This window comes from Mustela erminea, chromosome 17 (assembly GCF_009829155.1).
Source record: "Mustela erminea isolate mMusErm1 chromosome 17, mMusErm1.Pri, whole genome shotgun sequence".
Taxonomy (NCBI): Eukaryota; Metazoa; Chordata; class Mammalia; order Carnivora; family Mustelidae; genus Mustela; species Mustela erminea.
The window spans coordinates 65,516,060-65,657,413 of NC_045630.1; the positions used below are offsets into that span (position 1 = coordinate 65,516,060).

The 141,354-nt window shown below is 46.0% G+C and overlaps 5 protein-coding genes across 11 annotated transcripts; 3 read left to right on the top strand and 2 right to left on the bottom strand.

Moving 5' to 3' along the window:
* The first annotated feature begins 1,190 nt into the window (after positions 1 to 1,190).
* CD244 (CD244 molecule) lies at positions 1,191 to 30,256 on the top strand. 2 transcript variants are annotated; one of them, XM_032317370.1, is made up of 10 exons: positions 1,191 to 1,283; positions 1,512 to 1,941; positions 19,473 to 19,787; positions 19,878 to 20,141; positions 21,540 to 21,647; positions 22,057 to 22,124; positions 24,337 to 24,396; positions 26,407 to 26,469; positions 27,816 to 27,872; positions 29,059 to 30,256. In XM_032317370.1, the coding sequence occupies exons 2-10, from the start codon at positions 1,881 to 1,883 to the stop codon at positions 29,137 to 29,139; spliced, it is 1,077 nt and encodes a 358-aa protein (XP_032173261.1). In that variant the 5' UTR covers positions 1,191 to 1,283; positions 1,512 to 1,880; the 3' UTR covers positions 29,140 to 30,256. The 2 variants fall into 2 exon arrangements, with proteins under 2 accessions (XP_032173261.1, XP_032173262.1); XM_032317371.1 differs by lacking the exons at positions 1,191 to 1,283; positions 1,512 to 1,941 and adding an exon at positions 2,374 to 2,655.
* Positions 30,257 to 31,781: 1,525 nt separating this feature from the next.
* Positions 31,782 to 54,203, bottom strand: LY9 (lymphocyte antigen 9). Of its 4 annotated transcripts, XM_032317363.1 has the most exons (10): positions 53,984 to 54,203; positions 49,762 to 50,091; positions 44,182 to 44,457; positions 43,350 to 43,679; positions 41,871 to 42,140; positions 40,347 to 40,445; positions 39,362 to 39,415; positions 35,816 to 36,096; positions 35,370 to 35,441; positions 31,782 to 32,292 (listed from the first exon to the last, which is right to left on the bottom strand). In XM_032317363.1, exons 1-10 carry the CDS (start codon positions 54,102 to 54,104, stop codon positions 32,224 to 32,226), a joined length of 1,902 nt encoding a protein of 633 aa, XP_032173254.1. In that variant the 5' UTR covers positions 54,105 to 54,203; the 3' UTR covers positions 31,782 to 32,223. The 4 variants fall into 4 exon arrangements, with proteins under 4 accessions (XP_032173254.1, XP_032173256.1, XP_032173255.1 ...); XM_032317365.1 differs by lacking the exon at positions 49,762 to 50,091; XM_032317364.1 differs by lacking the exon at positions 40,347 to 40,445.
* A 5,825-nt stretch (positions 54,204 to 60,028) lies between these two features.
* On the top strand, positions 60,029 to 71,392 carry LOC116575812 (SLAM family member 9-like). Of its 3 annotated transcripts, none has more exons than XR_004279960.1 (6): positions 60,029 to 60,872; positions 64,630 to 64,989; positions 67,506 to 67,778; positions 68,048 to 68,389; positions 68,583 to 68,760; positions 70,933 to 71,392. XR_004279960.1 is itself a non-coding variant. In XM_032317368.1 (6 exons), exons 1-6 carry the CDS (start codon positions 60,824 to 60,826, stop codon positions 71,004 to 71,006), a joined length of 1,365 nt encoding a protein of 454 aa, XP_032173259.1. In that variant the 5' UTR covers positions 60,031 to 60,823; the 3' UTR covers positions 71,007 to 71,392. The 3 variants fall into 3 exon arrangements, 2 of the variants coding, with proteins under 2 accessions (XP_032173260.1, XP_032173259.1); XM_032317368.1 differs by having other exon boundaries at positions 60,031 to 60,872; positions 68,494 to 68,760; XM_032317369.1 differs by lacking the exon at positions 68,583 to 68,760.
* Positions 71,393 to 77,748: 6,356 nt separating this feature from the next.
* SLAMF7 (SLAM family member 7) lies at positions 77,749 to 94,679 on the bottom strand. The gene is made up of 7 exons (XM_032317372.1): positions 94,591 to 94,679; positions 84,286 to 84,618; positions 82,696 to 82,968; positions 82,367 to 82,483; positions 81,335 to 81,438; positions 79,865 to 79,933; positions 77,749 to 78,883 (listed from the first exon to the last, which is right to left on the bottom strand). Exons 1-7 carry the CDS (start codon positions 94,643 to 94,645, stop codon positions 78,812 to 78,814), a joined length of 1,023 nt encoding a protein of 340 aa, XP_032173263.1. The 5' UTR covers positions 94,646 to 94,679; the 3' UTR covers positions 77,749 to 78,811.
* Positions 94,680 to 103,289: 8,610 nt separating this feature from the next.
* Positions 103,290 to 129,627, top strand: CD48 (CD48 molecule). Its single transcript, XM_032318438.1, has 4 exons — positions 103,290 to 103,518; positions 123,765 to 124,064; positions 127,314 to 127,580; positions 129,253 to 129,627. The coding sequence occupies exons 1-4, from the start codon at positions 103,437 to 103,439 to the stop codon at positions 129,330 to 129,332; spliced, it is 729 nt and encodes a 242-aa protein (XP_032174329.1). The 5' UTR covers positions 103,290 to 103,436; the 3' UTR covers positions 129,333 to 129,627.
* The last annotated feature ends 11,727 nt before the right edge of the window (positions 129,628 to 141,354 follow it).

The following is a 141,354-nucleotide window of genomic DNA, read 5'->3' on the forward strand; positions in this document are numbered from 1 at the left end:
GTAACTTCCCGTTGCATTCTAGCTAACAAGACCACAGGACAGAATGATATGTCTGCTCCCAGTTCAGCGTCCAGGGAATGGTAGGTATCCCTGCGACGCGTGGAGAAAGGACAGAGCCGGTGTTGGGGTCAGGATCAGCGAAGCAGATTAACAAATGTTTGTGCTTTGAACTGTTGGAGTTCGTCCTCGATCTGTCGTAGCAGGAGATGTACCTTACATGGTGCATTATGTCATAAGCGGTACTTCTCAAAGTCAAGGGCATGGCCAGATAGGCTCTGAGGAAGCTCTGCAGGAGTGAGGGACTGCCCTTTGGCAGAGCGGAATAACCATGGAGCCAGTGGGAGTAAGTGATGCAGGACTTAAAATAAAAATAAAATGAAAAGAAGGAAAAGAGGGGTCCCTGGGTTGCTCCGTTGGTCAAACATCAAAGTCTTGATTTTGGCTCAGGTCATGTTTTCAGGGTCATGAGAGCTGGACTTCCTGCTCAGCCGGGAGTCTTTTGGAGATTTTCTTTCTCTTCCCTCTGCCCCTATCCCCACTTGCTCTCTCTCTCTCTCAATCAATCAATCAATCTTAAAAAAAAAAAAAAAAAAGAAAAAGAAAAGCAAACGGCACTTACTTGTGTCCAGAATTCTTTTTCGTGCGCACTTTCAGCTACAGTTATTGATTTGAGGAATCAAATCACAAGTTATTGGTTGTGAGAAACACAAGCCAAGGACTGACCCCACAGGCTGAGAAAGCAACTTGGCCAGGGTCACGCAGGTTGTTAAGTCGCTGAACTGTCCCTCTAGTCTCCAAATCTGTGCTCTGTCCAGAGCACCCTGCTTTCTTCACTGGTAGCGGAGGCTGCAGTCGGCTTCCCGTGAGCCCAGCCTCGGATGGGGTCATTGGAAATGGATCAAAGGATGGGAAATAAGAAGGGCTGACCGGAAGGGAACTGAAAGTATTTGCAGCTGAGGGGAAAGCAGAAGAAAGAAAAAAACCAAGGAGCCCTGGGGTATGGCCTTAAAGCAAATGCTTTCTGGGAGGGTGGGGAGCCCCTACCTCTCCCCCTCTGTGGGGGCCTAAGAGGGATCAAAGCTTCCTGGCCTTCGTGGAGTGCAGAACCGAAGTGTGCACAGGGCAGGACAGCAAAGATGAGTTCGGCTGCTGTCTGGGTGAGAGAAGGCAAGAGAAGGAAGAGAGAAGCACCGCGGGAAAGTGGAAGAGGGAAGGAGGGAAAGTAGAAGCACAGACAGGAGATGAGCGAAAGCAAATCTACGTAAAGACATTTCAGGTTGCATGTGCGTAAACCTGGCTATCCACTCACACAGCCTCCGCGGGGTCTTAGATCTTCCTGGGGTCCCTGCTCCTTTCCTTCAACATGCACCCCCTTACCCAGGGCTCCACTTCTCAGCCACACCCCCCAGCCCCCTCCTCCCACGTTCACTGTGCCTGTTGGAATGGGACTGTCTGAGATAATGACTCTTTGGTCCCCTTGCCTATGGGCGGTTTCTCCATATCGCCAGCAGGATGGAGACAGCCGGAACATTTCTTCACCTCTGTCCCTGAAGGAGGCAGCCTGACCCGGGCAGAGCGAGGGACAGGATTTTGAAGCTGGTTTTGTGAGTCACTGAGAACTCAGTACCCGCCCACTTGAGGCCAAATTTGAAAGTTCAGCTTGTGAAGTGTAGGACCAGGTCCAGGTACTGGGGCTTTCTCCGTGGCCTTGCTCGCTCTCAGCTGCTGAGAACAGCCTTGAGTTGAGGAAATTGTGGCCGGACAAACAGCGAGGCAGTTCTGCTCTGCGTCAGCCTCCAGCTGGCGGGTTGCTGCTGAGCCTGGGCGCGAGCAGAGCGTCCGGTGGGCGAGGAGCCGGCCTACCACTCCGTCCTCTGGGGATGCTGGGACAAGCTCTCGTCCTCACATTCCTCCTGCTCCTCAACGGGCATCAGGCCCAAGGTAAGGAGGCCCAGCCTGGCATGCGGTGGGGGATAGCATGGACTTGGGGCCATAGCCCCCAGGGAGATCAGAACCCACAGCCCCTGGATTATGCCAAGGTCACCTGGAAGGGCAAAGTTGAGCTGCTCCTGACAGCTCTGGCTAGGGCACAGCAAACAGGCTGGCAGCAGGTTGGGAGGTCCTCGAGAAGGGGGTCTGGCCATGACTTCAGTAATCCAGGTGGCCTGGGGCAAGGAGACTCCTTTCCTCGGGCATCAGTTTATCTTTCTGTGTAATGGGGAGAAAGTGTCCTCTCTGCGGATTGTAAGATGGACAAAGGAAATATCTCTAAGTGGTGTGATTACCAGCAGAGAGAAGTGGTCCCTGGGCTTGGGTTTCTGTAAGGAAGTTGGGTGGTTCTGGAAAGCAGAGACCGACAGATTGCCCCCTGAGGCAGGGAATCTGAGCAAGGAGGAGGCACCACCAACAGCCGCGCTACCTGAATGGCCTGCTCCCCCACCCCCCAGCGGTCTCCAGCAGCCCAGAAGCTCCAAGAACAGGAGAATTAGTAGGGAAATGTTGGCTTGGAGCAGGAGGTGGAGAAGGGGGAGGAAGGAGACAGTATCAGGAAGAGCACATGGAAAACTCAGCTTGGAGAGATCTCGGCTGAAGGCTGCTCCCCGCTCCTCCAGCCCTGGAGCCAAGGGTGCTCTGAGATGGGAGTCTGCATTCTAGGTCACTGGCTCTTCCAGAGGCATCAAGGGGGAGGGAGCGAGCGGAGGACACATTCTGGGTGAACAGGGAAGGAAGTGGGGCACAGGGTAGTGTTGGTCCAAGGCCTGTTAGAAGCCGGGTGCAGGCACACTGCGGATACTCTTACGTCCCCAAGGCACCGTCTAGGCTCCAGAGGACTGGGGGAGACAGATGGTTATGACACATGCATTTGTATTTACAAATCTGAACAAATACAGGCAGAGAAGGGCAGAGAGTGCTGGGACAGGGAGCAGTCAGGAAGGTCTGGATGCCAGAGTTGAGGGGCTCTGGGATGATGAGCCGGTGGGGCAGGAGACCGGGGCTGCCCCAGGTCCATGCTTCGGGGCGTGGTGGAGCACATCCACTGCGGGGAACGTTGGGATGGGGCGGAGGACGGAACTGGCCCCGCCAGGGTGTGGGCACAGGCTGATGGGCTTTGACCTTGGGGAACTTCTCTCTCTTCTGGCTACTCCCCGTGTTTGTGGGGCTGGCCTGCCGTAAGCTGACGAAACTGCTGCTCCATTTGTTTTAATTTTTAAGCTTTTATTTTAAAAGGTTTTAAACCTTTATTATTTTTATTTATTTATTTATTTTAAGGAAGATTTTATTTATTTATTTGAGAGAGAGATTGAGAGGGGAGAGAGAAGGAGCGGGGGAGGGGCAAAGGGAGAGGGAGGAGCCGGCTCCCTGCTGAGCAGGGGGCTGGATCCCAGGACCCTGAGATCATGACCCGAGCCAAAGGCAGACACTTCACCGACTGAGCCACCCAGGTGTCCCATAGTTTTTAAAACTTTTAAGATAAAAAGTTTAAAATAATAATTTCAGAGTTCCAGATAAGTTGCAGGTATAGTACAAAGAATTCTTATATTTCCTTCACCCAGACTCAACAGTTGTTAACATTTTATCACATTTGCTTTATTTCTCTCTGTCCCCTTATAGGTATGTGCATATAAATGGATAGTAAGTATGTTAACTAACAAAATTTAAATTAAAAAATATTTTAAAAAGTATGATGAGGGGCGCCTGGGTGGCTCAGTGGGTTAAGCCGCTGCCTTCGGCTCAGGTCATGATCTCAGGGTCCTGGGATCAAGTCCCGTATCGGGCTCTCTGCTCAGCAGGTAGCCTGCTTCTCTCTCTCTCTCTCTCTGCCTGCCTCTCCATCTGCTTGTGATCTCTCTCTGTCAAAAAAAAAAAAAAAAAAAAAAAATCTTTAAAAAAAAAAAAAGTATGATGATAATTTTTGCTGACCCATTTGAGAGTGAATTTTGTAGCATGATTCTTCTAAGAACATGGGCATTCTCATGTCATATTATATCATATCAGCACAATTATCAAATTTAGTAAATCTAACATTGATAGAATCAAATACACAAACCATATTTAAATATTACCAATTGTTCCAATCATATGCTTTATGGCATTCTCCCCTCCCCAGTGCAGAATCCAATCAGGATCATGTATTACATTCACTTGTTAAGTCTTTTTCTCTTATGTATTTTATTTTTTTATTAAAAAAATTTTTTTAAAGTAAGCTTCCGCACCCAATGTGGGGCTTGAACTCACAACTCCGAGATCAAGAGTTGCATGCTCTGTTGACTGAACCAGCCAGGCACCCCATTTTTTTTTTGTTGTTGTTCTTTTTTTTTTTAAGATTTTATTTATTTATTTGACAGAGATCACAAGTAGGCAGAGAGGCAGGGAGACGGATGGGGGAAGCAGGCTCCCTGCTGAGCTGAGAGCCTGATGCGGGGCTCAATCCCAGGACCCTGAGATCATGACGGGAGCTGAAGGCAGAGGTTTCAACTGTCTTTTGATCTATAACAATTTCCCAGCCTTTCTTTGTCTTTCATGACTTTGACATTTTTGCGAAGTACCAGTCAGTTGTTCTGTGGAAGGCTCCTGAATGTGGGTTTATGTGAGGTTTGCTCATGTGAGCTGGGCTATGTTTTTTTGGGCGGGGCTACAACACCAGCGATGCTGTGTCTCTTTCAGAGCCTCCCATCAGGACACATGATGGCCGTGGAATCTTTTTTTTTTTTAACTTGGCTTTCTGAAGAATTTAATGAGCATAATATATAAGTAAGAAGCTCCTATCACTCTCGAGGTCTGCAGAGTATTTTCAGAAGGCTTCTGAATGCAGAGGAAAAGCCACACGTTTCGCAATGGGCTACGTGATCTATCTTCCTTGACGCACCCCCCCCCCCCCATTTCTTGCACGCCCTGTGTTCCTCTCTCCTTTCTTGCACACCCGGCGTTCAGCGTCCCTGACCTGCTGCTCCTGGAGCGCACGGCACTCCATGGCTTTGTATTTGGTTTTCTCCAGGGTCAACCCCACCATCCTGTAATGCCTTATCTTCCTCTCCGTGGTCCTCATCTCCACGGGACTGTTCTCACACTACCTCTACTGTTAACTCCTTTGTTTTCTTTCCTGTCTCCCAGGCTCCTCTTTACCTCACCGGAATGTAAGATTCTTGACATTGTTCTGTCTCGTTCACGGCCTCTAGAACAGTATCTGGCACAGTTAGCGTCTCAGTAAATACTTGCTGAATGAATGGGTGGGTGGACCCTTTAATCCACAGAATAAAGTGAGAGTTTATCTGTCTATTGGCGAGTTTCATTGAGAGAAGCTGTTCTAGATTTTAAAAATACTTCCTCTGTGGTCTTGAAGAAGCTAATTAACCTCTTGTTTCTCAGTTTTCCATTCATAAGGTGAAGTCCAGCGTGGTGCGTGCTCCACAGGGATGTGTGGGCATTAGGTGAGCTATGGTATTAAAATACTCTTAGAAAGTTCTTATACCAAGTCCTCCCAAATGTCCCTCGTGTTACTCAGTTCTTTGGAGGTAGAGTCTATGTTTCACTTTGTTTTGTGATCAGAGTCAAGAAGAGAGACTAATTTCTTGGCTAATTATTTGAGTCAGAGCGAGTTAGAAAATCCTGACGGGTGCCGCAGGTGGCTCAGTCGGTTCGGCATCTGCCTTTGGCTCTGGTCATGATCTCAGGGTCCTGGGAGTTGGGCTTCCTCCTCCATGGGGAGCCTGCTTCTTCCTCTTCCTGCCCCTTCATTCTCATGCTTTTTCTCTCTCATGAATGAATAAAATCTTAAAAAAAAAAAGAAAAAGAAAATCTTGGATGAGGGGCACCCGGGTGGCTCAGTTGGTTAAGTGTCTGCCTTCAGTCCAGGTCACGATCTCCGGCTCTTGGGTTGGAGCCCTGCACCAGGCTCTCTGTTCATCGGGGAGTCTGCTTCTCCCTCTGCCTCTCTCCCTGCACTCAGCTTGTGTACTCTCTTTTGCTCCCTCTCTCTCAAATAAGTAAATAAATAAGTATATTAAAAAAAAAAAGAACATCTTGGATGAGATGATGTTTTATTTATTTTTAAAGATTTAAAGATTTTATTTTTTTTATTCGAGAGAGAGAGAGCACAAGCAGGGGACAGGGAGAGAGAGAAGTAGGCTCCCCACTGAGCAGGGAGCCCCATCCCGGGACCCTGGGATTATGACCTGAGTTGAAAGTAGACACTTAACTGTTGAGCCACCTGGGCACCTGAGACGATGTTTTAATGGGTGACTCTTTTCTAAGGGTTTTCTCATTGTCATAACTGGAATCTTTGGGAGAATGCAACATTTTTTAACTTAAAAGAACAGGTGTTCAAGACACTTAATCCTATTATTACATTGTACAACGTGAAATACTCTAAGATTTTCACAGGGATATCTCCTTCTCAATTCCTAGTCCTTCCCTGATGTGCTTGAACACCTTTGGGCCAGGCCCGGGGCTAGGTGTTGAGAATTTGATGGTGAATCGGTACCTGGGCCCCTTGTTCACAGAGCTAACCTCTAGCACAGGACTCAACATATAATTACAGCTGTGATGAGTGCACTACAAAGTGCCCACACAATAGATACTCAAAATGTTAACCAAGTGAATAAATGAATAGTTTTTAGGTATCTTAGAAGCTGATTTGGATGAGTTTGGGGTCAGATACGTTGAGCAGCAAGGACCTTCCAAATGCTGCCCATAGGAGTGGGTCTGGGCCCTAAATTCAGGTTCGGCTGTGGATTCTGGGGGCACCCACACTGGGGACTGGATGCACAGGGCCCGCAGACAAAACGGAAGGACAGGGCAGCATCTCATGGATTAGCGGTAAGGCACGCTTGCGGGCTGTTCTTACAGACTGTGTTGAAATGTTCTCTTCTCGGGAAGGAGCCTCTGATTCTGTCTACTCTGGCTGGGATCCAGGCATGTTCCAAGAAGACTGTAGCTGTTTATCTCTTCCTCACTGCACCTCCCCTGAAACCAAGGGAATGGTGAAGCTGTTGGGTACGGGGGACAGACGGGGACTCGGGGGACTCAGGGCTGCAGCATCGTCCTGGAGGGAACTGATTCCGTAGAAGTCGCTCCAAGGATTGCTAGGCCATTGTCTTCATAAACGGACATTTAAAATTTTAATTTTATTTACTTTTTATTATTTTGAGAAAGAGAAAGAACAAGAGAGCGAGAGCATGAGCAGGGTGGGGCAGAGGGAGAACAAGAGGGAGAATCTTAAGCACGGTACATACTCAGCACAGAGCCCAACATGGGGCTTGACCTTACCCCCCTGAGATCATGACCTGAGTCAAAATCAAGAGTTGGACACCACCCGCTGAGCCACCCAGGGGCCCCAACAGACATTTTTATTAAAGTGTGACCCATGTACAGAAAAGCATACAAAATTAGAAACATACATCTCGGGGGTGCCTTGGTGGCTCAGGTGGTTGAGCATCTGCCTTTGGCTTGGGTCGTGGTCCCAGGGTCCAGGGATTGAGTCCCGTGTTGGGGTCCCTGCTCCGTGGGGAGACTGCTTCTTCCTCTGCCTCGCCTCCCTGTCTCTGTCTCTCATGAATAAATAAACAAAATATATAAAAAAGAGAAACGGACATCTCCATATGTTACTGTTAAATGAACATGCTTGTGTAATTGCCACACGTTCTCTCCACTCATTAGCTTTTCTCCCTTTCACAAATACGACCACTATTCTGACTTTTGACATCATAGGTTAGTTTGGCCTATCTATAAAGGGTATTATATGGTGTGTGCCCTATGTTTGTCTTCTTCTGTTCAGCATCTGATGAAATTTACCTGTGTTATTACTTGCACCTGGTCATTTCATGGCTTGTCAGTGTATGACCATGCAGAAGTTTATTCATCCCTTCTGCTATTGATGAATCTTTTGGCTGTTTCCTCCCCCCATTATAATAATGGTGCTAGCAGCCTATTGTACACACTTTTATATATGCATGTCTGTTGAGCATGTCTCTAGGTATAGAATCATAGGGCATGTGTACAGACTTGCAGCAGATGTTGGCCAACTGTTTGCCAAGGTGGTTGAACCAAGCAGTATATGAGAATCCCATGATGTTTCAGGGCTGTTGGCTTCTTTTTTGAGGTCCTGCAAATGGGAAGTGGGGGTGCAGGTGTGTGGAGCCTGGCAGGCAAAGGCTGAAACCAAGGGACCTACCTCTCTGCAGCCTTCCTGGTGTTCTGCACGGAAGTCCTACAGTGCACTTGTTTCTGGGCCTTAGCTGAGATGCATTATTGAATTTTAATTAATTAATTAGTTAATTAACTTCATTAAGCATTTACTATGTCCTAAGAACTATACAAGATTCTGTTGATGAAACAAAGATGAAACATGTTGATTGTATCCTTAAGAATCTTTCAGACAGGGGCAGCTGGGTGGCTCAGTCAGTGAGGGGTCTGCCTGTGGCTCAGGTCATGGTCCCGGAATCCTGGGATTGAGCCCCATATGAGATCCCTGCTCAGTGGAACGCCTACTTCTCCCCCTCCCACTGCTGCTCCCCCTGCTTGTGCTCTGTCTTTCCAAATAAATTAAAAAAAAAAAAAAAAGAATCTTTCAGACAGAGGAAAAGGAGCATGTGCAGCAATGATTATAAGGGAAGTGTCACCAAAAGATGAGACCCAGTTAGAGCACAAAGGGACCTGAGAAAATGGAGATTCCTTCTGGCGGGGAGTGGTGTGGCCTGTGGCCTTGATGCATGCAGAATCGCTCAGGAGGTAGGGGTAAGGAGGAAAGATAATGTAAGTAGAGGGAACAGCTGACTGGAAGTAGGGAGAAACACACAGGGTTTGGACAGGAAATGAAAAGCAAATGCACCTGTTAGTTTGGAGAAAGATTGCATAAATGAGCTGATTGAGTTAACTGATACAAGGAGTTGAGGGGCATGGATTGAGTAAGGTCGATAGAGGTCAGGGGGTTGGATTGTCTGAGGAGAGGAGTCAGTATGGCCAATGAAGCCCCCAAGTGTGGGGTTAAGTGAAGAAAGAGGGGAGATAAAGTGGGATGTGGGCCCTCGAGGGTGCTTTATCTACTTTATGGTTTTGCCTTGACTGGGGCTGTCCCTGCCCCCAGCACTTCTGGGATCTCACTGGGCTCTACTCACTCAGTCCTCAGCAGGTGGCCCCTCTTTTGCCTTCATCCCAAGCCTGGTGGCACAACCCAGAGCTGAGAAAAACCTCAACATCCTTTTGTTGGCTGGTAAAGTATGCTGCTCTGTGACTTTCCCTCACCCGCTCCCGGCACTCGGCCCTCACCCCTCCTCCACCAGCAGTCCAGGTCAGAGTTGGCTGAGCTGACTGTGGACAATGCATGGCCTTGGAGGCTGCTGGCCAGATTGTCTCCTTGGCCACCCTCCCTGCTAGCTGCCCGTTGCTTCCTGAGGAGGCAATAGAGCCAATCACCTCACCTCTGCTCTCCCCCTGCAGAGCTGCTGTCTTACTCCATTTGTTCTCAACCACCGGAAGAGGGGCCCCAAAGCTGCTGAACAGTAACAGCAGCAGTGGTGGCAGCCCCAGGGCCTCCCTGACCACCGGAATCTGCTGTGGCCTCTCCCCTCTGAACAAGCCAGTCCTTTTTGTCAGAGTCTCTTCCATCTCTCACTCAGCATGGGCTAACTTGTGAGGAACTTATGTTTTCTTTTTTAAAAATTATTTGTTTCAGGGGTATAGGTCTGTGATCCATCAGTCTTGTATAATACTCAATGCTCGTTACAACCCATACTCTCCCCCCACAATGTCCGTCCCCCAGTTACCCCATCCTCCCACCCCCCTACCCTCCACCAACTCTCGGTTTGTTTCCTATGATTAATAGTCTTTTATGGTTTGTCTCCCTCTCTGGTTCCGTCTTGCTTCATTTTTTTCCTCTCTCCCCTATGATCCGCTGCCTTGTTTCTTAAATTCCACATATCACTGAGATCATGTGATAATTGTCTTTGACTGACTTCTTTCCCTTAGCATAATACACTCTTGTTCCATCCATATCATTGCAAATGGCAAGATTTCATTATTTTTGGTGGCTGCATAACATTCCATTATCTATATCTATATCTATATCTATATCTATATCTATATCTATATCTATATCTATATCTGTCTCACATCTTCTTTATCCATTCATCTGTCGATGGACATCTGGGCTCTTTCCATAGTTTGACTATTGTGGACATTGCTGCTATAAACATTTGGGTGCATGTGCCCCTTCAGATCACTATGTTTGTATCTTTGGGGTAAATACCCAGTAGTGTGATTGCTGGGTCATAGGGCAGCTCTATTTTCTTTTCCTTCTTTCTTTCTTTTTTTAAAAAGATTTTTATTTATTTATTTATTTGAGAGAGAGCATGAGAGGGGAGAAGCAGACTCCCCATGGATCTGGGAGCCCAATGCAGGACTTGATCCTGGGACTCTGGGAGCATGACCTGAGCCGAAGGCAGTTACCCAACCACTGAGCCACCCAGGCGCCTGGCTAACTCTATTTTCAACTTTTTGAGGAACCTCCATACTGTTTGAGTGGCTTCACCAGCTTGCAATCCCACCAACAGTGTAGGAAGGTTCCCCTTTCTCCATATCCTTACCAGCATCTGTTGTTTTCTGACTTGTTAATTTTAGCCATTCTGACTCGTGTGAGGTGGAATCTCATTACGGTTTTGATTTGTATTTCCCTGATGCCAAATGATGTTGTGCACTTTTTCATGTGTCTCTTGGCCATCTGGATGTCTTCTTTGCAGAAATGTCTGTTCATGTTTTCTGCCCATTTCTTGGTTGGATTATTTGTTCGTTGGGTGTTGAGTTTGAGAAGTTATTTATAGATTTTGAATACTAGCTCTTTTTTTTTTTTTTTTAAGAGTTTTTATTTGACAGACAGAGATCACAAGTAGGCAGCGAGGCAGGCAGAGGCGGAGAGAGAAGCAGGCTCCCCGCTGAGCAGAGAGCCCGATGCAGGGCTTGATCCCAGGACCCTGAGATCATGACCTGAGCTGAAGGTAAAGGTTTAACCCACTGAGCCACCCAGGTGCCCTTGGATACTAGCTCTTTATCTGATGTCATTTGCAAATATCTTGTCCCATTCTGTCAGTTGTCTTTTGGTTTTGTTGACTGTTTCTCTTGGTGTGCAAAAGCTTTTTATCTTGAAGAAGTCCCAATAGTTCATTTTTGTCTTTGTTTCCCTTGCCTTTGGAGATTTTTCTAAGAAGAATTTGTTGTGGCTGAAGTCACAGAGGTTGCTGCCTGTGTTTTCCTCAAGGATTTTGATGAATTTCTGTCTCACATTGAGGTCTTTCATCCATTTTGAGTCTATTTTTGTGTGTGATATAAGGAAATGGTCCAGCATGTGGCTGTCCAATTTTCCCAACATCTTTTGTTGAAGAGACTGTCTTTTTTCTAATGAATATTATTTCCTGCTTTGTCAAAGATTAGTTGACCATAGAGGTGAGGGTCCATTTCTGGGTTCTCTATTCTGTTCCCATTGATCTCTGTGTCTTTGTGCCAGTACCATACTGTCCAGATGATTACAGCTTTGTAATAGAGCTTGAAGTCCAGAATCGGGGTACCACCAGCTTTGGTTTTCTTTTCCAACATTCCTTTGGCTATTCAGGGTCTTTCCTGGTTCTATACAAATTTTAGGATTATTTGTTCCAGCTCTGTGAAGAAAGTTGATGGTATTTTGATAGGCATTACATCAAATGTGTTGATTGCTATAGGTAGTATAGACATTTTAACAACATTTGTTTTTCCAATCCTTGAGCATGGAACATTTTTCCATTTCTTTGTGTCTTCCTCAATTTCTTTTATGAGTGTTCTATAATTTTCTGAGTATGGATCATTTGCCTCTTTGGTTAGGTTTATTCCTAGGTATCTTATGGTTTTGGGTGCAATTGTAAATGGGATCAACTCCTTAATTTCTTTCTCTTTTGTCTCATTGTTGGTGTATAGAAATGCAACTGATTTCTGTGCATTGATTTTTATATTCTACCACTTTACTGAATTTCTGTATGAGTTCTAGCAGTTTTTTACTGGAGTCTTTTTGGCTTTTCACATAGAGTACCAGAAGTTATGTTTTCATACTAGTGTTTCTTATCTCCCCTTTTGGCATCTAAGCCCTCCAGAACAGTGAATGAGTTGCAGCCCCCTTGTCTGTTTGCTTTTCCATCATTTCTTCCCCACAACATCCTGCCCCTATCCCCTTCCAGTCCTGCCCCACTCTGACCATCCACCTCTTCCCCACATCAGGCTGGTGAGGGCTGCAGAAGAAAGTTCCACACCACAGATCAACTGCTGATTCAGAGCCTCCAATCTCAGCCAGGCCCTGGGTGTTCTGGGAATCCTTGTATCTGGCCCTCAGCATCTCCCATTCCCCAGAGAGAGGATTCTAGACCTTTGCCGTCTTGTTGAGGGCCAGTTCTATGGTCACTGGCTCCGTCAACCCACACCCTCCTTCTGCAAGAAAGAACATGCCAGTGAGGGGTTCCAGCCAACTGCCAACTATTCCTCAATGTCAGAGACACTAGTGAGGGGTTCCCCAATGCCAACCACCTTGTTTACTCCCATAAGGAAACCCATTCACCTCTTGCTTGGCTTGTCCTTTCCTGTGTGCTCTGGCCATCACCACTTCATCCACGAGGCCAGCCAGGACCTGCTTCTCCCTGATGACATCTCTGACCTTTCTTTAAACCTCTCTTTTCTGCTGGATTTCCACTCCTAGTTCATTTCCTTTGCATTTTATTAAAGATTTTATTTATTTATTTAAGAGAGAGACACACACAGCAAGAGTGAGGAACACGAACAGTGGGAGTGGGAGAGGGAGAAGAAGGCTTCCTGCTGAGTAGGGAGCCCGATGTGGGGCTCTATCTGAGGACCCTGGGATCATGACCTGAAGCGAAGGCAGATGCTTAATGACTCAGCCACCCAGGTGTCCCTTCCTTTGCATTTTAAAAACTATATTGCAATGCCACCCAGTTTTGTCTTCTTGTCTTTTGTCCTCTGTCTTCCTTTCCTCTGTAACTCCTTCACTACTCACACTTCATTACTTCACTTTTAACACTTCCACCACCAACTGTGGGGGGGTTTTCACAAGCAGTTCTCTGTAACACTAGCTAGGTGACCTATAATTCAACTCGATTCTGACACTGTTTGCCCAGAGATAGAGTCAGATCCCACAAGTTCAGGGCTCAGTCCCACAAAACTGTGGCTTCCTGCCTCAGATGCCAGTCTGGTTGTCAAGCCCTGGTTGTGCTTCTGACCAACTGGTTATAGATCATACGACCTACAACCAAGATAGAATGGTTTGGTTAATATGCTGGAGCAGCTCACAGAACTCAGGGAAACACCTATGTTTACCAACTTTTAAAGGGATACGATAAAGGGTACAGATGAAGAGATACATAGGGCAAGGTCTGGGGGAGGGGTCCCAAGTGCAGGAGCTTCTGTCCCCATGGAGTTGGGGTGTGTCATCCTCCCAGTGGGATGTGTTTAACTACTTAGAAGTTCCCAAAACCTGTGCTATTGGTATTTTATGGAGGCTTCCTCATATAGGCATGATTGATTGTTACCTCTGTCCCCAGCCCCTGTCTCCTCTCTGGAGAATAGGGAGTGGGGCTAATTTGGATGACTACCAACTCTTCCCCACATTATGTTGTCACACATGACATCTTTATGCATTGTGTGTCTATTAACATAGATTTATAATTGTTGTTTTAAGCACTTATTTTTTTTCGCATTGTAAAAAACAATCACAAACCAAAAATGCAATAATACTGGCTGTAATAATTACCTATGTAATTCCCTTTAGCACTGTTCTCTATGTCTTCACGTGGCTTTGAGTAACTGCCTGGTGTCTTATCTCTTCAGGCATGCCTAAAGATCTGTTAGGAACAACTCCCAATGTTTCTTTGTCTGGGAATGCTGTCATTGGTCCTTCATTTTTTTGCAAGATAATTTTGTTGGAGATAGAATTCTTTTTTTTTTTAAATCACTTTTTTTTTAAAGATTTTATTTATTTCTTTGGCAGAGACAGAGGCAGAGAGGCAGGCAGAGAGAGGAGGAAGCAGGCTCCCTGCCGAGCAGAGAGCACCATGCGGGGCTCGATCCGTGAGATCATGACCTGAGCCAAAGGCAGAGGCTTTAACCCACTGAGCCACCCAGGTGCCCCTGGAGATAGAATTTTTAGTTGAGAGTCTTAACAAGCTTTCAGAACTTTACATGTGTCATCTCACTGCTTTCCACTCTCATGGTTTCCGAAGAGAAACTAATTATTAGTCTTACCGGGGAGACCTTGTGCATGACAAATAGCTTCTCTCTTGTTGTTTTCAAGATTCTCTGTCTTTGGCTTTTGACATTTTAGAATGTATCTTGGTATGAATCTCTTGTGTTTAACTTAGTTAGAGTTCATTGAGTTCATATACACATTCTTGGATGTGTATATTTGTGTATTTTATTGAATTTGGGAAGTTCTGGGCCATTATTTCTTTCTGCCCCTTTGTCTCTTTACTGTCTTTTTGGGACTCCCATTATGCTCATGTGGGTATATTTGCTGGCATCCCTCATGTCTCTTAGGCTCGATTTATTTTTCTTCATTCTTTTCTCTGTCTGTTCCTCGACTTGAATCATTTCAGTTGACCTAGTTGTGCTGTTGAAGCTCTCCAGTGAACCTTTCATTTCAGTTATTATACTTTTAAGCTCCAGAATTTCTATTTGATTCCTTCTTATAATTTCTATTTATTAGTATTTTCTTTGTTGAAACATCAGTCATCTGGATTCCTTTAATTCTTTGTCTATAGTTTCTTTTGCCTCTTTGAGCATATTTCAGACAGTTGAATAAAGTTTTTGACTAGGGGTGCCACGGTGGCTCAGACCTTGTTATCAGTTCAGGTCTTGATCTCAGGATCATGAGTTCAAGCCTCACAGCATGGAGCCTACTTCAAAAAAAAAATTGCTTTTTTCTATTAAGTCTAATCATGTTTATGATTCTTCATGGTTACTTTCTTTTTCTCCCTTGTAAACAGGCCACACTTTCTTGTTTATGTGTTTTGCTATTTTGTTTGCTAGTCTTTTGCTTAGGATTTTTGCACCCCTGTTTCTGAGTGAAAGAGCCTTTGATTTTCTTCTCTTGTGATATCCTTGCAGATTTTGGTGTCAAACTAATAAATATGTTAACCTCATAGCATTAGCTACTTCTATCTCTGAAAGCATTTGGGTAAGATTGGAGTTAAATCTTTTTAAATATTTTGTAGAGTTAACCAGTGATGCTAACTAGGTCTGGAGTTTACTTTGTGAGAAAGTTTTTCAGTATAGATTCAATTTACTTCATAGAAATTTTCTATTTAATCTCAATTTTACAATTTACTGATGGAAAGCAGTTTATAACTCTTGAGATCTTAATATCTGTAGGATCTGTGGTGATATCTTTAAAAAATCCTGATATTGCTTATTTGTATCTTTTCACATTTCTTTTGATCAATCGACCTATGCATTTACCATACTTTGATTTTTTATGAAATAAAAAAATGGCTTGTTGATCCTCTGTTGTATAATTCTTTCTTCCTTTCTTCTTTTTAAAAGATTTTATTTATTTATTTAATACAGAGAGAGAGAGAGAGCGTGCACAAGCAGGGAGAACAGCAGGCCTAGGGAGAGGGAGAAGCAGGCTCCCCACTGATCAGGGAGCCTGACTTGGGGCTTAATCCTAGGACCCTAGGATCATGACCTGAGCTGAAGGAAGATGCATAACCAAATGAGCCACCCAGGCATCCTGTATAATTATTTTCCATCTCCCTTTTCTCTGTGTCCTTTCTGTCTGTCTGTCTCTCTGACTTTTTTAAAAAAAGATTTTATTTATTTATTTGAGAGAGAGGAAGACAGAGAGAGAGAGAGAGAGAGAGCGAGTGTGCACACGGGTGGGGTGGTAGTGGAAGAGGGAGAGGGAGCAACAGACTCTGGGCTGAGCATGAAGCCCAGTGCCGGGCTCAATTCCAGGACCCTGAGATCATGTTCTGAGCTGAAATCAGATGTTTAACTGACTGAGCCACCCAGGTGACCCTGGCACAATGTCATTTATGCTGCATTGTATTCAAAAGGCGAGCCCAGTTACTGGAGATAGGAAAGTGAGCCTTATCTCTTTGATGATGGGTGGAGCTACAAAGTCACTTTGCAAGGGGCATGGTCATTTTTGCATTCTATCACACTGATTTTCTGCTGGAGTTCTCAAACTTTAAATTTTAATTCCTTGAAACATTAAACATAATGACAGAGTTATCTAAATGCTCCTTGAGCCTAATTCTATTGGTTATTTTTTCTTTTAAGTTTTGGACATGTTTCCTCTCCTTATTCTTGTTAGTTTTTTATTTCATTTTGGACATTTGCATGCAAATCTGTAAATTTTAGAAATAATTTAATGCTCATGTTGATGTTATTTTCCTCCAGGAATAATTTATATTTTTATCCTTTTAAGATTTTACTTATTTATTTGACAGAGAGAAAGCACAAGCAGGAGGAAGGACAGAGGGAGAGGGAGAAGCAGACTCTTCACAGAATAGGTAGCCCGCCTTGGGGACCCTGGGATGATGACCTGAGCACAAGGCAGATGCTTAATCAATTGAGCCACCCAGGTGCCCTAAAGATTTTATTTACTTATTAGAGAGAGGGAGAGAGAGAGGGTTGGAGGGGAAGGGACAGAGGAAGAGGGAGAGAGAGAATCCTCAAGTAGACTTCATGCTGAGCCCAGAGCCTGATGCAGGGCTCCATCTCAGAACCCTCAGATCATGATCTGAGCCAAAATCAACAGTTGGAAGCTTAACCAACTAAACCACCCAGGTGACCCAGCATACCCACTTCTTCTTAACATGAGATCCCTGAACTCTGTGTTCTTTTAGTTCCTTGAGTTTATTGCAAGCCTTCTGGGAACAGGAGTCAAAAATTCTAGCCTCACCTCTCCGAGTTTTCTCCTTCCAGATCTTGGCCCCGTTATATTCCACTGCTTTATTATCTCCCTGATGCCGTTAGCAATATGCTTTTATACTTTGCCCATTTTTTCCCTAGTTATTCTCAGTGGGAGGGTTGGTTAGCATGTCTTAATGTGGTCTTCATGATCAGAATTAGATTTTTTTAGATGATTATTTATCTCAACTGTTAAGAATAAAACAGTTATGCTGTGGAATAAAAGTATGTTCTGCTTTCAGATCACAAATTCCTTGGAGTCAGGAACCATGTCTGATACACAAAGGGGCCCCAACTCTTCAGGTCCCTGGTCACACTGTGGATTGTAACCAGTGGGGATTGATCGCAGGTTCTCTGTGCAATGCGTCATTGTGCCTCTTGCATTTGTAGGACCGTGGGAGACAAATGCAGAGTCGGTTTCTGGTTTGGCAATGGACAGAGCCAGTTCAATCATGGAAATATGAATGGGAAGCCTGTGCGTGTGTGTGTGTGTGTTTAAAGATTTTATTTATTTATTTGATAGAGAGACATCCAAGTAGGCAGAGAGGCAGGCAGAGAGAGAGAGAGAGGGAGGCAGACTCCCTTCCGATCAGAGAGCCCGATGTGGAGCTTGATCCTGAGATCATGACCTGAGCGGAAGGCAGAGGCTTAACCCACTGAGCCACCCAGGCGCCCCTTTTTCTTTTGTTTTTTAAAAGATTTTTTGCCTACGTAATCTCTACACCCAACGTGCGGCTCAAACTTACAACCCCGAGATCGAGAGTCTGCTCTCTTGACTGAGCCAGCCCAGTGCCCGGAACCCTATGTATTTTATTCTTAGGAGTGTCAAGAGCAAAGAAATATAATCTATCAACCGAGTAACTTCTTTCTTTCTTTATTTTTTCAAGTTTCTTTAATTATTTCCTCTGACTCCTGAGGAAATGCCAGGGTGAAGATGTGGTTGGGAGTGAACATGTTTATAACGCAAGTGGATATCTAAAAACCCCCTTCTCCATTGCTCTCCTCCCAATGTCCTCCATTTTAACAGATCTGTTCACATAACAATCCTTGTATCCTATTCTCTCCTCCAAATACTTTCTGACCCTCCCCGGCGGACCTTTTCATTTCCAGCATTTTCTATGTGACCACACAGCTTCCCTGCCAAAAGTGGCCACTGCAACTTCCATTTTTCTTTCCTGACTGCACTGGTCTTTCCTCGGGGAGGCAAAAGATAGCAGCTCTATGTCACAGCCTCGTTTTAATTAGCACACATCTTGATCTCTAGAGAGGACAACCGCGGGCATATATCAAGGCCGTGTAGTTTTATTTTTCTCTAATTATTCTTAAGGGAGCAATTGCTGTGGAGACTTCCTAGTGACTACAAAATTGGCAAACCTTAATGAGAAATGACCCCAGTTTGGTGTGTTAAGTGTTACAAGAGAGGATTATGAATCTAGCTCTATAGGAGGACAGGGGAGGGAGCTCTGAGTTCAGTTTGGAGGGTTCATCTTACTGGGTTTGGCTGTTCAGAATTTCCTGCAGTCACTGGTGGTTGCTTCAGCTCTGTGGGGAGGGAGTCACGTCAGATACAGTGTTTATAACATTATGGTTAAAAACGCCTCCTCTACAGCCTCTAAATTGACTGGATTTCAAGCTCATCTTTCTTGCTGTGTAACTTGGGCTAATTACTTTTCAGTAATTTCTGCTCAGTTTTTTTCCCACCTGTAAAATAGGGATAAAACTCTTACAAGGTCATTGTTAAAACACATAGTTAAGGGGCGCCTGGGGGGCTCAGTCATTAAGCGTCTGCTTTTCAGCTCAGGTCATGATCCCAGTGTCCTGGGATTGAGCCCCGCATCAGCCTCCCTGCTCACCAGGAAGCCTGCTTCTCCCTCTCCCACTCCTCCTGCTTGTGTTCCCTCTCTCGCTGTGTTTTTCTCTGTGAAGTAAATAAATAAAATTTAAAAACAAGAACAAAACCAAGAAAACCACATAGTTAAACGTGGTTAAAATTTTTTTTTTTAAGATTTTATTTATTTATTTGACAGACAGAGATCACAAGTAGGCAGAGAGGCAGGCAGACAGAGAGAGAGGAGGAAGCAGGCTCCCCGCCGAGCAGAGAGCCCGATGCAGGACTCGATCCCAAGACCCTGAGATCGTAACCTGAGCTGAAAGCAGAGGCTTAACCCACTGAGCCACCCAGGTGCCCTGGTTAAAATATTTTTATATAACTTTACATAAAAGTGTTTTATAAACTTTATATAAAGTATTTTATAAATTTTACATGAAGTGTTTAAAACCTGCTGCCCCACAGAAAGAAGTCGGGGGTTTTAACTATTTTTCCTGGTTGGTGGGCTCCTTCAGAGGAGGGGCCCGGAGCCCGGGGAGCGGGGAGGCAGGAGAGGGAAGTACACTTCCAGGTTCTCTCAGGCTCTGGTCTCCTCACACATGCCCCCTTCCTCTTGGCTCAAGGGAAGTCATATCCAACTGCCTGCTATGCTCAGGGTGGCGCCCTTCCTGTGGCCCCCAGCCTGGGTTCTCTTTTCTGGAATCCCTAGATTCTGCTGAACCTGTGGTCGGACTCTCGGGAATGCAACTCTCCCTACAACCCCCCACAACACAGACAAAGCACATAAACTCTGTGAAATGGAAGATACAGAGGAACTCAACTTCAAAGACTTCCGTGATACTGACTTGGAAGAGTAAGGCTGAAATATGGACTGACAATTTAAAAGAGATCTTCGATTTTAGGGAAAAGAGTTTAACTCTTCTCATCAAAGCAGCTCAGCCGAGGGACAGTGGCCTGTACCTCCTGGAGGTAACTGATGACAGTGGGAAAGTCAAGCATCACCGGTTCCGGGTTTCTGTATTTGGTGAGTCCCTAGGACTGCTCAGCTTGCCCCTCTGACCTCCTGCAAGGTTTTTATTTCCAGTGCCTTTCTGATCAGAATCTCTGCTTCCAGATCCTGTAGGGACCCTTGAAGCAGTGGGGAAGACGAAGGTCCTGGGTGGAGGGAAATGCCAGGTGTCGCTGTCCTGCTCAGTCTCCGGAGGTGGCCACGTGAGCTATGTTTGGTATAGAGGGAAGGAGCTGATCGAGACCCCAAACAATCTCAGCAAACTGGAGGAGCAGATTGATGTCAACAGCTTGGAAAACTACACCTGCAACGTCAGCAACCCGGTCAGCTGGGTAAACCACACCTTCTCCCAGAGCTGTGACAACAAGCGTGAGTGGAGCACTTTGCACTAATAGGGGCTGAAAATGGTGGACCCCATAATCAGACTCATGCCAGAGATGCTTGGGTATAAGACCCCCCCCCTTTGTTGCCTCCTCAAGTGCCTTGCAGCCCCTCCCTGGGGTGGTCCTGGTCTCTGGGCACAGAGTTCCCATAAGCCAGGTATAGCTCAGTCTGAGAAGATAGTTATCCCCACCAAGAATCCTAGGAGATGTGAGTTTTCCTTGTAAGGAAAGCTTAGTTGTTTGGTGGGTCACGGCCCTGCTCTGGCTGCTGGTCATCAGTTCCTTCCTCTGACAGACTGATTGAGACCTGTTTCCTCCTCCCAGGGAAGGGTAAGTTCCCTGAGCCATGTAGTTCCCCAGGAGGTGACAATGGGGTACAACAGTGCCCTGGGCCATGGGAAAGTCAGTTTGATCACAGGGTTCCTGGGAGAATTCTTGGTTTATTGCCTGTGGTCATCCTAAGACTTATCTTGGGTTAAGTTTGCACCAATTTTTATCAGATAAATAAAGAATTAATGTGTCATCAGCAAAGGCATTACAGGGAAAAACCTACTTGCTGTCCCTGTCCTTAAGAAACTTACAGCCCAATACAGGCTACAAAACTAGGCATTCCTAGGGATAAAAAAAAAAAAAAAAAAAAAAAGAAAAAGCAACCAACAAGCTGAAGCAATTTGGAGTGACAAGAACCCTGGCTTTTGGGTCATGTCAGCTAGGGTTTCATTATTCACTAGCTCTGTGATCTCAGGAAGATTCCTTACCCTCTCTGAGCTTCAGTTTTTCTCTTGGGTAAAGTGGGGATGATAAGACGCATTTCCCAGGATTGCTGGTAAGAGTAGGTGAGGTTATGCTTGTGAAGAGCCTCACCAGCGAGCACCTGGGACGCAGAACTCCTTCCCCTTCTTCCCTTGTCGACGGGCTCCCTCGTCATGCTACGCCTATGACACAGATGTGCAATGTGGAAGTTCACACGAGGAAGGGGAGTGGCAGGAAGGGGAAGGGAGGGCTGCCGGGTACAGAGTGGGGCGCAGCGTGTTTTGTTGAGTTAGCAAAAGAATGAATATATGTCTCATTTGCTGTGCCCGCTGCTTTACATATATTAGATCATACGATCTACCCCCTTATGCAAATAACATCATCTCCTTTTATAAGTGAGAAGATGGAGGCTCAGAGAGGTTGAGGAAGTTGCCCAAGGGCACAGAGCCAGGCCTGTCAGACACTGGTATCCATGCCCTTAGCATCAGTCAGGGGAAGTCACCCAACTGCGGGGAGACAGGGCTGATGGTGCAGTCAGTGGGGTGTGAGGGGGGGAGTGCAGGTCTGGCCAACAGGTGGGAAGGGGGAGAGAGAGACTGAAAGTTCAGGCCTCATGCTTTCCGTGTCCTAGAACACACCTCTGTGGACTACTTGGTGTTCATCGTGATTTCTCTAATCATCCTGCTCCTGGTCACCCTCATCTGCTTCTGTGTGTGGAGGAGGAAGAGGAAGCAGTGCCGTAAGTGCGGGTCCCCAGGAGGTGCTGTTGCCTGACCTGGCGTCCCCAGTGGCACGCGCTTGGGAGCACAGCACCTGCTTTTCCTCTGGAACGTTGGGACATGTGTGTGCAGGTTTGGGGGAGGGAAAGCTGCTGGGCCCTTTATCCCAGGTCATACCTACTGAGGGACCTCGGGGCTGTTTGCAGGGGGCTGGTTTGTTGGGGGGCTGCCCAGCCTGACGGACTCCTCTGTTGCCTGATTGTTGCTCCTGTGGGCATCCTGGGGAGGGCACTCGTCTGCCTCCTTTCTAGAATCTTTCTCAAGGTCTTGGCCATCTGGGATGGAGGTGGGACTGTGAGAAGCAGAAGCCGGGACAGGATGCCCTCTGGAGGTCTCTGCAGCTCTGTCTTTGCTGCTTTTCTCCCACAGATATCATCCCAGGGGAACCTCTGACAGTTTATGAAGATGTCAACAACTTGCAAAACAGGTGTAATCAAGTACGGTACACGAGGGGCTGGGGGTCTGTCTCCATTAGTCTGGAAGATGCTTTTGGGAGGATGGTCCTTAGGAGAAGGGAGACAAAGGGTGCCACATAAGTGTCTTCTCAAAGTGGTCCTCAGCCCTGCCTTCTGTCTTCCCATCACCCTCCTGGCTCTGGCTGTGGAGGACAAGCAGAAAACAAGGGAGAATCTGCTGAGAAGGACGGAGCCCAACAAATCCACAGAAGAGGGCAGAATGCTGCTCTTGCCTCCCGGGGTGATGGCCGCCTGGTGTCGTCGTTTCTGCCTAGTCTCCCCGGCTGCGCCAAGACCCAAGAAGAATCCAGCTTCCTTGCATTTTGTGTCTGGCCACAAATTCTCATGCCCATGCATGTCTAAGTTTACTTTTGTGGGTCCCTCTGTTGTTGCCCTGGGTGTGATGGAAGCCAGCCTGACCAGCCAATGCATAACAATGTTGGAGCTAGCTCAGTGGTCTGCGTCCACAACATTTTGGGAAGAGGCCTGAGTCTGGCTGAGACGCCCGAGCGAGAAACCGGTTTAGCACAAAACTGAGGAGCCAAAGTGGCTTCCTCCGAGAATCCACGAAGAACCTCTCCAAGCCAGCCTCTGCAGGGAGTGGCCAGTTCTGCCGGCCTGCAGGGTGGAGTCGGGGAGGGCACTGTAGGGCGCAGCTCCACTGCCTGCCCTTAAGCAGGGCAGGAAGTGGTGACAGGCCTAGGGGAAGGCAGGGCCTCCCTGGCCAGCCGGGAGCGTGGGAGGGACGGAAGGGTCTTCTTCCCACCCCCATTCCCTGTGCTCCACCTGAGGCGGAGAGACGGAAAGTCAGCGTGCTGGGATCTCCCGCTTTATCCCACGTGTGAGGCCTTGTGGAACAGGCAAGCCTCTTCCCTCAGGTCTGGGCCCCGTGGGAATCAGGAAGCAGGGCAGCTTCCCCGGCCCGTTTCCTTTCCCCCTTCACGGACTACTGGGGTGTAAGACACGAAAGAGACTCTGTGTCTCCCATCACGACCAGCCACTGACGAATGCCCGAGAACAAATGGGTCTCCCGACAGCTAGAAGCCCAGAGGCTTGCGACACATTGCCTTTCCTCCCACAAAATGAGGATGACTTTAGGTCATCTTCTAGGTCATCAGCATGTAGGTAAATTCCGGGGAAGAGTGGAAAAGAGCTAGTCAGAGGATAAGAAATTTCTTGGGCCCTGGTGAGTGCTGTGAAGTGTGTCAACCTGGTGATTCACAGACCGGTACCCCTCGGGCTAATAATACATTATATGTTTATAAAAAAATAAAAAAAATTATTAAACAAAAGAAGAAAAAAGAAAAAGAAAAAGGAAAAAGGAAATCTCTTGGGGATTTAGGCCTCTGCCTCTGACTCGGGAGCTCCTCCCTCTGCGGCCTCATCCCTTGCTGGCTTCTCCCTGTGGGTTTCGGGGTTTGGTCTGAAGGCCTAAATCTCAAGTTCCTGTGCTCTTACTCTGGGGCCCTGTTCTGACCTTTCTGGAGACACCCCACTCTCGTTTCTTGCCAGATGCCCATGACTCTCCAGCTCCCAGGACAGCAGGCGTTTTCCTGCTCCTCTGAGCTCCTTCCTCTTGCTGGCCCCCTCTGGCTCCCTGTTCGAGCCCAACCTGGCAATAGGCGCTCAGGGGTAAAACACCTCCAACCCTGACTCCTGTGGGCAGGAGGGGAACAGGAAAGGCTTGGTCTCCCTGCCTTCGGCCTCGGTCCAAGGCTTCACTCAGCTCTGCAGCTGCCCAGGCGCTGACTTCAGGCCTAGGGCAAACTCTGCACCAAGGCTGGATCTAGAGAAGGGGCTTTAAAACAGTGAAGGCCTCTGAGGTAGGCGCAGGCCCTGAGGTGAGGCTCAGATCACAGCCCTGCTCAGGGCTCGGTGGTTACGTGGCACATCTGGCTGAGAAGTCAGCAAAGACAAGTTTCTAAGTTACCGAGGTAAAGCCCATGATCGGAGCCCCGCGGACAGGGTCACCCTGTGCAATCCCTTCACACCTGGGGGGTTCCTTGCATGGGACAGTAACTACTCCAGTGCGAGTTGCTCTCTCTACTGTCGCTCCCTATCCTGGGGTGACTGGTCACCACCTCCTTCACTAGCTTCCGGGCGCCCTCTTGTTTGCTCTGTGTCTTCTCACCCAACCCCCATCTGGAGAGACACAGCCATCCGACCGCGCGCCCCTTTACTCTTTCTTGTGCAGACGCAGAGGCAGAATCCCCCCGGGGAAGGAAGCACCATCTACTCCATGATCCAGTCCCAGGTACACGATGGCTTCTCGAATCCATTCAGGCCTGTCTATGGGGCTTCCTAAGGCCTTCCAGAAGCTCACACTCCTGAATGACAGAAAAGAGCTTGGTGCTCCTAGGGTCTAAAGGACGGCGTGGCCTCAGCTGCATTAAGATGTTGGAAAAGAGGGGCACCTGGGTGGCTCAGTGGGTTAAAGCCTCTGCCTTCAGCTCAGGTCATGGTCTTGAGGTCCTGGGATCGAGCCCCGTGTCGGGCTCTCTGCTCAGCGGGGAGCCTGCTTCCTTTCCTATCTCTCTGTCTGCCTCTCTGCCTATTGTGATCTCTGTCTGTCAAATGAATAAATAAAATCTTAAAATTAAAAAAAAAAAAAAAAGATGTTGGAAAAGATCTCTGTGGTTCTGGAGTGTCTTGGCAGAACTGAACAGAGCTTGAGAGTCTGGTGTAGGTCTTCATTGCCCGTCCGTGCCTGGTGGCAGGCGTGGCCCAGACAGCTTGTCAGGGGACTTGGCTTCTGTTTTCTCTTCCCCGCTACTTCCAGTACTTGGGGACTCTGTAGTGTGTTTGTTTTGTTTTGTATAGTTTTGTTTTCATTTCTGCTCCTTATTATACTTGTTTTCAGGGAAGAATGTGTCTGTGTTGTCCTCTTTTATCTTATTATGCCTTAACAATAACAATTTTAAAAAATTTATTTATTTGCTAGGGATACAGAGAGGGGAAGGAAGCACAAGCAGGGGAGAGAGGCAGAGGGAGAGAGAGAAGCAGGCTTCCTGCTGAGCAGGGAGCCTTCCATGGGGCTCTACCCCAGGACCCTGGGATCATGACCTGCACTGAAGGCAGATGTTTAACTGACTAAGCCACCCAGGCACCCAACAATAACATTTATTATGTACTTACTAAAATTGTCTATTTTCTTCATGAATCTCACAAAACAGCCTCATGAACTGGGTCTAATCCAACCTCCATTTTGCAGATGAGGAGACAGACACAGGTTAACTAGTGTGTTCCAGGCCACAGAACTGAGCTAAAGAGCTTCTGAGCCTCCCATTTCCCCTGCCCTCTCCCTGCCTCCAACATTCTGGGGTTATAGAAATTCACCATAAACTGGAGAAGCATTCTCTAATTTTGACAGCTAAAATGACATTTTCGATAACCCAGGCTGGGGCGTCTCTCTCAAGGGAAACTCTGCCTCTTGGTGGTTAGTGATGAAAAATTTCTAATAAATATGACATTTATTTTTTATTTTTTAAATAATTAAGTCCTGAAGCAGTAACCTCTTCGGTTTGGTGGCTAAGCTGCCGGGCAGAGAAAATCCCTGGGGGATAGTGATAGGCTTCAGAGAAAGATCAAGAGAAGGAGAAAGTGGAGACAGAGGGAAGTTGGGGAGTACCCCCTCCTGCTCCCCATAAGATCATGTGACTCACTGACAGTGGGTCAAAGTCCAAGAGCATTAAAGAGAGATGTAAGAGTGACCGATACCTGCTAGTTTTCTGGCTTTAGTCACGTTGGATTCCCACAAGAGGAATCTCAGTAAATGCAAGGGAGAGCTCATCTCAGACTGAGATGTTGAGTGAGAAGGAGCCTCTTCCTCTGGGGCTCCTTAGAAAGAGGATGGCTACCTTTCTCTGAGGACACCTGGTTCAGGTGCAGAGAAGGAAGGCATGTTGCCAACGGGAGGCATTGATGTGTTGAGGAAAGACATCCAGTGAGTCTGGGGTTTAAATCCTGCTTCTACTGTGAATATACTCTCTGACTTGGGCCATTTACCTTTTTAGAGCCTTATCTGTAGAAGGGGCTGATGATGATCATTCCTCTCATGTAGGTGTAGCATAAGGGTTAGGGGAGAACACTTATACAGAGTAAGTGCCATCAGGTTGTCTGACTTCCTGGGTCCAGGGTTCCTTTCACTAGTGCTTAGAGAGTCTGTCTGGGCAGGGTTGGGGGGAGGGGTGGAAGAGATGACCTCCCTCCCTAGGATTCTGCTGGATCTATGCTTCTGAAAGGCTTTTATTTCTCTTCTTCTTAGTCCTCGGCTCCCACATCACAAGAAGGAAATACGTTGTATGCGCTGGTACAGCCTTCCCGGAAGGTGAGTCTCCTCCTCCAGTGCTTGGGAGGCAGGTGTGGATCTGCACGCGCACGTGAGCTTGCCGAGTAGGGGTGCACTGCCCTGTGAGCTATCTTCCCTTGTGTGTATCTGAGCAGATTGGTTTAAATGGCTGGATTTAAATGTTAATGGGTCAACTAGAAATGCTTTTCCGATTCTGTTTGGAGAAAAAGAACAGCTCTGAGACTAAGAGAACAGCGGATTAAAGGAGTCTCTAGGAGTTTCTATGGGACAAGGACAATCAGACAGAAAGGTGGTACTTTGTCCAGAGAGACCACGCCATCCTTAGTAGGCCAGCTGAGGCTACAGAGGGATACTAGAGGGGTTTCAGATGTGGGGGAAGATAGCCCAGAGCCAGAGGAGTAGCCCAGACCTAGAGAGACACAATGTTGACTTGCAGGAAACCAGATAAGGTTCTAGCCAGTCATCTGCTGGTTGGTGAGCTGAGGCAACCCATCACAGCCCCCTCAAATCCGGCTCCAAGCTGAGCTCACAGCTCTTTGGTGAACCTGGTGCCCATGGTGATCTTTAACCTTGAGTGGGAGGGGAGTTGGAAGAATGGTATTTCCAGGGCTGGGGTCACAGCAGGACAACATGGGGTCACAGCAGGACAACATAAACCTAACACGGTAGTACAGGAAGTTGGGAATATGCTGCACTGTAGGAGCCTTGAGTACCTCGGGTGGGGGTCAAATGGGGGAGAGGCTTAAAACAGATTTTCAGACTTTTTATTCACCCGCCTTCTAATATGTCATTCAATCCCTCCAGATCCCACCATGAGAGATAGTTACATTTCAGTTCTATGCTGCAGGGCATGGTCCTGGGGATGGTCACAGGCACCACGGTCATGTACTTGCTGCTGTTAAGGAGACTCTACCTAGGACTGCGAGTGCCTCTGAATTCCAGTGTTTCTAGGGTTTCACCACGGTCAGGGATGAGTGTGCCAGAAATGCTTACACTAGGGGTGTGTGTGTGTGTGTGTGTGTGTGTGATGTGTATGATGTGTTGATGAGATGCATGGTCTGAGGACACATGCGTATGTGTATGTGTGCGTGCGCTGGGCATGTGTGTGAGTGTGGATCTGAGAGGTATGTGGGTGCGGGATACCAACTTCTGACTTGGGTTCAGTAAATGTGTATTGTGCCTTCTCTGGAAACCATAAACCCCATTACTTACTCTTGGGGTAGGAGATTCTATTCATCCCTGGCTGTGGGTTCAGGGATTTTTTTTGAGGCGGCCCTGAGTCTCTTTGGGGACCTCTCACATTGGAGAGGAGTGGGACTTTTCCTGACTTAAAGTTAAGCACTCTTTACCCTCTGAATTTCCAGTCTGAATCCAAGAAGAAGAACCAGAGCTCTTCCTTCAGTTATACCATCTATGAAGAGGTGAGATCCTAGAGCTCCTTCTGAATGGGTTCAGGGCCCACAGAAAAGCCTTGAAGTTGAACACTCGTGAAAAAACCATGCATAGAGTCTCAGAGTTGTAGAGATTTTAGGGATCTTCTTTTCTTTTTTTAAAGATTTTATTTATTTGAGAGAGAGAGAGACAGCATACAATTGGGGTGGGGGGTCCCTATTTTCCCTTCTCTAAATGACCTCAATGGAGCCACCAGGCTCAATGGTTACTTTACAGTGTCCATTCCAGAATCAGCTTAAGATTATCTATGCCCCAGAATGGTTCCCAATTGCTTGCTAACTTTGGAAAATCATTTAGATTTATTTATCCTCCCTTCTCTGCACCCTTGTCCCACTCACCCGTGGAAAGGAGACATGTCCAATGTACAGCCCCCAGCTGGGGAACTAGCTGGAGGACAGCCCTAATTTAAAATTCAAGCTCCCTAATAAGAGTCCAACCCTAATCCATTCTCTGACCTTGAATTAAACCCTTACTTTCCTTGGACCTCAGTTTCTTCGTCTCTAAAACGAAAATGTGGGTAAGAAGATCCCTGGGGGGGCCCCTGGGTGACTCAGTCAGTAAGCGTCTTGTGGCCCAAGTCATGATCTCAGGGTCAGGCTCCCTGCTCCTCCCTTTGCCTCTCAATGGTTATTGAGGGTGTATGATGTGTTTGGTAGCCTGCTAGTGGCGTCATGTGAATTATCTCATTTATTCCGCATAGAATGCCATGAGGTAGGTATAATTATACTTCCCATTATACCCAGAAGAATTTGAGGCATGGAGGGCATTTCCACCCACTAGCCTCATGGTACATCGGAGCTTCCACCTGCGGCCCCATAAAGATGCTGCCGGTGGTCCCAAGGGAGAAGGTAGGTGGGTGCCTGCTCGAATCCCTGGCATTTCAGCTGTAGCCCCACATCAAAGCCAGCTGGACAGCCCAGGGCTGTAGAGGACACCGTGTGGGCCAGTGCAACCGAGGGCTGGGTCATTGTTAAGGAAACACTAGAATCGGAGCCAGAAGAACCGGTTTCGAGCTCCTCCTTTACGTTCTTTGTTCTCCAACTCCAGGCTTCATTTTCTTAATCTGTAAAATGGGGGTAATAATTGATGCCTCTCAAGGATGCTATGAGGATCTCCTCGCGGGAGAGGGTCTAAAGTTCTTCTTTTCTTCCGCAGGTTGGAAAGACACAGCTCAGAGCCCAGAACCCTGCCCGACTGAGCCGCAGGGAGCTGGAGAACTTCTGCGTGTATTCCTAGCTGCTGGAGCCGTTCTCCCCTCCCTTAACGTCCCAGCGTTGCTTTGGGAATCAGCGCCATGGATGATACCGCATGAGTCTACAGAACGGAGCACAGTTTAGAGAGGACATGGGAGTTTTTTATAGTCTATGTCTTGTTTTTGGAAAATGATTTCTAGTAAGAGCGAGTCCGTTAAATAATATCTCTAACTTACAGATTGGATGAGAATGAGTAGACCATTGGGTAGTTCATCAAAGACTGCAAAGCAAGTCGACAGCCGCACAGCGAGTGTATCAAGTGCTATGCCGATGTAGGCTGCTATTATTACTAGCATTACGAACCCTTCCTCTGGTTTTCTAATGTGTGACTCATCTTTCCTCCTCTCTAATCAGGAAAGACCATGTTTCTAGACTCCCCCCTTGCCCAGGCCCATCTTCCAAAGAGGGAGGAAAGATAGGGTGACACAGAGAAAGAGAAACAGCCCCCCGCCGTGAGGATGGACTAACTAGCTGTGAGCCGCTGGCAGCTTCTCCAGGAGGCCCGGGCCTAGGCTTTAGTCCGATACAGAGGAAACCCCACTCCCCCCACCACACATTAAACCCTTACTTCTGGCCGCTTGATCACGAGGGAGAGAGGGCAGGATTGAGAGTAGAAGGTGCAGAGCAAGCTGACCTCTGAGTGGAAGGATCACCCTGAGCCCGTGCTGTCCTGATAGCTGGACAGTGAGACCAGCTTTGCCTACGGTATGATGTATGATTTACAAAAACACGTTATTAGAAATCTGTTTTAGCGTCTTCACAAATTCTTCATAAGTAGAAACATATTCTCTTTAAGTCCTGAGTCCTAACCAGCGCTCCCGCTCCCCACGGCGTATGCTGGAGCAAGGGCTCAGCCGGCTGAGCAGCCGGGAACTAGACCCCTGCCGGGCTCCCCTGAGTCTCAGGCCGGTCTCTTCCACGAGGCTGTGGGGACAAGAGATGAGACTCTGGCTGAGCCCAGTAAGGGGATGCGTGCGAGCTGGAAGAGGTCCCACTCAGAGACCCCAGCTGTGGCTACCGCATGGAGCCTGGTTCCTCAGTTGTCCACTCTGTATTTAACATGGGAATGTAATACAAAACCATGCTGTCATTCAGAGGCATTCTAAATTTCTTTTCTGAGTTAAATTTTTTGTCCCTTCCATATTCTGTACTTTCCCTCTCTATAGCAGCCAAAGGGCACTTGTGTCCATCAACAAACACAAGTCTGTTTAGTTCCTCCTGGAGAGGGGCCTGGATTCCTTGCAAGTTATCGGTGTCTTCCAGCCTTGTTCACACTGGAGCAGATGATCCCAGAGTCCCCAGACCCCAGGCCCTTCAGTCTCATGGGAGCATAGTCACAGCTTATCCTTGTTCATCTCGTGCCCTCCGGATCCCTCTCCCCTCGGGGCTCGTTGGCTGGCCAGCTAGCTTCCTCCTGGAGACAAGTGTGGGTGGACCACATTTTGGAGCAGGTGTCAAGGGTAAAAACCAGGAAAACATACGCAAAAGGAGCCTGGGGGCTCCAAGGCACATACTGGCAACTCAGCGCTAGAGTCAGGAGTTTGGTGAGCAGAGGGAGCTGGAAACCATGGGAGCAGGAACAGTTCAGATGAAAACCAGAGACACTGACCACTGACCCGGCCTTTCGTGCAGCCTGAGTTGCAGCTTATTAAAGGAGCAGAAGAGACCCCGTGGTCTCTCCCAGGACTTTTGGGGATGCTGTATTCTAGAGTGTGATAATGCACAGCGTTATCATATTGTGTGTCTTTACTGAGCTTCTGTAATAATGCCTTACGAGGATAATTATCCGTGCGATGACCAGCCAGTGAAGAAGCAGAAATTAAGCTCCTGCTGTGTATGAAGCACTGCTTGGTCTCTGGGAGGACCCACTGCAGGACACAGAAAGCATACGGACTCCACAGGACACATGCAGGAGAGCACAACGGCAGAAGCACAACATTAAGGACATATGTGGGCTTCTACGTGCACGTGACACAAACGTTCACTACAGTGTCATGAATGTAAGTCAAGGTAGTGCAACGTACAGGCGTGGGGATGGGGCGGAGCCGCAGCTGGGGGGAAGGAGCGATGCTACGGCTGTTCTGCATCCAGACTGGACGATGACAGGAGAAGTTCTTTGAGGTAAATATGGGAAGCTTATATGGAAGAGGCATTTTAAGCACTTAAAAATACATCAAGAGAGTGATACCCATATGTAGTTAAAAACAGAAATCCACAGGACAAAGAAGTATGCAGTAAAAGCAACGACCCAGTTCACTCCCTGGAGGCAGCCACTCCTTTCGCATCTCTTGTACAACTATTCGAGCTTATAGATACACGCTTCTTCTTCATCTAACCGGTAGCATGTGATACACACTGTCCTGGGCTGCTGCTTTGTCCTTTGTCCTTCCACATTAGCACATACAGGTCCTCCCTTCTTTCCTTCCTCCCCCCTGCACAAGCAGGGGGAACGGCAGAGGAAGAGGGAGAAGCAGACTCACAGGTCAACACCCCAGCTGAAGGCAGACGCTTAGCCACTGGGCCCCCCAGGCCCCCCTGGTCTTTCTTTTCTTTACAAAAGTGGCAGGGCTTGCTGTCGCATGGGTTCGCCATTACACATTCAACCACATTCCTATTAAATGGACATTTAAGTTGTTTCTGTCCTTTTATTTAAAAAGCTACAGTGGACATGATTTTACAGGGGTCTTTGTGTCCATGAGTGAGAATATCCATTGGATTCATTTTAGCAGCTGTTTAGAAGATGGGGTGAAGGTCCAGGGTCCTTCCAACAACGTTGGACCAGTCGTGGCAGAGTCCTGAGTTGGTGCCTCCAAACTGTAGAAGCACACAAGGGGACGGATGGACCAAGGACTTCTTGAAGGCCGGGGACTCCAAGACGGAGCCTGTGTCTGATCTATTCATAGATTTGGGAATTCACAGGGGTCGGGGGAAGGGGGCGCGTCCAATTCAGGTATCTTGGAGACACTAAAGGCAGTTCTGAAGTGCTTCTGTCTATAGGAGCTGCAGGCCTTACACCTTCCAGGAGATTTTCCAACTACAGGGAGAGAAGCAGCAGCTGCTTTTCTTTTCAGGTGAAATTTTCATAGGTAGGGATTTCAGAAGACTCAGGATCATTCTGTTGTGGTGTTGGCACCCCCTGTGAGCCAAAAGACACAGAGCATATTGTTAACAAAGCCCGGGAAGCCCTGGTTTCCTCGGCCCTGTGCTGCTGCGAGAGGAAGGTCCAGCCAGGCTAAGACTGGTCCGTGCTGTAGACGTCAGGTCAGATGGACTGGCCCTGGGATGGAATAGTCCATCAGGCCGACTGCAGGCATTTCTGGAGAACCTCCTACTGGGAAGCGGGCAAGGCTCTCTGTAAGGCAGATAGAGGGCAGTTTAGTGCAGCACGTTGAGGGGATGCAGAAATGGCAATAAAAGGCCTTGCTCTCAAGAAGCTACTGTCTAATGAGCTCAGTCTGCCCTGGCTGGAGAAGCAAGACAAACATCTAGAGAAAGACATTCCAGGTGGTAGAGGTTCTGCCGTAAGGTAATGGTTCAGACTCTCAGACTTGATGTTCCCAAGGTTCTGAGGACTCTTGTTCAGGGAAGGCCCCAAGAAGGAGGTGAGGCATGAGCTGATGCAGAGAGGAGGGGCGGCCGGGCGTCAGGAACAGCTCGGGAATGGCATAAACCTTCGAGATACCGTGCAGAGACAGTGTCAGAAAGTAACGGCTCAGGCAGGTTTGAGAAGTTCCTGACCAAGTGGGCAATGACAGCCTCAGGGGACCCAGAGTGAGGACTCGTGGTCCTGAAAATTCTGAAGGCAAGGGGTAAATTCTGTCAAGACCCCAGCTGAGGAAACGCGCTCCTGTCCGCTCAGGTTGTGAGTGAGGGAGTCCCTGGGGTGGTGTGTGAACCACGCAGGACCCACCAGACCAGTGGACTCAAGGCCATTCTGAAACTCCGAGTAGGGACTGATGTCCATGACTTTGAGATAGACCAGTAGTGGCCCAAACACAAAGGGCCAGGTTGGAGTAGAAAGCAGCTTTGGGAGTCCAGTGTAATGTACAGATGAGGTCTCAAGGGCACAGGTGAAGTAGCTTGTTGGCTAAGCATAGGCGACCTTCCACAAGGCAGGACATGACTAGACAATGGCTGAGCGGAGCTGCATACCGCACAGACGCTTCCCGACCGAGTTCTAGCCACCTTTTAAGGTCCAACACAAGTTAGTTTTTTGTTTTTGTTTTTTCCCATGAAGTCTTTCCTGTCGACCTCAGTGCAATGATACCTCCCACTTTCAATGTCTGGAAAACCCTTGGGAAAGGCACACCTCACAAGTAGTATGTAGAGTGTTTTCATTTCCCTTCTAGGTGATTGAATCTCCTCCATGCCTCTTCCACTGACAGCCAGATAAGATAACAGGTTTTCAAGGTTAAGGATAGTGCCTTCACCGTATCTAAATCCCATAGTATCTAGCCTAATTCTAGACACACTCAAGATGTTCAATAAATATCTATTGATTGATGCATCAATCACAGAGAAGTAGCATAACTGAAAACCTTTGAGTTTTTCTTTTTTAAAATCTTGTTTGCGGGTGCCTGGGTGGCTTAGTCCGTTGAACGTCTGACTTGATTTCGGCTCGGGTCATGATCTCAGGGTCGTGAAAAAGGGCTATGTGCCTGGCTCTGTGCTCAGCAGGGAGTCTGCTTAAGAGTCTCTCTCTCCCTCTGCACCCTTCTTCAGCAAAATAAGCAAATAGATCTTTAAAAATTTTTTGTTTGGGCATGTTAAAACAAGGAGGAAAAACAGGGAAGGAATTCTGGGGGAGATCTGAAAACAAAAAGTATATATGAACCCAATCTTTTCAGGGAAGTGAAAGCGGAGCAGGCAGCTGGATTCAGGTCAAGGTTAATTGGTTAAGGTTATTCAGGATTATTTTAAAGCTCTTTGTGGTTTTTATTTTTTACTTATATATATATGTATTGTTTTAAAAATATTTTACTTGAGAGAGAGACAGGAGAGAGGGAGGGAGAAGTAGACTCCCCAGCTGAGCAGGGACCCTAGTGTGTGGCACAGTCCCAGGACCCTGAGATCACGACCTGAGCCGAAGGCAGATGCTTAACTGACTGAGCCACCCAGGCACCCTGTATTTTTATATTTTTAAAAGATTTTATTTATTTATTTGACATAGAGAAAGAGAGAGGGAGAGCGCGCACACAGCAGAGGGAGCAGCAGAGGGAGAGGCAGGAGCAGATTCCCCCTGAGAAGGGATCCCGACGTGGGGCTCAATCCCAGGACCCTGGGATCATGACCTGAGCTGGATACAGACACTTAATTGACTGAGGCACCCAGGCGCCCTTCTTTCTGTTTTTTTTTTTTTTTTAATTTGTTTTTTTTTTAAGATTTTATTTATTTATTCGACAGATGGAGATCACAAGTAGGCAGAGAAGCAGGCAGAGAGAGAGGAGGAAGCAGGCTCCCAGCTGAGCAGAGAGCCTGATATGGGCCTGGATCCCAGTACCCTGGGATCATGACCTGAGCCGAAGGCAGAGGCTCTAACCCACTGAGCCACCCAGGAGCCCTCTTTCTGATTTTTAATACTGAAAGTCCAACTACTGTCTGTATGACCTTAGGCAAACTTAGCTTCTGCGAATCTCAGCTTCTTTTGCTAGAAAATGTGGATGATAACACATTTGTAGAGGGATCACATGAGAATATGTTTGTCCATGTTTTATAAACTTGTTATGAAAGTTAGTTCTTCTTCTTATTTAATGGTAAATTCTACCATTAAGGGACCTTTCAACATCACAATAAAACCAATGTATTATAGTTAATAGCACATTTTCCAAAAAATCTTGACATTGGACTATTGGCTAATTTCCAGTTGTTTGGGGAAATTGCCATACTGGCGGATTAAGATAGGGTTGGAAGTAAATTTGGAAATATACATAGATCATGCAGCATTTGTGTTTACAGCTTCTCATTCTGGTCAGTGTTAAGAATAATCAATACAAAACATTATTAAATCAATTAGAAACATTCAGCCTTTGGCCAAACAGATGTGAATCAGAAATATTTGTTTAAGCATTTCTGTTGACCCTGGAGTGTGTCAGGGGAATGTGTAGTGGAGAGAACTTCAGCTCCTTTCCATGGGGATCTAGGACTTTCAGTTAAAATGGTCTGTGTAATAGTTCCTTGCTTTAGGAACCCTGGGATACAGAGAAAACTTCTTACCTTCTGAGGTATCTGTATACAGCTGTAGACTGTGGCTGAACTCTCCTTCTGCTCAGGAACTGGGGTATTTCCCTGTAATAGACCAACATCAGAGTATCTGTAATCACCAGATAAGAGCTTTCCAGAGTTTCACGTTCAGCCCTTCAGGAGAGGGGATACCCCACGAGGTTTAGGTTTCATTCAGAGGTTGGTGGCTGCCTCCGTGCAGTGGGGAAGTGCTCTGGTTGCTCCCACCTCCCTTATCAATGGCCCAAGATTGGGAGCTGAGGATAATCACCTTCACTCCAAGGGACCCCAAGGTTTGGTGAATGAACATGGATAGAGCCACAGCTATCTGCCCATGTGCTGCTGGTTCTGGCCCCCGTTTGGAGGGACTAGTCATCCCAGTTATTGGATGGTTCTAGAAGTGGAGGAGGAGGGAAGGTGTACTGATCCAAAGGGCTCACCTGCAAGTTGACGACTACTTGCATATACACTGTGTTGTCCTCAGGTGCAGGCACCGTGCTTTCTGGAGTGACAAGATCATACTCTGCTTGCCCCTCAGATGATGAGTCAGATCCAGTGTCCTCCTGAGTGAGCAAGTCATACTCATGGTGCCTCCCAGCCTTGGGTATGCCCGAACTCTCCCGGTCCTTCTCCGTTGTTTCACTGCTGTCAGAGCTGCTGTCGGAGGTGGGCCTGTGCTGTTGCTGGGCAGTCTCAGAGAAAGTGTCCAGCTTCTGACACCCTTGGGAGAGCATATCGCGCAGTGTGTGGTCAGTAGTGAGTTTCGAACACATTGTGTGGTTTGGTTAGAAAGTGTGACAGCCCCTACCTCTTTCTTGTTTTGTGCAAGGATCCGACCTGCTCTGATCTCTACTCCAAGTGAGGCCTAAGGAACAGGAAGAGAGGTTGTCCTGTGTCCCCACAGCGGACTCTGTTCTACTCTCCCTTCCTTCCTCCTTTCAGGGATTCAGTCATTTCTCTTGGGTAAATGTTCATGGAGGGTGACACGGGAGGGACTTAGCAACGCTCTGTGAGCCGAACTGGCTCTGCGGGCTAAGCCACCCTGAGTGCCACAATGTGTGGTCTGGGAAAACACAAAGAGGCCATTAGACCTGCTCTTGAAGGAGGACACTGTCCAGCAGGGGGTCAGATCCATACGGAGATCAGTGAATGCAAGCCCGGCTCTGGCAAGGGGGACGTGACAAGTGTCAGGAAAAGGTGAGGACTTGGTCTCGGGTTAGGAAGCAGAGAAGAACTCAGGAAGTTGGTGGGATTGAGGTGGGCCTTGACGGAGGGCTGGGATTTTGATGAGTGACAGGCTGTCGTTGGTTGAAGAAGCAGTATGATTAAGCTGTTCAAAACATTTAACAGGTGCAATGGATGCAAGACAATCAGAGTGGGCCCCTGTGTTGAACAATTCGTTGGTACACCAGGTGCATGTTTAGCTGCTTTTGGGGACACATCAAGTGGACTATTTGGTCTGAGTGTAGAATAATAATGGTTCACATGTACCAAATGCCTCATATGTATCAGACACCATCCTAAATACTCCATCCTAAATGTATTCAGTCTGCATGAAATCCCATGAAACAAAAACTACATTTATTTTTTGCAGATGAGGAAACTGTAGCCCTTAAGGTTTAAATATTTGCCCGAGTAAGCAGTGGGGTCAGGATCTGAATGCTGGAAACCTTGTCCCTGATGTTCTTAACTAATACTCAAAACTAATACTCAAAACCTGCATAGGAAAAAAGTAGGTAAAGGGTGGTCTGGCTAAAGAGTGAATGAGAATATAAGAGTAGTTACCACCTCTTGAGTGCACAGTGTTGGCACTGACCCACTCAGTACTCACAGCAACTCTAAGGACTGGGCGCACTTATTTTCAAGGTAAGGAAACCGATGCATAGAGATGGAAGTGCCCAACGTCACTTATGAGCAAAGTCAAGATTCAAACACAGGACCGCCTGGCCTCAGAACACACACACTTGGCCCCTAGGTTTTATTGACTTTTGAATAACAAAGGCCATGAGGAGCCATTGATGGCTTTAGAGCAGTCAGTGTTGAGCTTTGCAAGGTAGTGAGCAGAAGGGATAGAAAAGAGAAACCCTGGGGAAGGAAAGGCCAGTTAGGAAACTGTTATACTTTTAGGGAAGAAATAATAAGGAATGGGAATGTCCGTTAATGAGGACTAGTTAAATAAATTAAGGTACATCTGTAGGATAGAATAAATAAGAATCAGTCTTACATATGTCAGTATTACTAGGATATTCTGTTAAGTTAAAAAAAAGCCAGGTTCAGGAAAATGCTGTAGATTGCTCCCATACGTGTAACTAAAAGAAAGGCACCTACACACACACACACATATACACAAACCTATTTAATGCCCATAAATGCATTAAAGACCCCAAAAAGATTTAGAAATGCATCTTAACGATGAAAGTCTCTGGGGGGAGGGACCAGGAGATTGGGATTGGGAAGGAGATTTAATTGTATACCATGAGAATATACGATTTTTCAGTTAAAAAATCCCTGCTCAGTAAACAGAAAAATTGTGACACAATGAACCTTGGTAGTGACCAAAGATCTGGAGAAGAGGACACTTTGATTCCATCCTTCCTTCCTTCCTTCCTTCCTCCCTCCCTTTTAAAAAATAGATTTTATTTATTTGACAGTCAGCGAGACAGCCAGAGAGGGAACATAAGCCGTGGGAGTGGGAGAGAGAGAAGCAGGCTCCTCACAGAGCAGGAGCCCAACATGGGACTTGATCCCAGGACCTGGAATCAGGGCCCGGGCTGAAGGCAGACGCCTAACAACTAAGCCACCCGGGTGCCCCAAGAAGAGGAGACTTTGAAGAGATGCTAGGGAGGTTAGAGAAGCAGACCTTGGGAGGTGCTGGGGAGGGAGGAAGATCAGGGATGGCAGTGGTGTCCCCAACACTTCCTTACTCCTTCTCCTGTGCCCAGATCACAAAGGCACAATGGCACAGGCTGGGGGAGACCAGGGTCTTCCCCCAGGTTGTGAGGAAGGAGCCGGTGAGAACCTCCACCCTTACCGTCATTCCTACTTCTTGGTCCCTTTCTCTTGGTAATGTTTTCCCATCCCAAAGGCCCACCCTGTTGGATTCCTTGAGCTGCCGGCATCCCACCCAACCCCTCTTTCTGTTCCATCTCTTCGGGGGATCTCTTCCATGAGAGATTACATGGTTTTTGATTGTTTGCTTGTTTGTTGTTTTTATTTGTTTGTTTTAAATAGCAGGGCTTGTCCCAGTGGGGGGAGTTTGGGAATTCCTTAGAATTCCAGAGCTTAGAGTTCAGGGTGGTAATGGAGGATACGGAGCCATGGGAAGCGGGGGTGGTAAGACGCAGGCATCTCATCTCAGCACTCCAACGCCCATCAGGACAATTCCACTTTTGCATACTTTGTGTTGTTGGGGTGTTGCACAGTATTTTGTTCAAAGAAAGCATTCCTTAGCTTTTTTAAAAATTGGAAAACCACTGCCTCAGGGATGTTCTTGGGCAATAGGTGTCCTATGAAATCTTATGGGTTTTAATTTTAAATACGTTTTAGTTTTGCTCCTGCCGCAAATTTTACCATTCTATCCGGCCTTTGTTCCTCCATTCTTGGAGTGAGGAAAATAACTCCACCCTCATTGGAGCCCACATTTAAAGGATGATAATGCCGGAGGAACCCTACAGATCCCAGAGGCCAGGCCGCCTCCCCTATCTCTGGTTATCATGTTTCTGGAGTCCGTCCTGGCTCTGATTTCTGTTCCCCAAACTTTCCTTCTCCAAGCCACATAACTTCTCAAACTTTAACAAGCGTATGATTCACCTTGAGATGCAGACTAGAGTTCGGTATCTGGGGTGGTGCCCCAAACTGGAATTTCTAACAAGCTCCTGGGTGATGCCCCGTGTTGCAGATCGACAGATCACACTGAATAAATTGTCAGGCTTTGGAGCTTCCATCTGGCCCAGGGACCCCACAGCCCGTGTCATTGGTGATATTACCTGGTGCGTCTGCTGGGGTTTCAGTGGAGCTGGAGCTGGAGGCTGGGTCTGAACCTGACAAACCAAGGTAGAGAAGACTTAGCAATAGGTCTGTTTGGAGAGAGACGTGTGATTCTAAGTGACAAAGGAGACGGGGAGAGATTTCCAGAGACAAACACAAGAAAAACGCTCTAGGGAGGGGGTGAACCCTGACATGAGTAGGAACCCACAGGACAGGGTGACCAGAGTCCCAAGGTCATTTTCAAATGAAGAGAGGGCCCTGGAGCCTCCTGCCATCCCTCTGTCCCCTCTGTGGTGGCCACTTCTCAGGTTCGTTTGCGTCTTGTAGGAACTGCTGCAGGGATCTTATGTGTTCTACGCAATATGCTCTTTCGGGAACTGTTCCATTTCCCCTACAATATGAAATTCCAAGGGAGCTGCCAATCATAATAGCTAATCCCGCTGGCCACAGTGGTTGGTCCAATCAATGGTCACATGAGCCAAGGCTGCATCAACCAGAGATCTTTCAAGTCGGAGTTGGCGGGAAACATCTTTTTTCTCTTCCTGGTGGCCTATCTCTTAGTAGATATGAGCCTGGAGCTACCAACTGCTGTGTTGTGGCACAGCCCACCCCCTTCCCTGCCCCTCAGCTCAAAGAGTAAAGTAAGGGTGAGAGATGGAGGGCCCTGATTTTTAAGTCTCTGGTAACATTTGTCCCTAAGGCCAGCTCCTTCCCTTTCTTCCCCAAAGATTGATTATGTGAGTCCCAAAATAATGAATCACACCTCCTTCACCCCCCCCCCCCCAAAGGTAGTTTGAGTTGGGCTTCAGCGATTTGTAACTAAATTTAGAGTCCCAACGAACAGCCCTCTCCCACATCAGGAGGAGAAGAAATGAAGTTTGGGGAGAGTAGGGGTAAGAGGGGACCAGGAGAGGGCAGACAAGCCTCCGAAGGTCCCAGGGATGTGGTCTGGTGCTGGCACGTGCAGTGATCTCAGAAACCCACATGGTATTTTTCGCTTCCAAATGTACCAGATGAAGATCCCAAAGAACAGGATGCTGGCTATCAAGAGTCCATTGTAAAGCTCTGTGTTCCTCTCAGGCCCTTTGAAGAGGAAATGAATGACATTAATACAAATAATGACAAGAAGATTGGAACAAGCAATGGACAAAGCATAATGGCCATCTTAAAAAAAAAAAAAAAGCAAAATGGCCTCTTAAAATCTCATGCTATCGCAGGAAATATTCCTTTTCATTCATTCATTCTACAACTATTTATTGAGTAGGCGTTGTTCTGGGCTAGAAATTATAGCAGTGCTTAAGGTAGACACTGTCCCTAGGTAGAGAGATACATGCCTTGCCCAGTGTCACAGAGTTTTAAATACTTAGACAGGATTTGAATGTAGGCTGCCTGGTTCTACCTAAGACATGCTTATCCATCACACTACACTGCTCCTCTCTGTAAATGGTGTAAGGGCAGTTCTAGGCTCGAGACGGAGTCAAGATTTCCACTTCGTAGGGCTCTAAATCCATCTGCCAGCCTGACCTAGCGTTATCACCTCCCAGGTAAACCTTTCTTTTTCTACTTCCTTCTAGAACAGAACAGAGCACAGAACTCAGGGTTCCACTCGTGATTTTGTTTTGTGACATTGAGCAAGTCCCCAATCCTTTCTGAGTCTCAGTGTCTTCATGTAACGGAGGATAGTAAGGGTATTTGCTGTGTAGGATTATTGTGAAGCTAATTGTGTTAAAATGCGCATGGTCCTAGAATAGTGCCTGGCATCTAGGGAGAGACCCTAGGGCTTCCTTTCTAGCTTCCACTCAGAGTCTGTGTTCCCTCGTGGTCTGCCTTCCTTCACCAATCCATTTCAATCAACTCATCTCCACTAACTTCTGACACTGTGCTGTCCATGTATGGTAGCCACAACCCAGGCTCTAAGCCCTTGCAATGTGGCCAGTATGACTGAAGAACTAAATTGTTTACTTTATTTAATTTCTAAAAAATTGAAATGGAAATAGAAACATGGCGATTTAATTTCTTATTGAAAAATGGTAAGTAGGTTTGGAACAACTTGGATATGTAAAGCTATTTTTTTCAGCTGTCACTTTTATGAAATCTGAATACAGACGGAATGCTTCCCATGGAAATTTGTCATCTGAACGGAGATGTGCTGTTAGTGCAAAATCCATACTGGATTTCAGAAGCTTAGTACAACAAGAAATGTAAGTTATCTCAACGGTAATTGTATTGAATATAATCCAAAACGGTGATATTTTGGATTTAGTGGGTTAAATAAAACATATTATTAAGGTTAGTTTTACTTGCTTCTTTTGACTTTATCTAATGTGGCTATTAGAAAGTGTGAATGACATGAGGGACTCCCGTTATATTTCTGCTGGAATGTCCTGCTCTTGCCCACTCTCGTCCACACTCTCTCACTGCATTTCATAAAGAACCACTCAGACTGCGAACACTTGGATACCAACGTCCCAGTCCCTGAAGTCTGGCTGAGCAGAGATAAACGGTAACCTGGACAGATGTCGCCAGGAAGAAACTGCTGGGAGCTGCTGCTGACAGGGTTGCTGGCGATGCATGTGATGTTGGGGTGATTTGCACCACGTGTCCAAGAGACATTGAGGTGAGGTCCCACTTGGGACTCGAAGGTTCCTTTTTGTAGGGGGGCCCATCTGTATGTCACGTTGTATCCATTGTCCTCCACTGAGCATGTCAGGTTGACCCTGCAGATACCATCCTTAGCAAGCCCAGGATGCCAGGTAATTTTTGGCTTCTTCAATCTCCCTGTGTGAGGAGAAAGACAGACCTAATGTGGAGTCAGGCCTGCTGCTGGGCAGTCACCATGTCCTCACTCATTCAGAACACACTCCTGAAGTTGGGTGTTGGCACCACCTTAGGGCTGAGAAAGTGCCTCCAGGAGTCACAGGAATTTTGGAATGCACCTGGCCTTTCTCTTGGCAGCCATGGAATCTCAGACATACCCCTTCACCACTATGGGCCTTTGATGCTCAGATGTTAAACAAAGGAGTCAAAATAAAAACTGGAAAAAGAAAGACATCACATCACTCCATAGCGTACCCTGTGAAGAACCAGCAAACCCGTCAACACAGGTAGGTACAACATCTCATGCACTCTGAGGACTTGAAGGCTTACCTGTTGAGGTTCCATCATTGACGATCTTTACTCAGGAGATAAAGGGTGAAGAGCTGAGTGCCGCTCTGACATAGAGTTAGTGCTCAATAAGTGTTAGCGATTTTAAAAGAAATATAACACTGGCACTAGTGATTCCTAATTTATTATTATTTTCACTTAATCTTCTTTCTCTTTTTTTAATAGTTGAGTCATGGCATGCCATAGATGCGGACTAGCTGACTTCCAGCATATTCTAACAGGACCATGCTCCGTGAGTCTCCACAGATAAGTAGACACCATCAAACCCAGGCAGGGGATGTGATGACCGCGTCTGGGTGGTACAGCTGAAGCAGGTGGCAAATGTAAACCCAGCTGTCAAGCCAAGCTCCTGCAAGGCCCAAGCCTGAGGAGAAAGACTGCAAGTTCTGTCCCTCACACTCGGGAGAGCCAAGCAGCCATCCCTCTTGGAGGTCAGAGGGTCTTTGGATACTAAAGCCTTTCTCCTCAGTCTTCTCTTTGTCCTCTCCAGCCTGCTGTGCCCTTATCTACAAGGATACTCTTCTATAAAAATGCGGGTGGAAGAGCTCTGAGATCCACCTGACAAGCAATGCAGGAGGACAGGGACAAGCACTGCAGGTTGGGTGGCGGAGGCCAACCTCGAGCTTAGCAGAAGGGGGACTCGGCAAGTAGCTCCTGCCCAGCTGCTGGCTGGGAATTTTCCCTCCGGTGAGTTGACTTGTCTGGACTCAAAAGCTGTGCTAGTGATCTGAGGTATTTGGGGAGGTAGGGAAAGGAGCAAAGAGGAGGGAGAAACATCCCAGGGGAGGAATGTAATGATGAGTACTCTGCTCAGAAACTCACCATAGACATGCAGCGTGACGTGTTTTGTGCTGATGACTCTGGAGGCCTGGGAGCACACGTAGGCATGGTAGTGGCCAGCATTCTCCCTCTTTAGCCGGCCAATCATCAGGGAGTAGTCTTGGCTGGAGTTCATATTGGCATCCTTGAACTTCATGAGTGGATCAGCTGTTGCTGCTGCTTTCCGCTCTTTGCTGATAATAGACGTGTTGAACATCCAGATGACGTTCTCTCCGGCGTGACTGGCCGAGAGTGTTAGGGGCAGGGTGACTGACTCCCCCAGGATCCCCACTACTGTCTCCCCTATCGACTCTCCTCCGGAGGGTCCTGGAGCTGCAGTCAGAGATGAGACATTGGGGCTTCAGTCATTGGGTCTCTTCCCTAAACCCTCAGCCTGCCTGAAGGAGATTGAAGCCCCAGAAGCTCTCCTGCCCACACCCCCTTTCCCTTCCTCTGACAAGGCATCCCTGCTGGACACTTGTCATGGACAGATATGCACCTGGCTCTGCCTTTTGCACACTCAGGCCTCCCTCGCCCTCCCTGCCCTTCTGAGGAGACCGCGGGGGATACCTCCAGCTGAAGAAAGAGCAAATTAGATCTCTTCATCCATCTCCCCTTCCCTTGCCTTGCTTTATCTTTAAGGTTTCAGAGTTCCCTGGGAGCTCCCAAGTGCCCTGCCAGTCTCTCTCAGACCCCGGAGGGCGGAGAACAAGAGTCTTCAAGCCTGTCTTCGTCCTCACTCGACCCGTGTCCTGCCAGAACCCTGGCGGTTTAGACTCCGTGACTGCCCAGACCATCTCTGAAATCCCCTGGAGGGCCCAGGTGGAGCCTGTACCTATACAGAACTGCCGGGCGCGGCCGGGGCTGGAGGTGCTCTGGCTGACCGGGTTCCTGGCTGTGCAGGTGTATTGCAGGTCTGGGTCACACAGCGTCCGGCGGATGATGACAGTGGAGCCCTCCTGCGATTCCGAAGCCTGCGTGTCCTGCAGGGTCCAGCTGTACAGAACACTTGTCCACGCCCTCTCCACAGAGCAAATCAAGGTAATGTTGCAGGAGCCACTGTCGGACATGTTCACAGACTTCACGATGACTTGAGGCTCCGGCACCTGCTCTGTAGGGACAACAACAAGGTGATCACTCAGATCCCTTCAGCAGCAGGACACAGCTGGGAGAAGAGGCTGGTGATGATAGAAGACCCAGGGACAGAAGGAAGAGCCAGAATACCTGTCCCAGGGGAAGTTTTCTCTTAGTTTCCCCCGCAGCCTGGACTGAGTGCCCCTCTTCCACACTCCCGTAAATCCCCAAAGAGTGTTACCTCCATGACTCAGCGAGATGCCAGTCTGATTACTCCTCTCTCTCCCCAACACTACATGAACTCCTTCAGGACAGGGCCAATGCCTGTGCCCAAATACTAACACCTGACTGGCCCGTCCGTGAAAGTCTCTCTTGCGTGTTTGGTGAATAAATGCACAAATGAATCAGCCCCAAACTCTGTGCAGCAGGGAGTTCTGCCTCTAGAATTTGGAGTTGCTTTTGTCTTTTGGTTGGAATTTATGACCATTGTGCTTTCAGACCTTCTTTCCGGTCCTTTCTTTCCCTTTTGTTCCATTTCCTCTGTCCACAGTGTGTGTGTGTGTGTGTGTGTGTGTGTGTGTGTGTGTGTTTAAGTGTGCTTTTTTGGGGGAATTGATAATACATAAAATTGAAAGGATACAAAAAAGCGTACATAGTTTAAAAAGCAAGCTTTCTTGTTCCCAGATACTTGTTTCCTCTCCCCAAGAATTATGCTATGAACTTCCTGTTGATTTTTCCAGAAATATTCTAGATATAGACACACACATGATAGTATACTATATAAGTATATGTATACTATATATTACTATTATATATACTGTATATTACTATTATACACACACACACTGTCCTAAAGCCTTTAAAAATTTAATTATATGTTGGCTTTCTGGGGAAGACAGCAGAGTAGAAGGACCCTAAGCTCACTTGTCCCATGGATACAACTGGATAACACCCGCATCCATGTGAATAACCCAGAAAATGCCCTGAAGACCGGCAGAACTAAGGCTCCACAGCTAAATGTATAGAAGAGGTCACCGCAAAGAGGGTAAGAAAGGCAGAGGCGCAGTTGGGAACTTATGGACCCACAGGACCGTCCACAGGATGGAGGGATAGTGTGGGTGCAGAGGACGGACAGAAACACTCTCACACAAGGAAGAGGAATCCTCATAACATTTGGTTTGGAAAACCAGAGGGGCCTGATTTCGTGAGTTCTTACAATCAGCAGGGGCTTACACATTGGAACTTTAAAAATGGGCTGGCTGGGCTCTGGGAGGGGGAAAGGAAACTGCATCCCTGTCTATAAAGAGGCAGCACAACAAACAGCACTCCCCCTGCCCCCCAGGACAGTAGCAGCAGTTTGAAAATCACCTGGAATATGTAGGAAGGAGACTTGTTTACTAATCTCAGAACATGTTCTGGAGGGGCAGAGATCACGCGCAGACTTCTCCAGGAACAAAGGAGCTAGAGGACATCATTTCCTTCCCCTGTCCCCACCCCACCTCGATAGACACATGGACACCTGTGGGAACCAGTACAGTGCCAACATGCAATACCTAACTTGCTAACAGCTCACCTGACCCCTGCATTCTCCTGTAGACATACCCCTCCCTGTCATGCCTCCTTTGCAGACCTGCTCCCACCGCAGACTTGCACACACCTTGCTAACACCAGACACCTTGCCCTCCACCCAGCCCCCGCTTCTGCAGATTTGCTTCCTGCAACCCAGCTTGCCTGGGTCCCCTTTGCTACAGGTCCCCTCCTGCAGCCTGCTTGGAGGGGGAGAAGCAAAGCTTGATACGCTGCCCAGCTTGCCCCCGAGTTCTCCTGTGGTCCTGACCTCTCCAGTGTGCTCCCGGCCAGAGCCCATCCAAAGTAGTGCCTCAAACCTGACAGTGTGCAAGCAGTGCCAGCAGGGGCCAGCACTCCAAAGTCCCAGGCACTTCCCGTCCCAGGGGGAAGGGAAGATGAGATGACCACACACACACACACACACACACACACACAAACACACACTCCAATATGGCCACAGCAATGGGTTTGGGGCCAACATCTGGTCTGAGGGCAGGCCCTGCCCACCAAATAAAGAGTCTCAGGGAACAAAACAAGGAAATCACCCTGTAATTCAGTGCTATTGCATTTCTGGCAAATGTCTGCTCTGACTCCGCTCAAGCCCAGGCAGCCCGAGACTGGCCACTAACAACACGAGCACAAATAGCTCTTAACCCACTGAGCCACCCAGGCCCCCCACTGATCTTTTCAAAGAACCAGATCCTGGTTCCATTGATCTTCTGTTGGTTTTTAAGCTTCTCTTTATTTCTGCTCTAATATCGATGATTCCTTCCTTCTACTGGTTTTGTGTTTTGTTTGTTCTTCTTTTTCTAGCTCCTTTAGGTGTGAAGTTAGGTTCTTTCTTTGAGTTTTCTTGCTTCTTGAGGTAGGCCTATATTGCTATAAACTTCCTTCTTAGAACAGCTTTGGCTGCATCCCAAAGATTTTGGACTATTCCATTTTCCTTTGTCTCCATGTACATTTGATTTCCTCTTTGACTTCTTGGTTGACCCATTCATTGTTTAGTAGCATGTTATGTAACCTCCACGTATCTGTGTTCTTTGCAAATATTTTCTTGTGATTGATTTCTAGTGTCATAGTGTTGTTGTCAGAAAAGATGCATGGTATGACTTTGATCTTTTTGAACTTGTTGAGACTTGTTTAGTGTCCTAGTATGTGACCTACTCTGAAGAATGTTCCACGTGCACTTGAAATGAATGTGTATTCTGCTGTTTTAGGATAAAATGTTCTGAATATATCTGTTAGATTCGTCTGATCCAATGTTTAGCCAGTTAAGGGTCTGCCTTGGGCCCAGGGTCTTGGGATTGAGGCCCTCATCAGGCTCCCTGCTCAGCAGGAGGCCTGCTTCTCCCTATCCTTCTGCTGTTCCCCGTGTTTGCGCTGTCTCTTTCTCTCTCCAATAAATAAATAAATAAATATTTTTTTAAAGAAAGAAAATGTCAACAATATTGATAAACCTTTAGCGAGTCTATGGGAGAAAGGAGGAGGAGAGAGAGAGAGAGAGAGAGACTCAAATAAACAAAATCAGAAATGAAAGAGGAGAAACAATACCTCACACCACAGAAATACAAAGGATTATAAAGAATATTATGAAAAATTATATGCCCACAAATTGGAGGATCTAGAGGAAATGGACAAATTCCTAGAAACATATACCCTCCCCAAACTAAATCATAAAGAAACAGAAAATTCCAGTACTGGGTATTTGCACAAAGAATATGAAAACACTAATTTGAAAAGATATATGCACCCTTGTGTTCATAACAGCATTATTTGCAATAGCCAAATTACAGAAGCAGCCCAAGTGTCTATAGATAGATGAAAGGATAAATAATATATATATATAAAGAATATATATATGTGTATATATATACATATACATATATGTATATGTATATATATGTGTATACATATACACATATATAGGTATGTGTATACACATACATATACACACATATATACGTATACATATATATGCACACACATACATACATATACAATATATATATATGAGTATTAGTCAGCCATAAGAAGGAATGAAATCATTTTTCTAAAGATTTTGTTTATTTATTTGACACAGAGAAAGAGACAGCAAGAGAGGGAACACAAGCAGGGGGAGTGGGAGAGGGTGAAGTAGGCTGAGCAGGGAGCCCGATGTGGGGCTCGATCCCAGGACCGTGGGATCATGACCTCAGCCGAAGGCAGATGCTGGACAATTCAGCCACCCAGGCGCCCCATGAAAGGAATGGAGTCTTGTCATTTGTAACAACATGGATGGTTCTAGAGAGAATTTTGCTAAGTGAAATCAGTCAGTCAGAGAAAGACAAGAACCATATGATTTCACTCATATGTGGGATTTAAGAAATAAAATGAACAAAGGAAAAAAGTACAAACCAAAAAACAGATTCTTAACGACAGAGAACACACTGACGGTGCCAGCGGTCGAGTAGGGCATGGGCGGACTCAGGGAGGGGATTAAGAGCACACTTCTCAGAACGGGCCCAGGGTGATGTACGGAGGTGCGGATTCACCATAGGGCACACGTGAAGCTAACGTAGCACTGTGCGTTCCTGGTGCTGGAATTAAAACAGGCTAACAATGTGACTTAGACATTGCTGCAGGTTGGTACATATGGAGCTCACTCCTTCTGTTTCTATTCCCTGCAAAGTATTCCATTTCTTTGACATATGCAGAGCACTCAACAAATCAATAAAAAAGGTCAAACTACCTGATAGAAAGGTCAAACTACACAGTTAAGCTGAACTGTGTCTTCCCAGAGTTCATATCTTGAAGCCCTAATTCCCAGTACCTCAGAACATGATTTTATTTGGATATAGGACTGTATTTGGAGATAGAGGCCATTACGTTAAAATGAGGTCATGAGAACGGTCCCTAATCCAAAATGACTGGTGTCCTTATAAGAAGAGGAGATTAGGACATAGAGGACACAGAGGGATGGCCATACAAGGACATATCAAAACAGGCAGCTATCTGCAAGCCTAGTAGCAAGGTCTCAGAAGAAACCCAGCCTGCTGACACCCTGATCTTGGGCTTCCACTCTCCAAAACTGTGAAAATAAGCTTCCGTGGTTTAAGCCACCGAGGCAGTGGTATATTGTTATGGCAAACCCAGCAGCTAGCTAGTACAGACGGGTGAAGGGTATTAAGAGTTGCAGAAAAGAGAACACAAATGGTTTTAAACACATTTTGGCTGTGTTTTCACTCTGACATCTGTATTTATGGAACTGCATGAAAAGGACCAACATGGTGGCCCTATTTGTCCTAGAGAGATAAATACCTAGGAAGAAAAAAAATCTGCTTTTAAAAATAAAAGATTAGGGGCACCTGGGTGGCTCAGTGGGTTAAGCTACTGCCTTAGCCTCAGGTCATGATCTCAGGGTCCTGGGACTGAGCCCACGTCCAGCTCTGTGCTCAGCGGGGAACCTGCTTGTTCCTCTCCCTCTGCCCCTCCTCCAATGTGTGCTTTCTCTCTGCCTCTCTCTCTCTCTCTTTCTCAAACAAACAAACAAATAAACAAATAAATCTTTAAAAAAAAAAAAGTTCGGGGTGCCTAGATGGCTTAGCCGGTTGAACATCTGGCTGAGTCCAGCTCAGGTCATGATCTGGGTTCATAAAAGTGAGCCCAGCGTGGAGTCCGCTCAGAGTCTCTCTCTCCCTCTGCCCACCTCCTTCTCAAAATAAACACATAAAATCTTAAATAAATAAACAAACAAACAAAATACTAAAACCCATGGAAACTCTCTGGAACTCACCATAGACGTACAGTATAAATGTCTTGTCCGTGGTGACTGCAGAAGTCTTTCGGTTTATCTGGGCTTTGTAGGGTCCAGCATCTTCCAAAGTCAGGCTGCTGAGGCGCAAGGAGTAACTGTCCGAGCTGATGTTTAGTCGGTCCTGGTAGCTTTTGGCTGTGATGAAAATCTGTTTTTCTGCAGTTACGAAAGCAAGAGTGCCTTGGGGACCACTCCAGGCGACATTCTCAAACGCTGTGTCTACTGAAATGTTCAGGGGGAAAATCACCAACCCCCCTAGAATCCCGGGCACCACTGCTGGGGTTGAGTCCTTTTCAGAGGCTCCCAGCCCTGCAGAGACAGAAGAGGGATTTGGAGAAGAAGTAGCTGGACTCCTCAAGTCAGCCTTCATTCATTCATTCTATAAAAACATACTGGGAACAAATGACAGATGTTGAGAAATGAAATGAAATTCCTGCCCTCCTTCCTCTAGGCTCATTGCCCAGCAGAATCATTCCTTCATTCCCTCACTTAAAAAACACTCCGTCTTATAAACGCATCTACAAAATCAGTTAAACAGACTTTCTAGTTTTCTGTCCCAATGTGGAAATTAGGCTGGTGACTTGGGGTGAGTTTTTGAATTGCTCTGAGAATCAGTTACTCATCTATAAGACAGAAATGTTCACACCTATGCTATCTTCCTTTAGGGATATGGTAGAGATGGAATAAAATAGGTTGCTGTAAACCGTAAAGAACAAAGCAAGTAAAAAGGAAGCATATTTTAAAAAATGAGACGGGTTGATGGATGGCTAGCAGGGTGGATAGATGGACAGGTGTGGGGGAAGGCGCGTGACGTGAAAGTAATGGTAGCGCCAGGGTGGGAAGCATGGGAGTGTTAGTGCAAAATTCTTTCAAGTTTTCTCTGTGTTCAAGAATTTTCATAATAAAACGTCGGCCACAAAAGGACCATTTCTCATCTCTATCTCACTCTTCCTTTTCCTCATTGTCCAGGGGATCTCAGACTGGCTTTGTCTTGGCCAGGGAAATCTGGTCTATCCTTAGGAACAAGGTTTGGGGTTGGGAATAGTTACGTAGCAAGGATTCTGCTCCTGATTTCCTCATCTCGGGAAAGACCCAGATCCCTGATGTACATTGTTACCATGGCTTCCATAGGCCCAGCATCGGTCCGAGGCGGCTCATTTCCTTGCAGCGGCCCTGTGAGTGTCTGCTGGGGGACCTCAGTGTGTATTCCCAGATTCAAGAGCTTCTGAGGCTCTGGAGAGTCCTCTGATCAAATTTGATCCAGATCCAATCAGATGGGTTCAGGACCCAGATTCCTCCAGGAATCTGCTTTGAAAGTAAGTAGAAAATGTTGGAGAGAAAGGAAAATCTGAAGCACAGCCTGGAGAGATGGGAAGAGGCTGAGGTGTGCTCTGAAGGCCCAGAGTGTACAGAGTTATGCGGGTACACAGATGAGAGCCCTAGATTGGTGTAGACTGGTGCAGGGCTGGGGACCGGGGCGTGATTCTCTACCCATATCAGCCAAGCACTTGGACCTTGTAGGGAGGTAGCTAGGAGGATGCAGGACTAGGGACCTTGGACAAGTTAGTCTAGGTCAGTTCAGGAAGATTCTAGGGGCAGTCAGAAAGCAGAAACTGGGTTCGTGCGATGCTGGTTTGAAGTTACCCGAAAGAGAGCTCTTCACCTCTGAAAGATACTGTTCATGATTTCTACGACAGCTAGCACTGTGTAGAAGTGGCCTCTTTCAGTCCTCAAAATTACCTGAAAATTAGCTCATGTTTACAGAAAGGGAGCTAAAATTTTGGGAGTTTTAGCCACTTGTTTAGATGACAGGTTGGTCAGCTGCAGAGCCCAGATTCCATGTACATGATGTCCCGGAAGGTGGAGGCCGAGAGCTCTGACCACCCTCCATCCCAGGAGCCCAGAAGGGCCTGAGTCTTGGCTGGGCACATATGACGCACCCGTGTCTCCTCACATCAAAGCAAGGCGCACAGACTGTCAGCAGAAGAGAGCTGTGGTTCGTGTGCGAATCCTGCTACTGCTGCAGCAAACAATGCTACGATGCTCCGTGACTCCCAGTGCAGGGACAGGAGTCCCAGGCATCAGCCATCTTATTTTGAACTACTATTTGGCAAATAATAAAAGGGTGTTCAATGATTGTGATAACTGAATTTGGCTTCCCCACCTTCAATAGTTTCCAAATAGTGCATTTAGTGATTATTATAACAATCAACTTCTCCCAGCTACATGCCAAGTGCTTGCTTACAGATAACATTTTTCATGTACAAGAGAGTCTTGCATGATATGTCTTACTAATCACATTCTATTTTTAAGAAACTGAGGCTCACACAGCTAGGAAACAATGGAGCAAAGATTTAATTTCAAATGTTTCTGATATTTGTAGGGGCAGAGGATAGGCTGCCCTGAGGTGGGCCACTTTGGCATGAAGATTATTCCAAACCGAAGGCAATCAAGACCATGTGGGCTCCAGAGAAACTTTTGCCTTTCCCTGAACTACACAGAAGAATCTAAACTGGGGATCTTTCCCAGAATAAGGGTTACCAGCAGAGATGAATTTTATCTGAGTGACTGTTCTGCACGGCAGGGCAAACCTCTAATGACCGTACATCTTCTGTTCTCTGCACTGCCCTGTGAACTACCCTCCTTCCCTCGGAGGTCCCAGACCCCTGCCCCCTTCTCCTTAGTCTGGGATGACGTAGATACCTCATTTTGCCTGAGGGTCTTTGGAATTTCCTTGTCTGTGTGGACTCCTCATATATATGTCATTAAATTTGATTTTTTTTCTGTTAATCTGTCTCATGTCAACTTGGTTCTCTTAGTCCAGCTAAAAGGACCTTGAAGGGGACAGGACATTCTTTCTCCTTGACATACCGAAGTGGAAGAACTTTGCACCCTCCTGCCTCCCAAGTTCCTGAAACCATTCCCTGGAGACACAAAAGCATCAGAGAAACTCCCTGCTAGACCAAGACAGTGAAGTTGGAGGTCATCCCCAATCCGGGGAGCTAGATAGAGGGAGATGCCTCTTTACCTTGAAATTTACCTGTTGGTCATCTGAGGCTTGAGTGACATTAGATGGTGAACTTCTGGTTTATCCAACACAGCCAGGTAGCACCCCAAGAGTTGGGTGTGGCTACAAGGAACCATGATGCTTGTCATGTTTTTATGGCAAGCAAAGATGAGATGCAAAGTGGAAAGAGATTAGATCGGAACCCAGCCCCAGGGGCTCGGCCCTGCCCCCGAGCATGCATCTAGGAGGTTTTCTGGAGTTCCCCTCACTGCCACCCCTCCACCCCCCTGCGCTCAGATGCCTAGGCTAACTGTGCTACCCTCCACGGTCCTGAGGAAATAGCATTCCCAGAGGGACAGTAGAGGTCACTGCCCCAGGGGGCTGAGACCCTCCCTGGGGTACTGAGTCAGCTCTGCCCGCTGGCCATGCTGCTGAGAGGTGTTTCCAGAAAATAGCAGGACTTGGGCCTTGATGGGGAGGTAGGATGTGGGGAGAAAAGGACATTCGGAGAGAAACCACCCAGCCCAGGTCCCCCAGGTCATCTCCAGACCGCAAGGGAAGCCCCCGGTTTGGGATATCTGACGAACATGGCAGATGTAGAAAGAAGTTCCAGCAGTTCAATATGTCCCCAGAAAAGGGGGTGGCTTGTCACCAGAATTTTCATGTATCTCTCTGTGGATTTTATCCACATTGTTCAGGGAACAAACTCATCACTCAGCATTCCTTAGCGGGAAAATGTCAGAGTGAGAGGAACATAGTTATTTGAGAGTTATTTGAGACAGGGGCCAGAACGTCACCTACTCATGGTGAGTGACTATGCACAGGCTGACACACTCACACGCCCCCCTACGCCCACATACGTACACGCTCACACATGCACATGCTCACACACGCACATGCTCACATGTACACGCTCACACACGCACATGCTCACACACGCACATGCTCACATGTACACGCTCACACACGCACATGCTCACACACGTACACGCTAACACGCGTACACATTCACACACGTACATGCTCACATGCCTGCGCGCACGCACACGTACATAAGAATAACGTGGATCCCACAGACGAACTATCACAAGGAGAGGAGTTTCCAGATTTTACCAACAAGAACTCCGGCGAACAATGTGACCAGCCCCGGAGGGACACCGCCAGTGAGGGGCAGTGGCCATAACGGGGACTTACCCACTGGCAGGAAGAGGAGATGGGTCCAGAGAAAGGAAAAGAACATGTGCGTCTTGGTCTTCTGTGGTTTACTGAAGGACTGTAGAGCTGAGTCATCCGGGTGTCGCTTGGGGCCTGCCATGATGATTTGTTTGTGGATCTCCGGCTGAAAGAGGAAGCACTTGCGTAACACAGACTCCTGTGCACGCGTGTGTCTGGTTGGGCGAGCGCTGTCTGTAACGGGCACCACAGGCTCCTCCCGCTCGCGCGGGCCGCGCAGCCACCCCAAGATCGAGAGGAGCGCGCTCTACCGACTCAGCCAGCCAGGTGCCCCCGTATCGGCCTCTTCTCCGTGTGGGGCTGGTGTCCTGGCTTGCTGCTACCCAGGAGAACGTGGCCGTGGTGATAAGCTGTCACTTCTGAGTTTAGGTGCCAAAAGGTTGTGTCTTCCATCTCCGTGTCTCTCTCCCTCTCTCCCACCCCCAGGTCCCTTTGCCCGGAGCCAGGTATTGTGTTGTGAGCCGGAGGCCTCAAGGCGAGGAGCCAGGGAGAGCGCCAGCCCAGACCCAGCAAGGCGCGCACGTCTCTGCCAACAGTTCATGAGGACTTCAGAGGCCATGCTTGCCCAGGGAGGTCGGCAACCCCGCCCATGCCTTGACTGGTGCTTGGTGAGACACCAGGACCCAGAGGCACCAGCTAGGCTGTGCCTGGTTGGCTGATCCCGAGAGACCGTGAGGTAATAAATCTTATTCTAAGCTGCAAAGTTCTGTAATTTGTTACGCAGCAATGGATAACAAACAGCATGGCCCAATGAACTCACTGTTTTGCTTTGCAAAGCTAGTTTGCATTTGCCTTCTCATCCCGTACAACCGAGAGGATTTTCACTGGTAGGAAGGAAGGGCCGTCAAAGCTGCCTTGAGGATGGTTGCTTCTAGGGGCAGCTGTGCAGTCGCCAGGCCGGGATGTGCAGTCGGCAGGCCGGGGCATGGCATCATTCCCTTTATCCGGGTGTGGGAAACAAACTTTTCTTTTCTTTTCTTTCCTTTCCTTTCCTTTTTTTTTTTTTAAAGTAGGCTCCACACCCAGTGTAGAGCTCAGTGCGGGGCTCGAACTCACAACCCTGAGATCAAGACCTGAGCTGAGATCAAGTGTCACACGCGAACTGACTGAGCCACCCAGGTGCCCCGGGAAACTGACTTTTTAAATGGGGGATGTACAGTGTCTGGTTAAACGGTGACTAGTTGGTGTCTTGAGATTCAGATTGTGTGTTTGCTGAGGTTGTAGCAGGAGAGGACTTGGAAGGAAAAGTGCAGGAAAGCGGAGTGGGGGGTTTCAGGTGACATTCAGTGAGTGCGTGTCAGGTGCTGGACCTCCTGACAGTGGACACGCACGGACTCAATTAGTCCACATGACAGCTTGAGGAGATCGGTATTTTTATCACCCCCGTTTTGTAGATGAGGAAGCCTCGGTACAGAGAGGCTAAGTGGCTTATTCTGACATTTTTAAAAATAAGAATTTGAGCCCAGGAAGTCTGGGAGACGGGACGGAGGGAGAGAGCGGACCACGAGGACGGCAGGCATCTGCCATCAGAGGGCACGTGCAAGCTTCAGAGCGAGGCCTCCTTAAATTTTGTGCGGCAGGTGCCTCTCTTGCATCCCGCTAGTCCTGGCCCTGGGGCTGGAGTGTGGCTGTCTAGAGAGAACTGCAGGACGCATGGCCAGGAGCGGTCTCTGGAGCCCAGATCAAGGGTCTTATAACCCGATACTACGAACTCAAAATTTGTGTCCCGTCCCCCGTCCCCCAAATTCATATGTTGAAGTCTTATTTCCAAAGGGGTGGCATTAGGAGGCGGGGCTTTTGAGACGTGATTAGGTCGTGAGCGTAGAGCCCTCATGTACAGAATTAGTGTCTGCCTGCAGGAGACCCCAGAGTGCTCCCTCGCCCCTCCGGCCGCGTGAGGGGAGAGTGCGAAGACACCGTCTATGACGCAGGAGGTGGGGCCTCTCCGGATGCTGAGTTACTGGTGCCTCCATCCCTCGACCTCCCTGCCTCCGTCAGAACTGTCAGAAGTCAAGCTCTGCTGTTTATAAGCCCCCGTCTCTGGCACTGCTGTTACAGCAGCACAAACTCACCAAGACATCAGACTAGAGGCAGAGAGCATCTGGTAGGCAGGTTTTTTTTTTTTTTAAATTAGAATTCAACTAGCCAACATATTCAATTAGCCATCATTAGTTTTCGATGTCGTGTTCCATATTTTATCAGTTGCGTGTAACACAGAGTGTTCATTGTCTCATGTGCCCTTCCTAGTGCCCTTCCTCCATCTAGCAGGTGTTTTTTTTTTTTTTTAAAGATTTTATTTATTTATTTGACACAGAGAGAGAGATCACGAGTAGGCAGAGAGGCAGAGAGAGGAAGAAGCAGGCTCCCCGCTGAGCAAAGAGCCAGACATGGGGCTTGATCCGAGGACCCCAGGATCATGACCTGAGCCGAAGGCAGAGCCTTTAACCCACTGAGCCACTCAGGTGCCCCTAGCAGGTGTTTTTAAACAGGGGTGCAGTGTTATTCAAGGACCCGTTTGGAAGCTTGCTCCAGCAGCAGTGGGGAGGGGATAGAAGGAATGGGACTGTGCTAAGAGGACAAGTAGGGAGTTGTTAAGGAGCCCAGGTAAGAGCACGAGAGCTGCCACACTCTGCGTGGGAGGTGGTTCGAGGACACTGATGATAATAAAAATCATTGCTAACATTTACTGAGTAATGACTATGAGTGATGCTTTGTGCTTTATGTAAGTTTTCTTCTAATCCTCAAGCCAACCTTATTTGGTTGGTACTCCTGCCATCCTCATTTTAGAGACGAAGACACTGAAGGTAGACGTCCCTCGAATAACCATGGTAGTGGTGAACCCGGATGGGCAGTCTGTGATACATAGAATTGAAGTATAAGCATTGAAGTAAGTAAAAACCTAAAGGAATATGAGTTTTGATATAATGCAGTTGGCCAATGTGTCCTGGGCTCACCCAGTCCCCGACTTCACACAGCGAGGGCTAATATTCTCAGTGAGCTGTGGACGCAGACATCTTGTGCTGGGATTCAGGGAGGAGGCAGGTGGAGTTGGTTATTTTCAGCTTCTCCGTGTCCTTGGTCCAGGTCAGTAAATGTGAGCAGATAGCTGGAAATTTCTGGAATTCCTTCTGCTGTCCCAGGAACCCAGCCAGGCACAGGCACAGGTGCCAGAATCACCCATCTACCGGGCATTGCCTCCAGGTATCATCAAATCTCGGCCTGGGCTGTGATTTGGATTCTGCAGTCACTGTCCCAAGTTCTGCTGCTTACAGTCACCACTAGTTCTAACAGGCCCTTCATTAAGTTTGCAACGAAGATGACCCTGCCTTTTACACAACTGTATGTTTTTTTTTTTAACTTCACTTTGAGTATTATGTGGGGGTTTTTACATGTTTATACTCCTGCAGATTGGAACAATATGAAAAGAATACAGAATTTCAACAAGTTTCAAACTTCTTACACCTCAATGGAAAGATAGTTAAATATCTTAAGAGCTGAAAGAAATGTAACATCAAATCAAGGGCTACAGTTAGAGTAAAGCAAAGAAAGAATTAGGTGATATCACAGTGTGGCAAGTTGAATTGAGGGACACAGGCTATGAGACCAGCCTTCTTCTTCTTCTTTTTTTTAGATTTATTTATTTATTTATTAGAGAGAGGGAGATAGAGAGTGCATACACACACACACACACACACACACACACACACTCTCTCTCTCTCTCTCTCTCTCTCTCTCTCTCTCTCTGGGAGCGGGGGAGGGCAGAGGGAGAGAATCTTCAAGCAGACTCCCTGCTGAGTGCACAGCCTGCTACAGGGCCCCATCCCACAACCATGAGATGATGACCTGAGCCAAAAACAAGGGTCGGATGCTTAACCAAGTGAGCCACCCAAGCACCTGAGACCAGCCTTTCAGAGGACATAGACAAAGGGACCTGGCTAGGTACCAACAGCTGAAATCTCAGTAATGTTTCTGGTGTTTAAGCAACCTTTGTTGATGAGGCAAAAACAGCAGGAGTGGAGATGACATAACTGTGTCCTTTATGAACCTTTCAGTGCTGGAAAGATAAGGAATTCAGAGTAGGCATGTTCAAGGTATCAGTTAGTACTTTTTACTTACATATATGTATTATTTGAGACATTCAGCTTATTAAAGTAATCATTCGTGGTTCCAATTTGAACTATGTATTTGAGTAATTGATTTGCATTTGTGATTTTATTTATTTTAATTAATAAATTTCTGTTGAAGTACGGTTAGCAGACAATGTTACATGAGTTTTGGAGGTACGACATCATGACTGGACACATCTGTACGTTATGCTTACTGCACATGCAGTGGCCATCTGTAACCATGCAACGCTATTGCAGGTGAACCTAAGTCTATGTCAAATATTGAATATTTGAAGACTACTTAAGAATTACCCTATTTATGGGGCGTCTGGGTAGCTCAGTTGGTTAAGCATCTGCCTCATGATCCTGGGGTCCTGGGATGGAGCCCTGTGTCGGGCTCCCTGCTCAGCAGAGAGCCTGTTTCTCCCTCCCCTCTGCTGCTCCCCTTGCTTATGTGTTTGCTCACTCTCTCTCTGTCAAATAAATAAATACAACCCCCCCCCCCCCGCAAAATAAAAAAGAATCGCCCTACTTATAAGTCTGGTGTACTAGATTTATAAGCTTTTAAAAAAATATTTGGGGGAATCTTATTTATTGATTCAAATACTTTATCCAAGGTGGTTGGGGGGTGGGGGTAAGAGGTGTTGGGGATGAGCCAGGAGAAGCGTGGAAGCGCTGAATGCCTATATTGTGTACCTGAAACCGACAACTCTCCTGTGTGTTAACTCTCTGGGAGTAAAAATAATAGTATTAAAAATATATTTATATCTTATATATTAAAATAAGAAGAACAAGCAGAAGCACTGTAGCATAAAATCTGTTTTCAACTCTGAAAAAAAGAAAGTACTTTAAAAGGAAACTAAGTACATTACATTCAATAGAGAGATTTAAAGTCCTTAAAGAAATCAATTCATAAACTTGTAAAGTGAGTCAAATACGATCAATAGTCACCCAAAGGAGGTTAAATGCAGCCAGATTTGTAAACAGAATGTGATTCATAAGCTGAATTGCACTTAAGGCTGGCCAAGGTCGTAAATTTGTTTGTTTGTATTTTTTTGGTAAATTGAGTATGAAGTCTTTTTAAAAAAATTTTTAAATTAACACATAATGTATTTTTATCCCCAGGGGTACAGGTCTGTGAATCGCCAGGTTTACACACTTCACAGCACTCACCATAGCACACACCCTCCCCAATGTCCATAACCCCAACTCTCTCTCCCAACACCCTTCCTTCCTCTGGCAACCCTCAGTTTGTTTTGTGAGATTAAGAGTCTCTTGGGCGCCTGGGTGGCTCAGTGGGTTAAGCCGCTGCCTTCGGCTCAGGTCATGATCTCAGGGTCCTGGGATCGAGTCCCGCATCGGGCTCTCTGCTTGGCAGGGAGCCTGCTTCCTCCTCTCTCTCTCTGCCTGCCTCTCCATCTACTTGTGATTTCTCTCTGTCAAATAAATAAATAAAAAATCTTTAAAAAAAAAAAAAGAGTCTCTTATGGTTTGTCTCCCTCCCGATCTCATCTTGTTTCATTTATTCTTTTCCTCCCCTGCTAAGCCCCCACATTACATCTCCATTTCCTCATATCAGGGAGATCATATGAATATTGTCTTTCTCTGACTAATTTCGCTAAGCATAATATCCTCTAGTTCTATCCACATCATCGCAAATGGCAAGATTTCATTTCTTTTGATGGCTGCATAGTATTCCATTGTGTATATATACCACATCTTCTTTATCTGTTCATCTGTTGATGGACATCTAGGTTCTTTCCATAGTTTTTGGCTATTGTGGACATTGCTGCTATAAACATTCGGGTGCACATGCCCCTTTGGATCACTACATTTGTATCTTTAGAATAAATACTGAGTAGTGCGATTGCTGGGTCGTAGGGAAGCTTGAGTATGAAGTTTTAAAGACAAAATAGCTTATGGATAATTTTTTTATGCACAAAAAGCATCTTCAAGGAAATAAATGATAATGGGGAAGTCTTATTGCCGGGGAATTAGTTTGCTAAGATCATAACTGAGCAGCAGAGGCATGATTCAAATCATAAAGCGTCATATCCACTCCACTGCACCCAGCTCTGAGCCATTCCGGGCCTGCTTTTCTCTGCCTGGTGAGCCAGTGTCTGCCCATGTGCTCAGCAACCATGTAGGTGAGAATCCCCTGTTATGCGCCGACACTGTGCTAAGCGCTGGGAATTGAAGTATGAGAAAGGAAGCCTAGGGTGTGGTGGGTGAGGCAGGGGGCAGAGACTTGGGTGACCCAGGAAGCAGATTTGCGGGAGCCAACGTACAGGGCTGAGAAATCCTAGGGGGTTTTGGGGGAGACTCTAGAAACAGTCTGTGGTGACTGGAGCCCAAGATGGGAGATGTGGTGACATGGCATTAGGTCAAGCTTGACTAGAAGCAAGAGAACAGGAAAAGCCTCTTCTCCCAGAGCTGTGAGTCTGATTTTGCCTTGTAGGGGATGGGGGAGCTTCTGAAGGCTTTAAAGCACGGCTGAGACATTGTCAGCTTTGACTTTTAAGTCATAGCTCCCCTGGCCTTTCTCATGTGTCGTCTCATGTCTACATCCTGTGACTTCAAAGTTACACGTGATTACTGCGGTGAACTCTAGAAAGAGGAAATATTTGTGGGCTGACATTTATACATTCACAGCTGGTCAGCTGTCCTGAGGGAGGCCATTCTGCTGGTGACTACTATGGGTCTTTCTCTACCAGGGTTCCTGCTCCTGCTTGGTCCTTTCACGGGTAAGTCTGTTCCTGCCATTGCCTCCCAGGCACCTCTACCTGCTGCACATTTCTCTTGCCAAGGGTGAGTTTCACTGAAGGTGCCGCCTCTCTGGGAGCCAGGCTGTGTGTGTGTGTGTGTGTGTGTGTGTGTGTGTGTGTTGCACGTGCTACCACCTCAGACCGTGCAGGCCCACACTGTGACCTCGTCATGCTCACATTTCCTCTGCTAATGAGTCACAGGGAGCCCTGGGCATCCCCACACAGGCAGATGGTGGGGGCATGAGATCGAGGACCTGCCCCATCTCCATCTTGCCATTTCAGTCATGATCCTTTTATATCTCTTTGCCTCTCCTCCCTCTCCTACCAGCCCCCATGAGTGACCCTTCATCATGAATTGGGCTTACTGTGTCCCAAAAATGACTCCAGTAGGGGATCTCAGCCTGACACTTAGTGGCTGTTTCTGTCCCTTTAGATTCTTATTGCTTGCTCCTGTCCCCGAGGACCTGAGCGGTGGCAAGAAATAGGCTTGGGAACCAGAGTTGGGGAACGAAGCGTTTGAGAAGTCTGCGTGAGGGGCGAGGCCCTGGTCTTGCTTTTTCTTTCATTCTCCTTCAGGGGAAAACCAGTGTGTGTCATTACGAATGTCATCTGCCTTGGGGTTGTCCCCACTTTAGTCTTAAGGGGTTCTCCTGTAAGCCTGCTGGTGAATCCCTTGATACATTTAAAACTCGGCAGTGAAGAGAAGGAAAAATTTTTCTTTACCCTTGAGGTCTCCTACCTGAACTAAGAACTAAATTTATGTGAGACAGATTAACAGGAGGAAAAAAAAACCAAGGTTTTATGACATGGGCATGGGGGCCCAATAATGAAATTGAGACCTAAAAGAAATGATTGAAGAGGCAGTTTTTGTACTTTTTAGATAAAGAGACAATAAATCTGTGAGGAATTGACAGGACAAAGAAAATTTAACTCTGGGCACTTTGATTAGTAAGGAATTCTGAACAGACTTTGGGCTGAGGGAGTGAATTAGTAAAAAAGTAACAAGGGTTGTTGGGAAGCGTTCTTGGCTCGAACTTTCCCACCTCTGGCGATCAGGCTTCTTCTTCCCTCCTGGTCAAGGCAGGCTGCCTTTCACACGGGAGATCTGTTTCCTGCTTTCAGGGGACAGCAGAGGGTCTGAGTGTCCTCGTGCGGACTGGCTCTTAAGCCACTTATTTAAATAATCAGTAGGCCCCAGTGGCCCATCTTGGGTGGCCTGCCCTTGTCACCTATCACAGTTTATAAAGAACCTTTACCTAAGTTAAACAACAACACGACAACAGCAACAACTCTGATTCCCACAACAGATTTGTGATATAGATAAGGCACACAGGATTACACATATTTTATGATGACAGACGGAGGCTCAGGGAGATTAGGGGACATCTTCTGGTGCACGGTCTAGAAGGCAGCACGGCCGGCTGTGGGAATACAGCGGTGCCGTGGGAACTCGGAAAGCCGTGTCCTCGGCCACGGCGGCAGAACTGGCGTGGAGATTCCTGCGAGGTCCCCTCATCCCCACTTTCCTATCCCCACACAGGGCAAGCTCATCTGCGAGCTTGCGTCTCTCCATGGCGTCCAGGCCAGGTGCTCTGTGGTCCCCGCACAGGGGCATCCCCCGGGCACATGGCCAAGTAATGGGTAAGACAGGTCCTGCCTTAGAAAATGTTCACAGTTCAGTTCAGTTCTGGAAACATCCATTGGGGCTCTTGTGTGTCAGGTCCTGTGCTGGCTGTAGGGTGGGAATGGGGGTCAGCAGGTCCCTGGGAGGAATTAGGTACGATGAGAGCCCACTGCTGGCCACACAGCATGGTTGACAGAGCACTGTCTTTGGGGTCGGGTGAACTTGGATCTTCATGAAGCTTCTGCTGCTTCTGAGCTGGGGGCTGGGGGCAAGCGTCTTAAGCTCTTTGTGTGTCAAGATGTTAATCTTTCAAATGGGAAGAAGAGCCCCCCACCTTCTCGGGACATCAGATAAGAGAACGTGTTTACCCTACTGGGCACGGTGTCTGGCATGGGGATTCGTGTCCTGATCTGATCCCTCTGTGTCTCCCCTCACTTGGATCCAGAAACAGGATTCAGACCAAGAGGTTGCACACACCCGCACGGCAGCAAACCCTGAGCCTAACGCACCCAGATACTCATTCCCATCCATCACTCTCCTTGGGGAGCTTGTGAACTATGCAGAAAGACACGCACACAGCATCTGTACGAATCTGGGTGAAGTAATTGCTTAAACCCAAATAAGCCAACAAAAGCGCAGAGGCTAAAGGAAACCGGGGTGGGCAGGGCTGGACCGGAAGTATGGAGCCCAGCCCGGGGAGGAGCTCTTGACTGAGGCCTGATGCACTACTGCGTCTGAGGTGGGAGGAGGAGCCACATTGTTCAGTCGCCTTGGGGGTCCCCCAGTCGGATTTCAGGTCCCACGTGGGGTGAGGAGGGGGCCGCTGATACCCACACCTGCCGCCCTGCTATGCTTCCCGTCGGCGTGCACAATTCTCTGGATGCAGCCAAGGTAGCCCCACAGAAGACGTGGACGCCAGGCTGTTGAGTGAACTCTGGCTGGGGGCACAGAACGCAGACCTGCCTCCAGCTTGGGGTGCCCAGTCCCCCAGGACAGCAGCCCCCTCCCACCCCTTGGACCCACACCTACCCTCCCAGGACTTCTTGGGTCACCTTGGCAAAGTGACTCACCACCTGGCCCGGGAACAGCGATGCGGTGGGCGGTCTTGTGTCCCACTCTGAATCAGGACCCAGATCCTTCCTGAGCCACTCCAAACCGCTGAGCCGCACACCTGGGCCAGTTTCAGATTTTCTGTTTCCTGGGACAGCGTGGCAGTGTTGCAAAAATATTCCAACGGTCACACGACTGAGCACTGGTTTTTTGCATTTCTCGATGAGGGCGCTGCTGAGTTTCGGTCAGAGCGCGAACAAGGCGCAGTCACCAGCTTGTTCCAGTGACATCAAGAATCTTGAAAAACATTTAAGCCCACAGAGTCCTGGAAGATGGCACTCCCTGCTTCACAGGTGAGAAAGCCAGGACTCAGAGAGGCATAAGTCACCTCCCAAGATCATACAGCTAGTACCTTGCAAGGGTTTCAACTTGGGCAGTCTGACTAGTGCCGTGGTGCTTCTGCTCTTCTCCCGAGTAGCTTGGTCTTGAATGACTGTCTCCTGACTCCCCTGCAACTTGCTTGGGCAGCCCAGCACCAGCCTTCCTTCTAGGAAGATGCTCGCAGAACCCAGGCGGAGCCTCAGAGCTTGCTTCTGCTCAACACAGACTGCACATGCCATGATGTGGGATGCTGCCGGGTGGCGCGTGCTCGTGTGGCTGGGCTAACTGAGTTCTGACCGATTGCCTGGATCAGCAAGAGGGTGGCTCAGGGTAACCGCAGAGCCCGTCCCCCAGGCACCTCCCAGAAACTTTCCTTTTTCTCCGTTCCACTCAGCATCTGCAACCCTAGCCCAGCCTCTATGAATTATTTTTTTACATGTGGATTACTTACTGTAAATGCTGAAGAAGGCCACTTTGCCATGAAGGGAAGGGGCTGGCTTGTGCCCCTGTTCTACCAGCAGCCAGCTATGTCGTCTGAGGCAAGCCACGTCATTTCTTTGGGTCTCTACGGTCTCATCTATAAAATGGGAATAATCATCCCTTCCCTGACTCTCTCAGGCCTGTTGTGAGCCTCTGGCTTAGTCGGGCTGCCCTTGACGCTTCTGATCTGTGTCTCTGCAGGGACAGGGGTTTCCGGACAGGACCCAGACCCTGTGACCGTGACTGGGACTCTAGGGGGGTCTGTCACTCTGCCTCTGCAGCTACAGGCTGGACAGCCAGTGGAGAGCATCTCTTGGATGTCCCGTTCCTCCTCCATGGCCATAGCCACCGTAACCTTGGCAGAAGCAGGAGAGCCAGACACCTTCCACACCTTCCACCAGGCAGACACCCGGTACTGGGGTCGTGTGAGTGTGGTGGAGCCAGGCTTCTCGCTTCAGATCAGCAACCTGAGCTGGAACGACGCGGGGCCCTACCGAGCCCACGTGAACCTGAGGGGCTCCCGCATCACCCGCACCCAGGAGTACCGACTGCAAGTGCACGGTGAGTATCCTGCCCGCGGCCACAGGTGTGGGGCGGCGCCCGTCTTTCAGGCTTTCTCACGGCCTTTCCCACATCTGTTTCAGTAACATTTACAGTTTTCCTGATTACAAAGCTAACAATGCACGCTCACTGTAAAAAACACGAGAAACCACGTGAAGTAGAGTTGCCCGGGAGCATCTCCTGAACAATGTTAAGGCTCAGGATATGGCCCAGCCTGTGGCCGCAGAGCCCCTGTGTCTGTAGTGGGCAGAGAAGGGGCCTCAGCCCCGAGAACTCAGTCACGCCACAGCCTTCTTGAGCTTGCTCGAGGCTGAAGTGAGAGTAGTCTGTCGGGTGAGGGAAACTCATGGCAGCCAGATCTGCAGACGTGCAGGAGCGCTGGGGTCACGCTGCTTAAAGGTACTTAAGGGTTGTTTCAGGAGGAAAACTGCAAAAGAGACAACAGAGGTGGGGGCAGGCGCCCCGGCAGCAAGGAGGGCCAACTGATTCAGCCAGTAAAGATACAGTAAGCCAGTTTTAGATTCAGACCGCTTATTACTCATACAGAATGTGAAAGAGTAACCTGGGTCCCTCACACCAGAAAGAATGACTAAAAGTACTGTTTGGCCACAATGCAGGGGCTGGAACACCCCATTGCCAGAGAACCAGCTCTGGGGGTTGGTCTGCAGCTCTGTTCGGAGCAGGGGAGCAGGAAGCTCCTTCCTCAGGAGTGCATCCCAGGGGAGACTCTGGGGTCGACGGAGAGGGTTTTCGGCATGTCAGGGCCACTGTCCTCTCCTGTTCTGGGAGGATCCCAGGGCATTTTGCTAAGACTCAGATCAGCTGTGGTTCCAGTCTTTGCCGGAGGGACAGTGGCCGAGGTTGAGAAGGGCAGTGGTTGAGCTGCCTGCTCCCCACACCCCCACACTGGGAAGCAAAAAGGTGCAGGTGTGAGTGTGGACGAACACGGGAAAGGTCACCGACGGAGGAAAGGCAGAGAAGCTTTTCAGTCCGAGTCATATACTGGGAAATACTCCTATTTGATGAGGCAACTTTTTTAGTATGAGAAAATGGACTTGCTTCCTGGGGAGAAAGCGTTTCTGCCACAAATCAGGCCTGGGTAGGCCATGGCCCTGTTCTCAGACAGCTCGAGGGCACACCGGGGCTTCGGGGACCTTGGTGGGACTAGGGTGGTCCAGAGCTGGTGGGAGAGCCCCTCTCGTCCGCCCCAGCGAAGCGGGAACAGCGAAGGAAACAGCCAGCACTTTGTCCTTCTCAGGGAGCTCTCCAAGTCACTGCGACCTCACGTCAGCCCTGCAGCCGGCAGCAGGAGACGGGTTTTTCTTCTGGGCTGCCGAAACCAGTCTCAGAGAAAAGTGATCCAGAGATAGAAAGTGGCAGAGTCAGAATTAGAACTCAGGCGCCCTGATGCCACATCCTGAGTGTCTGGTTTGTCCTGTGTTAGTGGGCTTGAGCGGGAGAGTATGCTGAGGGAAAGGGGCCTGCAGGGGGCGCCGCGGAGGAAGGATCTGGGCTCCAGAGGACCACGCGGAGAGGAGGCAGCCCAAAGTCACCCAGCCTGCCTTCTCCCCAGGGGGCATTCTGGGTGGGTGGGGCCCTATTTTTGCCCAGTGGAGCTGCCCCTGGGGCTGCTGTCAGGTGGCAGGAAACAGAGCAGACTTCTCCCACAGCCATGGCTCTGCAGCCTGTCCCGTCCACTTCTCCCACAGCCATGGCTCTGCAGCCTGTCCCGTCCACTTCTCCCACAGCCGTGGCTCTGCAGCCTGTCCCGTCCACTTCTCCCACAGCCGTGGCTCTGCAGCCTGTCCCGTCCACTTCTCCCACAGCCGTGGCTCTGCAGCCTGTCCCGTCCACTCTCTCAGCGACTCTTCCTGTCACTCTCAAACTCACTGGCTCTGGCCTGGGGACACAGCCAGAACGTGGAAACCTTAAGGAAGCATCTGAGCTCCTGGTCCTGGGGGAAGAGGGGTGGGGTGCAGGTTGAAGGGAGTACACGGGAGTGGGAGAGCCCTCAAAGGCCAAGGGCCAGATCTTCTGGGAGCCTCGATGGGCCTCTAGGAGCTTGGGCATCCGGGGGCTGGAGGTGTCCTGCAGAGACCCTTCCTGAGAAGAGATGTAATCACAACACGGTTCTGTGAGGTATGTACACACAACCTTCATGTAGTTAGTGCGGGGGTGGGAACCCAGGCTTGGGGGACAGATCCGTTGGGTTTGGGTCTGGGAATCCTCATTTAATAGATGGGACTCTGGACAAGTTACCTGAAGCTCTCTGAGCCCATTACACAGAGTAGGTGCCCAACCTCTGCTCCCTACGTCACACAGTGGTTCTGGGAATCAGTGATGCTCGGCGGCCAGGCCTCGTGAAGCCCGAAACTCTCCAGTAGCTGTGGGCAGATTCTGCCTCCCTTTCTCCTTGTGCATATTCAGGAGGAGGCAGAGTCTTGGCCTCAAGACTCTTGGCCTGCCCTGTGAAGAGAGGCCACACAGTCCTCGGTTGGTTCATTTTGTGCCCACAGAGCAGTTGGCCCAGCCCCGTGTCACACTGAGCTCCAGGATCGGCGAGAATGGACACTGTATCTTCATCCTGACGTGTGTGGCCGACAGCAGAAGAGGCTCTGTGACCTACAGCTGGCTACCTCAGGGACCCTGGACGGTTGTGTCCCATGGAGGGTCTGTCCTCAGTGTTTCCTCAGGGCCCGGGGACAGGGCTCTGACCTTCACCTGTGTGGTCAAGAACCCAGTCAGTAACAGCAGCTCCCTCCCCGTCTCAGTGCCGTCCTCATGTCCAGGTATCTGGGACCTGAGCACGCTCTGTGCCCTGGGGCTCTCGAGTGGACAGAGGTGGGGCGCAGGGTCCACTTCAGGCCCCGGGGAGAACACTGTCGAGGGAGTGGGCTGGGTGCGTTGGGGCAGTGTGGTCGGGGGAGGGTGGGGAAGGCCCACCGGAGCCCGTGTGGACGCTGGAGGGGTTTGGGCAGGAGCCCCACTGGGCCTGGGTGGCCCTGAGCGCATAGGGAAGAACCTGGCATTGAAGCTGTGGTTTTCCGTCTGTCTGCAGGGCCAGGAATCCTGGGAGGGGAGACCGTGGGGGAGACAGTGACGGGTCTCCTCGGGGACTTGGCCATTTTGCCCCTGGAGCTCCCAGCTGGGCAGGAAGTGGAAAGGGTCACCTGGAGCTCTGGAGGGCTTGCTGCTGTTATGCAACCAGGGCCAGGAGGCCAGCCCGTCCTGGCTGCCAGGACTCAGACACTGAGCAGCAGACGGTGGCATGCCCTCCCCGACAGCTACTCTCTTCAGATCAGGCCCCTGACGCTGCAGGACGCTGGCCTCTACAGAGCCTGGATCACCCTGCAGAGTCCCCCGATCAACATCACCAAGGATTTCACCCTGCGTGTCTATGGTGAGGGGCATGGAGGGCTCACGTTTGAACTTTGACCTTTCCTCTCTCCCCTGCTTGACCAGACCAGACTCTGCTCAGAGCTCGAACTTTCCTTCCTTGCACAGAGAAGCTGCAGGAGCCCAATATCACTGTCAGCTCCCAGATCATGAAGGGTGGGACCTGCTACATCACTCTGATCTGCTCCCTGCAACAGGCCGGAGAGGACGTTCAGTACAGATGGGCACCCCTCGGCCAGGGGGCAGTTATGTCCCACGGAGGAACCACTCTCCGCGTCTCCTGGAGACCGGGGGCCAGTGACAGCTATCGCTGCACTGCCAGCAACCCGGTCAGCCAGAGATCCAGCTCCATCCCCGCAGGGCCACTCTGCTCAGGTAATCCCTCCCTGGGGTGAGCCCTCCTCCCTGTGGGGCCAGGGGCTCAGCACCTCCACCTGCTATCCTCCTGGTGGAAGGAAAGGAGGGTTGGATTTTCCACAGCAGGGAGTGTCTCTGGGGTGGCAGGAAATGCGGGCTCTGGGGCCACCCTGAGTGCCCCAGCCTCCGTGCCTGGGCACTCACCTCACTCTTGGAACTCCCCGAAGGGAAGAGCTTCCCCCAGCCCACGCAGTCCTGCCCAGCCCACTGAGGAGGCATCCCAGACGTCCCTGGCCATGTCCTCAGTGAAGCCTGGAGCTGCTGTAAGATGGAAATCCCAGGCTGTGCTCCTCCAGCACGGAGGGCGGCCTCTCCCGGTTTCCATAGTCCATGGCAGGACACTGCCCCAGTGACACCAACTCATGGTGTCCCTTGCCTGTTCTCGGCTGCCTTCTGAGCATCTCTCCGCTCCCGTCTCTGGTTCCTTACCAACCACTTGCTCTTCCACCATTTGTGGCTGGCCTGCCCCCAGCGGCCTCCTCATTACTAAGTTCAGGGCCACTCCTCACTTGCGTTCTCCTCAGCCCACTCTCCTCGGGGGCCCTGGGCCATTGGCTCCTGGGGGGCCTTCTCTTGCATCGCAGCCCTTTAGGGTCCTGCCCAGGCCTTTCTGTTGCCCCGGGGCAGAAAGCTGGGTGTCGTTACGAACCCCCGTTTCCCACTGCTGCCTGCCTGTGCTCAAGCTCCCAGTTACTCCACTCTCTTCCCTCTGGAGAGACCAGCAGGGGTGCTGGTCACGCTGCTCGGGGATGAGCTCTGAAACAGAGATGCTCGGGTTACTTTTCTGCTTTAAACCTTGTGGTGTCTGCCCACCATCAAGGTATAAAAATATTATCCCCTCTACATTCATTTAAGCAACTCATGTTTACAGAGCATTTATTATTATTATTATTGTCATTTTAATTGAGATATAGTTAATGTATAATATTAGTTCCAGGTGTGTAACACTGTGAGTCAACATTTATATCATCATGAAATGCTCACCAAGATGTGTCCCACGCAGAGTTATTACAGTATCATTGACTGTATTTCCTATGCTGTACTTTTCACTCTCATGACTTATTCTTTGAAGGAGCATTTTATAACCTGACAGAGCATATATATATTTTTTTTTTTAGAGAGAGAGAGCATGTGTCTGTGTGCAAGTGGGGGTGGGGGGAGCAGAGAGAGACGGAGAGAAAATCTAAAGCAAGCTCCACGATCAGTGCGGACCCCAATGTGGGGCTTGATCCCCTGACCCTGAGATCATGACCTGAGCCAAAACCAAAAGTCAGATGCTTAACTGACTGAATCACCCAGGTGCCCCTTACAGAGCATTTTTAAAAAGATTTTGTTTTGTCAAAGAGAGAGAGAGAATGAGAACACGGGGTGGGGGAGAGAAGCAGAGGGAGAAGCAGACTGCTCACTGAGCAGGGAGCCCAATGCGGGACTTGATCCCAGGACCCTGAGATCGTGCCCCGATCCAAAGGCAGATACTTCACTGAGCCACCCAGAGCATTTTTCATTTTTGTAAGTCAACTTCTATGCCCAATGTGGTGCTTGGACCCCTCACCTTAAGATCGAGAGTTGCATGTTCCACCAGCTGAGCCAGCCAGGCACCCCCAGAGCATTTTTAAGGTGTCTTGTGTTATTCTAGGAATTGAGGGTAGAGTGAAACAGAGGTCTGGATGAATGGGCAGTCCTCAGGGAACTGTCACAATTGTCACAAGGTGCAGCTGACCCTACTAAATGATTCGGTTGGGTACTGTGCATGTTGTATTAGGGGCTTCACCTGTGTCTGTCTTCTCCTTTGAATGAGACCAAAGCCCATTTTCATCCTCTCTATATCTCCAATACACAGCATGGAATAGGCCTGGAAAATGTGAATCCGACAGTGATTCGGGGAGCAGCCAGTGCCGGGTGTAACGAGGCACGAGGAAACGTGGTAGTTGGCTGTGGACACTAATGTTCTCCCTGCCTCTGCATGGGGCCCAGAGGGCAGTTCATCTGTGTCCCCCAGACTCAGCTTCCTTAAGGGCCTCCAGTCCCCTGAATCCTCTTGGAATCTCTTCCCCTGCCTGCCTGTCTTCTGTCTCTTGTCGTCCCTTCTTTTTACCCCAGTGGCTAACCTGTGGTCATTGTTTCATTCAGCCTCCTTCCTACTCTGCTCCTGGAAGAAGGAATTTCTTCTCATTTTGATCCTGGGAGCTTTGCAGATTGTGTAGATTGACTCTGACAAGTGGAGAAGCCAAGAGGACTGTGAGAAGGTGTCACCCTGTGAGACACAGAGATAAAGAATTCTGTCCCTGAAGCGCCACCTGCCAGCATCTCCTGGCGAGAGAGAAATCAGTCCCTGCTAATACATAAAACCTATTTCATTTACATACAGTTCAAAATTGTCAAGAAACTGCTACATATCGTCTGTTTAAAATAACCTGTTTATGTTTTATTTAATCACCTTTTAGAGTGTTCAGACAGAAAAGAGGACTTATTCATTTATTCATTTAAGAAAAGTTGCATGTTTGTGGGGCGTCTGCGGGGCTCCGTTGGTTAAGCCTCTGCCTTCAGCTCAGGTCACGATCCCAGGGTCCACATTGGGCTCTCCACCCAGCAGGGAGCCTGTTTCCCCGGCTCTCTCTCTGCCTTCCTCTCTGCCTACGTGTGATCTCTGTCTGTCAAATAAATAAATACAATCTTTAAAAAAAAAAAAAGGGTTTGTGAGATGATTAAGTGTTGTGAATATACGTATTCATCTTCTGTTAACTTTGAAGTAAATGCGCTAAGAGAGCCCAGATTGAACTTAAATTTCATCTTCTTGGAGCAGTCTTTTGATCACCTTATTTATCCAAATCTTTCTTCTTATTCATAATCATTGTACCCAGCTCAATTTTGTCAAAATTATCACAATTTGTAAATACGTATTGATTCGTTGGATTTTTTTTTTTCTGCTCACTTTCTGTCTCCCCCACAAGATGTTTAGCTCCAAGAGCTGTATCTGTTTAGTTCACAACATAAATTCGATGGCAATAGAGTACTTAGCTTATGGCAGATATTTCATTATTTTTTGAATGAATGAATAAGTCATGGATGAGAGTTAAGAAACTTTTTTCTTAAGATCCAAGGACTATCAGATTTCATAATCATTTGGGATCTGTGCCATTGTGTGCGTTTTCTTTCTGCTTTTGATAGAGGAGGAAGGAAATGGAATCCTTATCCTGAAATTTCTGTTGTCAGGCCATCTCAGGCAACCACCTTGGCATTCAGATTATGCTCAGCTGAAAACAGTCAAGGCTCAAAAGACTTAGGGAAAAAGCTTTGACAACCCCCAGTCCCAAGAATGTAGACAGAGGACCAGCTGGAGGAAGATGAACATCACTATAGATAACGACAGTATAAGAGGAACTAAGGGTGGCAGACAGGGAGGAATTTAGCAAATTCTGTTAAAATTCCTCTCTGTGTCCAATTGTTTCTGTGCGGCCTGGCAGACATTTGTTTTTATCATTTATTCTTTTTCACCTTCCTGTGAATTGACTTCCTTCCCTTCGAAGTCCCAGACCCCTATCCTCTTCTCCTTATATCAGGTCGACACATGGTCCCCATTTTGCCTGTCTTTGGAGTTTCCGTGTATATGTGGGTTTAATTTGTACAAAACTAAATCTGATTTTCTCCTGTCAATCTGTCTGTGACAATCTGATTCTTTGTCTAGCTAGAAGGATCTTGAATAGCAGAGGAAATTCTTCCTTCCCAGCATCTTCTAAGGAGTTTGCTTGCATCTGAGTAGTTTGCTTGACCCTCTGTAATGGGTTTCTCCCACTGCAGTCACTGAAATTTTAGAAGCACAACTCCTCTGGCCCAGACACACTGACTTTCTTCCTTGCAGGTCTCACTGTGTCCAGAGTCTTTGCACGGGCTCTGCCCTCGGATAAAGCTCTCCTGTCCTGTAAGGAGGTCCTACTTACTGGTAGACTTCAACTCAATCATCATTGTGTGGGAGAAGCCGTCCCTGATCCTGGCAACAGCCCCCATTACAGGTTATCCTTATACTCTGCTTCTTTTTGTTTATACAAGTCATTGTTGCTGTGGTGGTATTTGGAGATAATTTGATTCTTGGCTTCTAAAAAGGAAACTCTTTTCTCTCTCTAATGCACCAACTACAGGAAAACTTCTCTGTTCTTTTCTACTCAAAATGAACACATTTGACACTAAATGTGTGGCTTTCCCCCCTACACGAACCAATTCTTCAACACCAGCTAGGTGTCCTACAAGTCAATGAAGATTTGACACTATTTACTTAGTGTCAGATCCCACAAGTGAGGGGCTCAGTCCCAAAAGACTGCTCCCGCTTCAGAGGCCAATTACAAGTCTGGGCCCGCCATACTTCTGATAGAGGTTTATGAGGTATAGTCTAAGGCTTCCATAACTCCCTCCTGGGGGTCAAGAGTTTGCTAGAATGGCTCACAGAACTAAGGAAAAACAGTTTACTTACTATATTACTGGTTTATTACAAAAGGAAACATCTCAGGAATAGTCAAATGGAAGAAATGGACGGGGCAAAGTATGTAGGGGTGTGTGTGGAGTGTCTGTGCTCACTCTAAGTGTCCCACTCCCCAGAACCTCCCTGTGTTCCCCAATCTGGAAGCCCTCTGAACCCCTCTGTCTGGGGTCTTTTTATGGAGGCATCATTATGTAGGCATGATTGATTAATCACTGAACTTTGGTGACAGAATTTTATCTCCAGCCTCTCTCCCTTCCCTGGATATTGGGGGTAGAAGGGAGGGAATTTGGGGAAAATAGGGCTGAAGTTCCAACCCTCTAACCATTTCGTTGAACGGGGCAAAGTATGTAGGGGTGTGTGTGGAGTGTCTGTGCTCACTCTAAGTGTCCCACTCCCCAGAACCTCCCTGTGTTCCCCAATCTGGAAGCCCTCTGAACCCCTCTGTCTGGGGTCTTTTTATGGAGGCATCATTATGTAGGCATGATTGATTAATCACTGAACTTTGGTGACAGAATTTTATCTCCAGCCTCTCTCCCTTCCCTGGATGTTGGGGGTAGAAGGGAGGGAATTTGGGGAAAATAGGGCTGAAGTTCCAACCCTCTAACCATTTAGTTGATTCTCCAGGCAACCAGCCCTGAGGCTATCCAGGCGCCTCCAGCCACCAGTCATCTCATTAGTATAAAAAACCACTCATCTCTTTCAAGATTCCAGGGATTTTAGGAGCTGTTTCGGAGGAAATGGGGAGGAAGAACAAATCTATACTATTATCTTTCAATTTCACAGCCTCCCTCAGAATTAAGCACCGGAAGGATAGAGACCTCTGTGTGGTCACTGCTCTATTTTCTGTGTTCAGCACAGTATCTGGTGCTTGGTGGTGCCCAGTAAGGAATGCGCGCGCGGTTGAGTGGACGCCTGCCTGACATGGGACAGACACCTTCTTTCCTCCCCCACCAGCGTTTCTGTGTTTATGAGCTGTATTCACAGCTCCTACACCCCAAACCACACAGCTTTGGGTGCTGCATTTGACGGACCTTGATGTGAAAGGTGGCTTCCTGCCCCAACACGCGGGTGGTTTCCTTTATCTGCTGACTGAGCTCATGAGGTGAATGCTTTTTCTGCACATGGATTTGGAAATGTTCCTACTGAGAGTCCAGGCTTCAGATCTATCTTCAGTCCAAACCCAGTATCCCTGGGCTTGATTTTAGTCACTGGTTTAAAAAGAGGGAGGGAGGGCTGATTCTCATTATTTCACCACTCAGACTGGCTTAGAGGAGAAGGGGTTGGCACAGATGCGTTCTAAACCCTGCAGGCAGCCAGGCCTTAGTCTCCCCTCCCGATCTTTGCCTGCTCTGAAGCTCCCCCAACCTCAAACCACCCACTCTGAGGCAGAGTAACCTTTTCCTCTGATCACCACATTTTAGGGGCTTCACTCTTCTTCCTACCTCATTCTCACCTGGAGGAGTCACTTTCCGTCCTCTCCCACTGCACGCCTCCCACCCCCAAGACGGGGGTCTCAGAATTTCCCCTCAACTCCTCACAGTGGGTCGCACCTCTTTATACTCGCTGAACACTTATTTAAAATTTCTTCCGCTCCATTATGTAATACATCCTTTCTCATTAAGGAACTTTCAGAAAATTAAGACAAGCCGAAGAAAACCAAGCCACTGAAGTTATCACCTGCCCCACAAAACCCAGCTTTCGTATTTTGATGTTTTTTCTCCTAAGTTTTTCTTTGCATTGATGTTTTAAAAACATAGTTGTACTCATACAGCACATTAAATTTCACTTTGTACTTTCCTTCACTCGTGATATTGTAGGGCAGGGAAACGAATCTTCTCTGTACCTTCCTAGATTCTGTGGCTAAGACTCTCCACCTCCCATAACAAAAGATTAACAAGAGAAAAAAAAAAAACACAGAAGTTTAATAACATGTATGCATCCTGTATACTATGTAGAGATACCCAGGAATCTGAGTAAAACTCCCTGAAATGCCCCAAGCCACCATCTTAAATATCATCTTCAGCTAAAGGCAAAAGGAAGGTGTTTTGAGGGGGAAGCTTTTTCTGGGAAGTTATCAGGAAAAGGACAGTAAAGAGTGTCATTGTCAGGTAGTAAGATTCTTTTATAATTCAGATTCATCCTTCTCTTTCTAATATAGGAGGGAGACACCTGTACATTTGGAGATTTCCTTTGTAAATGTAATTGTCCCTTACAAAAGAGACAAAAGATCTTCTGCATCTGTGGTTTCTTTAAAATAACTGAACATAACCCTTATGATCAAGAGGCATATTTTGGGGTGGCACTCTCTACTACCCTTCAGTCATTACACTTTCTAGCTTTATAACCCGTAATTCCTAATATCTGTGTCGCGTCACCTTTCCCTGTGGTTAGAGTCTTAGGTAGTTTCATAGAACATCACTATAACAAATGGCAAAGTAATAAATATTTTTGTATGTAAATCTCATGGTGTCTTTTTGAGACAATATGATTTTCCATCCCATTCTTGCCCAGGAAGCATTGTTTTTAAGTTCTTTCAACACAAGAAAATAAACTCCCAATTTCTCTCTCTCCTCCTGCCCCCTTTGCTATAAGCCAGTGCTGACACAAATTTCTAGGTCCAAGACGGACCACTTCTGCCATGTAAGCAAACCAAAAGGTGTATAACTTTTATGTTCCTGAAAATGCTCTGTTTGATCAGAAATCCAGTGGTATTTCCAGCCCACTAATCTCCAAATGCCAAGCCAAGCTGGGACCTTTTCATTCCAAAGGAGTCTGATTTTGTGGCTCTAGTCATTCAGATATTTTCTGTTTTTCTCTTCCTCATTCTTTCTTTATTTTTTTTAAAGATTTATTTATTTATTTATTTGACACAGAGAGAGTGATCACAAGTAGGCAGAGAGGCAGGCAGAGAAGGGGTGAGGAAGCAGGCTCCCCGTGGAGCAGACAGCCTGATGCGGGTCTCGATCCCAGGACCCTGGGGTCATGACCTGAGCTGAAGGCACCCAGGCGCCCCTCATTCTTTATTTTTGATCTTACAAAGTCTTCCAGCCTTCTGCCCCATTTTCCACATCTCCAAATGGAGACTGCCCCCTTCATGAAGGGTTTAATAAAGCTTGTTTGTATTATCTGCATTTGTTAGTCATTTTTTTAACACCATTGAAGGGGAACAGAATACACCAGCCCAAAATATATCACCCACGCTTTGGCATGTGCATTATTTTGAAGTGAAGTCAATCAAGACCCAGCAGACTCACGAAAAGATTTTTGCCTCTCCATTATTACCTAATAACATTTAGAAAGGGAGCCTGAACCAGAAAGAGAGCCACTACCAGAGGTAATGTTTTCATCTGAGAGACTTAGCTGCCTGGCAGGGCAAACACCATATATAATACACTTGGTCTTCTCATTCTCCTGTGAATCGCCTTCCTCCCCTTTGAAATCTCAGACCCCTACCCCTTTCCTTAGTTCAAGATGGTATAAAACCCTTAATTGCCTGAGAAGTTTTTTTTTATGGGGCTCTCATACATGTAAGATCAAGATTTTTGACTTATTAATCTGGCTTTTGCCAATCTAATTATTATACCAGCCAAAGAACCTAGAAAGAAAGAAGAGAAAATTTCTCCTCTCTTCTCCAGACACCTTCTTTTAAGGGCTGATTCTTCATTTTAATGCTTCTGCATCTTATGCTAAGTTGACATGGGAAATTAACCATTTCCCCCCGTATTATTCCCTTCCTTAAGCATCATGAGCCATGTATGAATCTTCTACTACATACCATGTACTCACAGTTGTTTCATATAATCCCACATTGCAAACCTTATAAGGTTTAGAAATAAGAAAGTAGAAGTTCACAGAACCCAAGTCTTTGGCAAAGGTCATTCTGCTAGTTAGGGCTTTTGACCCAGGCCTGCGTGTCTCTAAAAACTATGTCCTTTTCTCCATGCTACACCTGGGGAGGGGGATCCACCCCTCTTTTGAGCTCCATCTTCCTCACCCTTCTTTGGTGAATGATGGCTGGTAGGTAGAGTGGGCACTGGTTGTTGTTGTTGTTGTTGTTGTTGTTTTTTAATAGCTTTGATCACATACTGAAGTTTCTCCTTGTCTCAATTTCAACATTTGTAGAAGGGACATAAGCCCAGCTTGCCTCATGGGAGTCATGTGAGAACAAAACGACAGAATGAAACTTCACGTAAAAGCAACCAGCCCTTTGCAAAGGTTGTGAGATGTGAATGGGCATGGGAGAAGGTGTTTGGAAACACCTTAGAAAACTCACCTGCTGTTGGGAGGTTCGCCTTACTCAGGAAATCCCCACCCTCCTAGCCAATTGTGCCCTGCTTCCATGTTGTCTCTTCTAATGCTTTGTAAAACTTGGTCTTGCCCAAAATCCCTTGAGAAGAGTACCCAGTGCTTCTGAGTCAGTGTGTTCCCCAATCCATGGGTTACTTTCTTTTGAATGAAGGACTTCAAGCAACACTGTTTCAGCTGTTTCATTTAACAGCTTACACCCCTCAGACCTAGGGCATCAGACGCCTCCCCAATATCTCATTCCAGATGTGTTCAGAAACATATCAAAAGCAACTGTTCTCCTCCCCCTGTTTCTCATTTCATTAAAAAGGCAAACTGTAAAAAGGGAGGCAGGGATTATGTCTGTTTTATTTGCCAGACTGACCTGGCAGAGATCCTCAATAAATAGTCATTAAGTGATTTACGTGACTTTAAATATTTACATATGATCACCCTTAATTCCAAGTCTTTTCAATAGATTCTAAATGTATCTTCAGGTTCACTTTCTCCGTTGAGATGGCCCTGGCTTCTCACTGGCAGCACAGAGTGTAAGTGAAGCTGGGGCTGTGGTCCTTGTCCTCAGGTCAAGCACACTTTGGAGTATCCACCCAGACAAAACCAGCCTTCTGCCTGGCTTCTCTGTACTCATACACTTTGGCTCCCAAGTCCTACGGATTCACACCTGCCTCTCTGGTTATTGGGAATTTGCAGTCAGATCCGCTGCTAATGCCCACAGAACTCACTCATGATGAACCAATTTCATGAGAGCAGAGAGCACACCCGAGCAAAATCAGTGTAAGCTCAGCACAGTGCCAGGCATATAGGTAATGAGTTGGTTAAGGAATCCATTTCTGGGGACTACATCTGCTTTTTCTGGAAATATCTGTCATTCCTAGGTTCTCACTCTTTTGGTCACCAGACTCTTGGTCTAGTCCTATCTCCAAGCCCTGGAATGGGAGTTGTCATCCCTATGATCAGACAGTGAATGTACATTTCAATAGAGATACTTTTAAGCCTCTTCCTTGGGACTGGCTGATCAATTCACAGTAACATTTCCAGGAAGAGACCGTTACACATCTGGGGGTTGAGGAGACTTCTCAGGAGTGGATGGAATTAGGAACTCAAATCTGAAGGAGCATAGAGGATAGTTATTCTGGAAGGAAGTCAGTGTTCTTCATTCTTCCTCAGTATTTCCAGTCAATTCAGTGATTTATTTTTCTTTGAGGTGAGGCAGAAGGGACGCGCTGCTGTTTAGATGACATTCTCATAGGCAAATAACCTTGGTGTGTCTGGTGAGATGGGTGGAGACTGGGGTTTCTCCGTCTGTTAGGCAGATAGAAAGATGCAGGTTGCTGGAGGTGGGTGGGCGCTGGATCCCACCAGGAGACCCCACCATCCCAGACACCCTTCCTTGCTAAGGTCATCCAACCCAAACCTCCCACTGTAGAGAAACTGTTACTTAAGGTTAAATCACATTTACTTTTTTGAACGCTTTATGAACTGAACTTTACTTCCAATAATCCTATTATTTTCCCCATTACTATGCAAACTGCTTTACTCATTCTTGATTTTTCTGACCTGGTTGGAAGGGGAGACAGGAAGGTATCACTATTTCTGCCAAGTATGATCTGTGAGGGAATTAGCTTTAAAACTTAGCCCATTAGAGGTGCCTGGGTGGCTCAGTGGGTTAGGGCCTCTGCCTTCGGCTCAGGTCATGATCCCTGGGTCCTTGGATCGAGCCCCGCATTAGGCTCTCTGCTCAGCAGGGAGCCTGCTTCCTCCTCTCTCTCTCTCTCTGCCTACTTGTGATCTCTGTCTGTCAAATAAATAAATAAAATCTTAAAAAAAGAACCTTAGCCCATTAGTAGTCTGGGGAGAGGATGCAAACCAGACGTAACATAGCTAGATCAAAGAAAAGTATTAAAAATCTCTCTTGCCTCCAGCTTACTGGTAGCTCAGAAGCAAGCCGGAGTTGTCTCCCCAGCAATCTCTCCCTTCTGAGGCACAGCCTGAGCCATGGGCTTTTGTCCATCCAAATGCTCAGGACCCTACTGATTTTCTTGATCATCTCTACCTAGAACCTCTCTCCCTGTCTGTTTGTTCCATATTACTCCATTCGACTCATAATCCTCACTTATTCCATATATTCTTGTGTAACCCCAAACAAAGGGAAAGGGAATGTGCCGGGGAAATTTTAATACCAGAGAATACAAGATCGCTGGGGCCCGACACAGTTTCAGCTAAGCTCGAACCAGCAAAAAGGATGAGACAAGTAAGGTGAATCGCGGCTCTAAAGCTTCTTACCTTTTGGGGTATTTGCACAGAGGAGTAAAGTGTATTTGCTAGTATTTGTCGACACTCTGGAATAGTGTCCTGTTAAAAAAAGAAAAAAGCAATCCTAGGTCACCTAGACAAACCCAAAGAGAGAGGCAGAATCCAGGAAGGAAAGCAGAGATGGGAGGAAGAGCAAGGCGGAAGAGAGCTTCCGGACCAGGAGTGGGAGAGGGAGGAGCTCTTGTTGGTAAGGGCTATTATAATTAGTAATAACATTTTTCCAAGAAGCAATTGCCAGATTTCTAAATTGTGTTGTGTTTAAATAAATCAAAACATGTATAATATATAGAAGTCTCATGAGCTATGAGACGCCTAAGGTGATCGAAGGATAATTTGAAGTAATATGGCTAATGTTGCAAGTAAACTTTGCTTTAGCCCGAAGGAGCCTTGGAGCAAATATGTGAGGACGACTGATGGGTCAAAACAACAAAACTGCAATGACAGCAACAGCAAAAGCAACTTCCAGGCTGGAGAAAAGTATCCCGGGTCAGTGAAGTTTCTTCCTGAACACCCAGGACCGTCCTGTGGTCTCCTGAGAGTGTGTCTTGAGCAGGGAAGAAGGAGGCTGGTGATAGAGCAATTGGTTTTGATATAAGCCAGGCTGTGTGGAGCCCAGAACAGTCACCCCTAGGAGGCAGAAAGGAGCTCTCAGGACACTAACGGCTTCAAAAGAAAGCGTAATATCTCCTCTCAGAAATGTGGTAGATCAGATATAACTTGAGACACCAAGGGCTGGACTGAAGCTGGCATTCTGAGGCCCCAAAGGGCTGCTTTTATTTCTTCACTGAATGGGCCAATGTGGAAAGTGTTCTATGCCCTCTAAGGAGCAGGCCCACCTGGGGCTACAGTGATTCCTGGGGGCCCGTCAAAGTTGTCTAGGTCATGCCTCACAATTATCTTCTTATTTGAGTTTCTTTAAACTTTATTCTTATGAACTTCTTTTTGAAGGGTTTCATTTGAATTGACAATGTGTTTGTTTACCTCAGCTTGGTGACCCACACCTAGAAAGCCTTGAATGTGGGCCCAGAGCAACCATGGGCCCCTGAGCCTTCTCTAGATGGAAAAGGCATCTCTATAGCCCATGTTCTGACATAATAACTCAAACATCAGACCAAACACACACTTCCCTATCTGCTGTTCTTTGCAAAAGGAATTTGGCCTGTTGAGTGGCCCTTGTAAACAGTGGAGGGAAAAGAGAATTCCCTACATCACAGGGCAAGCATTACGGGCCGGGTCAGAGCCCAGGGCTCAGAACCAGAGGTCACTGACTCCTGCACGAGAAAGCATTCATAAGGACTTAGGGAGACACAGACGTGTTGGGTTTCAAGGGCTATGCGTCCTCATATTCCATGTTGCCCAAGTCCACAGAGAAATCTCAACTAAAGCAAGGAGGGCCTTGAGAGGAAGATTAGGTCCCAGGAAAGACGGGAAAGGACTCACATTAATGCCGGTGATTGTGTCATACACCGGGGTCTCTCCAGAAGGGGGGCAGTAGTTAAGAATGTCCTGATGAGTATCCATTCTCTTCTTTTCTTCAATGGACTCTGAAACCAAGGAGGGAGGGAATCAGAGCGGACCCTCCTTTGATTCACCACCCCACCAGCCTACCCCTCAGAAGACCCATTTAGGGTGACCACCATGCTGGTTTCTGGGACATGGGACTTTCCATGCTAAACCCAGGGAGATCCCATAATGAGCTGTTTACCCTGTTTACTTCACTTCTCAATTTGTGGACCAAGGCAGCCAAAGGGGAAGCAGAGAAAGTCAGAAACCCTTTCAGAGTGCGTTTGAGAGGAGGAAAGATCTTAACACCTACAGTTTATACACAACTGCTGCTTAGGTCCCTCCCTAACACTCCACATGGACAGTATCAGGGAATCTGAGAAGAAAAAAAAAAAAAAGCAGCAATATTTAGGGATGCAGAGCATGGGGTTTGGCATGGAGAGAGACAGAGATAGCCTTCTCCAGGAGGAATGTGTCCAGACTGAGATGGGAGTAAAGAGAGGTCTCTGGAGTTGATCTGATGAGGAGGACTGGGTATGGGTTGGGGCTCTGAAAGGGATAGGGATTTGGAGGGCCGACAGGAGTGTGTTGGTGTATGGGACCTCAGAGTTGGAGGCCATGCCCCAGGCCTGGGGAGTGGAGTCAGTAGTGGAGGGCGTGTGTCAGTAGGAGGGCCACACCAGAAAGGCCCTCGGGGGGGTGGGGGGAAGGAGAAGGGTTAGCCCTGGAGAGGGAACTGGGAGGACTTTGAACTTAGGAGATAAATTATGGACTCAAGTACTCTCTTACTCCAGAACTGAGGAGTGCAGGATGACTGTGCTCTCCTTGAGGACACAGAATATGGCCTCTTCATTTCTGTACCCTTAGTGCCTAGTACCAAGCCTGACACACAGTTTATCATATGTTGTTGAAGAAATGAGGGGGCAAATGCAGGAATGAGGCTGAAGACAAAACTAGTGCATGCTCTACCTTTTCTTCTTTCTCTCCGCATAATTAGAATTACTGGCACCAAGGCAACGGCGCTGAACAGGAAGACCAGCCCCAGAAGGTACAGGAACATGGAAGGTTCCGGGTCATCAGCAGCACCTTTAGAGAGAGAACAGTTGGAGGCACGGGGAAGGGAGAAGAGACAGCGAGGGAAAAGTGACCCAGCTTTTGGAGCAACTGCCACCTTCCTCCCAGCCTGGTGACTTCCCAGGAGCCCTCAGTTTTCATGGGCTATTCCCATTCAGACCAGGAGCTGAAGAAGGTATAGGTCCCCAGACAGAAGTTTCTAGAGAAAAAGGGGAAACAGTCACCTTCACAGAGCTTCCAGGCAAAGACAGGGTTTGAAGAATTGCTGCTGATGGGGTTCCTGGCCACACAGATGAAGGTCATGCCCCTTTCTCCCAGCCTCCAGGATATGGGTAGGATGGAGCCAATATAGGACTCATTGGCTTCCTGCCCCAGGGACTCCCAGCTGTAGGTCACATCCTCCCCTCCTTGGTCCATGAAGCATGTCAAATTAGTCACACAGGTGCCATTCTCGTTGTTCTGCAGACCCATGGTAACTTTGGGCTTTGACAGGTGCTCTGCAGAAGAGAAGTGGACAACCAAGGGTAGAAACTATGCCTTTTCTGAATTATTCTTGCATACCTTGGACCTGAATCTCTGGGGGTGCTACAGAGTGGAGAGAAAGAAACAATTCAGAACAGAATTCTCATTCTTATCTGGAAAAAAGAACTGTCTAGGTTGGCTTTCCCACAGTTATATATAAATAACAGTAGCAATAGAAATAATAATAATACAACAAGAATGCAGCTGCCATTTTCAAAGCAAAGCTATATAGCCAGGCTCATGCAGATGTATTTTAGATGTGAGCTAATTTTATCTTTTTTTTTTTTAATTTTTATTTTTTAGAGGCTCCCTATTCCTTGGTCTTTAGGTTTCTTTGAAGAGACTTTCAGTTTACTCTCCAGGAGAGAACAGTATGGGAATAATATTTCTGGCCCTCTCTTTCTCATGCTCACTGTTCTCCCTGAGAGGATGAGCAATTGGTTCGTTGATGAGATGTTGAGAGTCTGACATCCAACATCCTTTCTTTATTATTACCTTCTCTACTCTGAGAAAGTTAAGATTGCTGTTTAAAGAAAAGAAATTAAAAAAAAAAAAAAACATTGTTGTTTAAATGTGGTTGCTCCCCCCCACCCCCCAGCAGACGCATGCCCTCTGTTCCTTTCAACTATGTATATATGGAGGACACACCTGGATCAAGGTACATGGCCTACCTCTTAAAGGCAAACCTGGAGGCCCATCTCTGGCTGTCCCTGATCCTACTGCTTGGTGTGTAAAACAGCTATTCCTGTAACTGGTTGAGTAATTATTTTGTAAGGTTATCTGAACTGAATGGGCTCCAATGTCTAGAATTGGGGGAAAATATTTCTCCTATCTAGCTTCACCAGAAAAAAAATAAAGCTGATATTTTTATCTTCCTTTTGATTGCTGTGTTTTCCCTACCCATAGGGAAAGAGGTGTAGTTGATGTTTATATGCAATAATCTTTCTAAAATAAGTATCACCTTCCTCCCCACTATAGATATGAAAATGAAGTTTCACAGAGTTTAAGTAATCTGGCTAACACCATGCACTTAGTAGGTAGAGAAGCCAACCTTTGACTTGTGTGATCCCTGCTTCCCCATCACTCATCTTCTACGCTGCCCTGCCTCTTGGCAGAACCTCTGAATGGGAAGGGGCCTTAGGAATCAACTACATTTACTTCATCCATGCAAGACTTCCCTCTTCTACACTCTTGCCAAATGTTTACCCAACCTTTGCTTGAATATCTCGAATATCAGAGAGTCAACCACTTCATGAGGTCAGTCATCCACATTTAGAACTGATTCTGCTCACCATAGACGCGCAGCCTATACTGCTGGATGAAGGGCTCTTCCATGGAAGAGCCGTAGATAAACACGCTGTAATCACCCGAGTCACTCTTATCCAGTTTGCCGAGCTTCAGGGAATAGTTTCCACGTAGATAGTCCATCCTTTCCTTGTTATGACTCTGGGTCACTATAACATTGGTTTGGTTCTCTGGTGTTTTTGGCTGTATGGTAATGAGAGGGGTTGTGTTGAAGATCCAGACAAGGGTTTCAATCTGAACTCCTGGGGCCTTCAGAGGGAAAGTCACAGACCCACCAAGGTCACCGACCAGGTCCTTCAGAACTCCAGAGGTTACTGGCCCTGCAGACACAGAGAACCATAAAGTAAACCTAGGTCTCTGCCCTTGCCACCAATTACTCACCTACTTTGGGTCCTGGGAAGGTCCCAAGAAACCTTCTGGGGCCAACTCAACCAGGCCCTGGGAAGCCCTTTGAAACCTCACACAAAGGCAATAAGGTCAGAATACTTTGCCCAGGGGCTCCTGGGTGGCTCAGTGGGTTAAAGCCTCTGCCTTCGGCTCAGGTCATGATCCCTGGGTCCTGGGATCAAGCCCTGCATTGGGCTCTCTGCTTAGCAGGGAGCCTGCTTCCTACTCTCTCTGCCTGGCTCTCTGCCTACTTGTGATCTCTGTCAAATAGATAAATAAATAAAATCTTAAAAAAAAAAAAAAAAAAGAATACTTTGCCTGAAAGGAGGGACTGCAGGTGAACCCGCCCTTTCCCAGAGACCTCAGGCTGGAAGATCTCATGCTCTGAGGTAAGTCATGAGGCCCACCTCCATCTTGGACAAGTTCCTGTCGGGGGACAAGTGGTGAGGCTATCGTCCAAACCCCCCTTTGGACTCCCATATTGCTCCTGGGAGAGCTGATTTTGCTGCAGATGCAGAAACAGCAGCTTGTCTGATGAGGGAGGGTAGGGGGTGGGGGGAGCAGTGGTTCTCAAGCAGAGATCAGGACACTGGGAAGTGAGCTCTAAGTTCTTAATGATAACAATAGCTGGGAAGCTTGTGGGTGTTTCATCTTTTGCTTTATGATAGATGAGAGTGCATTTGAAATCATCCCCTAGTGAGGTTCTCATTCACTTGAATTTCAGTGTCCTTCCTTGAGTGGAAAGGCAAAAGAGCACTGGACGCTCTGTAGGATGCCTAGACCGACTTATGATACTCACCCCCAAATATTAAGAGTTGTAATAGGGGTTCACTTCCCCAAGAAATTTTTGTCTCACCGTAATCTTAGTTCAAAAAGTATGACCTATGAACAACCACCACTGGTTATGTGGTTCCAGGCAGAAAACAGTAAGAATGGCTGTGGGAAAAGCTTTCAGAAGTGGCCCATGGAGCATTTCCAATGAACAACTGTGGGGGATGAGTCTTCTACCTGTTAAGATCTGAAGGACAGACTTGGGATAGTACAGAGCAGAAAGGAAATTTAGAGGTACACAGTCAGTAAGAGGCAGAGCTCACATCAGTACTCACAGGATCGAGTTCCCATCCATCATCGCTTACAAATGAGAAAACCAAACAGCAGAAACTGAGAGTGTTCAAGGATCACAAATAGTGGCAAAACCAAAACCAGAACCCAAGTCTTCTTAAAGGTGTTCTCCATACAAGTACAAAACCCAGTTATTTTCCATTCTACCTCTTAACATAATGCGTCATGCTGAAATGTCTAAGAGTAATTTTATTAATTCCATCATGGAAAGCACAAGAAAGAAAGAAAGAAAGAAAGAAAGAAAGGAAGAAAGAAAGAAAGAAAGAAAAGAAAACCTTTTTAAGTCATTTCCATGCCCAAGGTAGGGCTCAAACTCACAACCCTGAGTTCAAGAGTCACGCTCCACCAACAGAGCCAGCCAGATGACCCTGGAACATCTTTTTAAAATCCAATAAAGCAACGAAGCTATAGGGTCCCGACAGTTGTATTATAACGAGGCAGCTGTTGGGCTGCACTCTGACTTTTGTAGGCTGTATTCACTTTTGTCTTCATCCATAAAAAATATTGAAAATTATATTTTATGACTGCATTGGTATAAAAATGAATGTAATGCCAGCTGGATTCATTATTACACATTAATTATTTTTATTATATTTATTTTTCTTCTGATTCTGAAAGAAATTCAAATAACTGTGGGCCCCGGACACTGTGGCTAATTGGCCCTGTGTGATTGACCAAGCATCCTGGTTCTACTTCATGTCAAATCTTGATCTGTTACCATATATTTTTAATTGAAATACAGTTGATATATAATAATTATATTGGTTTTAGGTGTACCACATAGTAATTCAACAATTCTATACATTATGCAGTGTTCACCATGATAAGTGTAGTCACCATACTAAGTTATTACAACATTATTTTTTTTCAAAGATTTTATTTATTTATTTGACAGAGACAGAGAGATCACAAGTAGGCAGAGAGGCAGGCATGGAGGGGGAAGCAGGCTCCCCGCTGAGCAGAGAGCTCTATTTGGGGCTCAATCCCAGGACCCTGAGATCATGACCTGAGCCGAAGGCAGAGGCTCAGTCCTCTGAGTCACCCAGGAGCCCTTATTACATGATTGACTCTATTCCCTGTGCTGTACTTTTCATCTCTGTGACTCACTTATCTTTTTTTTTTTAATTGTGTTATGTTAGCCACCATATAATATATCATTAGTTTTGGATGCAGTGTTCCAAGATTCATTGTTTACGCACCATTCCCAGTGCTCCATGCGATCTGTGCTCTCCTTCTACCCACCACCGGGCTCACCCATCCCCCACCACCCTCTCTTCTAAGACCCTCAGTTTGTTTCTCAGAGTCCACAGTCTCTCATGGTTCGTCTCCCCTCCAACTTCCCCCCCATTCACTTTTCCTTTCCTTCTCCTACTGTCCTCCGTGTTATTCCGTATGCTCCACAAGTAAGTGAGACCATATGATAATGGACTCTCTCTGCTTGACTTCCTTCACTCAGCAGGATCTCCTCCAGACTGACTTATTTATCTTCTAGCTGGAGGTTTGTACCACTTCATCCTCTTCACCTACTTCATTCATTCCCTCACCACCTCTTCCCTCTGGCAACCACCAGTTTGTTTTCTGTATTTGTGAGTCTGTTTCTGGTTTTGTTTATTTGTCTCTTTTGGATTCCACGTACGAGTAAAATCATATGGTAGTTGTCTTTCTCTGTCTGACTTATTTCGCTTGGGTCCATTCGTGTTGGAAATGGCAAGACTTCATTCCTTGTGACGGCTGTAATATTCCATTGTGTGTATATACTCGATATCTTCTTTATCCCTTCATCTACTGATACACACTCGGGCTGCTTCCATATCTTGGCCATTATAAATAATGGTGCATTAAACACAGGGGTGCATATTTCTTTTTGAATTAGTGTCTTTGTATTCTTTGGGTAAATACCCAGTGGTAGAATTACTGGATCGTATGGTATTTCTATTTTTAACTTTTTGAAAAAACTGTTTTCCACAGTGGCTACACCAATTTACATTCCCACCAACAGTGTGCTAGGATTCCCTTTTCTCCGTACACTTGCCAACACTTGTTATAGTCTTTTGGATACTAATCATTCTGACTGGTATAAGCTGATATCTCATTGTGGCCGATTTGCATTTCCCTGATAATTAGGGATGTTGAGCATCTTTTCATGTGTTTGTTGGTCATCTGTATGTCTTCTTTGGAAAAGAGTCTATTCTGGTTCTCTGCCCATTTTTTTTTTAAAGATTTTTTATTTATTTGACAGAGAGAGATCACAAGTAGGCAGAGAGGCAGGCAGAGAGAGAGAGAGAGGAGGAAGTAGGCTTCCTGCCTAGCAGAGAGCCCGATGCAGGACTCGATCCCAGGACCCCGAGATCATGACCTGAGCCAAAGGCAGAGGCTTAACCCACTGAGCCACTCAGGCACCCCTCTCTGTCCATTTTTAATTGGATTATTGGGAGTTTTTGGTGTTGAGTCTTACCATCATATTTTCTACCACCCTGGCACTGATGCAACTCATTCTCCTTCTAGCAGACCAAATTCCTGTCCTGGCCTCTCCAGTTATCCAAAATTGCTTCAGTAGGGGTTTCTTTCTTTCTTTCTTTCTTTCTTTTTTTTTTTTTTAAAGATTTTATTTATTTATCTGACAGACAGAGGTCACAAGCAGGCAGAGAGAGAGGAGAAAGCAGGCTCCCCACGTAGCAGAGAGCCCGATGTGGGGCTCGATCCTAGGACCCTGGGTTCATGACCTGAGCCGAAGGCAGAGGCTTTAACCCACTGAGCCACCCAGGCGCCCCGACTAGGGATTTATTTCTATAGTTCCTCTTAAAACTCAACTACTCCGGCAATAGTCCCCAATATAGATACTATATATCAAGGTTGTTTCTGTGCCAAACATTTATTATAAAGATTATGCCCAATACCTAAAGCAGTCCTAACAACCAGGACTCTTGCTCCTTTTACACAGACATCAGCCACCTACATAGTCCGTGGGCCAAATGTGGCCTGCTGCCTATTTTGGTAAATCAGATTTTATTTGGACACCTCCACGGTCTTTTTTTTTTTTAAGATCTAATTTATTTTAGAAAGAGAGAGAGCTGGGGTGAAGAGGAACAGAGGGGAAGGGAGAGACAAGTAGACTTCATGCAGAGTGCAGCTGCCGTTAGGGGCTCTATCCCACAACCCTGAGATCATGACCTGAGCTGAAACCAAGAATAGGAAGCCCAACCAACTCCCTGGCACTTGAGCCAGACAGGTGCCCCGGGAGACAGCCATGTTCTTTCATTTACATATTGTTTATGGCTGGTTTTCCACTACAAAGGCTGAGCTGAGTAGTTGTGACAAAGGTTATTGTGCTGCAAAGACTAAAATATTTACTATTTGACCCTTCATAGCACAAGCTTATTAACTCTTGATTTGATGAGAAAACTGAGATTCAAAGAAAACCTAAATAACTTTTCCAAAGGCACAAAGCTAGTAGGTGATGATTTGAGGATTTACTCAATGCCATTCTGGCTCTGGAGCTTGAGGTCTTTCCAGCCTGGCTCAGTTTGAGGGGCTTGGAGCACTATTGCCAACTCCAGCTCTCTCCCTTGCTCCTCTTCAGCAGTGAGGGCTCAGCTGCCAATTCTGAAGCCCTTGGACCTCACAGAATCTGATTACCCCTTTGTGTCTTTTGGTGACCTTCAAGCACAAGCTGCTTTACAAGTGCCCCAGAGAAAGGGAATCCTGATGCTACCAAATGTTAATCAAGTGACTTGATTACAATTTTGGGATTTTTTTTTAATTTAAAGATTTTATCTATTTATTTGAAAGAGAGAGAGAGTGCACACGTATGCATGATAAGGGGGAGGGGTAGAGGGAGAAGCAGCCTCCTGGCTGAGCAGGGAGCCAGATTCAGGGCTTCATCCTGGGACACCACAATCAAGACCTAAGCCAAAGGCAGCCACTTAACTGACTGAGCTGCCTGGACGCTCCTACAGTTTTGGGATCTTAACCAAATCTTTTTGTTAAATTTGTCTCCAAAAGTACTGGCTTATCCCCTGGTAAAAGTCTTTTCTGGGGGCTGATTCCTGTTTTCAAACATTTCTGTCTCCTCACCCCCATCAGTCAGTGCATATATAATTTGGATCTCTCAAGTCTTTATTAAATCAATCTGTTAAATAATCTGATTTTTCAAAAACCCTCTCCCTTGCATCCCTAAATACTAAAGCAGGATGATTTCTAGTTGCTCTGTCTTTGATCATCTCCATGGTATGAAAGTAGTCCTAGTCCATGCTACAAAGTCAGTGTCAGTTTGAATTTTCGATGGATCCTATAATGTATGTATCCTTTTACATCAACAATAAGGTGAATATTTTGCAGTCAAAGAAAGCAGTTACCACTTGGCTCCAAGTAGCTGCAACCCTGAATTTTCACACAAGGTTTGGGAGAGATGTTGAAATCAGGGAGACGGCAAGAATATGACTTTAGTACTATAGCGGGTGTGCACACATTTAGACACGGGCAATCATTGTTTTCACTTCTTCACACATGTGGTGTGCTGTATTCTCTGAGCGAATGCCAAGACAGGTGAATTTTGTGTGAGGATATAAAAAAAGTCTCCAAATTCACTGCTCCTTGTAAGGATGAAATTGGAAGATGACACAGTGCAAGTTGTCAACACAAGCCTAGAGGGAGTATATTGTTTCTATCATAATTATATCTTTAGGATAAATAAAGGGGTCATGAAAGAAGAAAGTAGTTCCATGCTATTCCCCAAGTGTGAGTTCAGATGATAAGAGGCAGGGTTAGCCAGTCCTAGCCAGTTTTGTTTCCTCTTCTGTGGAAAGAGTTTCCCAGAGTTGACTGTGAAAAGGAATCCAGAAACAAGAGACTTCTCTCAGCTGCCCAAGGCTGACCTGAAGTCCCCCATTCTGTGATGGCTTTTCCACCTGAAGCAATCCTGTTGAGTTTTACCTTGTCTATGCAGGTCATGTTTTCTTCACTCAGTCATTCTTTCCTCTCGCAAGAATTTATTTCGTTCCATATTTGTGCCAGGCACTGTCTAGGCGCTGAGGACATAACTAGGGAGGGATACCATCCCGAGCCTTGTGCTCTCAGAGCTAGGAGACAGCCATTAAATAAATGACTGTATGGGATATGAAAGGGGATGTAGTAGGCATTTGGAGAACCTACAATACCAAAATTGAGCATGATTTGTAAGATTGGAAGACTCTAGAGAATGAGTGGCTACTAACACCCAACTACGAGGCCTGGGAGGATTGGACCCCATGAAACTCAGCTACCCTCCCACCTAGATCAGTGTAGTGAATGTCCTAACTTGTCTTTTCTGCATCCACTCCATCCTTTCCTCATTTAATAGCAGCCAACTGGGTTGGGTAAGACTGACAGGAACCCAGTTCTGGTGGTAGACTACCTCTGGCATGGTAATCAGCTCAACAGTATCACATGACCTGGGCTGACTTATCTGAAAAACCCTGGGCTTTTGCTCTAAGACATGATGCTATGGAAAGATATGAAGCTGGGGACCAGCATCCACTTGCTCTCACCAGACAAGCAGCCAGGTCTCCTTCACCTGACCCCCAGTTTCCTTTGTACCTCACATTTTTGTTTGTGCTTTATCCTACTCTCTGCCTATCCAAATCATATTCCAGACCCATAAAACCTAGTTCAAAGCCCTTCCCTGAGTAAGTCTCCGCCTTTTCCTTACACCCACTCCCTGAAATTCTACCTCAAATGTCCCTTCTTTTTCCACTTTAAATTCCCCAGAAGGAGTTATTGTCCTGGGTGGTGATTGGACATACCCTTTGTAGACCAATAGTTGATATAAAGACATTAGGTTCCAGATTACCTGGTGGTAGGCTCTGGGGTTGCACCCAGAGAAGGGTGGGGTTGGCCTCTCCTCCAGGCAGCATGGAACAGTGTAAAGAGGTAGTGCTCTGGCTTAATTGAGAGTCAGGAGACCTGGGTTCATTCTGGTTCCTCCGTAATAAACAACAAACCCTTGAAATCACTCCTTAGCTCATAAACTGATTTAATGGCCATCATGTTTTTACCCTCAAAGTAATTCCATGGGATAGAGGTTAATTAAGCTCCATTTTATTAATGCGGACACTGGGGCTCTAAGATGCTGAGTGATTTCCCCCAAGGTCCCAAATTGGGAAATGGTAGACTTGGGATGTGGAGCTACTTGGGTCTTTTGTGTCAGAGGCTTGCATTCTTTCTACTACTTATTTACCACACTGAGTTACAGTGTTCTCAAGCCTCAAAAAGAAAAATAACCTTTATTTGTGAGGACTTGGGGTGGATGAAGGGCAAATACGGATTTGAAAGCATTTCGAGAAGTACAGAGCTTTCTGCCACCCAGTAGGAAGTGGGGGGGAAGGGTGAGGAACAGTGTTATGAGACAGGCCTTGTGACGGCTTCTCATTTTTAATTCTCATTTCCCCAAGGAGGGCTAGAAGTGAGAAACAGATTTCCCCAAATTTCTTTGGATGGCTTCTCAGCAGGATGAGCTTTTCAGAATGTGGTCTGGAACCTAATGCCTACAAACCATTCGTTGGCTAATTCACGGCAAAACACTGTCCAGTCACCATGCATGGTGAGATCTCCTGCAGCAAGCATTCCCTGCCAACCTGCCTTTGGAGGTGGAGGGACCTGGAGCTGGAGACCCTCTGTCTTCTGCCCCACCCAAGACTCAGATATTTTGGTATTAAAAGAGTCAATCCTAAGATACCCTTCATAACAGGAAGGTAAACATCTCCTCCCCTTTACCACCTCCTTTTCCTCTGGGTTATCACCTCTTCCCCTCACCTGCTCCCCCCCACCCAACAAAACTCAAGAGTTGATTGGAGGTAAGGATCCATATTAAGAGGAAGGGACATCATCAGTACAGCAAGAATTAAGGGATGGTACCAAGGAGGAAGACTTCAGGGTAAGGGAAGGTGTAAAACTCACTTCCTGCTTGGTGGCCTGGTCCCCAAACAAGTCTCCAAAGATGCAGTGTCTCCATTAGAATGTACCAGCATATCATAGCATCCTCTTCATGGAAACAAGAGCACCACAGAGCTGGAAGAGGTCTTAGGGACTACTTAGTCCCATCCCACTTCACAGAGGAAGAGACTGATACTCCAAAGGTCATGGTGACATGCTCTAAGTCAGTGGAGCCAGGACTCCTAAGGCAGGGCTTCCTAAGCTATGCCCACAACACCCCTGAGATCTGTAACACTGCCTCAGTGTATTTCTGAAGAGCTTAAGAAGGAGCAGGGGGAGATGAGTGAGAGGCAGAACAGTAGGGAGTTTGAATGTGAATGTGTTGGGTTAGGGCATGAGTGTTGGCAAAGGCATGTGGCATATTGGGAGGTTTGCAAACCTCTGTTCCCTGTGTATCAGTCTTGGTACTGATTTAAAATTCTCTTTCTGTGGCACAGTAGTTTCCAAAACTGGTTTTTTCTTTCTTAAGCAAGAGTTAGTTTTGATGAAATGAACTCTATGCAGAATCAAACACGTTACTGTATAGCGTCAAAGCCTCTGATGGAAAAGGAGTCCCCTAGCTTCTGCCCTATCACCCATCCCCATCTCTCGCCCGCTATACTTTCTTTAAGCTCTTCAGAAGCACAATAGAAACACAATAAAGAAAAGATAAAGGGCAATCTTGGACTCCTTTCATCCATGGGAAGTGAACCGCGTAGCCTCTCCATGGAGCAGAGCACACACATGTGTGCCTGCTGCTCATAGTTGAGGTTTCAGGAGACAGCTGGGATTTTCAAGAGCTCTGCTGTTTACTCCCCCACTTCACCATGAAGTTCCACTTCTGATCACTATTTCTATTCAGGGAGTGGTTTTTAAAATGAGAAACCTATTCTAGGACCACCTGCTTAGAACCAGGTGCTTCCTAAATATGCAAAGTTCTAATGAACTCAGGGAGGGCAACAGTCTGCTGAACACTCAGTGAGGCCAGGTTGTGGGGAGGAAAGGATTAGGAGTATTGACTGACTGTGTGGTCTTGGGCAGGTCACTTCAGGCAGGCTGGGGCACACATAAACATACCAACCAAGTCCTCAGAGGAAGATCTCATGGTGGTACCCATGAGTTTGATGAACAGAGAGAATTCCCAATTTACAGGGCTCCAGGTCCTATCTGAGAGCCAGGAGGGCAGTAAAACCTTCAAAGACTAAAATCTTTGTGACAGGAACAGAAAATTCCTTAGTCCTTCATAGTATTAGACATAAAGTACCTAGAGTATAAGGTGGTTTTCTAAGTAGAGACTAACTGAATTGTTCAGACTAAGAGAGAAAGTTCAAATGTTTCCTTCCACTAATATCATTGTTACACATAATCATTTAAAATATTTTTCTAATATATTTCTAAATAAATACTTACAAATATGTTTAAGCAGAAATATTTAAAATGTATATTTATAAATAAATAAATATGCACCTGTATGATCTCATTTTTGTTTTAAAGTTGCCCTCAAAGGAAAGGAGGGCTAAGGCTCAGGGAAGATAGCATTCTTTATTTAATTCATGACAGAATCTAGATTAGAACACAGGTCAGTCTGCTTCCCAACACCCTTTCTTTCAGCCCTTCCTTTCCTAGGACAATCAGAATGGAAGTCTGTCTGCAGATTCATTCTTTATCTCTCCTAGTTTCTTTATGTCATTTGATTTAGAAACCACAGATTATAAAAAGATATGAAGTAGCAGAGCTTCTTGAGTTGGGTCAGAGTCCCAGAGTGGACCCAGAAGCCTGGAGGTATACCTCAAGATGGGGAAGGCAGTCAGGAGAACAGGGAAATCTGGACTCACCTGTGAACTGGCAGAGGAGAAGGATGAGAAGGAAGCATGCTCGGGGACCAGGCATGTTGTTCTCTGGATGTCAGTCACTAAAATGTGTTACTTCCTCTCACAGTGCTCACATCTCTTTCACAACTAGCATTTGCTAAGTAGGAGGAGTCATGAAATCACAAGTCAAAGTGAATGGTCTCTAATTTTTTCCAACGTTTACCTCACTTGTTAATTGTAGTTGGTCAATAAAGGATGGAAAAATTGAGTGGAATCTCAAAAGTGATGAAGCCCTCCATTTTACAGATAAGGAAACACTGGCTCAGAGATGCTAAGAATTGATCAAAGCCATATGATCAGTCTTTTCTATAACATTATATGACCTCTCAGATACTCAGAACACAAGAAATGTTAGGAAATAGAAGATTAGAAGGAGGGGAAAGGGAGGCATTAGGGATAAAATAATAATATTTACTGAGTTTTGCTAAGTGGCAGGAGATATAACAATATCAATCTCTGTGAATGGGAAACAGTGAAAAGACCCATAACACCTGAGAAGATATGCATCTAAAAGGAACCTTGATACCAAAAACCATACAAAAACAGGAAAAGAATTATAGACCAGTATCACTTATGAACATAGTTACAAATGAAATATTAACAAATCAAAACCAGTGGTGTGTTAAAAATCATCATGATTGAATATCACTTATCCTAGGAATGTGACAATGGACCAATATTATAAGCATTCACTAGTAAACCATCACATTGACTGAAAACAACACAACATATGATCATTTCAGATTATATAATAAAAGATTTGGTAAAATTTAGTATTTACTCATAATTTTAAAAATATGTAAAAAATTGGTAAAAAGAAAAACTATAGCAAACATTACATATAAAAGCTGAGCCTTGAGACTTAGAGTGGAGAAGGGAGTTGGGGGAAATTGGAAGGGGAGGTGAACCATGAGAGACTGTGGACTCTGAAAAACAATCTGAGGGTTTTGAAGGGACGGGGGGTGGGAGGTTGGGGTACCAGGTGGTGGGTATTATAGAGGACACGGATTGCATGGAGCACGGGGTGTGGTGCAAAAATAATGAATACTGTTATGCTGGAAATAAAAAAAATAAATAAATAAAATAAAGTGTAAAGAAATACAAAAAAAAAAAAAAAAGCTGAGCCTTGAGAAGCAATACTATCAAAGTAAGGAATAAGATAAGAATTGCTCCAGTTACTGTTACTATTCATTAATTAACTAGTGTCTTGGCCAAAGCAATGAGACAAGAAAAATAAATAAGATGTATGTGGATTTGAAAAGGAGAGACAAATTATTATTATTTTTTGAACATATCACTGTTGACATAGGAAATCCAAAAGAATATGCAGACAAATTATGAGAATTAATACGAGTAAACAAGGACTCCAACCATATTTTCCTATTTGGGCTTACAGGTTGACACTTGTTTACCAACCTTGACCTAGTCTGATTAAGAGATAGAGAGATATTTTCCCCAATGTTTTATTAGCAGAGTCTGGAGAGAACATAAATACTGTGACATCTAGGCAGTGATTTTTCCATTGTGAGGGATCACCCATTTGTAAACCATGGTACTACAAACGTGGCAATGGTAGAAACAGGAGCTTTGAAATGTGATTTTGATTCTGACATTCCTGGCAAAGAGAATGAGGTTGGAGAGGAGGTGTTTTATTGAAACCTACCCAGCCATGGTTTTGATGCAGGTGCTTTATTCTCATTTAATTTCACTTTGGTGATTCCTGTCATGGCTTTCCTTGTCCTAGAGATGACCAAACCAAGGTTTCTGGGAAGATAGGGGAAATAAACTATTTTGATATGGGAAGGGGCCAAATTGGCCAGAATGACATCACTGAAAAATCCTGGGGCACCCCATCAAGATATATGTGGAGAGAGAAACCAAAAAAGAAAGCATATGCTGAAACAAAGTAATTGCTTTTGTAACATTAAACATATCAGCAACGTTTGTTAATCATTTCGTCTTTTTAAAGACATTTTGGCCCATGAGGATCTATACTCTCTTAATTCTTCCTTCCTTCATTCCTTCTTAAAAAAGTTATTTAAATTCAATTTATATATAAAGCATTATATATTTTCAGAGGTTTCAGAGCTAGAGGTCAGTGATTCATTAGTCTTTTGGTTTTTTCCTACCCAAGCCTTCTCATTTTCTTTTGCTCAATGATGCAAATTTCTCCCATCTATAAATATTGAAAAGTCTCTGAGTTTGGTCCTTACACTTAACTCATTTATTTATTTAATCCCAATTCTTTTTTGTTGTTGTTGTTTAAAAAAAATTGTTTTTAATTTTTTATTAACACACAATGTATTATTAGCCCCAGGGGTACAGGTCTGTGAATCGCCAGGTTTACACTTCACAACACTCACCATTGTATTTATTCCAATTCTTGAGTGAGTCTCATCTAGTCTCTTGGTTTGAAATACCCTGATTTTGTTTTAAATTCTGAACTCTTTCCTGAATTCCAGGTCTGTATATCTGGTCACCTACACAGCATCTCCATTTGAATGTAGAACAGGAATCCCAAACTCCACATGTGCCAAATCAAACTCTTGCTTCCCTACCTTTTAACTCCTCTACTTGTCTTCCTTTCAGTAAATTGTAGCTCTAGTCATTAAGTTTTCATGCCAGAAAATTATAATTATCCTTGATTTACTTTCTTATATCTCGTATATCTCATGTCTCATATATCAGCAAATTCTACTGTTTCTACCTTGGACTATGCCCAGAATCTGACCTTTCTTATCACCCTTACCAGCCTTCAGCACTACCATCTCTCGCCAGCCCTATTGCAGTGGCTATTTAATATCTTTGCTTCTACCTCAGTCCCCTATAACCTGTTCTTCATTGGCCACTAGAGAAATACTTTTTTTTTTTTTAAGATTTTATTTATTAAGCTGACAAGAGAGAAAGAGAGAACAAGCACAAGCATGGGGAGTGGCAGACAGAGGAAAAGGGAGAAGCAGGCTCCCCACTGAGCAAGGAGCCTAATGCAGGACTTGATCTCAGGACCATGGGATCATGACCAGAGCTGAAGGTAGACATCTAACAACTGAGCCACCCAGGTGCCCCACTAGAGAGATACTTTTAACGTGTAAACCAAATCATGTTATTCCTCAGCTTGCCAATTTTTTCCCATAACACTTAGGATTAAACGCAAAGTACTTTCCAGGGCCTCCAACCCTGCATGATGGCTCTTAGCTACTTTTCTGATGTCATCTCCTAACTCTTTCCCCCTATCCTGTTCCACCCCTGTTAAACTATCAACTCACTGTTTCTGAATACCCCAAGCACACCCTCAAGGCCTTTACACTACAGGAAAGCTCTTCCCTCGGATATCCATATGGCTATCTCTTTCTTAAGATTTACTCAGTGTGGGGTGCCTGGGTGGCTCAGTTGTTAAGTGTCTGCCTTTGACTCAGGTCATGGTCCCAGGGTCCTGGGATTGAGACCCACATTGGCCTCCCTACTCTGCCGGAAGCCTGCTTCTCTCTCTTTCACTCCGCGTGCTCATATTCCCTCTCTTGCTGTGTCTTTCTCCATCAAATAAATAAAATCTTAAAAAAAAAAAAATCCTTGTTTAAAAAAAAATTTTTTACTCCGGTTACTTATTAGAGGGGGCCTTCTTGTCCCTTGTTAAAATATCACTCCCTGATCTTTTACTTTCTATTCCCTTAGCTATTATTATTGTTGTTGTTATTATTATCTTCAATAATACGTACCATACTGAAATCCAAGAACCATAAGAGGAAAGACTTTGTTATGTTCACGCCTCCATTCTCAGCGACTAGAATAGTGCCTGATACATAGCAGATCCTCAACACACGTGTTAAATGAATGAGTGATTGTCTCGAGTAATAAAAGGGGACGGATTATGAATAACACTCATCATTCCTTTTTTTTCTATTTGGAGAGGAAAATTGGGAGCAGAAAAGGGGTGGGATTTCTTAGGGTCTCAGGATCCCATTTCCTGTGAGATTGAGCAAAGCAGAATATGGGGTGCAGAGCAGAGCAGAATATGGGATGGGGGGGTAGATTCAAAAACTCTAGGAGATGAAAGAAAATTTGCAAGGAAAATAATGTTCTTGTATTTCCAGGGGGAAATCTGTGTCATCTCAAAGTGAGAAACGTTTGTTGGTCTAAACCATAACAGTTACAACTCATCTAACTTAAAAATATCTCTTTCGATAGTTATTTCCTTTTTAAAACACCAATAATTAGAATATATTAGGCAAAATAGCCATATAGTAAGAACAGCAGTCACTTCTCTTATGATGTGATTTTGTACTCAATTATCATTTACATTTTTTTCTTTGTAAAATAACTAAGTATGACATTAAAATGTAAAATAGAGAACTATAAATTTTAAGCTAAAAAATATACAGGAACTTTTTGGTATCTTTCTCACTAATATACTTTCATCATAATTTGACCAAATTTTTGCACATCTTCAGTTGAATGCTTTTCCAACTCACTCTAAAATATTTAAATTAGTGTTAAAACTTCCCTGGAAATGCACATTAATACTTGGAGACTTCATAGAAACCAGCTGTAATCCAATGAGAATATTCCTTTCTCATTGGCTGCTAGCCTCTCTGTAGTATAGCCATGGAGTCTACACTCCCGTTGGCAGAGCAGAGCTACACACGCAAGTTCTCAAGCCCAGTGTGGGAAGCTGGGAGGATATGACTTTCCTCTGTGGGCCCTGGTTCCCCTGCTGACTGCTCACAAGCTCGGACTCTGCTGATTGCCATGCCCTGTTAGATCAGCGAGCTTTGCCTCTGTGGCTGTGCTTTCCTGTAACTGCCCCAGTTTCTGAGAGTCACTTCTAAGTGGGCAGAGGTGAAAGAATTATTATTATGTCTCACATGTCTATTGTACATTCCAGTTTCGACACGTCTTTTTTTTTTTTTTTTTAAGATGTTATTTATTTATTTATCAGACAGAGAGAGACACAGAGAAAGAGGGAACACAAGCAAGGGGGAGCTGGAGAGGGAGAAGCAGGCTTCCTGCTGAGCAGGGAGCCTGATGTGGGGCTCGAACCCCAGACCCTGGGACCATGACCTGAGCTGAAGGCAGACACTTAGCGACTGAGCCACCCAGGAGTCCTCAGACATCTTCAACTTAACATATCCCAAACTGAGATTATCCCTCATGTCCCCACCCACTGATCTGGCCACCCAAATCAGCAAGGAGGCTTTTCTTTTTCTCATTTCCACCCCCCCGCCCCAACAGAGCCAAGTATGGAGGCCTGCTGATCCTGACTCATCCTGCCGCCTCTCTACCATTGCTGCTGCTGATCCTTCGTTATTGTGTAGCTGGATTCTTGTAGCATCTGTGTGCTTCTAGTCCCATCCTTCTCTTCATCAACTTTCTTTCTAGCCTGGGGAATGAAGCCTATCACCGATCTGCTCAAAATCCTTCACTTGGGGTGCCTGAGTGGCTCCGTTGAGTAAGTTTCTCCCTTTGGCTTGGGTCCTGATGCCAGAGTCCTGGGATCGGTCTGCATGTGGCTCCCTGCTCGCGGGGAGGCTGCTTTTCTCTTTCCTTCTGCCTCTGCCCCCAATTCTGCATGTTCTCTTTCTCTCAAATAAATAAATAAAATCTTAAAAAAAAAAAAAAGTCCTTTATTTACCTCCCCTTAAAAGGGATCAGCGGAAATCCAAACTCGTAAGGGCATACACCAAAGCCTTAGGGCTGGAACTGGTTTCTTTTCCTTTCCTTTGATTTTAGCCACGCAAAATATCCTCAGTTTCCTGAACTAGCCTGTTCTCTGGCTTCTCAGATATTACCATGTTCATCTTCCATAACGTAACACACTTTCCTTACTCTTCAAAGGAGTCACACCTATTCACTGTTTCCCAGCAGCCTCCCACCACCACACCGTTTGTGTTGGGTGGTCCTTCCACGCGGCCCCATAATTCCGCATTTTAACAAGACTGTGAGCCACATAAGAGCAGCCAAGAGTGTAGCTTTCATTTCTACGCCTTCAGAAATGATGTAGAGCTCAAGACATACCTCGCTGATACAGGGAGGGAGGAGAAAGGAGAAGGGGAGGGGAGGCTCTGGTTTCTGCTTCCACAAAACGGCTCTTACGAAGATTAAGGTCTTGACTGACCACACAGTTACTAAATGCAATGGACGGCTTTTCCCCCCCGAGCAGCCTGAGGTGAATTCTGAAATGTTTGTTAGTCACTTGACCCAGAAAACCCTACAAAAATCATGAAAATCAAGAGGTTCACATCTTGATTCACTAAAAGAGCACCCAAGAAACTGCCCGGGCCATCAGGGGTATGCAGATCTAAAAAGCCACCACATATCTGAAGGATGTCACTTTGCAGCAGCAATGTGTGTCACTCTGTCACTACAGTGGTGGAGTTGGGAAGTGTGCCCAGGCCAGACAGCGGGGCTGGACACAGGGTTGGTGGCCCGAGAAGAGTGCTGAATTTTTACTGCACACGCTTAAAAATGCATAGAGCGTGGGGCGCCTGGGTGGCTCAGTGGGTTAAGCCTCTGCCTTCGGCTAGGGTCATGATCTCAGGGTGGTGGGATTGAGCCCAGCATTGGGCTTTCTGTTTAATGGGGAGCCTCCTTCCCGCCCCCCTGCCTGCCTCTCCGCCTACCTGTGATCTTTCTGTCAAATAAATAAATAAAATTTAAAAAAAAAAAGCATAGTGCTGAATTTAAGGGTTGATATGTAGATTCTCTGGTCACTGAGCACATCCAGGTGAACAAAGTCCCCAAGATGTGGCCCAGAACTTAGTGGGCTCGTGGTACTCACCCCTACCTGAGCTCTCCCTGCCACATAGAGGTGATCCTTACTGGAAAGGAGCAGATTGCTCCTACATCAGAAGAGGGGGTTGCACCAAAGGAAAAGATATCCCACAAGAAACTGAAGAAACAAAAGTTCATGGCCCGGGAGTAAATTCTGCATAAGAGAAATGCAAATATAAATTAAAAAAAGAAAAAAAAATGTAACTTTCTGCTACTCTGGATCCAGTTTTTTGAGACCTCACTTTCTCCTAGACTGTCGGGTGCTGCTTCTCATTTTCCTGCTTAGCGTCCTTTTCTTCTGCTGGACTCTTAAAGGTTAGGCCTGCCTCCAGGGTATCAACCCGCTGTCCGGCTCCTTCGGGCTCCCCGGGTGTGTCTGACACCTGCAGTGTTGCGCTGCCCCCTGCGGGAGCCAGAGAGAGAGACCAGCCCGCGAGAGTACCGCGCCTTCCTGCTTTGGTGGGAAATAGGCTTCGTTACACTCCGGGCGGCTAACCTTGAAGCTTTCCCTGCGCGGGAAGGTTTCCCGGGCCGCAACCCTCCTGAAACCATTTTGAGAACTCCCCGGAGGAGTCAAGGTCTGGGTAAAGCCCACCCACAGTTTACTTCATTTCCTTTCTTCTCTCTCTGCCCTTGTGACTCTGCTTCCTCCTCCTCAGCTTCTGGTTTTTGCTTTCTTTAAAACCTTCCCAAGCTGGCGCCTGGGTGGCTCCGTGGGTTAAAGCCTCTGCCTTCAGCTCAGGTCATGATCTCAGGGTCCTGGGATCGAGTCCCGCACAGGGCTCTCTGCGCTGCGGGGACCCTGCTTCCTCCTCTCTCTGCCTGTCTCTCTGCCTCCTTGTGATCTCTGTCTGTCAAATACATAGATAAAATCTTTAAAAAAAATAAATAAAAAACAAAATCTTCCCAAGCTAACTGCATCTCAGCTTAGCTCATTCTAGTCCTGTCTTGTCTTCTCTTCTAGTCCAAAGATTGACAGTAGCCCACACGGCGGGGAGAGCTGAAGACGGGGGTGGATTGGAGCAGAACCTTGGTCTGACTCTGAGATTCAGTTAAAAAGTGAAGGCAATAATGCCTGCTGTTATCACTTCCCAGGGCTCCAATGTGTTCGAATGAATGGGGTGTCAAGTGCAATTTAAGGCACTGAGCTGACTCAGTTTCCCCATGCTGGTCCTTTTGGGAAGGGTATCTACTATGACAGGAGTTCAGAGGTTGAAGAGAGCAGTGTCTTTACTGGGCTCCTCTATGTCGAATCAGAAATGTGTCCAATTTGAAAACAGCTACAAATATGCTGTCTTAGGGACTGTGTCTTGCCTTATGGGTCCCCAAAGTGGCCTGGGTGGTCAAATAATTCATTTAGATTCAAGAGGGATGGGCCTGAAATTTCTTAGATCACAAGGCTGGGAAATCCATTCTTCTGGGCCAAGTAATCTTGCTTTTCCTGTTAATGTTCAGTAGCTCTGCCAGTGTAAGGGTCCAAAGCAGTGACTTTATCATGAAGGAGGAGGAGCCCAAGAGTGGGGGAGATTTGGTTTCCTAGATTTTCTGCTCCGAATGACACTTGTATATGACCTATTCCTCTCGTGATTTGGGGTTGGCTCAGGCCACAAATCCCCTGCAGGCTCGGTGGGTACCTTCCAATTTTAAGTTCTGCATTAATCAGGGTGACTCCTGCCTGGGAAACCAAAATTAGATATTCTCTACTGGGGGACTTTAATCTTTTCTTTTCTTTTCTTTTTTGGACTTCAATCTTTTCTGAGCACTGACCCTTCCGAGAATCCAACAGAAGCTACGGATCCTCTCTCCAGAAAACAGAACCGACTGCATATTCAAACAAAATAGTTAATTTCATTTTGCTTCCGTAGTGCTCTGAGATACGGGCCTTCCTGTTTTCTGCCCCCAGGCTCCACCCATGAGTTGCTGAGCATCAGAAAGGGCAGTGAGATTTCCTCTCACCTTGGACTGTGACTTCAATGGCTCTGGAGCCTTTGGTCTCTTCTTAGCCTGATTCCCACCTGTCTCCAGCGTTCCTGGGAAGTAACATGTGCTCCCAAAGGCGGAAGGTGTGTCTGGCTCTGGAACTTCTACTGCTGTTTCATTTGGTCTCGCCAACCAGCACTCCAGGTACTTCACACAAGTTGTGTGCATGTGATTGCGCACCGAAGGCTCGGGTGAGGTGGGAAAGGGGCTATGGGGTGGGGCTTAGTCCTCAAAGGGGAGTGTGGGCTCCAGGCAGCAGATACTTCTGTGCTGGTAGGAGGGCTGTGGCGAGTTGGGGAAACTTTCTGAGCCTTGGAAAATCAGCCTCTCTCTTTCCCCAAGGGATCATGACAAAAAACAGGACCTCAGGGAGACGGGGAAGGAAGCCCCTCTGCTTTTGTTCCATGCTTTGTGGTCCGGGAAGATGTTTCGTTTTGTTTTGCATTTTGAATAAGAGGAAGCTGCCCATTGATGGCTGCCACGTTTTCTGCTCTGCTCGGTCTGCTGTGCTCCCTGAAGCATTCTTCAGACCTCTGTTGATGCAAGGGGTTATGTCCTGAACAAAGGTAAATGATGTTGTCATGATCCCAAAGAGACACCTAAACTGTAGGAAAGAAAACCTGGAGAGGATTGCTTTCTCTAGAGTCTCTGAATGAGGGTCTGAGCAGAAGCCCAAGGCACCTCAGTATCAAAGGAGCTCTCAGCATCTAGTTGTTAAGTGTTGAGGGTCATTCCTCTGCCATGGGCTGTCCTGGTCCCCCTCATGTACCCAGGGACTGACTTAGCTCTCCGTTTTGTTAGAGCCGTTCACCTTCCAGTACCCTTTTTTTTTTTTTTTTTCACGTCCGCTGAGAAGTGGGAGTTAAGCTATTGCCTTTCTCACTACTCCCTTTAAGAGATACTCAGGTCTTTTTCATGTCGAAGGCTTTAGTGCTCACCACTACGGGGGAAAAAAAAGAGTAAAAATGAACAAGCATGGGGAACCAACACAGCGTCATAAAATTACGGAGTAACTTTTCGGAAGAGGAGACAGTCATGCTCAGTCATGCCCTGTTGACCACTGCTGTAGGAACTCTCCAGGTGACAGTACTTTGGGTCTGGTTGATGACTGTGTACATCTAGACACACGATGTCTTTAGGACATTCCTAGCTGTATGGGCTCCATGGCACTGACTCAACTCAGAACACGGATATGGCCTTGTGAGTGGGGGCTGATGTGAAATATTAATCCAACTGTTGGGAAAGATAGTGCTGCTAAGAGAACTGGAGTATTTCAGGACTTTCTCTAGACATAGGGCATGTGTCTAAATCTCTTCATGCATAGATAATGCCCACAGATGGTCATCTTATCCCCAGTTTATGACTTCCCCCCTATTAATTGCTGTTTGCTTTGAAGGAGGTGCTTTTTCTGTTATGGCTCGGTTTTTCCTTCTGCCCAGGATTCACTGCACCATCCTCTCCTTCTGCCCCTTCTGTAGGCTTCCATTTTTATGAGACTTCCTCGTATAAGCCTCCAGGTTATGATGGTGAATTGCTAGTTTGAGTGTCTCCTTGAGAGGACGTGAGGACAGAGACCATGTACATACAGTGCTAAACTTAGCAGAGTGCCTGGAACCTAGCCTGGGCTCAATAAATAATTATTGAATATATGAATGAAAGACTTCAAAGAACTTTCTTTCGGTCTCTATGTTTAGATCTTCCTGGGGGTCATAGTGGTACTCTCCTCCCTGGTAAAGGTGCTTTTGTGGAAAAATCGGAGAAGCGTTTTTGTTTTTGTTTTTAATTTTTTATTTTTTATAAACATATATTTTTATCCCCAGGGGTACAGGTCTGTGAATCACCAGGTTTACACATTTCACAGCACTCACCAAAGCACATACCCTCCCCAATGTCCATAATCCCACCCCCTTCTCCCAACCCCCCTCCCCCCCAGCAACCCTCAGTTTGTTTTGTGAGATTAAGAGTCACTTATGGTTTGTCTCCCTCCCAATCCCATCTTGTTTCATTGATTCTTCTTCTACCCACTTAAGCCCCCATGTTGCATCACCACTTCCTCATATCAGGGAGATCATATGATAGTTGTCTTTCTCTGCTTGACTTATTTCGCTAAGCATGATACGCTCTAGTTCCATCCATGTTGTCACAAATGGCAAGATTTCATTTCTTTTGATGGCTGCATAGTATTCCATTGTGTATATATACCACATCTTCTTGATCCATTCATCTGTTGATGGACATCTAGGTTCTTTCCATAGTTTGGCTATTGTGGACATTGCTGCTATAAACATTCGGGTGCACGTGCCCCTTTGGATCACTACGTTTGTATCTTTAGGGTAAATACCCAGTAGTGCAATTGCTGGGTCATAGGGCAGTTCTATTTTCAACATTTTGAGGAACCTCCATGCTGTTTTCCAGAGTGGCTGCACCAGCTTGCATTCCCACCAACAGTGTAGGAGGGTTCCCCTTCCTCTGCATCCTCGCCAACATCTGTCGTTTCCTGACTTGTTGATTTTAGCCATTCTGACTGGTGTGAGGTGATATCTCATTGTGCTTTTGATTTGTATTTCCCTGATGCCGACTGATATGGAGCACTTTTTCATGTGTCTGTTGGCCATCTGGATGTCTTCTTTGCAGAAATGTCTGTTCATGTCCTCTGCCCATTTCTTGATTGGATTATTTGTTCTTTGGGTGTTGAGTTTGCTAAGTTCTTTATAGATTTTGGACATTAGTCCTTTATCTGATATGTCGTTTGCAAATATCTTCTCCCATTCTGTCAGTTGTCTTTTGATTTTGTTAACTGTTTCCTTTGCTGTGCAAAAGCTTTTGATCTTGATGAAATCCCAATAGTTCATTTTTGCCCTTGCTTCCCTTGCCTTTTGCGTTGTTCCTAGGAAGATGTTGCTGCGGTTGAGGTCAAAGAGGTTGCTGCCTGTGTTCTCCTCAAGGATTTTGATGGATTCCTTTCACACATTGAGGTCCTTCATCCATTTTGAGTCTATTTTCGTGTGTGGTGTAAGGAAATGGTCCAATTTCATTTTTCTGCATGTGGCTGTCCAATTTTCCCAGCACCATTTATTGAAGAGGCTGTCTTTTTTCCATTGGACATTCTTTCCTGCTTTGTCGAAGATTAGTTGACCATAGAGTTGAGGGTCTATTTCTGGGCTCTCTATTCTGTTCCATTGATCTATGTGTCTGTTTTTGTGCCAGTACCATGCTGTCTTGATGATGACAGCTTTGTAATAGAGCTTGAAGTCCGGAATTGTGATGCCACCAACTTTGGCTTTCTTTTTCAATATCCCTTTGGCTATTCGAGGTCTTTTCTGGTTCCATATAAATTTTAGAATTATTTGTTCCATTTCTTTGAAAAAGATGGATGGTACTTTGATAGGAATTGCATTAAATGTGTAGATTGCTTTAGGTAGCATAGACATTTTCACAATATTTATTCTTCCAATCCAGGAGCATGGAACATTTTTCCATTTCTTTGTGTCTTCCTCAGTTTCTTTCATGAGTACTTTATAGTTTTCTGAGAATAGATTCTGTGTCTCTTTGGTTAGGTTTATTCCTAGGTATCTTATGGTTTTGGGTGCAATTGTAAATGGGATTGACTCCTTAATTTCTCTTTCTTCTGTCTTGCTGTTGGTGTAGAGAAATGCAACTGATTTCTGTGCATTGATTTTATATCCTGACACTTTACTGAATTCCTGTATAAGTTCTAGCAGTTTTGGAGTGGGGTCTTTTGGGTTTTCCACATATAGTATCATATCATCTGCGAAGAGTGATAATTTGACTTCTTCTTTGCCGATTTGGATGCCTTTAATTTCCTTTTGTTGTCTGATTGCTGAGGCTAGGACCTCTAGTACTATGTTGAATAGCAGTGGTGATAATGGACATCCCTGCCGTGTTCCTGACCTTAGCGGAAAAGCTTTCAGTTTTTCTCCATTGAGAATGATATTTGCGATGGGTTTTTCATAGATGGCTTTGACGATATTGAGGTATGTGCCCTCTATCCCTACACTTTGAAGAGTTTTGATCAGGAAGGGATGCTGTACTTTGTCAAATGCTTTTTCAGCATCTATTGAGAGTATCATATGGTTCTTGTTCTTTCCTTTATTGATGTGTTGTATCACATTGACTGATTTGCGGATGTTGAACCAACCTTGCAGCCCTGGAATAATTCCCACTTGGTCGTGGTGAATAATCCTTTTAATGTACTGTTGAATCCTATTGGCTAGTATTTTGGTGAGAATTTTCACATCTGTGTTCATCAGGGATATTGGTCTTTAGTTCTCTTTTTTGATGGGATCCTTGTCTGGTTTGGGGATCAAGGTGACGCTGGCATCATAAAATGAGTTTGGAAGGTTTCCTTCCATTTCTATTTTTTGGAACAGTTTCAGGAGAATAGGAATTAGTTCTTCTTTAAATGTTTGGTCGGAGATGAAGCGTTTTTAAACCTCCTCTTTCATACCTCCTCAGGCTTGTCTCTCAGTGCTCTGATTTTAGGTTCCCTCCACTACTGGGCATCTTCTCCTTCTGCTCATAGCACTTAGCAGAGTGCAGTGGAAGAAGCATGTACTGCATCAGAAGACCTTTGTTTTGTCTGGGTTCCGGGCTATGGGATTCTCTATAAATCATAAATGCTTCCTGGGCCTCTGCTTTCTCAACTCTATAATGGGTATAATAATATACTTCCCATTTCTTTCTTTCTTTCTTTTTAAAAAATATTTTATTTATTTATTTGACAGAGAGATATAGCGAGAGAAAGAGAATGCAAGCAGGGAGAGTGGGAGAGAGAGAAGCAGGCTTCCCCCAAAAGCCTGACTTGGGGCTTGATCTCAGGACCCTGAGATCATGACCTGAGTCTAAGGCAGACACTTAATGACTGAGCCACCCAGGAGCCCCTTATGATTCCTGTTTCTTCAAGAGGTTATTATTAGGATCAAATCAAATGAAGAAGGTGGAATTGTTTTGAAAATGTGACACACATAATCTGAGACAGATAAGGGCCTAGGAAGGACGTAAGTAAACTTGAGAGCCCCAAGTTCTCTCAGTACCCTCAGATCTGAATTTTTAATTGCTTTTAAAACATCTCCAGATTCTCCAAACATATGCCCCAAATCTGATTCATCATTTTTGTTCTGGCTATCTATTGCTGTGAAATAAGCCATCACATCTCTGTAGCTTAAAATAATAATCACTTATTTTGCACACAAATGAGGGGACAGACTACGCTCAGTATCCCCTGTGTGTGTGGCCAGATCATGGTGGGGCGTGAGGTCATCTTTGAGGTTTCTTCAGTCACATGGTTGGTGCCTAGGCTGAGTATCCTGACAGAAGTAGGCAGACATCACATGGTCTTTTCTAACCTCACTTTGTGAGTCATACTTCTGCTGTGTCCCACTCATTGAGACCATCACCAAGGAGAGAGGATGGAGGTACCACCTCTTGATGGAAAGAGTATCAAAAATTTACTGACTTAAAAACATTTTTATAATCTGCTGTTCCTCTGCTGTTTGCTTTCTCAACAAATGACATCTCTGTGTCCAATTACTGAAGCCAGAATTCTGGAAGCCATCCTTACCTCCTTCCGTTTCCTTGCCTGTCATTTCCAGTGAGTAAGTCCTGTTAATTATACCTTCAAAAAGTCTCTCAAATATATCTAATTCCACCCACTTCTGCTGGTTGATCAAACCATCTGTCCTAAATCAAGACATTATTTTCTCTCATCCAATTACTAGAATTGTTTCCTATCCTGCTTAAAAGCTCTTTTTTTAAAAAACTCAGTTCTTCTGTCTAGTATTTACCATACTGCCATTGGTATAAATTTTCTCAAATGGTCATCTGTTTATTTTACTCTTCTTTTAAAAACTCATCAATGGTCATCATAATGAACAAGAATTACAGCAGACACTGAGCATAAGCCTGCACTAGATAATGTGGTCACTTCCTACTGTTGGGTTCCCCAATAATGGGTCCATGGTCAAAGGAGCGAGACTGATACACAGCAAAGGTCAAGCAAAGCTTTATTTCGCACCAAGCATCAAGAATCAAACCGACCGTCAAACAGACCGGTCAGGGCCGCACCTTATAGAGAGGGCGGCCCTCCCTGCCTCACAGACCAACTTTTATAGAGCAAAGGCCATGTGGTTGAGCCTGGCCACACACAGGTGGCCAATGAGATTGTAACACACAAAGAAAGTTGCACAGTCATGCTAGGTCACACACGGGTGGCCAGTTGAACTACAATTCACCCCATAGTAGCTATTTGAACTAGCCTATCACCTTAGTCAGAATTGGCACCCAAAAGACAGTATGCGCACTTTACTGATTGGATGTTTCCACCTGACCCGACTCATGCCTTTTATTTGGGCTTTGTTACCTGGGACTGGTTTCCCAGTTTCCTGGACTTGCTTTTAAGTAAGTTCCCTGGGGTGGTGGGGGGGGGGCAGGGTCAATTTAAGTTTTACTGCATAAACAACAAAATGGCTGTTCAACCGAGGTGGGGCCGCTCTGGCTAAATAGGCCCTTACATTCCCCTTTTTCTTTGGAGATTAGGCAAGTCTTTGACTTTTCAGCCAGTTCTTTGTCCTATTTTGCCAGACTGTCCTTAATGACTCCAGTGTGTTTTACCCAGGAACAGCATTCCTCTCCTAGAGCTAAGCAGAGCCTCCCTTTTCCTAGAAATAGTATGTCAAGCCTTCCTCTGTTTTGCAATTGTCTATATCTCCCACCTATACCTTAACAACAGGAGCAACAAGGAGCTCAATGAACTCATTGTTTTTTGAGTCTTAGCTTTAGTCCACGATGGGCAGGGTCCATCGGCAGCGGCATCCATCTCTGGGGGGCGTCCTCATCCTTGGCGTGTTTGACGTGACCTGCGTGAATCTAGGCCCCGATGCCCTCAACTTCCACTGCCGTGGGGGTGGGTCGGGATGACAGCAAAGGGTCCCTTCCAGCAAGCTCCAAGTTTCCCACTTGGTGGGCCAAACCAAGTCCCCGGGTTGGCAAGGATGTGGCTCCACCTCCGTCTCCTTCCCAGTGTAGGCAGTTCGATCTCTGCGAAGGCTCCTTCCAAGACAGACTGCAATGCCTGCAGTGACTGGAGTACAGACTGATCAGTCTTTTCTGCTAGGGCAACCTTTTGTAGCAGAGGGCAGAGTGGGGGTGTGGGATGTCTCCCAAACATTATTTCAAATGGGGTCACCTTGTTTAAGTAAGGTGCACATCGCACCCTGAGGAGAGCGAAGAGAAGGAGATCCACCCATCCACTGCCAGTCTCCAGAATTAGCTTTGTCAAGGTCCCTTTAAGAGTCTGGTTCATTCTCTCTCTACTTGACCAGAGCTTTGGGGTCGGTAGGCACAATGTATTTTCCAGTTAGTGCCCACAGCCTTGGCCAATGCCTGCAAGACTGAACTCACAAATGCAGGGCTGTTGTCTGACCTGATCTCAAGAGGTAACCCAAACCTGTAGTAGCTTTTTGGCTACCACTCCTGCCATCTCATGTTTGGCAGAAAAAGCCTCTACCCAACTTACCATCTGTATAGATGTTGACATTCTTACCCTTGGCCATCTGCAGTGCCTTGGTGAGTGCAATCAGCTCCGCTTTTTGTGCCAAGGTTCCGTGTAGCAGGGCTGTTGTCCAGGTTCCTGCTCAGGAGAAACCACCGCAGCCCCTGAATACCTTGTTCCATTGACCATGTAGCTACTCCCATCTGTGAACTGGGTCATCTCCGCATCTGGGAGGGGAGTGTCTCTGAGATTTGGCCTTATTCCTGTCACCTGGGTTAGTACCTCCCCACAGTCGTGTGGGTGGTCAGCCAGCTCCTCTGGTTGCAACGTGGCTGGATTTAGCACCGCCAGGGGCCAGAAAGTCACTTTCAGTTCGTTGAGAAGGAGGGCCTGATACCCCATCACTCTGGCGTTTGTCATCCACCGGTCTGGTGGAGTCTGGAGAAGGCCCTCAATAGCATGAGTGGTGGTCAAGATGAGATTTTTACCCAAAGTCAATTTACTTGCATCCTTGACCAGGAGGGCCATAGCAGTAATTCTACGGAGCCAAGGGGGGTAACCTAGCCACTGCTGGATCTAGTTTTTGGTTTTTTTTTTTTTTTTGCTAAGACAGGCTTCTGGCCTTTGCCAAGGCCCCCGAGTCCGAGTCAAACTCCTTTGGCTACCCCTGACTTTTCATCCACATACAAGTGGAAGAGCTTGGTAACATCTGAGATGGCCAATGCTGGGGCACACAGTAAGGCTGTTTGTAATTCCCGAAATGCTCCTTCTGCCTCAGCTGTCCACTCTACCATAGTGAGTCCTCCCTTAGCCAGTTCATAGAGAGGTCGTGCCATCTCCATGAACCGCAGTGTCCACAGCCTGCAGTAGCCCACCATCCCAAGGAACTCCCTCATGGAGATCAAAGCCTAAATAAGTGGCGTGGCTCTGACAAAGCCGTGCTTTCTTTCTTATTCAAAACCCTCATTTCCGGGGTGCCTGGGTGGCTCAGTGGGTTAAAGCTGCTGCCTTCGGCTCAGGTCATGATCTCAGGATTCTGGGATCAAGCCCCACATGAGGCTCTCTTCTCAGCGGGGAACCTGCTTCCTTCTCTCTCTCTCTCTCTCTCTGCCTACTTGTGATCTCTATCTGTCAAATAAATAAATAAAATCTTAAAAAAAAAACAACCCTCATTTCCAGAGATAGCCAAATCAGGACTAATTCATTTGAAAAACAAGTCCAGTTTTAACAAACTTGGCCTAATTATTTACATAAGCTCAGCAAGAACAGCGAGTGTTCATATAGATCTTTTAGAATCTGCTTTGCTGGAACTTCTTATAAGAGGTTGAAATTTTAGTAGCCTCTCCAGGCCAGAAGCCAACCCACATAGAAGCCAAGCCACAAGACATGCCTGCAATACCTGTCAATTTGGGTGAATTCCTCTTCCTGAGGTTCCCAAAGTATCCTGCCAGGAAGTGACATTCTTTACTCACCTGGTGAGGCTGCTAGGAACTCTGTAAGCAAGGCATCAGGCCAACAGTATCTAAGGGCTTTACGGCTCCAGGTTTTATAAAGTTAACCTTAGTTCCTTTAAGCTGTCTGGTCATATCTGAGTCTTTTCAAATATGACATTCCAGTCAAAGCCTTGGTAAAATAACCAGTGTTTCTGATGGTGTCCTGTCACAAGGAGAACAGATTCTTATTGAACTTATGCAAATGACTGATTGCCATGGAAGAAAGAATACTTACTGAGACCTTTTGATTTTCAGAGGGTTCAGATAGAGAGAAAAGTTGAATGCCTTGATTCATTTACAAATGAATACTTTTAAATCTCTGTAAGTTACAGATAACTTAAGAAAAAGTTTCCCTAGTCTGGAAGAGCAAACATTACAGAACCAGTCATGTTTAAAATAAGACAAAATATTAAGAGACACAACATTACAACCTTTCAGTTCATCTAGTCCCGTGTTACTGATTCTGGTTTAGTCCGAATGCAGCTCTTAGTTCTATAAATTCTTACCTATTTCAGTTCCAGGATTTTAACATATCAAAGACCTGTATTTGTCCTGAAAGTCTCCCATATGAATTTCCTTTAGGGCAGAATTCATCTTACAAGAGAATTAAAACAATTACAAATGACAAAAACTCAGAATAGATATGGTTAAATATCAAGCGATGACCCTTATCAAAACATTAAAACTTTAGGAAATGTATAGAACCTCTAGAGTAGTTACAGCGTTTACCCAAATGTAACCCAAGGTTTATCATCGGCTTAGCAGTACTCCCTGAGTAACTTAGCATATCAAGGAAAAGCCTTCTGAGTCTGGGTGGGCGAAGAGAAAACCATTTACATTTTCTTGGAAACACCTCAATCTCTAATGATGACTATTAACCAATCATGAGCTGTTACAACAGAATTCAGTTAAGCACAAAAGATGTTTACCAACAGATTTCAAAAGCACAAACCTAGTTCTAGCAACAAGTGCTCTAGCATTTTATCCCATTTGGTTTAAAGTTTCAGGTTACCAAAGACTTTGAAAGCTACTTTAACAATTACCCATTAAAACTTTGAGACAGACAATTAACCATCTCTTTGTTATCTCTTTGACAATTATTCATCTCTTTGTTAAGAGATTTTAACATAAATAACCTGAGTTTTATAGACCTTAAGTAAAAACTCTGAAGTTTCACATTTACTACTGTTAACTCAAAAGACATGTTCATCCTAATTAACCCAACAAACTTAACTTAGTTCAAATACTGATTTACGTTCCACCTGGGTCCACTCTGCTTTGAATGTTTACCTTAGACCCAGGTGGGAAGATCCAGAGTGGGGGGGGGGTGTTAGGTCCAGGGGGTGCTCTTCTTATTTCCCAACAGTGAAGAACAGAACAAAGTGCCACCAGAAGGCATAGAAAGGTTTCGCAGTTCTAGGGCTCATCAGCTCCAAGAGAGGAGCAGACGCCATGCTTTCCTGCCAGCAAGAGGGAGGGGCTAGGCAGTCCACGTCGGGCCAGAGAGGGCAAGGAATGTCCCCAAAACAAAGGGAGTTTTGGCAGCTGCTTGGGAATATTCCTTAAAGTCTCTGTCTCGAGTTAGACTAACCACAGTTGGTTCCAGTTATAGCCATTAACTTACCCTTACTCTTTGCTTGCCCCATTCCTTCAAACACAACAAACAGCACAGCAGACAACAAAAAGACAAGACAAAGACAACCAACCGCAGGCCCAGCAGTTCTTACCCAGAACCTGCCACCAGTGGGGACTTTCTTGATCTCCTGACCACGTAGGGGGACTTGAACCCCCAGTGACTGCCTAGGGGGACTCAAACCCCCTGGCTGCCTAGGGGGACTCAAACCCCCTGATGATCTACCAGTGGAGGGAAGGAGCGTCCCTGCATCCACTCCAGTCCTGGGGAGCATGGCTGCATCCAGTTTCTCCCCGGTGGGCCATACCCTGTAGCTCCTCAACCAGACAGACAGACAGGATCCCAAGATTTTACCTCCAGAGGCTTTTCTCAGAAATTCTGATACTGGCTCAGTTCTCCTCGTTTAATCCAGGATGAGCCCCCAATGTTGGGTCCCCCAATAATGGGTCCATGGTCAAAGGAGTGAGAGTGACACAAAGCGAAGGTCAAGCAAAGCTTTATTTCATGCCAAGCATCAAGAATCAAACTGACCATCAAACAGACCAGTTGGGGCCATACCTTACAGAGAGGGCATCCCTCCCTGCCTCACAGACCAACTTTTATAGAGCAAAAGCCCTGTGGTTGAGCCTGGCCACACACAGGTGGCCAATGAGATTGTAATACACAGAGAAAGCTGCACAGTCATGCTAGGTCACACACGGGTGGCCAATTGAACTACAATTCACCCCATAGTAGTTATTTGAACTAGCCTATCTCCTTGGTCAGAATTGGCACCCAAAAGGCACCCAGAAGGTGGGGCCCACACTCCTTGGTATTTAGGGAGACAGTATGTGCACTTTATGATTGGAAGTCTACACCTGAGCTGACTCATCCCTGCATTTGGGCCGTTATCTCCACCTGACCTGACCCACTTTTGTATTTGGGCTTTGTTACCTGAGACTGGTTTCCCAGAACTTAAGTAAGTTCTCCTGGGGGTGGGGAGAAGGGTCAATTTAAGTTTTACTGCATAAACAAAAAAATGGCTGTTCAATCGAGGTGGGGCTGCTCTGGCTAAATAGGCCTTACACTACCTTCCCCCATTTGGTGTTCTAGTCAAATGCACTACTTCTGCTTCCTTAAGTGGACCTTGCTTTTGTGGTCTCTGAACACTTGATAGTTTTCTTCTCCTCTGGATGGAACATTGATTACTCTCAATCCTCACCTTTCCCTGGCTAATCTCTACTTATACTAATTCCCACTCACACTTTCTATGGAAGCCACTCCTGACTCCTCTAAATTCAAGTGATATGCTCCCTTTGTATTCCATATTTTCCTTATCCTAATACTTATCACCAATAGTGATTAATTGTCTGTATCCACAAGAATGGAAGCTCCTTAAGATAAGGAGCTATGTCTCTTTCATTCTAGCATGGTGCCTACCACAGAGCCTAGTCCATAGTAAGTGTTTGTTCTACATTTATTAGAAGAGTGAATAAATGAATAAATTGATGTACATATGTATATGTGTATGGACATATGCATAGATAGAAGGAAGGGAAAAGGGAGGGAGAAAGGAAGTTGTGAATCATTGTTTCTGTCAGGCTGGGATCTCAGCAAAGAATTTGCCTCCTATTTCACTAAAAAAATGGGGACTGGAGATCAATAAGCAGAGAACCTCTCAACTTGTTGCCTACCACCTCTAAACTACAAACTCTCTACATCCCCAGCTGTCTTTTCCTCCTTCTCTTTTCCCTCAAAGGATGAAGTATTTCCTCTTCCAGGCTAGACCTGAGCCATTAACTCTTCTCTAAACCCCTTCTAGCCCAATGCCACTGGTCACCTTCTTTCTCTTCCATGTCTCCTTCTCCACTGGCTCCATCTCTTGACCTATCAAAGCTTATCTTTTCCTTCTTAAATAAAAGTAAAAAATAAAACAAAAAAACTCTTTTTACCTTCCATGTCCCTCTACAAAATGTCCTGCTAGTTTCCTTTCCATTCACACTGAAATGTCTTAGAACAGTTTACTTTTGTTCTCTCTTCTCTCTGAGCTTCAACTGAGTTCTTGACCCATTGCAGTCTGGCCTAGTAAACTCATTAGTTTTCCCATCTTAGGAAATAGTACTCTTGTCACCCATAACAAAATCTGGGGTCCTGATCTCTATTGCCAAATTACTTCCTTAAGGTAGGAAGCAGTTCAAGATGGTAACGTAGGAAGATCTTGAACTCATCTCCTTCCATGGACACAAATCAATGACTACACACAGTATAATTCTCTCTGAAAAGAACCTGTGAGTTAGCTGAACAGCTACTCTAGAACAAAGGATAAAAGGGCCACATCAAGATGGTTAGGAGAGGCAGTATCACCAAAAGCCCACCCTAGGCATGGCAACCCACCATTGGAAAGGGTTCCCACAAATATAGAACTTCTTTCTGAAGGAACAAGGGTTTTTTGCCCTATATCAGGAACTCCAACTTGGGACCTGCACTGGAGAGACAAGCCTTACCCCAAATATTGAGCTTTGAAAACCAGTGGGGCTTATACCCAGGAGAACCATAGGACTGTAGGGAATGAGATTCCACTCTGGAAGGGCTCACATGCAGATTCACTCATTCTACGACTCCACACAAAAGCACCGTTTGAAAGGAGCCTATATCATATGTGAAGGAGATTAATTTGCTGATCTTAAAGGGTCTCCCACAAAGACAAAGCCTCTTGGGACTCTATTCAGGAATGGAGGTGCCAGTGGGTGTCATTTTTATGTTCTATCTCTAGCTTGCTAGTGCTGTTAGGTGCCATTTTTGCACTCTCACTCTAAACTGCTAGCACCTGCTCTGTTGTGCTGCTGATGCAGCTCTACCCTACCATGCTGCCTCCTCAGTGGGCTTTTGTTTCCTTCCCACCCCATAGTCCCCCCAAATCAGCAAGCAAAAACAGCTCACACAAGGGATGCCCCTTGAACACCCTCTTTGGTGATTCAGAGGGATTGTGTTTCTGGGTTCCATGGGTCTGAAGTAATCAGAGAGTGCAAGAGACAATCACTTTAACCATGGTTAAATAATGAGATTCATCACCTACAGAGGCAAGCATTTCAATACCAGGAGAGGTAGTTGTTTTGCCTGACACATAGAAAAAACACAGAGAATAAAGCAAAATGAGGAAACAGGGGAATATATTCCAAAGGAAAGAACAAGACAAAATCCCAGGGGAAAAAAGAACCAAAACCTTACTAAAATGGAGATAAGTAACCTGATAAAGAGTTTGAGGAATGGTCATAAAGATGCTCACTGAACTCAGGAAAAAAAGCAGATGAACACAGTGAGAACTTCAACAAAGAGAAAATATGAGGAAGTACCCAACACAGAAGTCACAGAGCTGAAGAATGTGAGAATTGAACTGAAAAATGCACTAGAGATGTTCAGTAGCAGACTAGATGACACAGAACAAATAATTGGTGAACTGGAAAACAGGGCAGTGGAACTCACATAAGCAGAGCAGCAAAAAGAAAAAAAGAACTTTAAAAAGTGAAGATAGCTTAAGCGACTCATGGAACAACATCAAGTGGAATAATATTTGCATTGTAAGTCTCCCAGTAGAAGAGAGAGAGAAAAGGGAAGAACACTTATTTGAAGAAATAATGACTGAAAACTTTTCTAACCTGGGGAAGGAAACAGACATCAGACCCAGGAATTCCGGAGATTTCCAAGACAGACTCACAACAAGACATTAAAATGTCAGAAGTTAAAGGTAACAAGAGAATCCTAAATACAGCAAGAAAAAAACTAGTTACATACAGGGGAACACCCACAAGGCTATCAGCAGATTTCTTGGTGGAAACTTTGCCAGGAGGGAGTGGCATAATATAATCAAAGTGTTGCAAGTAAGAAATTTCCCACCAGGAATACACTACCTGGCAAGATAACCATTCAGAATTGAAGGAGAGATACTTTTCCAACAAGCAAAAGCTAAAATAGTGCACCTTCACTAAACCATCCTTAAAAGAAATGTGAAAGGGACTTCTTTAATGCGAAGAAAATGTATGAAAGTAGAAGTCCCACTGGTAAAGGTAAATATATAGTAAAGGTAGCAGAATAATCACTTATATAGTATGAAGGTTGAAAGAGAAAAGTGGTAAAAAATGACTGTAACTGCAATAATTAGTTAAGGGATACACTAAATAAAAAGATGTAAAATGTGACATTAACAACATAAAATGTGGTAGAGGGGAGTAAAAATGCAGGGTCTTAGAAAGCAATCAAACTTAACTTGCACTTAAAGTAGACTGTTATATATATAGCCCGTCATATGTGAACCTCATGGTTAACCAGGTTAAACACAAAACAAAAATCTATAATAGGTCCACAAAAGATAATGAGAAGGGAATCTAAGCATAACACTACAGAAAGTCATCAAACTAGACTTATTGTGGTGACCATTTTACAATATACACAAATGTTGAATTATTATGGTGTACACCTATAACAAATATAATGTTGTATGTCAATTATACTTCAGTTTTAAATATTACTTCCTTAAAAGGTTGTACAAGTTAGATAAATGGTTGATACCATCAGAGAGCTCTTGGTAACTCCATATTAATATCTTTAAAACTCATGTCTTTTCTTCCTTAATAATTCTATTAGATGCCATGTGACTTGATTTTAAAGTGATGAGAACTTCTTTAGGACCTCTTTTGCTTTGCTGGGTAGACCCTTTGATATGAAATGATCACTTTCTTTGTTCTGTTTCCTTCCTTCCCCATTTTAGTTTTGGTTTCATATGGACAGGAAGCATGGCTAGGCACAGGAAAGAGCTGCTTCATTTTTTAATTGTAAACTGCACACAAACACAGTTACTTTATCCTAAGCATCCACATAACCAAATACTTCTTCCTGGTAGAATTAACTTTCTTTACAGTTACTTCTCCTGCCTTTGAACATATGCAGTTATTAGGAAGGTGAATCAAAATTTTGTCAATTTACTTTAAAAACAAAAAAAAAACCCCATAAATATATTATAGATATCAATTTATTTGTATTTAGTAGACAATTAGCAGACTAAACCACCATCTTGATACCCCAAATTATAGTACTTAATTTCCGCATTAATTTTGCAATCTATACTTGTAAAATTAATCCATATTTCTTCTTTAACTTGTGAATGAATTGTAGAATTCTTTCAGAAGACTATTACCTCTTTTTAAATGGTCAGTCGAGCATTCTTTCTATTGCTTCTATCTTCAGGTTTTTATTACTTTTCTAGGCTACCCTTTCATTAGATATTTCAAAACAAAATTCACTCTTCCATTTTCTGTTTTCAGGCATGATCTCAGCCCTTCTGAGGATGTTGGATTAATATTTTAAGGTTTCTTTTAGGTGCTTTGCATTGATTTTTGATATCTGAAAACTTGAATGCCATATTCAATACATTTCTATGTTGTTGGGTTTTTTTGAGAATTCCTGGGCACTTCTTCCACTGCTCCTCTGCTTTCTTTGTCTTAATAATAATCTTTTATTCATTCATTATTGATTTTATTCATTTATTATTATTAGGGTCCAGCCATTAGACAGGGCCCCATTGGCCCAGTTTGGGCACATTTTCATATCTAAGAAATACAGTTCATTGGTTATAAGTAACTAAATAGTAACTCGGATTTCTACTTACAGTCTCTCAAAAGATGTTAAAGGAAATCCAATTTAAAAACTACAGCAACACTTCCTACACTCATCCTTCCTGTTCTGTCTAGTCTTCTCAAACCGTCCCATCCATCTGCTGCCCAGACAGTCTTACAGTTTTGAGCCCCAAGTGCTAACAGCCCTATTTCCTAAACCAGCTTGAGTAACCTTGGTATTTGCTTATCTCTTCCTTTCCTCCCCACCTCATCAGTCCAAATGGGTCTTAAGAAGTAAACAAGAGGGAGAAGCTGAGTGGAAAGTAAAAATATGAAAAATGTTTTTGACTAGCAGGAGGTTGTGAAAAGAAGACTGGGAGCACTTACATATACATTTTGTCACTGTTGTCCATTCAGCCATTGTCTACTAAACTCTTAATGTCAACTGAGTATGGTGGGGATTCAAAATTGAGCAGATACTGTCTTTGCCTTTGAGAAGCTTACAAAATTAGTGACTGTGTGTCTGCCGTAGCTTCTCCCTGTCCCTTACATTAAAATTTGAAGTTCTTTTGATCGTCTTGGGAATACCCTTGCCAAATATAATCTCTTTGTCCTCATAAAGCAGTTTTTTGTCCTTATAAAGTAGATTCCATTCTCACAAGGAGAAAGGATGGAAGATATAACTGGACCTGGATCATAACTTGAGTCTATGTGCTGTGTATTCTTCATTCTTGCTCATTAGATGCATCCTTCTTTCCCCTTCCACAAGGAAGCTTCAGGGAAGTTGACTGTTCTGATGGAGGTACTGGGACCTCTTTTTCATCACATGTCCTACATCAGTGACCTGGTTTTGTGTTATCTCTTGTGCATACTGACATCCTTTATTTTTAGACCATTAGTCTACAAGTGAAAGCTGATTCAAGAGCTGCTACATTTTTTTTTTTTAAACTTGAGGCCCCTTCTTTCACATTCTTCAATCTTTCAGATTCACATATGAACATCCATTTCTAAAAAAAAAAATCATTAGTCTAGTCCTTGTTTTACCACTGTTTTGGCATAATAAAATAAGTTCAACAGGTAATTGTTAAACATCTTAGTAACTTAGGCATAGTACTGGGTGTTATGGATACAAAAAAATGTAGGTAATAATAATTAAAAAATACATTAAATTTATTTAATGCTTACTATTCTTCCAAGTATTATTCTAAGTACTTTACTTTTATTAATTGATTATTTGTATTGTTATATTCTAAGCATTTTATTAATGAAACTCTGTATTAGACTTTTTCAGAGAAACAGAATATATATATATATATAAATAGAAAGAGGTTTATTATATATATGTATGTATACATACACACACACACACATATATATATATATACATAGAAAGAGGTTTATTATGAGGGATTGTCTCATGTAATTATGGAAGCATAACCCATACTGTGTACTTCTCTGTATGGAGAAGTCTCACAACCTGTCATCTATAGGCTGGTGGCAAAGGGAAGCTACTGGTAGAGCTCCAGTCCAAATCTGTAGGCCCAAGAACCAGGAGACCCAATGGTGTAAGTCCTTGTCCAAGTCCAAGGCCCAAGAGCCAGGAATACTAAAGTCCAAGGGTAGGAGAAGATGGATGTCCCAGATCAAGCAAAAAGTAAATTTGCTCTTTCTCTGCTTTTTTGTTCTTTTTGGGCCCTCGATGGATTATGGTGCCCATCGCATTGGTAAGGGAGATCATTTTTACTCAGTTTACCTATTCAAATGCTAATCTCTTCTAGTAACACCCTCACAGTCACACCCAGAAACAATGTTTTACCAGCTATCTGGGCACCCAGTCAACGTGACACATAAATTTAACCATTATGAACTCTATGAGATAATAACTAAAAGAAAGACAGAGAAGGTAGGTAACATGCTCATGTTTACATAGCTAACAAGTGGTAGAGCCAGGATTTGAACTGAGGCAGTGTGATTTCAGAACACATGTTCTCAACTCTCACACTTTAATGGAAAGTGAATTAGACTCAAAGGACTCATTCCTTTCTTTAGGAAGCGTATACTCTGGTGATCGAGGCAGGTAGGAGACATCAAACATCATTTCAATATGACATATTGCTAAGATATGGACATACACAGGATGTTGTAGCTTTTCCTCCTCTTGTCTTCACTACCTATGTGTACTGATGCCCAAAAGATCATTCTGGTGGTTGGCGCTCACTTCTTACTGAGAAATAAAGACGGGGTTAGTTGTGAGTTGTTCTATCTTCCTGAGCATATGTCTGACACTTATTGGAGAGTTTGCCAAGAATGACTTAGGCCAGTAGATCTTACCCAGAATGGGGGTGGGATATTTGGCAATATCCAGAGACATTTTGATTGTCACAGCTGGGAAGGGCTACTGGTCTCTAGCGGGCAGAGGCCAGGAATGCTGCTAAACCTCCTGCAGTGCACAAGGACAGCTCCCACAACAGAGAACCCTAAAATATCAATAGTGGCTTAAAATATCAATAGTGCTAAGGTTGGAAAACACTGATCTGGGCTATCTATTGTCATCACTTCTATTAATTCACATGGAAGCAAGTAGCAGAATGAGAACAAGTCTAGAATCTGTGTTTGGTGATTTTAAAATCCTGAAGAGAATGTCCTGCTGGGCTGCATGCTCCGAGAGGCAAAGCCTCCGCCTGCATCGCTAATGCCAGAGCCTCTCACAGTGCCAGGCACATAGTGCTTGTTCAAATACCATTACGGGCACTGAGTTGGTTATGTCCCAGGGAAGACAGTGTGTGGAATGGACCAACCAGAAGCGCTGTGACCAGGAATGCCTGACTATGTCTGCCTATGCACTAGACACAGGGTAGGTGCTCAATAGACTGTTGAAGGCAGAGACGGGTGGTGGGAAGGATTAATAACCAGAAACTTGAAAGCCCTGGGGACACAGGCATTTTCAGTCTTTTAACAGTTGAAGAGAATGCTTTTGGAAAGGATAGATTTGTGGAAAGTGAACAGCTGAATATATATACATGACGTTGAACAATATGACTGAGGTTTTGAGGGACAGTAGAGGAGGCCAGAGTAGTACAGGTTGTATTTTTTTTTTCTTCTACAGGTAGCTTCTTTCCACTGTTCTTTCTCAGCCTAATTATATCCACCTCCTTTGTTCTTCTCCCTCTACAAAGATTCAACACACCTCCTTTCGTCTTGCATCTTTCTTGCTGTCATCTTTTCTTTTCTTTGCCTTAACCAAACAAGGTTTGGGCACCCTCATGAAAAAATAATAATAATAAATAAATAAATGAATAAATTTTAAAAAAAGAACAGCAAACACAAATAGGAACAAAAGTGAATTTAGTTAGAATGAGCAAAGAAACCCAACGTATCACACGTTTTAAAAGCTAAGAAATACTATAAAAATTACAAATCCCAGAAAAATAGCATAGGACTTTCATTAATGAAATGCCTTCATGCTTCTATCATAATTTGCCACTGAATAGCTCTGGTTCCCATTCACTTTAAAGTTTTTATTTATTCATTTATTTATTTATTTATTTATTTATTTATTTAATTTGAGAGAGAGACAGTGAGAGAGAGCATGAGTGAGGAGAAGGTCAGAGAGAGAAGCAGACTCCCCATGGAGCTGGGAGCCCGATGCGGGACTCGATCCCGGAATTCGGGATCATGACCTGAGCCGAAGGCAGTCATCCAACCAACTGAGCCACCCAGGCATACCTTTTTTTTTTTTTTTTAAGATTTTTTTTTTTCACTTTAAACTTTGTTTCTTCTCTACTTCCTGCCTACTGCTAGAGAAGTAAATTAAAGCAAGAGGGAACACAAGCCCAGAAGAGGGGCTATGACTTGTCATCATTTTATTTGAAAATCTACTGGTATGAGAGCAAGAGAGAGAGTTGGGGCCAGTATCAGTGTCCTTTTTCTTTATCTTCTGGGGAAGAACTAGAAGGATTATCAGCAACACACCCTACCCCCATATCCACCCTCATGCTCCAACTTTTACTGCACTCCTGATCAGAGGTCAGACCCCCTGGTGAAGACCATACTTACTGTTTCCAAGCAGAAACTTCTTCTCTCTTCTCCGTCCCACCAGCTCAGGCAGAAGTTTTTCCTGCTGGGCACCTCTGCCTTTCTAAGAGGGCTCTCACTCTCGTTGACAGGTCATTCAGAACATCGGGTGACTGCCATCTCTGGCACCAACGTGAGTCTTCCAATCTCCAATTTGCCTGCTAAGTACACACAACTCACCTGGTTTTACACCACCAATCAGAAGATTCTAGAATGGGAGTCCAACCAGACTCTTCTCTTCGACTCTGAATTTAAGGGCAGGGTCAGTCTTGGTCAAAACCAGAATCTGTGCATCCATAATGTCCAGAAAAACGACAGCAGCACCTATATCCTCAGGGTGTTGACGGATTCTGGGACAGAGAAGGAGTGGCATACCCGACTGGAGGTATACGGTGAGTTTTGGGCAGTCCCACTCCAGGACCCCGGAGGGACCACTGGGAGGTTTCCTAGGGTTCCTGGGGGCTCTCTCTGGGAGGAGGATAGAGAAACCTCAGGACAGGCTTCATTAATTTCCCCTGGAGCCACTTCCTCTGGGGAGTGACCCTGGGCCAGCAGAGCCCAAGTTGATAGCCTGAGGACATTTAAAAGTTCTTCTGATATTAGTGATCTGAGATATGAAGAGAGGGAAAACTATAGAAATGATTTCCTATTTTCTTGATGCTCTCCTGTGATCAACCCAAATCAGTTCTGAGCTCACCTTAATAATATACCTGAACACAAACTTCATCAGACTTAAGGAAAAAGTTACAAGAGACACAGGATGGGGCAGGAGCTGTTAAAGGAAGGTTGTTTTTTTGTTTGTTTTTTGTTTTTTGTTTTTTAATTTTTCAAAATGGATAGGACAAAAACTTCCACTCACAGCTCTAGCCTAACCAATATGTGGAGAATAAGGACTAGGATATTATACTTGGAATCAGACAGACCTGGGTTAAAAACGTTGGTTGCTAGCTCACTTCCTAGCTGTGTGATCTTGGAGAAAGATCTTAACATCTCTGTGCCCATATTAGGTAAGTTTCTTTTCATGGCAAGTAAAAGAAGCCAATTTGATATAAATTTAGCAAAAAAAAAAAAAAAAAAAAAAAGAGTCTGTTAAAGAAACCAGAACTATTTAGAGCAATTCAAGGAACTGAGAAGAGTTAGGAAGGGCTGAACAGCGGGAAGAAAGAGAACCAGGGCCAGCCCTGAGTTCCCGGCCTCAGGAATCTGTGGACTATGCCTCCAGATCACTGCCATGTACATGACTTACCTCTTAGAGTCTAGACTTTTGTATCTCTGGGTTTAAATTCTCAGAATTTAAAGAGAAATTAAAAGAGAGAAACTGATTAAGCCAACTTGATTCAAATATGTGTACTGATTGAAATACTTATGGCCCAAAGGGTCAGAATTTAAGGCAGAAACATGGCTCCCGGGGAGACCTCTGTGGTGTTGAGGTAGACCAAATTAAAGAAGAGGGGTGGGCAGACATCCGCAACAGATATCTACCCAAGAACCTCATCTTATGAAGATAATGACTTCTTCCTTTTAGGGTGTTATGAGAATCAAAGCAGAAAATGGGAATGAAACATAAAAAATGAAAATAAGGGGTTTTTCCCAAACCAAATCATTCTGTCATCCAGTTTCCTTCTGCCAGATGATTACCAAAAATATAAACAGAAAATCTCTACAGAATACTCAGAACATATCTGTAATCTTTCTTCCCCAAAACAGTGTAAATGAAGAGTGTCTTTATAACCCACCCACTAGATGGTTCCTGTTCTAAGAGGCTGGAAGCCTCTTCTCACATACTTCCCCCAAGTCACATGGCCTGAAAATTTGGGAGGTTCTGGGAACAGGAAAAGATTCAAAGTCTCTTACAGTGGTGTTAAGAAAAGCCCAAATTTATATCATTTACCAATTTCTGTTGTAATTACTCCCACCAGAGCCAACTCCAAGTTAGCAATGGTTTCACAATCAGCTTGCAACAATTCTGGATATTTTAAATTCCATAAGCTGGTGTGACGTAAGCACACCTGCCTGGGCATACAACCCTCAGGATGGGATTTGCAGAAATCTCATTCTTTTTTTTTTTTTTTTTTTAAAGATTTTATTTATTTATCAGAGGGAGAGAGGGGGAGAGAGCGAGCACAGGCAGACAGAATGGCAGCAGAGGCAGAGGGAGAAGCAGACCCCCTGCTGAGCAAGGAGCCCGATGTGGGATTTGATCCCAGGACGCTGGGATCATGACTTGAGCCGAAGGCAGCTGCTTAACCAACTGAGCCACCCAGGCGTCCCCAGAAATCTCATTCTTCAGTACAGTCCTTGAATTTCTGATAGCTCCAAGGAGATATCTTAGAGCCGGACCACCCTGGCTAGCTAAATGAACCCCACCACAAACCACCCAGTGCATGCTGCTTGCCATGTGAAATGCGGAAGATGTATGAGGCGAGGTTAGATGACAGGAAATGGCAAAAAAATAGTATGAAAATTGCTCAGTTCAAGCATGCAGGGAAAGTCCAGCAGTCTCAGGGGGGTTCACAGAGAAGATGGGGCTAGAGTTCCGGAGGCCAGACAGACGGAACTCCCATCGCCCCCCATACACTTGCAGCCAGACGTGAGTTCTGTTCTGGTCAATTCTTGGCACGTCTAATCCTTTGACACCAAAGCAGCACTGATTCTGCAGGTGTTTTACCCATGGGCAACATGAAAAGGCCCAGAGGGTTTCAGAAAAAGTGGCCCTGGCAAAGGAAGCAGCAGATGCTGGGATTATCTTTCATTCCATCTGGTGGCAAGACGACAACAGTAATGATTATGTGACCTCCAACATGCACAGAACGCTTGTGCCCCATGGACAATGTCACTTTATCTCACTAACATTGTTCTACGGGGTACAGTCAGTTTACCCATGAGAAGGAAATTCAAGGGGTTACTTATCTCGATAATGTCACTCCAAGTCCAAGACCTAGGCTGATTTCACTCCAAAGCTGCTTCTTTGTCCTTTGTATATCATAACTGCTCCATCCATCCATCCATCCATCCACCCACCCACCCACCCTTTCATCAGATACTTACCGATTCCTATCAGGTAAGCATTGTGCTAAATCCCGAGATACCAAAGTTAGCAGATACAGTTTATCACGGCTGATGTGAGCTGGGGGTTATATGAGCTTCTTCTCATGAATCCAGGAGAGGGCTCTGCCATGGGCAGGGTAGTATCTCTTACTCCAGGACTCTCTCTGAATATGAGCCCAAGAGCTCCTGATGGGCAGGTGGGCCACGGTGCCAACTGTGGGCTGGTGCTGGAGAAGGAGGCTCACATAACTTAGACAGTTGGGATACCAAGTCTGACCCCAGGAGATCTCTGCTGCTCTTTCTGGCCCACAGAGACTCAGAACCCCATTTTGTTTCTGGGTGCACAGCTCCCCCTCCTGGATCCATTTTAGCTTCACTCCCAAGCAGTAGCCCTTCCAGTCTGAACCTCCAGAGGGCCAAGCTGCTCACTGGCTCCTCCTGTAGGGGCCTCTTCTCCATGGCACCAGTTTCCGCTGCACTCAGGGCTCCTCCCTAGCTCCCTTTGTGTTTTGTTGGCTAAACACTCAAAAGCATAATTGCCTCATAAATGCATGAACTCATGTCTCATCTTGCAACGTCCTCCTGATCTTCAGATCCTGTACCTAACCCTGAGATAGAAATCCAGAAGACACAGGAAGTGGACAATAGATGTCACCTGCAGCTCTCATGCAGGATCCCAAACCAGTCCATAAACTATACCTGGTATAGGGACTCAGGGCCCTTTCCAACAGGGCTCCAGAATTCTGTGCTTGAAATCGTCGTTGAGCCAAATAACTACTCCACGTTTTACACCTGCCAACTCAGCAATCCCGTGAGCAGCAAGAATGACACTGTCTATTTCACCCCACCTTGTAAACTAGGTAAGAAGTGTTCCCAAGGGAGCTGGGGGGGAGGGGGCTAGGGCAACTAGTTTTCTTTTGGATGAAATGAAGAAGGGTGTGGGGAGCCTGTTCAGTCCCCTGCTCAGATGGAGGATCCCAAATGCATCTGTGAGACCTGAGAGGCCTGGGTTCTACCCCAGGCTCTTCCACCAGCTCTCAGCAAGCTTACCTGGCTTTTGTGGAGTTCATCGTCCTCGCCTGCAAAGGGTGGCTGGCACTCCTACCCTGCTCTAACAATGCACGGTCTTGGAATCCGGGGCCTGGGTGATTGTAGGACAATCTGAGCTGTCAGGGGAAAAGTCCAAGTGGAAGAGCAGACCAGACACAGTTGAGCGGGTGCATGAAGGGTTCCTGGCAGACAGCGTAAATCAGCAAAGGAAAGAAGGGCCAAGTAGATGAGCACGAGCAAGAACAAGGATGGGACAGGGGTGAGGGCCTTCTCCTAAGGCAGAGACTCTCTGCTCTTTAGAAACACAGACTCTGGGTTTCATGTTTCAGATTTCTCTGTCTCTTGGGAGGACACACTCACTTGAGCATCACTGCCGGCTCTCTATCAAGCCTACACGGGTCTGATAGTGGGATAGCCAAGATCGGGCAAAAAGCTCATAGGTTTTAGAGTCAGGTACCTGGGGTTAATCCTGGGATTGTCACTTAATAGCTAAGCAAGTGACTTAGCTTCTCCAAGTTGTGCCCTTCTCTAAGTTGTATCCTTCTTAAATACCAGACAAAATAGTAATCTTTATGCTGTTAAGAGGACTAAATGAGACAGTACAGATACCCTCTCTAGAACAGTGCCTGACAGGTCTCCGTGAATGGTACTTAAATTAAAACCAGTTTCTTCAATTCTGGAGACACTAGAGCCCTCAATAAATTTAGATTACTATCCCCAGCATTCTGGGTCTTATACTTTCCACACCCCTGAAACGACATCCCTGAGTATACAGATCTACACCCTTCCAGAATAACTCATACCTATGGTAGCGACATTTGCCTGAGTTCCCTGTCATGCCAGTCCCCAGGGACCATGGCCCCCAGGGACAGTGCTCTTCACGGTCTTCCTAGACCCAGTCTACTCTCCCACCTGTGCTGATTTCTTCACCTCTGTTCCCACACAGGGACAATGGAACCTGGGCATTCTTCTTCATTCTTCCCACCTGACTTGCCATGCCTCTTCTAGACTGTCCTGCCACCACAGACCCTCTGTGACAGTTTGGTATCTGGCCATGAGACCACCTTCATATCAACACCACATCCTGAGATCCAGAAAAAGAAAGAGAGACAGCCCCTGTCCTTTATAAAATGAGGGTGACTGCTCATCTACAATGAGGATGAAAACAATACTAAGGCCATTTTTTGGGAAGGGTTAGGCCAATCTTCTCACTTTTTAGCGACCCAAATTGTCCCAGAAAAGCATCCCTCGTTTCCCTTCCCTACTGTATCACTCGTTCCCTTCTTCTTTTTATTTTCTGCTTCCTCTCCTCCTCTCCTCTTACTCCTTCTCTCCCCTTCCCTTCCTACCAGTCTTCCCCTTCCTTGTCTTTTTCCCTCTTGGTATAGATGGGATGTGGGGTGGTGAAATGGAGAGGGGAGATAGTCTTACCTTCCCGAAAGTCCAGACACTCAAGCATTTGGAGTTTTCTTGCTTTTTCAGGCAGATCCTCTGCAGTAGTTTGGATTGTGACATGGCTAATTGTCATGGTACCCCTTGTTCCTGGCCTCCTCTGGACCTGAGACAAGCTCTTCTAACTCAAGACAGCTGGGTCTTGCTTCCATCAGCAGCCACGCTGTTGTCCAAGGCGGGAGCTCTGACTACATGGGATGATGGAAAGTGTGCTATTGAAACATCTACAAGGATTTTCAAGTTAACTTTTTAAAAACTACAGTAATATTTTATTTTATATCTTCTACTTATTTTCCAACATACTTGCATCGATACTCCTATATTCTTCCCACCAAAACATGCGATCACATTATGCAGTGTTTTCTTGTATAAATAAAGGACGTGACCATCAATGTCAAACTGTCAGACCATGTCTACTCCGTTGGCCTGACACGTGCTGTACAAAGGAGAGGAACCTGGGACCATAGGCTCCTATGGGTTCCTGTGTCCGAGGTGTTACTTTGCGCTGTCTCTGACTCTTGCCCCCACATCCCTGCCAAATCTCCTGGGGTTCCAGCTCCTCCCCCCACGTTCTGGCCTCCTTTCTGAGGAGCATGTTCTTTAGGTTTCCTGGGAATATGGCGCTAGGCTTACCCCTCCGGAGTGAGTAGGAGTGAGCATGCAGCTTTGCCACATAAAAAGGGTCCCTCTCAAGCCTTTCCTGGCGAGCCAAGCACCGCCCCCTCCCTTTGCGAGCAACTCTTCAAGTCCTACCTGTGTCACAGGATCTCATAAAACCAACAAATGAACAAAATGTTCTCACTAGGGTCTTCCATTACAGGAAGGTAGGAGCCCCCATCCCAGGCCCAGCCCTGATAGAACACCTGGGAGTTCTGCTGTGTCTTCAACTCCTCCAAGGCTTTCATGGGCCTGGAGCTGAGAGGGCCTCTCAAGGATGTGTTCCCCTTTAGGGAAGGGTCCCACCACAGATCACTTTTCCTCTACAGCAAACCAGCCTTCCCTGCCATCCAGCCCTCCTCCAGCCAGAACATGCCGTGTGCTCTCATTTTCCTCTTGGGCTATGCTGGTTAATTTTCTGTGTCAACTTGGCTGGGCCATAGAGGTGACCAGATGTTTGACTGGTTTTGATGTTTGACTCAACATTATTCTGTATGTGTGTCTGTGAGGGTTTTTTGGATAAGATTAACATTTGAATCAGTAGCCTGAGTAAGGCAAATTTTCTTCCCTAATGTATATGGGCCTCATCCAATTAGGTGAAGGTGTGAATAGGCTTACGTCCCATGAGTACGGAAAAATTCCCTCGGCCTGACTGCTTTTGACCTGGGACATTTGGATTTTTTCCCTGCCTTCAGATGCCATCTGCAGTCCTGGGTCTCCAGTCTGATGACTCAGATCTTGGGCCTTGTCAGCGTCCATAATTGCATGAGCCAATTCCTTATAATAGATGTGTGTGTGTGTGTGTGTGTGTGTGTGTGTGTGTGTGTGTGTGTATGTGCAGCTCTTATTGGAGCCGGAGCTGGAGAATCCCAATACATGGGCCAAAAGGAAAGCTACCTTTCTCAGCTCCCTTTCCATTTTGCTGGGGCCATGTGACTGGTTTTAGCCAACAGAAAATGGATGGAATTGATGTGACAAGAAGTGAGGGACTCTGAGAAGTAGAGCCACATAATGCAAGGGTCCTGGGTCCAAGCCATTGCATGGAAGCCGGTTGCCTGGTCTACACCGAACATACATAAGGAAGTTTGGTGTTTGTTTGTCACCATGAGGTAGCCTGGGCTCCCTAAAACTCTCACCATCTCCTTCAGTCCAGCCTGTGGTTCCGTCCCAGCCTCACCTCTGGTCGGCTTGCACCTTCTGGTGGGACTGTCCATGTCTCTTTTCTACATGTAATGTCCTTCCCTTTTACTTCAAGAAGAGGTTTTCTTGAAGGGACATGCACACAAATGTGCACAAATAGAATCAAAGAGCATTTCTGGGGAAAAGCAGTAAGAGGAAAGAAATGTCACTTTCTATCCAGCATAAGCACAGTCCTTCACAGCCAAGGAACGCGCGCACCTCCCCAGGCAACAGGTTTCCATCGGATCTCGTTCCTTGAAGACCAGAGGCAAATCCTGCCTTTGCCAGCCCAGGTCACTGGCACAAACTGTTCCCTGCCTCTTTCCCTTAAGGCAGTGCCAGATACGTAATTTGTTGGACTAAGTGTGGAATGAAAATGTGGGGCCCCTCGTTCAAAAAGAAGGGAAAAAGTGTCATCAAATGCTCTAAAATATAAAGTTTTGTCCTTTATTCTGCAGCCTTTCTGTACTTGCGATGATTTTCTAAAATACCTATTTAATGTTCTAAGTAAAGGAAATTTAAAATTTAAGTTATTATTACGAATTTTATTGTTTACATTGTGCCATGTTAGTTTTGAACAAAATAAAGAATACTTAATTTGTGAAATAATTGAAATTACTCAATTCATATCTTGTAGCCTGTACATGCCTACGCATTTTGTCTTAGCTAGAACAGTAGGAATCATGCAAAAACTAACTTAACTATTTGTTTTACCCCTTGATGGACACACATTTTCCCAACACTCTGTGGAAGCCAGTAGCTTTCATGACACAATTCCTTTGAAGTCATTTTGGGTCTCTGTGAACTCCTACAGACCATTGATCCACTGGATTCTGTATTGGGAGGGTGGGTCCACGAGAGCTGCATTTGGTTGAGGCAGCCAGAAGAGGACAGGTATGCATACTGCCTGTGTTTCCTCTGCTCATGTGCACGCTCCATTGTCCCAAAGGACCTTACTTAAACAACACAAGTTGAAAGATGAAATGATTAAGAATTTCAAGATGGTGACAGCAGAGTATCCAACCAAGTGAAGGGCCCTCTGGACATAGGGTTCTGTTTGACTGATCGGGCTGCCTGCCTCTGTAGCCAGGTGTGCCTCAAGGAGACCTGGTACTTTACACCAAGCCAATACCATCTCTGGGAGGCCAGTACAGGGACCAAGCCTTATTCTCATGGATTCCCCAGCCCCTCATATGTTTGTATACATCAAAACTCAGTCCAGCAATTTTCAGTATTTCAAAAAGGAAAAAGATAGGGCCCCTGGGTGGCTCGGTCGGTTAAGTGTCTACTTCCAGCTCAGGTAATGATCCCAGGGTCCTGAGATCAAGCCCTGGGTTAAGCTCTTGCTCAATGGGGAGCCTGCTTCTCCCTCTCACTCTGCTGCTCCCCCAGGGCTTCCGCTCTCTCTCTCAAATAAATAAAATATTTAAAACAAACCAAAAAAAGACAACAGGCTCCCAAATGGAGTCACTTGTGCTAAGCCCATGTTGCCAAACCGGTACTTCATAATTAACTTAATTACAGTTTCAATCTCTTCTAGGTTGAACCAATCAATCTGGAATTACCAGATTACCTCATTACTAGTGAGGTAATCTGCCTGACAGAACTCTGCTGTCCCCTAAAGGAAAGTGACCTTGCCTGAGATATCCACTTTTTGCTAGTAACTTTTGTCCTGCTCTCTTCTGCTTATGAAAGTCTCTCATTTCATATAGCTCTTCACAGCTCCTTTGTATCTGCAGATGGGATGCCGCCTGACTCCTGAATAAGGCCAATAAGAGCTTTAAAATGTACTCAGTGGAATTTTTAAAAAAAGATTTTATTTATTTATTTGGCACAGAGAGATCACAAGTAGGCAGAGAGGCAGGCAGAGGTGGGCAAGGGGACGGGGAACAGGCTCCCCTACTGAGCAGAGAGACTGATGCAGGGCTTGATCCCAGGACCCCCAAGACCATGACCTGAGCCAAAGGCAGAGGCTTAACCCACCAAGCCACCCAGGCACCTCTGTAAGGACCTATTTAGAAACTGTCCCTGCTCCCCTTCCCCCAGGGGATTTACTTGGAAACAAGTCCCGGAAACCAGCTCCAGGTAACAAAGCCCAGATACAAGGGTGGGTCAGGCTAGGTGGAGAATTCAATCAGTCGGAGGGGAGGGGGATGCACACTGTCTCCCTGGTTACCGAGGAGTATGGGCCCCACCCTTTTTGGGAGCCTTTGGGCACCAATCCCAATCAAGGTGTAATAGGCTAGTTCAAATGTCTACTAGGATAAATTGTAACTCAATTGGTCACCTAGCATCACTGTAAAGTTTCCTGTGTGTGTTACAATCTCATTGGCCACCTGTGCTTGGCTAGGCCTGACCGCATGGCCTTTGCCCTTAAAAGCTAGTCTGTGGGGGCACCTGGGTGGCTCAGTGGGTTAAGCCACTGCCTTCGGCTCAGGTCATGATCTCAGGGTCCTGGGATCGAGTCCCGCATCGGGCTCTCTGCTCGGCAGGGAGCCTGCTTCCTCTTCTCTCTCTCTGCCTGCCTCTCTGTCTACTTGTGATCTCTCTCTGTCAAATAAATAAATAAAATCTTAAAAAAGCTAGTCTGTGAAACAGAGAAGGGTCGCCCTCTCTTATAAGACATGCGTCCCCGAACGTTCGGTTAGATTCTTGATGCTTGGCGTGAAATAAAGCTTTGCTTGACCTTTACTTTATATCAGTCTCGCGGACCCATTATTGGTGCATAACACCCCTCAGTGGAATTTTTAAAAAACATTTCATTTATTTATTTAGAGCCTGCAGGAGCAGGGGGAGGGGCCAAAGGAGAGGGAGAGAAAGAATCTCCAGCAGACTCCTCACTGAGCACAGTGCCCAATGGGGACCTCAATTCTATGACCGACCCTGAGATCATGACCTGAGCCAAAATCAGGAGTTGGACACCCAACCAACTGAGCCACCCAGGTTCATGAAAGAGCCATTTGTCTTTGTGCAAAGATACGCCAGCATTTGCCCCCAGTTCTTACTGCGCATGGCTCCTGAGAAGGAAGTCTCAGGAGGACGTCTTGGCGGTAGTCCTTTTCAGGACACTCTGCTGAGCTCTGCAGCACCGCCCTCTGCTGGTACCATGGCAGCCAGCTTCAGTAAAAGTAAAGCTGGGGATGAGGTCAGGGCTATGAGAACTTTCACTTTAACTGCAGCAAATCTGGTTAAAATACAGACCCAGTCAGTAGGTCTGAGGTGAGGACTGAGACTTTGCATTTTAAACAAGGTTCTAGGAGATACTGTTGCCTTTGTCCACAGACCATTTTTTTTTAGCAGGAAGGTGCAAGATGTCCCTGAGCTCCCTGGTTCTGGGCCTGTTTTCTCCCACTTCCTGCCCTGCTCTGCTCCTGGACACCACACTCCTTCCCTCCTCAACTTAAAATGTCCAGTGGGACATTTGGTCCAATGGTTCCAGCCGGGTTCCCACAATCCCCAGGTGCACCACTATGGCACCAGCTTGTCCCAGAAGGCTGCCCAAAGTGACACACAGAAGGTTTGCAAGACAAAGAGCTCCTGAGAAGTGAGAGAACGCAGCTTTCATATCCTGGTGGTGGGAACTGGGCCACTAAATTAGACCTGGACCCTATGACCTATGAGCTCATTCATTCCCCCCCATATTTCCCCAGCGCTGGGCCCTACTGGGTGCTGGAAGCTGCTTAATGAGAGCTAACGTTGACTGACATCATCAATGTGCCTGGCTCTGTGCTGAGCGATTTACCTGAATGTGCTCTTTTAAGGAATGGCTATGGGTATTGGAAGAAGAAATGTTTCCAAGTCCCCCCCTTTTTAAAGATTTTATTTATTTACTAGAGACAGAGCACAAGCAGGGAGAGACAGGCAGGTGGAGAGGGAGAAGCAGTCCCTCCCTCCCCTGCCAAGCATGGAGCCCCACGCATGGCTAGATCCCAGGACCGTGGGATCATGACCTGGGCCAAAGGCAGACACCCAACCGACTGAGCCACCCAGGCACCTAGGAATTTGGAGTTAAGATTTTATTTACTTGAGAGAGAGAGAGAGGGAGAGTGTGTGAGCGGGTGAGCGCACAAGCAGTGGGGAGGGGCAGAGGGAGAAGCAGACTCCCCGTTGAGCAGGGACTCTAAAGTGGGGCTCAATCCCAGAGCCTTGAGATCACAACCTGAGCCCTACACTTAACAACTGAGCCACCCAGGTGCCCCAGGGATTTGGATTTAAATGACTTCCTTGACCCTGTTAATTCTACACAATTCTTACCGAGACCAAAGCAATCTTAGAAAGATCCCATCCCCCACCCTTACTTCTTACCGAGGAGTAAGTATCAACCTCCTGCAGTGCTTTGGAGCTAAGTTCAAGGGCAGTCTCTCCACCCAGAGGGAGGTACTTTCCCCTCCCCCTTCCTGCTGCTCTGGCCGCCCCCATCCCTCAGAAGACTGCATGAGGGGGGAGGGGACAGATTTAGTCCAGAGCCACCTGTGTCAGCTGCAGAGTGGTAACCACAGGCCCCTATTCTCGTTCAGCAGCTGCCCTGCCTCTCTCCGCCCCACCCCCCACCCCCCACCCGGGGTCCAGACTGCCCGTCTCCTTGGGCAGTCTCCTCCCTGACTTCAGCTCCTAGTCTTTTCTCCTCTCCTCCCCCATCTTCTCCATTTCCAAGATTCTGTCACCTCACTTTCTATTCCCATCATCTTCCCATCTCTCATTTTTCATCCTTCTGGTCCACATTATCCTGGGGATTGTTTCTGTCATTCCTTCTGCTCTTCACCCGGACGTTCCTGCCTCTGATGTCCCATCTGCCCATGAGGGTCTGCACGCCCTGCCAGGTGATGCCTTGCCTGGTTTCTTTCCTATTTCCTATTTGTGAATAGGAAGTGTGGTCCCCCCAGTAAATGCCTTCTAGTGCTGTGACTTCTGTGCCTGGGGCCCAGCTCAGGCAGAGCTCCCTTTGGAACAGACAGCACCGCAAACACACTGGCTCATTCTCTCAACAGGTATTTTAATGTTATTCCAATGCGACTTTCATGCCTCAAATTCAGAGCTAGGACAGAGAGACTTCACTTCTAAAGAAAGCTACAAATAATCAGGGGTGGTACCACCTCCAGGGGGCACTGAACGGATTTTGCTACTCAGGAAACCATCCAGCACTTTTCCTCTCCACTCTGATGTGGGACACAGAGGCAGAAGAAAATCATTAAAATTCCTTACCTACTGACAAGCCCTTGAAACAGACAGAGTGGCTTTCCCCTGAGGACTTAAGTGCCCTCACCTTGAGGTTTTGCTAAGGACAATCCTAGCCTGACCAAGCCCCTACCCCAACAGGTCCGAAGAAGATCCTGTAAGTCTACTTTAACAATTCCTTTAGGAAACTTTATCTCTAAACCTCCAAAATAGTATCGAGAATCATTCCCAAGCATATGGCCCACTGATACACATCTAAAGGGTCTCACGAGAAGATTTTTATTACTGGTAATAAATAACCTTTCTCCCAACAATACCTAGCCCCTCAAGGTCCTGGAGACCTTGCTTCCAAAAATCCTTGGAGATTTACATCATCCATAATCCCCTTTATCCTCACCCACTGCCGAGTCCACCCCTACTCTGCCTTTAAAAACTCTGTAATCTGGTTCGAGGTCCAAGTCCCTACTCCACTGTGTCGGGTATACTTGGGCCCAAGCTTAAGCTTGTCAAATAAACCCTCGTGTGATTGCATCGGTGTGGGCTCCTTGGTGGTCTCTCGGACACAAAAACTCCATAACAACTCCATCTAAACAGAGGACTGGGGAGGGAATAGAGAAAGGGAACCCTCAGCATCACAACTGTTGCCTTTGGGAGAGACCTGTGACTTTTCCCTCTCCTCCTCACAAATGAGGTGCCCTTTTCATGATGTCCATTGAGAGGGGCCTCTGCAAGCGCCACTTGGGAGATTCAACGTATGCCAAAGACGTGGATACTAATGTCTCACTTCCTGGCCAGGCAGTGGGTCTGCTGATCTTCCCTACGGTGGAAGTGTGGCATTGGATGGGAGCACACCCTTGACTGGAATGGCAAGGATGTTGTTTCCCCAGAGGACGCTGCAGACAGTAGCCAGGCTTCACAAGGTAGGTGGATTCCAGTGGCGAGAGGGAGCTACATCACCAGTGGGAGCTGAGTGGAGAAGAGAGGGCCAGGAGAGACCAAGTCAGAGAACCTCTCCCACAGCAACACTGTCTTCAGTGAAGAGCTCCCCACCCCCACAAACCTTGCTGGGCCCCTTAAAGCACTTACAGGTGCTTCACAAAAAATCATATTCAGGTACATCTGCAGTGGGTCAGTATCCGCCAGAGAAACAGAAATGACCGACAGCCGCCAGGCAACAGTTGGGCTCTCTCCTCCCTGCCCTGAGCCACTTGAGAAGCTGGAAATGGATGAGGTAAAATGGGAGGGTGGGGAGCTTAGGTCATACTTCCCTCCCTAGTACAGAGTTTCTGGACCATGAGATAAGCCTGTGCTGGAGTGACAGGAAGAAGTTAAAAGGGAGTTTTACATCGAACTGTACTATTAAATTACTAGAAGTGATAAAAATGAAACTGAGGGATTTTCCCAAAACATCCTTAAGTGACAGAAGGCCAATTTGACATAGACTTGATAGTGGAAGGAGGGAAAAGATCATTCTTTGATGTTAGCTCCCAACCGAGTTCAGAATATTTTTGAAAATGTGGTAGTATTTTGGATGTGTGTGTGTGTTCATAAAGCGCTGCTATGAGTCAAACACAATCTTCGATTTAGTGTTCAGAAAGAGAGACATGGTTCTTGCCTTCATGCAGATGATATTCTAGTCTGGAAGACTGCCCTAAGGAAAGTTAGTAATTTAATTTCAGTTAAGACAGTGCTACAGGAATTAGATATGACAACTTCCAGACAGAAGAGCCAGAAAGGACTGAGCTGAATCAGGAAGATGGGATCTAGTTTTGAGGATCAGGGAGAAATTCCCTTTGGAATAATCAGAGACCGAGAAAATGAGCAGGCATTAGATTAGTCAGGGGAGTGTGTGTGGAAGAGGAGCCCTCGAGATGGAAGAAAGGAGCATGAGACAGGGATACTCGGGAAGAAAAAAACAACCTGGTTGCTGGAGAGATTTGAAAAAAAAAAATCCAAAGAAAGCTATATTTCTTTTTCTTTCTTTCTTTTTTTTGGAGGGGTGGTCAAGATGCTTCCCCCCCCCCCCCCAGTGTTCCAAGATTCATTGTTTATGCACCATCATATTTCTAGATGCCAGAAGAGAGAGCCATCTTGGGTGGTGGTCCTAGAAAAATAAACAAGTTCTCAAAGAATTGGATGTTCCTTCGCATAATAATCCTGGGGCTTTAATTTCACAAGAGTCAGGGTCATACCAAAGAAAATCTTCGTTTTCCTGATAGGACTGAGCCTGTTTATTTCCTAGGAAAACTAGTGAGAAAATTAGCTGCCAAATTTCACTGGCATGGAGACTTGATTAGTGGTCTCATCCTTTAGACTATAGTTTACTTTTCCCTACTCCCAAACCAACTTTGATTCAGCAAAGGAGAACTGCAGTCACATCAAGCTAAAGCCAGAGCCTCTGTACTTGCAAAAGGCAAGGTGTGTGTGTGTGTGTGTGTGAGTGTGTGTGAGTGTGTGTGTGCGTGCACGCGCGCGCGTGTGTGTGTGTGTGTGTGTGTGTGTGCAAGATACCCAAACAAAAGAGAATTTCATTGAAGGGTTTGGGAGTAACCGGGAGAATTGAGGGGAAAGTAAAACCTGGTGTCTAGGTAGCAAGATTTAGTGGGCAAATTTTTAGGGTTCCCCATCACGATGAATCAGTTGTAATTATTTTCCAGACTTGTGACACTGCTTTGTGTGCAAATTCCTGTAACTAAGCACTGTTTCTTCTAAAGTTCCCTGGGCTTTCAAGATCTACTAGGCGATTCAATAAAGAACTTTATTTGCATCCATGGTAGAGAGGGCATTATTTCTCTAAGAAAAACAGGAAATACAGGAGTTACTCTGGAAAAGGCCAGTAATCCCTTTCCAATCTCTTGTGAGGGGACTGGGAGAAGTAAGGTTGGAGGAGAATCAGCAACCCCCCCTTGTGAATCTCCAAGTAATCAACAAAGATAGTTATTGGTAACAGATCCATAAGCCAGGACCTACAGAGACACTGCCCTAATTCCCACTTCCCACCTCTCCGGCTTTGCACCAGCAGATAAAAAACTGAATTCAGGAAAGCCTAACTCAGGAAAAGGAGGGAAGCTTTGTCACTCCTGAAATATAGGCTGAGATCAGTGGGTCTGGGAAGGCTGGAGAAAGCGTGGCAGGAGATGAGACTGATGGGACCGTGGGGCCCATTTCATACAGGGTCTTGGGAATTTTATCCCAAGAACATTGACAGGCAAATGATGGGCTTTCAGCAGGGAAGGTGCATAGCCAGATTAACAGTTTGTAAATGGGGGAGCCTGGGTGGCTCAGTGGGTTAAGTGTTTGCCTTCAGCACAGGTCATGATCCTGAGGTCCTGGGGTCTGCCCTGATCCAGCTCCCTGCTTCCTGGGGAGCCTGCTTCTTTCTCTCCCTCTGCAGCTCCTCCTGCTTGTGCTCTCCCATACATGCGCGCTCTCTCTCTCTCTCAAACAAATAAATAAGATCTTTTTAAAAAAAAACCTGTCATCTCTTTTTTTCTCAAACCAACAAACCTGATATTTAGTTGGCCATGTTGCCATTCATCTAAAGGTTGCATTTCTCAATTCCTTTACATGTAGATAAATTTTAGCCATGTCTATACAAGCAGAAATTGTGTGGGATTTCTGGGAATGGATAGGAAGATATTTTCCATTTCTTTTTTCATCCTGTTTTTTGGGACAAAAATGCATGGATGGAGTTTCAATAACCATTTTGAACCAGAGCATAAGGGCCATGATAGAACCACCATATCCTAGAGATATCCCAGATATCCTAGAAATATACAAAATATCGTTATACTGAACTAAACTGCCTACCTCTTTTTTTGTTGTTGTTGGGAGAACAATAAACGTGCATCTTGTTTAAGGAGCTCTTTTTCATTTCTCTTTAACTCATCTAGTCTCAATCCTAACTGGTTTTCATGTGGCCTTTAAGTAGATTTACCCACTCCCCAAAAGGAAACAACTAAAAGTTATAGCTAACTCTTGCACATAGAAATCATGCCATCCATACAGTCTTCTCTGAGTTCTGTCAACTAAACGATGGTTATTTTCCCTTTAGTTCTCTTTTTTACAGGCCAATCTTACTTTTGAATAGAAATTCCAAATAAAATATTACCAAATTGAATTCATCAACATAGTAAGATATGCTATAGAACTTATTCCAGGAAAGCTAAGATAGTTTAACTTTTAAAAAAATCTGTTTATGCCATAAGTGACTCTTAATCTCACAAAACAAACTGAGGGTTGCTGGGGAGAGGGGGGTGGGGTTATGGACATTGGGTGAGTGCTGTGAAGTGTGTGAACCTGGAGATTCACAGACTTGTACCCCTGGGGATAAAAATATATGTTTATAAAAAAAACATCTGTTTATGTAATTAACCACATTGGCTAATTAAAGGGGGGAAAGCAGAAATCACTTTAATAAATGAAGAAAAAAGGTGAAATATTTATGACAATTAAAAAAATCAACCTCTGTAGCTGAGAATTATCTTAACCTGATAGAATTTCACACATACACACATACCCACACATGGTACACCACATGGTATGTGTTAGCAAAAATGGCAGAGGAAGGGCCTCCAAAAGCTCTCTCGTCAATAAAATCAATGAGAAAAGAGGGATAAAAGAATCAGAACCAACTTTTTCAAAATTCTAGAAATGAATCAAAGGCTTATAGAAATTCAGAGGGTCTTTATTCAAGAAGAATGGCTGAATCCCAGTAAGAATAGTGAGTTTGTGGTATTTTAACTTGCCCTACACCCATCCTACTCTGTCTAGCCTCTCTCTTGCCTTTAAAACCAACTGCCCACAATTATGGTGAAAGCCAACAGTATGGCACCCACTGGCAGGGCCAAAAGGGGTTGGACCTCCTTTGAAACTTCACTCTCAGAGAAGTGTCATTGTTTGATCTATCTGGTGGTTCCTTGAAAGACCCACTTGTGGGGCTGTCTTTATTGGACATGACTGGGAAATGGCAGTGTAAAAGCCTTTATCCTGAGGGTGTTTGTCAAACACAATTAGAGGCAACTGATTAACTTTGCAGCTCTCTCAGGTATTGGATAATAGTTCTCTTATTCTTATTTTTCTGTGGAATCGAAAAAAAGAGAAGAAAGCTTCCATGAATAA

Bases quoted from the DNA above. Each gene is read 5' to 3' on its own strand.
- CD244 (XM_032317370.1), top strand. From the start codon at position 1,881: ATGCTGGGACAAGCTCTCGTCCTCACATTCCTCCTGCTCCTCAACGGG. The intron at 20,142-21,539 runs GTGAGTGGAGCA...TCCGTGTCCTAG, and splicing joins CCAGAGCTGTGACAACAAGC to AACACACCTCTGTGGACTAC. The intron at 21,648-22,056 runs GTAAGTGCGGGT...TTTCTCCCACAG, and splicing joins GAGGAAGAGGAAGCAGTGCC to ATATCATCCCAGGGGAACCT.
- LY9 (XM_032317363.1), bottom strand. From the start codon at position 54,104: ATGGCAGGCCCCAAGCGACACCCGGATGACTCAGCTCTACAGTCCTTC. The intron at 42,141-43,349 runs GTGAGTTTCTGA...CTCCTCACACAG, and splicing joins CGTCACGCTGCATGTCTATG to GGAGATTGAAGAAGCCAAAA. The intron at 32,293-35,369 runs GTAAGAAGTTTT...TTTGGCTCACAG, and splicing joins GTATACAGATACCTCAGAAG to GGGGTGCCAACACCACAACA.
- LOC116575812 (XM_032317368.1), top strand. From the start codon at position 60,824: ATGGGTCTTTCTCTACCAGGGTTCCTGCTCCTGCTTGGTCCTTTCACG. The intron at 60,873-64,629 runs GTAAGTCTGTTC...GTGTCTCTGCAG, and splicing joins CCTGCTTGGTCCTTTCACGG to GGACAGGGGTTTCCGGACAG. The intron at 68,761-70,932 runs GTAATCCCTCCC...TGTTTCATTCAG, and splicing joins CGCAGGGCCACTCTGCTCAG to CCTCCTTCCTACTCTGCTCC.
- SLAMF7 (XM_032317372.1), bottom strand. From the start codon at position 94,645: ATGCCTGGTCCCCGAGCATGCTTCCTTCTCATCCTTCTCCTCTGCCAG. The intron at 82,969-84,285 runs GTGAGCAGAATC...TCTCTTCTGCAG, and splicing joins GTATAGGCTGCGCGTCTATG to AGCACCTGTCAAAGCCCAAA. The intron at 82,484-82,695 runs GTGACTGTTTCC...CTCTCTCTAAAG, and splicing joins TGCCTGGAAGCTCTGTGAAG to GTGCTGCTGATGACCCGGAA.
- CD48 (XM_032318438.1), top strand. From the start codon at position 103,437: ATGTGCTCCCAAAGGCGGAAGGTGTGTCTGGCTCTGGAACTTCTACTG. The intron at 103,519-123,764 runs GTACTTCACACA...TCTCGTTGACAG, and splicing joins CTCGCCAACCAGCACTCCAG to GTCATTCAGAACATCGGGTG. The intron at 127,581-129,252 runs GTAAGAAGTGTT...TTGCTTTTTCAG, and splicing joins CACCCCACCTTGTAAACTAG to GCAGATCCTCTGCAGTAGTT.